General features: G+C 40.0%; 3 protein-coding genes across 4 annotated transcripts; 2 read left to right on the forward strand and 1 right to left on the reverse strand.

Moving 5' to 3' along the window:
• Window positions 1-59,196: 59,196 nt before the first annotated feature.
• Window positions 59,197-82,729, forward strand: LOC104580769 (heat shock factor protein 2-like). Its single transcript, XM_088521986.1, has 11 exons — window positions 59,197-59,295; window positions 59,409-59,517; window positions 65,023-65,150; window positions 65,783-65,907; window positions 69,188-69,263; window positions 70,916-70,965; window positions 71,651-71,720; window positions 73,281-73,408; window positions 79,835-79,904; window positions 81,049-81,124; window positions 82,393-82,729. Exons 1-11 carry the CDS (start codon window positions 59,197-59,199, stop codon window positions 82,629-82,631), a joined length of 1,170 nt encoding a protein of 389 aa, XP_088378112.1. The 3' UTR covers window positions 82,632-82,729.
• A 1,545-nt stretch (window positions 82,730-84,274) lies between these two features.
• On the forward strand, window positions 84,275-99,024 carry HSF2 (heat shock transcription factor 2). 2 transcript variants are annotated; one of them, XM_088521975.1, is made up of 13 exons: window positions 84,275-84,424; window positions 87,396-87,504; window positions 87,752-87,879; window positions 88,759-88,883; window positions 91,283-91,358; window positions 92,497-92,558; window positions 92,669-92,753; window positions 93,397-93,566; window positions 94,847-95,116; window positions 95,723-95,828; window positions 96,988-97,041; window positions 97,659-97,743; window positions 98,079-99,024. In XM_088521975.1, the coding sequence occupies exons 1-13, from the start codon at window positions 84,296-84,298 to the stop codon at window positions 98,366-98,368; spliced, it is 1,689 nt and encodes a 562-aa protein (XP_088378101.1). In that variant the 5' UTR covers window positions 84,275-84,295; the 3' UTR covers window positions 98,369-99,024. The 2 variants fall into 2 exon arrangements, with proteins under 2 accessions (XP_088378101.1, XP_088378102.1); XM_088521976.1 differs by lacking the exon at window positions 96,988-97,041.
• A 2,880-nt stretch (window positions 99,025-101,904) lies between these two features.
• Window positions 101,905-116,266, reverse strand: SERINC1 (serine incorporator 1). The gene is made up of 10 exons (XM_088521977.1): window positions 116,127-116,266; window positions 110,608-110,769; window positions 109,595-109,788; window positions 106,480-106,559; window positions 106,155-106,292; window positions 105,137-105,306; window positions 104,942-105,032; window positions 103,716-103,857; window positions 103,364-103,594; window positions 101,905-102,146 (listed from the first exon to the last, which is right to left on the reverse strand). The coding sequence occupies exons 1-10, from the start codon at window positions 116,163-116,165 to the stop codon at window positions 102,008-102,010; spliced, it is 1,386 nt and encodes a 461-aa protein (XP_088378103.1). The 5' UTR covers window positions 116,166-116,266; the 3' UTR covers window positions 101,905-102,007.
• Between the last annotated feature and the right edge of the window lie 5,630 nt (window positions 116,267-121,896).

Raw genomic sequence — 121,896 nt, forward strand, 5'->3', positions numbered from 1 at the left:
GGGCTGCCAAGCTCCAAATACGTTAGAGAAGCCAGCGCTGCACAACGCTAGGGAAGGAGACAGAACGTAAACCCATCGTGCAGCTGCTGCTACCCACAAGATGCTTTGTCCTTGATGCTCCCTTGATGCGCATCCCTGCCAGCCACCTCACTACCCTCCAGAGCTGGGTTAACAGCCGTGTGTCCACCCAAGTGAGCACCAGCCCCCAAAATCTCTGGTTGCTCAGCCATTCCTGCCTGGGCCTGATTCACAGATAAATGAAGTGAATGGAAAGACTTTTATTAATTTTGGTGGCTAACAGACCTATCTGCAATAGAATAATTTGATACCATAGGCTGAAACTTACAAACCTTCATCCTACTTATTACTTTCTATCTTGCAGCAATAATGTTTTCCACCGTGAGCTCCTCAGGACACAGTCTGTACATTCCTCCCTGTCCGGCTACCACTGAGCTCACTGTCAGTATTTAGCACATGATACATTGTTTTAAAGCACTTAGAAGTGATCATTGGGAGAATAATTTCTAAGAATAGGCATACTTAGACAAATAGTTTTCTCTTCAGTGACAGAAAAATTGCTTGTTTAATCTGTCAGCACTCAGCATCTTGGTCACAGTTTTTAAAAAAGGCAAAGAATAATAGCAATTTTCAAGTTCTGTTTTCATCTGAGCATTATCTGAAAGGTAAAAAAGCATTAGACAAATTCCAGTTTGGCTGGAAATGCGTCACCTTCATAGAGAAGAGGAATTAGTGGGTAGTGCCTTGATGAGAACTATGCCTCAGCCCTTCCCACCGACCTCCTGTTTTAGGGAGACACAGGTTTCCCTGCCTGCTCATCTGCCCTTTTCCCTGTTCCTTTCCGGCAGCGATTGAGCCAGCTGAAAGGCCCACTCACAATTGTCAACAAGTTAATGAGCATCTTGTGGCTCAGAGAAGGCAGCACAGCCTCGGATGCACACAGACACCCAGCCCTGAGCTCTGTAAGCCGGGGCTCAGGCAGTTGTACGCAGCAATTTGTTCAGCTGTTTTTGTGCAAGTGAGATGTCTCCCAAACTACCAGTCCTTCTGCTCCCTGCAGCTCTCCAGCTGACCTTCTTTGCTAATCTTTTGCCCGAGGTTATTGTTTCAAGCTCTGGAATGAACGGCGGGATGGTCAGACGCTGTTTCTTCATTACTTTGTGTTTTCTTTGTACTTTGAGCACTGCACGAAACGCAGGAGGGACCTGCTGCGTTCCCATGCTTTGTGTCCCCCGGTACTTTTCTTTGCCCTCTGTCTCAACGAAATCTCTTGTTGTGCAGAAGGAGGAGCCAAAGGAAAACAACTAGAATGTTTTCAGAACATTAAATGAACTATTTTTCTTTTTTTTTTCCCCTCTTGCTCAAACCAGAGTTACAAACATATCTGGGCAAAGGGTACTTTTCTGGCCAAGGACACTGCCATGCAGACATACCTGTCTTAGTATTGTCTGAAATTTAGTTCAGTTTCAGAAATAATATAGCCGCATAAGGGTGATGCTTGTAGCCCAGCTCAGGACTTTCAGTGTTACTCATTGTCTCACTGCTGCTGAGGTGACAGTAGTCCTGACTTTATCAAGGCTGAATGTTTCAATTTTCTCCTCCTGTCACTTGCCTGAGACTTTCCTGAGTGAAACAGCAACTCACTGTCTTGTCAATCTCACTTCTTAGCCTCAGATATTTCCCATTTATCCATGGAATACAAATGTCTCAGAAAACTCAGATGGCCACTGGATTTGGTTCTCCACTGCCCCTTGGATCACCTTCTTCATTAGAGTATAGAGCCAATTTCCAGAACTCAGCGTATGCAGATTCCTGCTATGTCCCATCCATCTCTTCGTTTCTCTGTAATTCTCCTGCCTGGCAACCTGGCAGTGGGTTTAAATTTTCAGTCAGTTGACCACCAGTAGACAGCTGGTGATAGGCCATGTGTCTGTGTTGCCATTTGGAAATTTAAAAATGTGAGGCAGAGAACAGATAATAATTTCACGGATTTTATTTTATGTTTTATTATTTTGACTTTTTTTCCAGGGTTAGGTGTTTTATTCACACTTAATTGTAAATAAGGCCATGAAATCATGTCCCATTTTCAGTGTCTGTCATGTAAAACATAACATATCTTGGAAAAATTTTGCAATACGTACAATCTATATTAATGTATTCTAGAAAGAATACCTTTGAGTAATGAAACAAAATAGTTTAGGGCTACTATATACACTTTTTTTTTCAGCAAAAACAAAACAAACTCACAAAGCTATGCACACTTGTTCCAAAAGAACATTTTTTCTGTATGTTAATATGAGCTTTTTGCTCAACCTTGCCCATATTTTCAGCATATATGACAAGGCTTAGCAGCTTTCTCAATGTCATTGTCCATTGAAGTCAGCAGAAAATATTTCTGGACCTTTTTAGATATTTCTTTCCCTGAATGAGGACTGACCTTCTAGAGAGCAGCTCTGCAGAGAAAGACCTGGGTGTCATGGTGGATGATAAGTTGACCATGAGGCAGCAGTGTGCCCTCGTGGCCAAGAAGGCCAATGGGATCCTCGGGTGCACTAAGAGCATCTCCAGCAGGTCGAGGGAGGGGATCCTGCCCCTCTACTCAGCCCTGGTGAGGCCACATCTGAAGTATTGTGTCCAGTCCTGGGCTCCACAGTACAAGAGGGATGTGGAGCTGCTGGCGAGAGTCCAGCGCAGGGCTACAAGGATGATCAGGGGCCTGGAACATCTGCCCTACGAGGAGAGGCTGAGGGAGCTGGGCCTGTTCAGCCTGGAGAAGAGAAGGCTGAGAGGGGACCTGATCAGTGTCTATAAGTACCTGAAGGGAGGGAGTGCAGAGGATGGTGCTGGTCTCTTTTCAGTGGTGGCCACCGACAGAACTAGAGGTAATGGCCACAAACTGAAACACCAAAAGTTCCACAGGAACTTAAGGAAAAATTTTTTAACAGTGAGGGTGACAGAGCCCTGGAACAGGCTGCCCAGAGAGGTTGTGGAGTCTCCTTCTCTGGAGATCTTCCAAACCCGCTTGGACGCAGTCCTGTGCCACGTGCTCTAGGTGACCCTGCGTGTGCAGGGGGTTTGGACTAGATGATCTCTAGAGGTCCCTTCCAACCTTAAGCATTCTATGATTCTATGATTCTATGATATTTCTTTTCTAAATGTATTTTTCTCCAATATCTTTCCAATTACTAGATGTGCCTTTAATCATTTCTCACTTGCCAATACAGGATGGAAATATATTGTCCCAGCCGTCTGTGCTCGTAGCTTTAATGTTTTGCCTGTTGGATTTCATTTGAGTGGTAGCTATGGCACTTCACTTGGCTGCACTTCCTCTGAGGCTAAATAGGACTTTGTAATCAGGTCGGCACAGACACAATCTAGACTTGCCCTTAGTTTCACTGACCTTCTATGAAATGGTCAATGGATTTGCACCTACAAAACTTATTCAGCTTCAGATGAAATTTGAAATTACATGCTGCCAGAAGAATAATATTCTTCATAAACTTATATTGTAGCTGGATAACTTTTTTTTCTTGACAAATTCTGACTTTGCTGAGAGTTAATTATCAAATTCACAGTACTCCCTCTCACAGTTCAAAAACAGAAAAAGCATCTTAGTATCTTGACCCGTTCTTTCCCCATCACGCCTATGGATCAGCCAATATAAGCTTTAATTTTTCATGTACCATATTACCTACAAATTTCATGATACGGGAGTTTGGTACTCCAGATCTTTCTGTAATACAATTTCTCCATCATCTTCAAAATGCAGAAACATCCAGGTATGAGAAGTAAATACTATCAGAAGTAAACAATCTTTTGACCATGTACATCTTGCTTATGAGCAAGTTTAACTGTCTATCAAGTCATCTTAAAAGTTCTCCAGAGTTTCAGCTGTGTTTTGTTTTATTCTGGGGAGGGAGGCTGCTGGTTTTCAACAAGTCAGTGTATTGCTGCTATGTTTATAAAGCAAACCTCAAAAATGTAACCTACCGTCTGCCTGAATTTACAGAGAACTTGAAACAACAAGTCAAAGGGTAAAAGGTTTTTATTTGTTTCTACCTATATGAACTCTGCTGCCAGTGAGAACACTTTAAATGTCAACAGTTCTACTGTTCATCAAGAAACACAAGAATAGTTCATACAGAAAGAGCTATTTAGTAGGTTTGAATGACTAGTCCTTTTAGTAGATCTTCGATCATGCATTAATTAACAATTGCCAAGTCGAGCTGCTAAAGTGATATAACCAATATTTTCTCTGAACAGTTGAAGACTAAAGACACTTGGCTAGCAAGTTCTGCCTTTTCCCCTAATCTTTCCCCACTCATATATATATATATATATTTGAGTATCCAGAAATGAGCACAAGTTTGTACTTTGTATTTAGTTTTCTCATTATGCCTGTAAAGAAAGACTTGACATTTCTCTGCAATTGGAGAAGAGTTTATTTTATTTGATGAAAGACTGCCAATAGGGATTTCTATATAAATGGTTTTCCCATGGTATTTTTCACCACTACATTTTATATGGGGTTGATTAAGGTCACTGAAGTTTTATTGGCAAATTTTGCATATGCAGTCTTGACAAAATAAGTGCCTGTAAAAACTTTTAAGCTACCTACATTATTGAAACTTAAGCAAAAATTGCTACTTGCTGAGAAATTTTTAAAACTTCTGAAATCAGTACAGTTCAGCCGCATTTAGTATATGATTCAACTACAGACACTTTACTTTCTAGTTCTCTTGCTACAGACATAGCTTGTGATCACTTGAGCATATAAGCAAGAAATGGGAACATCCATGAGTACATACTTAATAGTGACAATTCTACCAAAACACAAGGAACCTGTATGGTAATGCTAACAGTGATGGGAGAAGACCTTTCCAAGCCAAAGAGCCATTAAATAGCTCAGGAAAAACGGAGCATTGCACCTCCAGAAGGTGCCAAGAAAGTAATGCATCCATGTGGAAAGCAAATCCCATAGGTTAATTAAACCTATACAAAACTGCAGAAGCTTTGTGCCAGCAAGAGCTTTAGAAGAAGGAATATGATTGTCGTTTAGTTCTGATCAGTCATATGTGGAATATATAAAAATGAAGTTAATATGGGTGTGAAGCTTGGCCAGTCCAATTCACCATCCCATGCAAAAAAAAAAGAGAGCTAAATAGGTGCCCCATCAACAAAAAAAAGAAACATTCCTCCCAGCAGGAACAGAGCAGCTTTTGATGGTTGCTGCTCATTTGTTGTGCCCAGTTATGGGTAAATATGATACCCCACAGACTGTTTTTCTGGAAAAAGGTGGGAAGTCTGGCAAACATTTTAAATATATTGTTATTAAAGTTAACTTTGCAGATCTGTTTTTTTTTTTTAATGCCAGTGGCTGCACGCCAGATTAATGATTACTGTAAATGTATCAGTTAAATAGTCCAGTGACAGGCCCATATGTTCTCTATAAAGAAACTAGTAAAGCTTACCCTGAGCAAAACCAGAATGATTGACTCAAAATTTCAGGAGCCCAGAATGAGAGCCTTAAAATACACTTTCAGTAGACTGCCTAGTACCTGCTAGAATTCCTCTCTCCCCTGTACCACATAGGTCCTGTAAATCTACATAACATCTGTCCCCAGATGCAAAAGCACATATTCACCTCTGTAGACCTGATGGCAATAACCTCAGCTGCTGCAGGGTCCCTCCAAGGGAGACATGCCCTGGAGCTGTGTCCTTTCCCATGTGATGGCACTGTGCAGGAGGAATGTAACTCTCCTAACAATGTCCTGAGCATGCAAAGCTTCTGTCAGTCAGACCTCTCTCTGCACTCATCTCATTCAGTAAAAAAGCAGGTTCTCATGGTAAGCACCTCAGACTCACCCAGACTGTCTGTGTCCTAACTCCCATTGTTTTACCTTAAACAGAAACTAGAGACTCCACAAAGATGCCTTTGCTATACATCCTGAGTCAATTTTAAGTTCAGTCTTTGAAGTAGAATGGGAGATAACATTACCTGAAAATATTTTGGTATGGGTATCAGAGTTAATTAGTTTCCCTCATATCATCATCTTCAAGAGCTTCAATATGTTATTAATTTTCAGCCACAAAGCGTGGCCTTTTAAAGCCATCAGCTGATGAAAGAGCTTGTGCGTGCTGCTTTTGTTCAAAGGCAGGCCTGGCTTTCACATGCTTGAGGCCTTTTGTAATACAGCATGTATTTTCCTGACTTTCTCACTCTGCTTTTTAAATTACAGTGATCACTTTAAGGTAAATATCTTCTTTATGCTGTGAAAGCTGATGATCTGTATTTTATTTTAGCATAGACATGGAAGAATAATACAGAATGATTCCATATATTCTTTAACATTACTGTACACATGGAGTTTAAACCAAAGAAGATGCAATAGCAGTCAAACCATTATAAGACACAGATTTTTGACAAATTCATCTCAAGGGGATGACTACCCTGGGGTATGTTTGCAGAAACATTTAGGTTTGATGCTGACCACTCATCTTCAAAAGGTCAGAGCCACCAAAGATATCCTTCTCAGCATATATCTTAACCTGAAGCTTGCCAGCTATCCAGAGGGTATTTGTATTGGCTTGGGAAGCTCTTTCATGAATCAGTCTTCTCCATTTTTTTTCTAGATGGGAAGCAGTAAACATAGAGTGCAGAAGGAGCATAAGCCAGGAGGAGGTCACTGTGGGATTGTTATTAGTGGACCACCTCTGCTCAAAGACTGCAGTGCAAGGGTACACTCTGTGCTGGGCTGGAAGGGGTGAACCAACGGTGGGCTAGATGACCTTAATATTGATCTTGGTTGCTGCTGAGTGTCTTCCATCCACTGGGAGCCAAAAGAAGCAATAGAACAGTTCGCTCATCAAAATAAGTGAAGCACTATTTAAGATCCTGAGTGTTCCTGTCTGGTATAAAAACACAGGAGATGCTCTTCTGTGTCAGGGCAGGACCTGCTGATAAAGTGTCCTGAATAAGCACAGGGCAGGTAGGAAAAATTCCCTGCAGACCTCTAGCTGGTTTCAATTAAACTTTTTAGAATCATTCTGGACTCATGCTAAGTTCGCTAAAGTAACCAAATCTGAAGTGTTACAGTGGTTCACTTTGTTAATAAAATATAGTAGGGGCTACAAAGCAGTTTACTACTAGTGACCCAAAATCTAAATAGACAAATAAGCAATTTGTCCCTAGGTACCATTTTACCATGAGCAAAATAAGGCTTTTAAAACATACATATTATTTAAAAGGATACACACTTGACTTCTGCGCTTTGTTGACGTATCTTCAAATGTCATGAATTCCAGGGCTGTGAAATTAACAGTTGCTGCAACTATAGACTTGTGGCTTGGCTTGTTAAGATTTTGTGGAACTGCAAAGTTTTTCCAGCATTGTCTGTCTTTGTGTTTGTTGATTATGGTTTCCTTTGAGGTACCTCCACATTTTTATGCCCATTCCTTTAGTGTCTGGTCTTTCTTTCCATGTATTTATTTAGCTGTGGTCTCTCACATTTCTCCTTATTCCGAAAATTTACTTTTCACTCCTACTGAGAAGTATTTCTATATGGTTTAAAGAAAGTTCAGTTGGTGTTTAGGCCTCAGGATGTAGAGATTGTTGAGTTCTCCTTTATGCTTTCTGAATTTTAGCAAAGACCATTCCTCTGCTTCTGATGTTCTTTGAAAAAGAGCAACAAAGAGCTGAGTTATTCTGTTCCATGTTTGCTTTTTAAATTATGCATTTTTTTTGAGTAACTCTACAGGAGTCTACAAAAGATGGTCCCTGCCTCAAAGAGTATATGAGTACTCCTGTCAGAATTGTGACAAGGTATATTACACCAGTATATCAAACATGTATACCAGTAGCAGAGAAGCTGCAAGACGACAGCATCATGAAAATAGATTTAAAGGCAGGGGACGAAAACATGACTCCATTAAAATTATCTCATCACAGGCTTCAATGAAACCATCAGTTCCCTTTTAAGGAGAACAACACCAGTAATGTGATGTGGTCATAAGGAATGCTAACATGGTCCTAAAATTATTCTAAACATACTTTTAGATAAGATATAAGGTTATTGTATGTAGCAGTAACAAGGCTTTATCTGAAGTACCGAGTACAGTTCAGTTTACAAGAGAAAAACTAAATAATCTTGGCTTATTTAGGTGAGCTGAACAAAAGCTGAGAGGGAATACATCTGCTGTCTAAAATTTACCATATAAAGACAGACATAAAAGAGAGAATAGTTATTCAGCCTAAGGACAATGATGGATTATGAAGAAATCTGTAGAAGATGAACAAGAAAAAATGGACTGGAAATCAGAAGAGATTTTCTAGCCAGCAGAGCTGGGAGATTCTGCAGCCATGTTTGTAAGGTTAAAAAGTCACTGCTTTTGGAAGGAAACTAGACAAGTTTAGAAGGGGCATTGTACAACTTGCTACTGCAACGGCAGAAGTAAGTGCAGCCATAATCTAAACATGAAAGTGTGGTGGGAAGGGGATGTCTTCCAAAAATCTTTTGTTTGCAGATATGAAAATTTTGCAAATTCAATGAATAAGAAAAAATCTAGTTCCATGTTGTGTTTTATGCAGACATCTTCCAATGCTTAAAGAACAGCAAGAGAAAGCACAAAGGTATTCAAGGAAAAATTACACTAGCAACCAAAGAATAATATCCATGATTTCTAAGTGGAAGAGGCCACAAACAGCCATTTTTTTTTCATAATGCAGGAGTCAACCCTATGATCTAGTGGATAACAAGTCTACTCAGTACACCATGGAAACTATTCTGTGTTTGGAAGACTTAGCATCTTCTGAATAAATTATTTCTGTGTTTCACAATTCAATCCTGTCCTGCTGGCTCAAAAGGCAATGTTTTCACCAATGTCAGCAGAACAGGAACCGAACAAGTTTTTAAATTAAGTATATACCTAATGAATCAAATGTTTTATCATCAACATTGATGATTTTCAGTCAAATGCAATGTTCACTCAAAAAGCATTTTTTTTCCTGTGTTAAACTGCCTGCCTCTAAACTACAAACTTACACAAAAAGCTTTGGAGTTTCACTTTTAATCTTCCAGCTTCTCACAAGGACCAAAATTTTGAATTCTATTTTTTGCTCATCCTATCTTTTTGTTTTTGTCAGTTTGGGGATAAATGACCTTCAGGATTACTCATCAGAAGAAAAAAAAGTCCTTTGAGGCCCCTACCTATCCTCTATTCTCCCTTATTAGGGGGGAAAACTATTTTATGCAAACTGAGTGCATTAGAACTCTACATAACAACATACTATTTTCCTTACCTCAATTTTTGTACAAATGGAATTTTACTGTTGTCATTCTTGAAATTCTAGCAATTTCCTGGTTGCTGTGGGACCCAAAAATCTCCTATTATAACATTAATAACATCAAAGCAAAAGCATCCTTTAAAAAAAAAAGCCTCAGGCTTGGTTGAAACAAAGTCTGGGCTACACTGGCTTGATATACAGTCTGTTTTACAGACTTTTAAACTCTATGTTGCTACCCCAGTCTACATGGGGGACAAAGCCCCCTTCTCCTAACATAATATTTGGGAAATCTTAGGGATTTTACTGTTTGCTTGTTTGTTGGGGTGTTCTGTTTTGTTTGTTTGTTTGTTTGTTTCAAGAGTCTATCAAGCTGAAAATATTCATAATATTTTTCAGGCTTTTTAAGTTCTCAAAAATGTTTTGTTCAAGACAACCAAATACACCTAATTTTCTTCTGTTCCTTTGGAAATGCTTAGTGTGAACAGCAGTATCACAAAGGGAACCCTCTCTCAGTCCCAGGGTCTTAAACATGAATTATGCCAAGGAAGAGCATACCAATTACTAGTGAATGGCAACAGTAGACAGTTAATGGTGGCTATACAAATGTTGGAGCTAATTGCTAAACCATTCCTAATTAATTCAATTATTGCTAGCTGGAGTACAGCATGCTGCTAATGAGGAAATTTCACAGCTAGATGAAGGCCAGAACTCTGCAAAATCCTGGTACAGTAGAGGTTCCTTGGAGCTTAGAAGCTTTTTGGTGAGAACTTAGTTTCAGGCCCTTCATGGTGAGAAATGAAGGATCTCTCACCTGGAGATCAGAACCCAGCAGTAACAGCTTTAGCAGGAGCAGAATAGCTGGTGCCGGGGGGCAGTAGCTGTACTGCTCTGGAATGCTTTCCCTTTCCACCCCAGGAGAAAAGGACCTTCCCAGAATTGTGCAGGGAGAACTGAGGAAGAATGTCCTGGAATCACAGAAGAGTTTCTCTGGCTTGCTTGCTTCAAACCAGATAGAAGTTCTAACAGGAGCCACGTTGTTTCATACAAGCCCAGAATTTCAGTAATAACTTCTACTCATGTAATGATTAGTAAGGTTAAAATAAGCACCCTGAAGGCAGAATGTTCTTTTTGAAAAATAGTAAACCATCTCCAAACAATATCTGTAAAATCCTGAAGGCTGCAAGTAGGAGAGCTCTATATACTCCCTCAACAGAAAAAAGTGATTTTGTTCACACGACAAAGGTAATTTATAATAAGAGCCAAGGGGGAACAAATATCTGAAAGCCATAGGAAATATGTTTTAAAGCCTATTAATCATCTAAGTTGTTTCTAAACGTTTTTGAAAAGGTAGAGCAGTGTTCTTTAAACCAGTACTTTAAGCAGTTTCCCACTTTTTATGGATTCACAGTATTTTTTTTCTGGAACAATCTGTATTTCACACTTGGGAATTTTACAAGACTCAGCATTTCTGACATGAATGGACAGAATTTTGTCATTTTTAAACAGGGGAAACATACAAATTCATCTTGGCTCATTATGTTATTACCTTGGCTTTCTAAACTACAGATTTAAGATACTACAACTAGAAACTCTTATAAGGCAAGACTTTCCCAGGCATGGAAATCATAGCATGATTGGTAAGACACGCAACTTAGGAAAACTGTTTACATAAATAATTATCCCACTGGGATGGCCCAGCTGGGACAGCAAGATTTGTTCCACTTTCTTCTTTTAGCACCTCTACCCTTCTTCCATCCCAAGGGAGGGAGATTGTCCACACATTTCTTCTTATGGGCTTGATGGAATACTGGTGTCCCTCCTACTGCAGAATCCTGTCTTAATAGTAGATGGCTGTCCAAACAGTATTACCTCAGAAATAAGTTGTAGCCTAAGAATTCAGGCTTGTAATTCTCCAGCTTTCTCAGGCCTTTCTTCAGCCTTCTTGTTTTACACTTCACCGCTTCCGTCTTCCCATTTCCAGGGTTTTGGAGCCTTCAGATCCCAAGATTTTCACACATTAAGACTCTTTCCTGTTGTCTCTTTGCAGCTGTTCCCACTTTAATTTTATACAGCATTTCTCAGTCATATGCTCCATCTGTATATTACAACACCCATTCAAAATTAGCTTCAGTAGCATTATATCCCCCATAAAAAGCAAGAAAACAGACAGAAGTATGGGTTACAAGCCCAGAAAACATCATTATATCACCCGCATAACCCATACCTTACTAGTCTTGCTCAGTAACTCATGAAATTACCCACTAATGAGTAGTTAAGCAAGAGTGTAACTTCTAGGAGGTTTGTGGCTGCCTTCACAACAGCAACTTCCCTCTCCCACAGAGACTTTCATTCAAATCAGTGCTAAGCCACAACTGGTCCATATCAAGTGTGTAGAGACACATTGCTCCCATAAAGAAGAGAGCATCAGAATATTTTTTTTAACAAGTACAATAGCGAAACTGCATTTCAAACAGAGGGGAAAAAAAGACCACACACTCTTCTCTAACAATTCTACTGTTACCACTTTGATTTCAGTTAGACTCACCTCCTGATTTATTCTGAGAAGAGAATTTGTTCTGATAATGAATGAAAGTATCTAAAAGCACACTAGGATTCTTGAGGCTGCAAGACATTTCTACAAAGATAATACATACTAACGAGACAAGCTACTTGAGTACATCCCAATCATGAACAGACTAACTCAGATGCAAAGCAAACAAATTCTGTGAACTATTTAGTAAATCACTGGAAGTTAAAAAAACTACCTTTTTCTCATCTAAACATAGTATAGAGTGGCATTTTTTCAGTCATAGGCAGATTACCTTCTGAATCTGTCAAAAATAAAAATAACTGTTTTCCAGGAAGGTGGTCATTCTGACTGACATTCATTTCATCTGAATAAGCCACCCTGTTCTGAAACCTTTTTTTTCTCCAGCATGACAAAGAATTCAGTTCTAGGTTGATAAGATTCTATTCTTGAGAGCATATTCCTGAATAATCTGCCTGTGCCACAGGTTACATAGCTCACAAGTGCTATGAGCAGTGCTCTGTAGTGAGCAATGTTAGATGCAGCATTGGAAATGGCCTTTGGAATCGCTAGTTTCCAGAAAGCAGTTTACAAGTTACTCTCCCTAATGGAGGAGTTCATAGCATTAAAAGTTGGGTTCCTGACTGTATGCTTGGAATTTAAAATACTTTAAAACAATAATTGTTTTAAATGACCACAAGGTTATGGGGCAAATAGAATATTATTACTGATTAGAACAAAATACATGAAAACTCTGTGACCACCATAATTTGTGACTGCAGCATGTAAACTCTTGTGTCTTCATTCAGTTGATATATTGTCATAACCCAATAACATGACTAAAAGAAAATTATAAAAGTAATTATTTATAAAGTATGTACATCATCCTACTATACTCAATACTTCAGAAACAATATGCTCAGAAACAACAATAAAGGTGCATGCATAAGTACATCTTTAAAAAATTAAGCAAGCAAAAATAAAGGTTAGAAATCCTCCCCACCACTAAGGAGCTTGGCATTGAAGAACTACAGGATTGTTTTCCACCCTCTGTATGAAAGAATGGAATTCATGTTGAAGCAAAAAAGATGCAAAATGATTGTAACAGCTTTACTAAAATCCCAGATATAAGTGGGGGAAACAAGTTGCGGAAGGAAGGAAGGAAGGGAGGGAGGGAGGGGAGGAAAACACTGTTAAGAAAAGATGAGAGGAAAGCTTGGTAGTACACATGAAAAGATACACATACACATGTTTTGCGTTGTAGCAAAATGGTGGAATTACAGTTTCGTTCCTTGAAATTGTCTGATTAAAATTGTTTGACTGTTGCTACTCCTTATATACACTACAGTATCTGGTAATAGGAGGTTATTTTACTGACTAAGCACATGAGAAATCCGCATTCAAATACACCTAATCTGTGAGATTAAAAAAAAAAAAAAAAACAGTAAGAAGAAAGACACGAAAGTAAAGATCAAAAGCAGAGTAGAGAACGAGTTTCTCTATATCAAGCTCAGTTTAGCCCAGAAAAACTCACTGCAGGAACTTTGCTTCTCTGTTTCCTGCAAGCCTTGCATAGGAGCAATTAGTTTAAGGCATGTGACTCTGTATAGTACAATTCAAATAGTACAAAATATTAAAGCTGAGAGCCAGCTTGCCATTCTGAAGACATATGCCAAAACCTCATGGACAGTGTGCTGATATTTTTCCTTGTCTGAGGAGAATGTGAGCTGCAAAAATTATATTCACATATTGCATTTTTATTAAACTAGGTTTACGAAACCACAGAGAATAGGAGTAGTAACAAGGAGTGCACCTTCAGTAATAAACCAGGCCCTTTCAGGGTACCAGGTTAATATAAGAGACAAATTGAAAATCAAATAGCATTCATTCTAATTCAGGCAAGGGTAATGTAGGACCATGCTGTTCCAAAAGAAAATTAGAAATCTCCCAAGTAGAGAAATAGTCTTCAAAACCCATGTCATGCATTTTTAGGACATCTGGAGATTCTTTGTTCTTTGCAATTCCCACTCCTCCCCTAAAGATCATTATTAAAATGTCTAATAAAAGCTGCTGGCAAATCCTAAGTATTTCATAAGAGATTGTGCTATCTTATATGATAATATCTTGTTCAGGGTGTGAGGTGACAAAAAACAATATGTGGATGACATTCAAATCAGGGAAGTTATTATAAAGCAGAAGAAAAGGAGGAAAAATACTTTCTTTGCTCAGTTTCAGTACAAGTTCACATAGTCTAAAGGAAATGGCAAAAGTCTTCCCCTGCTGAACAAAGCACAAAAAGATATACTAGTAGGAAAGAACAATCATGAACCGAGGGGAAGATAAACAGATGCTCAAGGGAAAAAGAATGTCCAGACTCTGAATTCTGTAATTCCTATGCCAACTCCCAAAATATGAGTGTTGTCTTAGGGAAAAGAAAAAAAAAAAAGAAAAAAATAAAAGCTGCCAATCACATTTTCAGATTTGGTAAGTTTTTTTATATAGCCCATATGCTTCAGATCTTAGGTTTCACTCATGCTCCTTTAAATCACTTCAACCCCAGCATGACTCTGTTGAAATCAGCAGGTTTACACCATAAGCGAGTGGAGAACTAGGCTCACTACTGTGATCGCTGTTTGCTAGACCAACGGAAAAGCAACTATGTTTGAGCTTCACATGAGTGCTTATATTCACTACATGGACTAAACTAATACAAAAGAGCTCAAGCAATGCCTGTGTTTGGAGGATATCAAGTAAGCCGAATATCTGCTTTCCCAATCTGGAACATTACTGAACTAACAAGATGAATGGTCTTGACATCATTACTCTCAGAAGACACTTCTAATCCCACAGATGTGATTAGCAAATTAATAGAATGGGAAGCCAGAAAGAACCATGGGGTCATCTGGTCTGCCTCTTCACATACCATGGGCCAGCAAATTTCATCTGGTCTTTGAGCCCAGTATCTTGTACATTTGATTCAAGTACTCCATGTGTTTTTGTTAAAGCATATTTTCCCAAATGACAACCAGACCTGAAGATTTTGAAAGAAATTGAAAGAAATTCACTGTTTCCCCAGTGATTAACTTCATGTTAAAAAAAAAAAAAAAAAAGAGGAGGAGGAAGAAAAGAGGTTTTCCAGGAATATCAGTGCTGTGCAAAGATAAAAGTGGAAATTTTGTTAAATCAAATATGACTGTTGTATCTGCCATTAATTCAAGACAGTAACATCTAGAAAACCTAATAAATTATTTATACTCTTGGTGAGCAACACTTTTTTAGATGTGAGGTTCAAGGTGCCTTCTCCAGAACACACTAGGAGCCTTGCAAGTACTGCAACTGCAGAAACCAAGAGACCAATGCAATCTCTGAAGAAACATATTGCTTCCAGGCTAAGTAATTCTCTGCAGCTGCTTGGGCTTCATGACACCAACTTGTAACTTGCAGTTCCCAGAATTAAGTAGTTTGCCACAGCTGCTAACAGCCCTTTGCAGGAATAGCCAGGGCTTAAAGAGAATTAAATCTGCAGAACAACCAGTCCAGGATTCTTCCTCAGCGTTAGGATCCTTGTGTAGAAGACTTATCGCTACAGTGCTTGACTCATTTGTTCTTAAAAAACAGCATTCATGGTGCTACTAAGCCCTCTGCTCCTCCCTGTGCATCTATAGGCGCCAAGTTGTTCCCAGTACACAACAATGATTGATTTTTTGGGCTCTTTATTTCTTCCAGGCTCTCTGCCTCCACACAATAGAAAATGCAGCTAGAGACAGGAAGATTACTTAATACCCATGCTTTCCCAGTGCCGTCCAGGTCATCTGAAGGGGTTTCCTCTACCCTGCCGCCCCCCTCCTTCAGAACACAGACTGTAAAAAGTGTCTATCTTTTTGATGTAACTGTGTTCAGCTAAATTCAGACATAGAAAAAAAAATTGCTAACAAACAATGCGTGATAGAAAGATAACAGACTGGCAGCCTTTCCACTCGATGGGACGGCTCCCTGTTACTAGGTAAGTACAGGTGGGTCTCTCTTCTCTACCTTGCATTTAATTACTATTCGCTGTGAAGCTTGAATATCCTCTGCAGTAACCCAAACCTCATTGGAAATTCTATTTCTACAAGCAGACCCCAAGGACTCATGGCTATGGGAGAGGTGACAAGTGACTTAAGGAGATTTGTACCACTAAACTGCTTTAGCAAGTCTCACTTCATGTGTTCTACCCATACAATTCTTTTACTGATCTTTTAAATCGTTTGTGTCTATATAAAAGCTAGGATAATGTTTCATTAAAGCAAAAGTTCTGAAAAAGATCCTAAGTAGCCAACTTTGCAGCATTTTGCAAGGGCTGCTGTACTATATTATTCTAAAGATCAAAAAAATAAATTCAGACTAAAATTTTCTGTATTTACCTGTGCATTAAATAAGGCATTCTGGGAAAGTCTAGAAAAATTGCTGCAAAAAGACAGCTCATTCTGCATTTGTATTTTGCAAATCATTGAGGTGCCTGTGCATACACTCACTTCCATTGCCTCTAGCAGCGCGGCATGAGCGGACACGCATCTCCTACAGCGTCAGGCTTATGAGCTGTGAGAAACCCTGCATGTGTGGTCATAGCTATCTTCTGAGAGACAGCGGGGAGGCAGCAGTGACTGCCAATATAGGACCCAGGCATTATCTTTGACAAGTTTGGGAGCAAAGAAGGACTTTTTTTCCTACCTTTTTCCTGCTCATCAGCCATGGAAATGGCTGTAGCTGGAGAGGTGATGATGTGTCTCCTGGCTAATCTTTTGTGAATAGACAGTTATGAAGGAACTAATGAAATGTTCTTATTTCTTTCAGGGGGGAAAAAAATGATAAAAATCAAAACTTGTATGATATCAAGGGTCATTTGATACTCTTGAAAGCTGAGGCTAACCTTTGGGGTGTAGTGACTGCCTCACGTGCTTGGTGGAATCTACCTCTCTCATTATGCTACCCTACACCTCAGTTTACTTTTAATTTTCTTTTCTCTCATTCTTTTCTTCTTTTTATAGAGATCTGGAAAAACAAAGTGGAAATTGTTAACAAAAAAAAATAATAACAATTATGGAGTAAGTCCTCATCACCTAAATTTTGGTGACTCACTGTCCTGTCTTCGGACAGGACCTTGGCTTATGAGTTTGAAAGGCTACATAATTATTTTATTTCTCATGACTTCCTGAAAGCAAGTGACATTTAAGCACTTTCCTAAAACTTGTGGGTGAGTTTTATTTGTTAATATCCATTTGCATAAATTATATAATATATATATGTATATGAGATGAAGAAAAACAGACATATTTTACTAAAGTTCCTAGACAAAACCACTCTAGTATGCAATATAGTCTGAAGAATGCTTTTATTTTTGTCCCATGATTAATAGTAGATTAGTGATTAATCTAATTCAGAGTAAAACCAATATTCCTTAGCTTGCAAAACACTCAGAAGGTTTGGTAGATTTTCATTTAATGAAAATGGAAAAATATAAAGAGAAAACATGAAGAGCATCTGATAAAAAGAGAGGCCTGGGGTCATTCTCATTGGCATGGACAGCAAAGGCCTTCATGTTGAGCATTAGAAAAATAAGGGATAGCAGAAAGAAAAACAGATACTTAAGCATTAACTACCTTTAAAAATCAGGTACTTGAACTCTGAATAGATTATTCTGCCTAGACTTTTTAGATTTATAAATTCAACGTTGATTAAGATCAACATTATACGTAGGTTGTCTAAGTTAAAATGGGCACAGACTGTAATCTTCAAAACGAAACAAATTTGTAGAAGGCTGCTAGCCAGGGAAATGCGTTTGCAGTGGTTTCTGTGATATAGGTTACATTTTATACCAAAGATTAGAAATAAACTACAGACAGACCCTCCGTTCATGACGTGTGCAGTATCAGTTCACAGCAGGAACTAAAGAGGAAAATCTTAGAGTCAGAGTTCATGATGAGCTCTAAGAATCCTTCCAGGTGTTTTCATGGAAATTGATACAATAGAGCATAGAGATGAAAGAGCAAATATAAACCATTTTAAATCATAGCTTGAGGTTTTAAAGCTAAACTCAGCAGGTACTAGAAGACCCAGCATGGATTTCAAAGCAAATATACATTTAGAGAAAGTGATTTTTCATTAGAGTCATGTTTTACACTTCATGCATTTTTTTGTTTTGCTTTTTTTTCTCTCCAGGTTCACTCCTCCTACACTAATGCAATCATTTCTTCCATAACTTCTTAAAAAAGAAGTCTCATAAAGAGAGCAAAAATAATTTCAGTTTGCGTTTGTGACCTCCTCATTTATTGTTTCCTGGTTCTGTGCAGAATTCAGGCATAATTCAATTTAAGAGAACTAGACATGCCAACATGCTATGTAAGACTCTCTATTTGAAAAAGTAATGGTGATATAATGGAAGCAATGCAAAATTTCATGACGTGTGCTGTGAAAAAAGAGCGTGGAGAGAAGTCTTATGTACACTTAGAATCTGCTATAAATTTCTAAAGCAAATAATGTTTGGAAAGCTCCAGCACTCTGATGTTATGACTACAATAGTTCTGTGATATTCTGATAGCCATATATGTAAAATATAGTACAATATAATATAATAAAATATAATAATCAGTCTGGATTTACTGGAGAAAATAATTATCTAATCTTTAACCAATGTGTTACTCCTTAATATCAGAAAAAAAAAGCAAGGGGAACCCAGTAGTAGCTTGCACCATTTCTCACTCTTTTAGACATATAATCAGGTTTATATATGCAAAACTCTCAAAAAATACAATATGTACTTTATTTACATGATTGGATAAATAACTATTACATTTGTGGGCATAAACTCTTTCTTGTGCAGACAAGGATTTTATAGACAAATATCTGGAAAAAATGTGAATATTGTTCAGACTGACTTTAGATAGCACTTCATTGATACTTTTGGATAACCCACTCCAACACTTTTGTTCCAAGATGCTTGATGATTTTCACATGGACAGAAAATATCTGTAGATAATTATTATTTTTATTTCACTGAAGAGACATACAGACTCTAACGTGCTTTACAAATAAACATATAAACCTTTTTTGTCCTTTTCAAGTATTAGCAGTTCACTGCACTGCTCTTGCTTTTTCTGTTATCAATAAAATGGAACAAGAAACAGGCATTTTACCTGAATAGTTCACCACAATCTAGTCCTTTGTTCAGTCAGCAAAAAAAAAAATCGCTTTACAACAGTTCCTTGGAATTTATAGATTTTTCCATTCACATGTAAACCTTTTAAGAGCTTAAAAAAAAACTTTAAATAATTAGTAACTGAATGCCTAAGAGAAAAACTTCTTTGAAAACACACTAAGGACAGAAACTATGATTTTATCATACTTTCCACTAGGTTTCTGCTACCTTAGATGCCAGAACTGCAGCCACACGAACAGCAATATCTGGAAACATCAGTTTTGCAACCAGGAATATAGAGGATTCTTTCCAGTTCCACTTTTATATGTGCTAAACACTGATAAGGAGAATTCACAAGCAGGACTCAGAAATAATTTTTTTATTCTACAGTTGCCATCTTGTATTTCAAATAATTGCAAAGCTCTACTATGCACGAAAGATACATTGGATATATGTGAAGAAATATACAGAAAGGAATTGAGAATTGATTGCCCTTAGATGGATGCTAATTATGGTGTGGTGTGGTAAGCTACAGCACTGCCAGCTGTTAGCAAACTCATCTGTCTTCCCTGTAGGTTCCATATAGAACTGATATGAGTATTACGGTTTGAAATTAGACTGCATGCTTTACTTTTAAGAGTAATAGAGCTTGCGGCATATTAGGCAATGGGGAGTAAGACAGCTATTGAGGAGGAAGGAAAAGTGAAGGGGAAAATTAAGACTCAGGAAAAAAGCAAGAAATCGAAAACAAATATATAAGCATGAAGTAGGGGTTTACCATTACTATTACTGCAAACTACAATGGTTCACATTTTTCAAAGCCTTTTGACCAAAGATTCTGCAGTGTTTAACAGCCTTTCAGGAATTAATGAAGGTGAAAGGCAAGGCCACTGGAAGAAAAATTGAGTTGTACAGCCGTTATGGGATTTATCGGAGGCCAGGCACACGTGGAAATAAAAGCATGAGGTTTCCATCCCAGCATCCCCATCTCACCGCTAACTCCATATAAAAGTTCTGCTGCTTCTCATGGGCATTCTGACAGAAGCTGAGGGATTTCATAGAGCAATGCAATACATCCTGCTAAGTTTCTTTAAAATATATTTGCCTGCCCCACCATTTTCTTTTAGGAAGAAAGATTGAATGAAATCCTTGCTTCAAAGTCATCTGGACAGTCTACGAATCATTTCTCCATGTTATTGGTCTGAATAAGCAAAGCACAATCTCCCAAAATTAGAGGCATCCAAAAACCCTTTGCTCCCCCTGAGAAATTACCTCCAATATATATTTAAACTTATGTACAGATGTAGATGAATACAGATCACTTTTTAATTTCAACATTAGTTAAATTACCTTTGTCTGCATTAAGCATGTCTCACTGGCTGCTCTCCCAGTAATGATCTTTATTGGCATGACCTGAATTTAAAAAAAAAAAAAAAAAAGAACGCATTTAAGTCTTGCAGACTGCGGCTCCTGGGGATGCCATGTAACATGAGCAGTGCTGCAGCCATGTTCAGCTTGACAAACAAGGTTTGTCTAGAGGTAGTGCTGAGCAATCCAACCGCATTAGCCATTTCTGCTGACTCCTGCTGCCTGCAAGTCCTGAACCACAGAGCTACCCCATGAGTCTTTTGGTGAGCAAGAGAAGATACATTCACATACTGAGAACAGCAGCTTGCTGTAGCCAGCAGGAAGACAGTCAGTGGCAAGGGTCAGGGCTAAAAACCTCAAAATGCACCACAGATCTTGAAGGTTCACAGAATCATCAGAACTTTTTCATGATTAAGTGAGCCAGATCACTCCCCTAATTGCATGTGGTTTTTCTGTCATCGTTTTCACTTGTGCCATGATTACGTTGTCCAAAACGCTCCATTTGAAAAGCTAACCCCTTTATTAGGGGCAAAGGCTGCTCCACACACATTGTAATAGAAGATGGAAGAAACGGAATCGATTTTCAGATTTTAAATGGAGTCTAAATGGCCTTCCCACCTCAAACTGTTCAAGCTGCAAGCACAAGGGATCATCATTTGCTCTTGGTATGCTACCAGGGTAATCCCCAGAAGCTTTTTGCAGAAGTGTTTTGAAGACCTATATAGCATTTACTGGCATGGAACTGAATTCAAAAAAAAAAAAGGTTAATAGTCTTGGAGACTACTACATGGTGGTTAAAAACCAACTGCCTGCTGGGTCTCCACTGGAAGATGTGCTGCAGGCATGGTAAGAGATAATATTGGCTGTAATTTGCACGCTCAGCCAGGGCTCTGGCCCAGTATTATTTTATGTGTGCTTCTACAGCAATAAACTGTCAAATTGCAGTGAGAGACTTAGTGGCATGTGTATCAGGTGTAGCACAAGCAGTCTTGCATTCAGCCGCGGGTAATGCGTGTCAGTAGAGTACATATTCGCAGCCCAGTGTGGCTTATTGCTATTTAAATAGGTCTCATATGTGTAGTTATAATGCTTAACTGCCTTCATAAAGTGTTTGGAGATCTGTAGCAGGAAAGGCTGTGAGCCTTCAGGGCTGCTCTGCACCAACAAGAAGCCCTTTGCATGGTCACTGTGATTGCAGGGGCCACGGTCATCGACCCAAGCCATCACTGTAACTTCCACACACTTCTCATAAAATGTTATTTTTATTGTTAGCTTCACCTGGGTATCTGGGTATTCTGTTACTAAAAGGTGTGGGGATGGCTTAGCCACTGCCCCAGAATTTTAGAATAAGCAGTTAATGCTTTAAATTATGCTTCAGAAATCAGCAATGAATAATCAGCCAAATTCTGATCTCACTGATAATCCAAGTAATTCCAGTGAAGTAATGAGCTTACACTTGTCCCAACAAATGAGCTCAGCACGAGGCCCATTTGACAGAGCAAATTCCCAGCCAGTGTATTGTCATAACCGTAATTTCCAGTATGAATATGATCTGGCTGTATCTTTTGTCAGACTCTAGTTTGTTGACAATTCTTCATCACCCAAAAAACTTAGATGAACAAGTCAAAATATTGATCCCTCATACTCATCTTTGCTGTTTTGCAGGATGCAAACTTTATTTACAGTAATGAGTGTAAATCATGACATCTTTGGTGATGTCATGGAGAGCAGCACATGCCGTGTGCCACGTACTCTTAGCCCAGCAAAGAAGAGCCTCTCATAAACACCTATCTTTACCTTGTCCATTCTCTCAGTTGGATTTTCAAATAGTAACGACGGATCTTCACACACTCAGGATTATTTACTGTGGTTTTTCATCCCTGCAAACTTACAGACAAGGTGTTCTGCTTCAGAAAAAATATTTATTTTGGTTACTTGGATCACTGCCTGGGCAGGAAACAACGAAACAGATGTCAGGGCGCTGCATGAGTAATAGACTAATTTTGAAGAGTGATCTGAGCGGCTAAGAAGATGACACTTGAGAGGTCAAAGACACCAAACATTTTCCACTTTCCTCCCCTCTGATCTCAGAGCTGAGCGTGATTCAGCCCTGTGGCCCTGGCGTGGTCAGTGCACTTATTGTTCAGATCTATTCAGCAGTTGTGAAGCTCTTCAGCAGTGCCATTCCAGAGGAAAAAAAAAAAGTAAAAAAAAAGAAAAGATCAAAGGAGCAGGGACAGCTAGAGAAACTGTTTCTTACTTGTTTTGTTATTACAGACACAGATTTACTAGAGCGTCTAAGAAGCTATGAGCTATGCAGCGTGTCCCCACCAGCGCAGCGCAGTCCCCTTCACTTGCGCAGCTGTGCAGGCCTCCTCTGCCTCCCGTTTGGAGAGGAGCTGCCAGCAGGGCTCTCCTAGCGCAGAACGGATGTTGAATCATTATTTAGATTGCAGTGATAATGACAGGCCTCCCTGGTCAAGATCAGCAACCTTTCCCCCTCATCCCACCCTATCCGTGCTGGCCACACGACAGAGAGACATTTCCTGTCCAGAAAGTCCACAGCCTCCAGGACAGAAAAAAGCGTAGGTGGGAGAAAACGTTGTCCTCTCTCCTCCAGCACTGGGGAAGTGGGACATGGGGACCTGGAGGAAGCGGCTTGAGGGCGCAAGGGGAAGTGAAGATCAGTGGGGAAGTCTCAGCCCTGAGGCACCTTCACCACAACACCATCAACCCTTCGAATAAAAGTCAGTAAAATAGGTGACTCTTTACCCAGGTGGAATGGGCCTAGGTAATGAGACTTTCCAGGTTAATCTTGTTTTTCTGATGTCCACAATTTGCACGTGGAGCTTCGGCAGGAAGGAACAGAGGTGCCTCCACTGTGTGGTAACAGGGGCACTTGCAGGATCCCCCACTCAAAGAGGGTACAGAGCAGCAGATAGTGGACCCCAAACCTATGGCAAATAAGTATGTCCCTGTGCATGGCTGTAGTAGGAGGCATCTCATAAAAGTGTACCCGGGATAAATGGTAGCTGTATTCAGGGGATCTGTATAACAGCATTACTGCAGGATTAAAATACAAAGAACAAAGCATTTACTGACCCTTCTTCCATTACCTGGATGTTGCAAGTTATCTATAGAGTAATTAGTAAACTTTCTGGGGAGGTTATATCTCACACTGAAAGCTGTTTGCACCAAAAACCAAGCACAGAATATGTCTTTATTTGCTTCGCTAAAAGTGCGTCCAATGTAGTCAGCCTAGACAACACCAGGATTAATATGACACAGCCAAGCAAGACGGAAACTTTCTATCGAAGTAAATTGCTGCCACCTATGGAAAAAACAGAGAATTAGCAGAATACCCGTAGTGATAAAAAACACCATGAAAACTGGAAATCAGAGAGGAGAAACAAAAACCAACAACAACAACAAAAAGGTCTCAGTGCTGTGTCAATAATACTTAATTGAAAATCTCTTCCAATAAAACATTTATATTTGAGTTGCAAGGAATATTTGAGAATAAATAATCACTATGCTTACCTCAGAAGTAAATAGCTATTAGTTTTCACTATTCCTTAAAATGCTTTATTTCTCTGAAAAGCTTATAAAATGCTTTTGCATAAGTACGTGTAGATTCTGAATATTGGTATGCAACATTGAGAAATCTTTCTCTGGATGTGAAAAACAGCAGAAATGAGACAGAAAATTGTAAGTAGCTAGAATTCGGTTCTGATCAGGTTTTGGCTAATACATGGAGGTTGGCAAAGTCAGTATGGATTTCTTAATACCTGTAATTTTTGCAAGCAAGACCAAGAAGAAAAATGTAAAATAATTTTCCCTCAAATAAATCATGGGAAAAAGAGCTTTTTTTTTTTTTTTTCCTTCTCTTCAGTCTCACCTCAGAGAAACTCCCTGGATTCCTCTAGCATTTGCGCAGATCATAGGGACCTGGCAGAAACTCAGAACTATCCATGAGAAAGCTTTTAACCTCAACTCTGAGATTAGAGCTCCCTTCTCTGCCAACTTCTTGGCAATGAGACTCCAGTGGAGCCAGGATCTCAGTATCTCACCAACCAAAACCTGCTTATAGAGACGTGTGTAAAATCAGCTTCTGCAAAGGGGAGGAAGCATGCAGCAAACTTAACAAAGCCTGAGAGAATATTCATTTTGTAAGGCATTTGCACAGAGCAGGGATGTGCCTGCACACACTTCATATGATCACCCAGAGAACCCCAACCTCTTTTTCAGGACAGTAGAGGGACAGCCATATCACAGGCACGGACGATACCCTGCAGAACAGAATATAAAAATAATCCTACGGCAAGGAAAACGTTGTTTTGGTTGTGTAGATTGACAGAGCCCAGTTGATCACTGCAAGGTGGTCAAGGACTCGGAGTCCACAAGATGGTACTCACAGCACTGTCCGAAAAGGACCTGCCACCTAAATTCCATGCACTGCTTCCCACCAGGCTGCAGGGCACAGTGCTTCCCTATAAGATCAGAGCGTGTGGTCCTGTGGCTGCAGCAGAGAGAGCAATCGATGCCTTCCACACAAACTTAGTCAAGCTTCAATACTGCAGTTCTTAGTGCAAATGAGGAGTATGTCTGCAGCTTCACTTGCAGGGCTTTGCAAGAAACTCTTTAGCTGGACTTAAATGCTTCTATAAAATACAGTATTTCTTGTTGGCAGAATTTTTTTAATGATGACTTTAACTCGTTCTCAGACTTCATGTTGAAAAAAAAAAACTTAGCATAGCAAAGATCAGGCTACATGAAAGTCTGCACCAGTCTTTTTATGTGCAGGAACACATCAAAGGGCTTCAAGGGGTTTAATAATGGAACTATGACAGCCTGATGAATAAACTGAATTTGAGTGGACAGATGCACAGGACTTAGAGCTTAATCTAGCAGTCTGCTACTTGCTGAAAGGAGCCAATATTAAAGTAATTAAGTATTTAAAACAATTACTATTTATTCTTCAAAGAGTCATATTCCAGTGAAGTAACCCATTTTAAATTATTTCTGGTAATTGCATCGCATCCTCAAATTATATGTCTGCATACTCTTTGAACTAGGCTTTCCAAAAATATAGATTGTATTTTTGCTTAAAGACTACCCCCCATTTTGAATACTTCCCCTCTAGTTTGTCATTTTCTGCAAGTGTAATACAGGGTTTTAAGCTTGAGTAAATACCACTAATTTTAGTTTCTGTATCTAGGACAGAAGTCATTTTAATAAAGAACAATTGTAAATGTCCAGATTGTTAATTACTTTTGATATTCTGGAAAATGCTGTATAAATATCAGGCCATTCTATAAAAAATGTGACAGTTTACCAACACATAATTGCATATAGCAAAATGACAGAACGCAAACTTAGGCCGATCATTGTTTTGCTTCCAATGACATAAAATAGCTTTCCATTTGGTACATCTACAAGCAAACTAAGCATTAAAGGGGATAGATTACCACTGATAAAACCAAGAGAGGAGAACTTTTGGCTTTTTTAACAGCTAGCAAAAAAAAAGCCTTTCTCTTACAACTTACTTCAACAAAATTTTGACTTATGACAATTCTTGGAGCGTCTACCACTTCTGCTGAGACATCATCGCTCCGTTCTTACAGAGCAAAACCAGAAAAGCACGCTCTGCCACCTCTAACACTTCTACTCTCCAGCTGAGACAGTGGTGTAAATTTTACTTCTAAGTCTAATTACCACAGGTAATGATCAGCTTGTGAGGTGACTTCCAGAACTACACTTAAGATCGTGTCTTGCTCCTACATACATACAGAGGCTAACTTTAAGCTAGCTAGCTGTTAAATTGCTAGGAGTGTAACTGCAACAAAATAGGCTCTGAGAAAACCTCCCTCCGTGGAACTGGGTCAATTTGGGCAGCTGATGTGAGCTGAGGCCCAACTGGCCGGCTACACCGCCAGCCATACCCACCATTAGCTGGTCAGCAGACACCTAAGAGGAGCCTACAGGAGCTGCAGTCCCCCTAGGAGTTTCATACCTGCAGCGAATGCAGTGGTAGCTCTAAATTAAATGGGTTGGCTTGCTACAGACGTGATGCCATTCTTCCCAGTCTCAAATTCACCAGGGCAATTTATTCCATCCAGAGAGTAATTGTTCTCCCTTTCCATGCCTTATTACATTTCCAATCCCTTGAGTCTGTAGCTAAGGCCAGATTCATCTCGCCTAGGTAAGTGCTAACTAAGCTAGTGTCTGTTCTAGCTATATCTATTTCCATATCAAAAGAAAAAGACGAGCATCTCCAAAGAGTGAATGTCCCATCCACCCTAGGTCTTAGTGGAGTGTGAACTGTTTAGTCAAGTGTACCTTTCTACACAGAAAGGCTTTGGAGCAAAATTAAAGAACTTTTTTATTATTATCACCATTGCTTTCTAAAGCAGGGGCAGCATTCTCCTGTCTACAAAGAGAGCAGTTGCTTAGACTGGTTCTCTGAAGCTGAATTCAATTGCCTAAACATTGGCATTGACTGAGATCTGAACCATCACACAGTGTCTAAAATATTATATGGCATTGACAGATATGATGGAGAATGTGTAAGAAGACTGCACCCACCAGCAGCTACACCACGTACCCTAAAACATCACAAGTGATACAGATACCCAAGGTTAGCCAACTGAATTAGGACTCTAGTGTTTAGGCACCTAGAGTTAGTTATGACTGGTCCTTATTTTCTAAGGACATATCTTCATTATTTAAAAAGTGGGTCTTTTTTGCTGTTGTTGTTTTGTTTTCTGGGTAGCTAAAGCATGGGAACTCTCCTACAGTAAAATCACAGCAAGAAATGGGCACTATGTGTCATGGTCCTTTTGGTAACACTAGAGTCACATTTTCATTTTTTGTTCTGTTATAACCTCTGCTCAGATAACATGCTTTATTTGCCTTGAATATAAAAAAAAAAAGAAAAAAAAAAGAAAAAAGAAAAGAAAAAAAGAAAAAAAAAGCTCTCAATATTTACTGGATGTCTTAACAGCTATTTGCATGTTAGTTCTTTGTCTGTTGCAGAATTTAATTAATATGGGCATAAAGCATAAATATCTCAAGGCTTGATTCTTCTAAAAACTCCTCTTTAGGAGCTGTTTAGGAGCTCCTCTTTACTAGCCCTTATTAGAAGTAATTTCCTTCAGTAATTTCCTAGTTGAAAATACTTCGAGATCGCCCAATCTCTGACGTTCCTTAAAATTTCTATGTAAATGCCCTGGGTACCATCTCAATTTATTTATTTAAGTAAATGAAGTGTAAGTAGCTCATTACTATATACCACAGCACTATCAGACATGTAATTCACAAAATCTTTTTCCATGAGTAAGGCCATGACATATACTATTTTTTCTGTTTAGTCTTCTACTGCAATTCACTCATCCTCTTGAAATCATTTAGAAATATCTCATGGTGCCTGTGTGCTGGGTAGCTCTTTAGTATGGCTGGTGAAGCTGTTTCCTTTTCTTGGTCACGCAGCTTCATTTTTTTTTCTCAGAAAATCTGGCTTCCATGTTCCTGGTCTTCCCTGGGTCAGGAAGTTTGGTCTGAGCAATTTCTGTTGGCTCCCTCAGCCATGTCCAGTGCAGGCAGCAATTGGGAATCCCTAGTCTGGGATTCAGGGAAATCACCAAAACCTGAAAGTCCTTGTGACCTGGTCCAGCTTCAGGTTTCCAATGATTTCCATTGATTGCACTGACAAATGACTCTTCCTGAGGTCACATTTGATCCTAGACTATCATTACCTCTCCTGCCACTTGAGTACTTCGGGCAGGCCGGCTCTTGTCTCTTTTAAGTCTTTACATTTCAAATTCCTTCCTTTCAACAGCTATATGACCTGATCTCCTCTGCACTGCTTATAATTCCTTTTCCTTCTGCCTTCTGGAAGAGGATACAAGAAAGAAAAAGCTTCTCTCTTGCTCTTTCAGCAGCGCTGGTTTATATTAGCAACATATTCTCTGCTAGTCAGCCAGCATCCTTTAAAAAAAAAAAAAAAGCCTAAAATCACCAAATCGCTTTCATTCTTTCATTTTGTAATAAGAAAGAGTGTTGTGCGGAGCTATCCTGCTGCATGGAAACAGTGTCAAGGGTTTCACTGGTGGTGGGCACTGCCAAACCCGGCTCTCCCTGTCCCCAGGTCTCCCACCATCCTCAGCACTAGCCACATCCTGGCCCAGCTCAAAGGCAGCAGTCGCTGCTCCACCATGCCGCTGCAATGCCGGCTCCAGTGCTACCCCTGGAGGTAAATATACAGAGACACTTAAAACTAGCAGCCCTTGGAAATATGTCTAGGATGTCAGGAGCCAGAAGTTACATCCGCATCTCTGTGTCTAATGACTCTATGGCACTGTGTCTTCATTTGAAATGCCTTCCTTTATTTCATGAATCTATCTAGTTATCTTCTGACTCCACTTATACTTTCGGCCTCCACAATATTCTGAGTTCCAAGATGCAACTCTGCATTGCAAGAAATAATTTTTTGTCTGCCTTTAAACTTCTGCCTAGTAGCTGTTGCCCTCAGAGTTCACACGAAGGTAATTACTTGACAGAACAACTGGGAGCTTAGGGCTCCCAGGAATGAAAGCTGACTCTAGTTCCTCTCAGTTTGGTCTACATCCAGGAAAGACACCAGTCATGCTGCGTTTGAAACTCAGCAACTGATATAGATGCAATTTCAGAGAAATTCTGTTCTCTTTCAAGCAAAATCAAGAATAAAAATTGAATTTTCAGATGGAAACACCAATATTACAATATACTATCTTCTTAGCAAAGGAATGAGTTCAGTTATATTGCCCATAAAGGCAGATATTAATTAGGACTTGATATGCAAGAAATATGTCTTCCATCCTCAAAAGTTTATCACTCCAGTAACATCTTATATGGCATGCAAGTGGGAGAAATAAATAAGGGAAATGCTGTAAAATAATATCCGTGTAGAAGAGACATCTTGTCTAAATATATAAGCAGATGCAGACCAAAATAAATTCATAAATACAGCTTGTCTGCGAGCTTTTCAGTCAAAGTTATAAGGCTGGATGGCCTAAAAGGCTCTTCCTGAAAGTATTACTAAATATACCTATTCTCACTGGAAAAAAGGTGGCGGGATTCAAACCCGTATTGTCCCAAGCAATGAGCAGCATGCCCATCCAACAATTTCCAGAATGAAGCTGTGTTACATTAGCATTGCAATTTGAGAGCAGTTTCTTCCGTTGCACCTTTGGTCTTGGACACAAAAGGATTGTTTTTTTTTCCTTCTAAGAAAATGTGCAGTGGTTTAGTACTCTAAAGCACCTGCATATAATTGACTAATACCATTGTTTTCTCTGAGAGACATACTTAACAATGGTATTGAGCTTTTATTACCACTATTTCAGCCCTGTTATTTAGTTGTTGATTAAGCATCCCTTGGGCTCCTTACTGTAATTGTGTAGCAAGAAGAAATCTGTGTGAAAATCAGTAACATGTCAAGTGAGGCTAAAAGTAATTGCAGAGCATGCTGATGTCCTTTGCAAACAACCCAGAAATCTTCACTGAATTGTCATCAGAACCAAACACTCTGGCTTCTGCAAATTTCCCTGCTCTCGCTGCCCAAAGAAAAGCAAAGTCAAAAATGTAAACCCAAGTGCTGCAATTCAGCCTTGCTGCTCACAACTTGGGCAGGCTCAACACATAGCATGTGCGATGATGGTTCAGCCTCACTTATTTGATGTGTGAGGTGAGGTTCAGAGCAATCCATGTGCAGAATACTTTGGCTCAGAGGGCAGTAAGCAACGCAATTCATTTCGTGTCACCAGATCTGGAATATTTTAAAGAGAGCTGACGAAAGTTCTTGCTCTGTGAGACACAGAGCAAGATCTTCATATGCCTGAGAGCCGCAAGACATGTATCACATTCCTGCAGCATGGTAAGAAGGGGGCATTCCCAGTTCACAAATGGGACAGGATAATGGTTCCTCAGGGTGCCCTTCTAATCTGTGGGGAGGTTGAGAATAGCTTTACATCCTCAAAACACCCACATGTTTGTTGAATAGAATTCGATATCACATTTTTCCCCTTAGTAAAAACAGGAGTCCAGCCTAGGAAATACACCAGAAGTTTCTATGAAAGCTGCTGCATTTCATAAAGCACAAGTGAACCACTCCTACTTTAAAGCATGGAAAAGATTGCATTTTAGAATCAACTTTTCAGTGCTTAGGAAATTCATTGTAAAGTTTAATTGTAAAAAGCTTGAAAGACAGGTATTACTTTCTTTAAAAATAATTTTTAAAATCCCAATCTCCAATTGGGATTTTCATACTTGTATACATACAAGTATTTGTTTTGTATAATTCTTCTAGAAAAAAATATTTAATAGAACAATCCATTTAAAAAGCATGTGTTCTAATCACTTTATGGTTAATTTTAAGATGACACAATTTTCATGTCTTTGCATGAACAGACTTGTGAAACAAATGTGTTGTGATGGCTCTATAACTGTAAATAGTTTTATCAGTTGCATAAAGTGCCTTGAGAACTTGATGGAATTACCAAAAGGCAAGAGGTGCCTGTTGCCTATGTGATTTGATTTTGCCAAAATTTATGCCAGATGAATGAGAGAGATTTGCAAACAGGAACTTATTCTTCCTTTCCCTGTGTTTGCATGCACAGCAGCTGCATGCATCCAATTTGGCAGGCCAGCATCCCGGCAGGCCAGAGTTAGTTAACTTCTCCAAGTTCTTCAGCTAAAATTGAATCCCATTATCTAAAACTGCATGGCTTGGGAGGGGAGAGGTGGGAGAGGTTAATGAGGAAACTCTGGGAAACGGGACCTGGGATCCTGCTACTCATGGCTGGAGAACAAATGTTCCCTCAGGCAGTTGCCATCTCATGAGGCAACTCTCTGACATCTCAGCGTGCAGGCATAGCATGAACAAATTTGAACCTCTCAGTCCCTGATGCAGTTAGGGGTCCACGGACATCCCTCCAGCAGAGATCACTGCTCACGTGCCTCTGTCTGCAGCTGGCCTTGTCTCTTGCTCACATGGGAGCAGAGCAGGTAGCCACAGAGCTACTGCTACTGCTCACTAAACACCTAGATGTGTCCCTGGTGTTTTCCCTTAAAGAACAGACAGAGAGGATCAACCTACTCCTCCAGAATGGAAGTAACTATCTCGCTTTCTCAAGCTATTTAGAGGCAATTCAAGTATTTTGGCAACAGGCAAAATAACATGCAAGGTAAGTATACATACAACTTCCAAACTTAATTACACATCCCAGTCAGTGGAAAGAAGGAGAAATGTCTGTTACTGTTCACTGGGAGATCCTAATGGGTGAAAGCAGAGAAAATGGAACATACTCTGATGTTGCAAATACGACAGAGAGGGATGGAGCAGAAAAGGAAAGACTTCTCTGTTACAACCCAGGGATCTGGGAAGGAATCCAGAAAGATCTATGTAGGTATTGTATCTTAATATCTATGTCCAGAGATGCTACCAGAAAGAAAGAAAGAAAGAATCTGTCAACATTAATTATTCTCTCTAAAGCAGAGCCAGGTTTTGAAGAAAAAGTTCAAATGCACAGTATATTAATAGGAAAAAACATCCTCCATTCTACTTTCAGCTATAAAAGTAACTATAAAGTCACAAAATATGGACATAGGGTTTCCTAAGTTTTGTAAAAGAGACTGCAAACACAGTATAGTGCCAGTTATAATGACACGTTAGAAGTAAGGAATTATAGCACTCCTAGGAAAAACAAAACCAAATGAAAACATTGCCAGTCTCTCATAAGAAGTTATTAGAGCAAATAATTATGTGGAAATAAAAAAGAAAGAATTTTATAGATACTGCATCTGGGAGATATCTGGAAATAGATACTGTGGCATATACTGTGCCAAATATCCTGTGACACATGACATCTATTTACTGGCCACTGCCTTTTTTTGAGATCAAAGCAGCTTCAGAATAAGAGAGAACTAGACTCCAGATCATCATCTTCACGTGTGACATGTATTTATTTATTTATTTGGAAACATTTTCAGAACCACTCAGTCAGAGCATACTGTTCCATCGCAGCACAGACATTAGTAATGGTACATACTATGTCTGATATGGAAGAGGCATCTTCACTTAACTTCTTTATAGGAGAGAGAGAGAGAGCAAACTGGCTGCTTTGGTGATGTAGATCCTGGCAGAAGAAGGTGCACATGGCATGCTTAAGGGACACAGAGAAAGCGGGGGGAGGTGGACTCACTGTGATACTAACTTAAGTTAATGATATGGTAATTGGTATGAAATGCACAAGATATGCCTGAATGTCCTTGAATAAACTGCCAAATGTTTCAAGATTTCATTTTCTCTTTTGTCTGTAAAACTATTCAAAATGCCAAGACAGAATCTGTCCTACTTTTCTCTAGACCTCTGTTATGAAGTTCTTGGCAGTGGAAAGACAAAGAAGTTTTATGTACAGTAGCATATCCCAGTCTCCTACCAATATAAGCACTGACACAGCCACTATGAGCAGAGGTGATGTTGTAAATTTGAGTACTTTTTATGTGTATAATTACATGAAAAGTGACTAAAATAGTTCTGAAGTAAAATGTAGTCAGTTGTATTCATTCATATTCACAAGAATACTGAAACCGCAATTCCTAGGAGTTTTCCAAAGTCATAAACATGTTAGTTCAGAATGAGGATATTGTAACTGGGTTCTGCCACACACATAATGAAATGACCAAACTACAGAAATTTGCTAAGTAAAAAAATATATATATTAATTAGATTTCTTCACCACTATCCAGTTGTTCCATTAAACTTCTTAAAATGTATTTTGAACTGTATAACAAAAAATTTAGAAAACATCTTACATTCCTCCTGGCAGTTTTATTTCTGAGAATATATTACAACATAAGCTTTAACAAAAATACTAAATTACTCAAAGTAATTTCAGAGAGAAGAACGAATACCAATACTCTTGAGACCAGTGTTTATCTTTTCTCTATAGTCGGATACTAAGCACAAGTGAGCATATTAATTATGAGCTGATTTTATGCTGTTATCTCAGCTGAACAGATCAGAGTTCAGCCCATGAGCTCTCAAACCAAGTCGATACAGAGTTATTGAAAGCACACTCTATATCAATGACTTTGATCAACAATCCAAAAACTGAGTAATTAAGTCACTTAACTACATGAAGCTCCAGTCATAGAGAAATCTCATCATTGTGAGAGGCATCAGCAAGGAAACAGCTACGGATGATAACTCCAGATGCCTTTCAACACCTGGATCAAAATCCTCTACTCGGAGGTACTGCTTTCATTTAAATTTATCTGACATGCTCAGAAGTTGAGTTAAAAACATAGCAGTCAGAGTTAGACTCTTCTGTAGTGAACTGTTTTCTTCTCTGACATTTACAGGTCTTACTTTCTAAACAGATTCTCAGTTTTATTAATATTTATTACAACAAATGAATCAAATCATTGTCAAGATAACAGGCTTTTCTTTTACTTTTTATTGTGCTTTATTTGACTTACTCGTTTAATTGCTCTGTCTCAGCAAATGATCTTTTGATTTTGTTTCAGTCCAGCAGAATTAAACACGACCTACTCTGGTTTCTTTTATTTACACCAGCTTTAATCCTGTAGTTGATACACACTTTAAAAAGTAAACTAAGTTGGCCAGATGCCTTCTTTCAAACCTTTTTCGAGGGTACCACACATCAAAACTGTATAAATGTCACACAAATGTTCCTTGAAAACCTTAGCTCTGAATCTGTAACAATGCACAGCCATGGCTCCACTCCAGCAAATCTCCATCGTAGCCCAATCTGACAGGCATTTTCCAGATATATCCTCAGCTAGGATCTGTAGTTGAACAAGTGGGAAAGAATAGAAATTATCCTAGAAGATTAATGATCTATATCACCACTATCCCAGCTTCAGTCACCCTAAACGGAAACACATGAACAAAATCAATGTATTATGTTGGCCCAGTTGCCAGATATGCTTTCTATAAACTTCAGAAGAACATCATTAAGCTAAATTGGGCCTCTAAGCACCACCCTGAAAATCAGCTATAGAAAATGCCAGAAACTTCTCAGAAATGCCCCTTAAAATTCACAAATTCCTTCACAATATCTGTTCCCACAAAGCGTATTTGATATTTTTTGCTTGAACAAAGAATCATTGCAAAAGTCTCTCTTCTAGTAACACTGCACCCACCATTGTTTCTGAGGGATGAGGAATCACGCTTCATTACTGCATAAGCTCTCCTCACAGAGAAGTTATAGATGTGCAATACTGGATCTCTGGAGCATCTCTGGGTAGCCCATTAGCATCTTCTCAGATGTCCACATTGACTTCAACCTCTGAGATCTAGGATGTCTAGTAAGCGCAGTCTGGACTGGTAAATATATGATGTAGGGTAACTAGAGTTGTCCTTTATATTAGAGAGAGGCAACTATTTAATTCTTCACACTCTCGGCACTTTATCTCCCTTTATTTAGGAGAGATTTCTATCCCACCTGACATTTAATCTCCTTCCTCTTCCAGAAAGGGAGTCCAGCAGAAAGGATTCAACCAGTGTTGCCCACATCCTTGCTCTATCCAGAGCACATGTCATCCTCCAAGTGTATAGGAAGCTTTATTGTTCTGCTTAGCATGTACTGCCTTCAAAAACAGTAATGGTGATGTAGTAAAAATGCTACTGTGATGTGTAGGTGTTCAAACGCAGCTCTTAAATAAAAGTGAGAATATTGAACTGCTGGTATGAAATACCAGGAAATCCCAAAGCATATTTAAGCAACCGAAGATTTTTTTTTCTTCTTCTTCACATCAAAGATCTCACTCCAATGAAAGCTCTTGACATATGAGAGAAAAAGAAAACCTAATTAAATTGGATGGGAAGTCAGGGCAATAGGTGGCCTAATTATTCCCAATTAACCCTGCCCAGGAACTCACATGCAAGGTGAGTATGCACAAACAAATCAGTTTTGTGGAGAGGTTCTTCTGCTTAAGACAGAAGCAAATAACACAAGGTGAGCAGAAGGTATTCTCATTCTGCTATGAACAGAAAATACTCCAGATTTACTACTTCCTGTGGCTCAGCTTTACTGTTAACTTAAGTGGTGAAATTAAACTTTCTTCCAAAGCTGGGTCGTTCTTAGGTCTCTCCCAGTAAGGCTTCCCCTGTTGCTGTGCTTGGTCACTCTCTTTGTCTTGGAGGCCTGTTTGTGTAATTGGAGTTGCAACAGTCTGATTTCAGTCAGACAGTCAAAATTATAGGGCTGTTATACCAGAGCATTTTGGGCGACTATCAGTTTATCAGGTGCTAATGTTGTTTTAGATAAACAAAAGAGCAAAGCCTTTTAAATAAAGTTCCTAAGAAGATCCTCCAGTCAAGACAAACAAAACTAGCATGGCCAGTCAGCCTTGTAGCAAGTCACCTCCTGACCTGCCTCCTTTTCACATCTTATTGAAAATGCACTTGCTTACACAAGGGAGAAAAAGCAGAATGAGGTGATGCTCAACATTGCTTAGTCAAAGTTGCTTTTCTGATCAGAAAATGAACATTACTACCAAGTAAAGATCATGATGCCACAGAATAAAATTCACCTAAATGTAGATTGACCTCCTGCCTTACATAGTTCCACAATATAAAATTATAAATTACCCTAAACTCCAGTAAGAACTAGCAAAGTAAAAAATGGCTGATTTTCCTAATCCCCTTGCTTCCCAAGGTAAACTGGGTCCCTCATTGTTGGCATAGAAGAGACATTGATACACCCTGTATTTTAGAGTAAAACATTTTTGTGGTATATTTGACTTGTGGCATGTAAAAAAAAAAAAAAAAACTTATGTGACTTGAATCTGCATGCAGACTAATATATGAAAGTAAACTGCTGTGTACACACATTACGTTATCTTAGTTTTATGTGCATGAGACTAAGCAAGTTTGAATTAAGGACATTTCAGTAGAGAATTCTATCCCATAATTGCTATCACTATGTCTACCTCACAAGTACTCAGCTAGAAACTACAACTACAGTTAGGAAGAGAAACGGAGGAGTCATTTCTGAAAAGCAGATTTCCAACCATCAAGCAGACTAGGAATGTTTCTAGAACATTTACTTACTTCCAGTTCCACACAACTGTTCACAATATCAATATGGTAGGCAGACCACTTAAAGGAAAACTGCATTTAGTCATTGCCTTGTCAGATTTAAATTTCAAGCAAATATTTTCATCCCTCTGCTGTGGCTGACGTAAAGATTAAGCATTTCCAGTAATGGTAACTTTTAATATGCGGAAGAGTGAATTGGCTTTTACGCAATTCAGAGTTGCATGCAGATTTTATGAACTAAACGAGGAATTTCACGTATTGTTTTCAGGCTTAGCTGCTCAGTACGTCAAATCATTCTCTCAACCCCAGTGATCTCAGGTCGTCGCCTGCCGAGCTTTTCCTAGAATATGTTCCGAACATAGTTGTGGGAGACACATTGCTGGAGAGGAACTGTGCCAGTAAACTTTTTCACCCTCAGTTATTATCTGGAATGAAGGAGGGGGGGACTAGTGATCTAATGGCTTCACAGAGACCTCTTGCTCCTATTCTATTTTAAAATAAAATTACAGTAGTCTGACACACAAACCAAAACCCCACAACATTTTACAGTAGTAACTACAGTGCTTTTTGTTACCATTACTGTTAGGTTTTGCCATCACTGTAGTGATTTTTAATAAAAGCAATATCCTAGGAGATAGACTCCAATTACTTGCAATGGCTCTGGTTTGTCTTTCTCTAGGGAATTGTGGGTTGCCTTGAAGGAAAGGAAGGAAGCTATTTGACCAATAAGCTATAAAAGGTGCTAGCAGAAAAGTAATTTAGTAAAAAGACTTTAAAAAAATCCTACCAACATTATCTGTTCTGAAGCTTAAGGAAAAGACACAGATATATGTGGCTATTTTCTTGATTGTAGAAACTGTGTAGTGCAGTTTTATGAATATTTAATTTTTTAAGATCCTTTTTTATTCCTTATAAACCTTTTTTTATCCCACCATTTGCAAATTCTTCCAAATTTGCGAGTGTTTATGAGACTGCTACCTCCAAACTGCATTTTTCAAGTGAAATTGTAACTAGAGAAATCAAATATAGTCTCGAACATCCAAATGAAACAACTAATGAATTAGTGAAAGAATTAATAAACTCAAACTTGCAACAGAAATATTTACTTTTTCTATCCAATATGAAATTTCTGCCCCAAAATTCATATAAGTTAAGGCTAGAAATGACTAGAAACGACTGGATTTATTCCTATAACAATGTGAGCATTGCTTTTATATAGGAAGCATTACATTGGTAAGGAAACATTCCCAGGTGTCTTAGATGTAGACCAAGAAGGTTCTTTATTTTAGACTTCCTAGGAGATACTAACGAGGAATTGTGAGTTATTTGAGGGGGAGAATGAGGATATGTGGCTGCTGGTAAACTTTTACATTCAACAAAAGACATAGGTGAAGTAACACCTTGTGGCACAATTGAAAGCCTTTACTGCTTTTTTAAGCAATACTTGCTTGATTAATTCAAATGTAAATTCTTCATTTCCAATTAAGATGATAATACCTCGCAGAAAACTTTGACTAGCACAATCAAAAGAATGCATGCAGATACTCTGAGTAAGACTCCTAAGCCTGAAAAAAAAGGTGATGGAGATGGAGATACGATAAGCAGTTGCATCATCCAGTATTAAATTAAATCACCTCTGGCTCAGGAGATCTCTGGACTGGAGATCACTAGAAAGGGGGAAAGAGGAATAATATCACTGTATATTTAATTTATCTTCCATAGGCAATGGCTACAGCCGTTGTCAAAGAGCAGATTCCATAACAGTCAGGTCCTTAGTCTGACTAGGCAAAATTCCTTTTGTGGCATCTTAGGCTATATAAATAAGGAAGATTCATTTATACATTACTGTATTATCATATATTTCCCAACTCTGTATATATAAAATATCTAAATACATTTTTGCAAAAGTGACAGCCACAATTAATTTTTATTTTTGTGGTTCCAGGTATCCCTTAGCAGCAATTGATAATGAAAAACTTCTGTTTTAGGAAAACTATATCAATCTATTGGATTGAGGATGCTAAGTTCATCTGTACTGTGCCACTGAGACTCGCTTTACAGAGACTCCTGGGCTAGCAGAAAATGCAATTTTAAAAATGTTTTCTGACAGTTTATTTTTGTGAAATGCCCTAGATTAAAAGAAAAGAAAAGCAACAGACCACAAATGAAAACTGAAAAGAAAGCAGCCAGAATTCCAGCACGCAGCTCTGTAATCAGACCCATATGTGCCTTTAGCAGGGTTGGGACCTTTCTATTCCCTACAGACATGACATCTGTCACTAACCAGTTCTTTGAAGAGCAATTTGGAGTATCCTTACAGCTGCTGGTTCAGTTTGCACAGCTTTCCTATCCCTGTCTCCTGATCCCGGGAGTTTCAGCCTCTCCATCTCTTGGCTGTCAAGCTCGGTCAGCGTGCTCCGTATATGTGCCTTTTCTGTATCCCACTCTCTACTTCGCTAAATGTCTTCTGGTTCATACCTCATCTTACAGCCTTAAAACTTCCCCTTACAGATATCACACCCACCCTCAGGGTCCCACATCACCCACAAAAATCTTCCTCACCTCCTATCCTACCATTTCTCCTCTGTCTCCTAGTCACTATTCTAGCCAGTTTTGCTCTTGTCATTTATCAGGCTTTTATTTATTACTATCAGTTTTCTCTCTTCCTTCTCTCTTCCCTACACAAGGTTTATTTTCCTTTTTGCATTTAAATCAGGTAATGTCCTTCTGCAGGTTCCCTCAGTGGGTCTGTGTAGACACAGTTTCCCTCCCTGTGCTTATATGAACCAGAAGGAAGAATGGAAGAATGCTTTTTTTTGCTTTCTTTTTTACCTCAAGCAAACTTCTGTTTAATGAGTACATACTTATCCAATATAATTAAGAACATCAGTATGCAGCAGTTTAATACCCTTCCAGTGAAACTCTGGGCAGAGTAGAGCTTTTTGTTCCTTTTGTTGCTGTTTTGTGGTCTCAGACTGTCTTGGCGCTTGTTTTGCAGGTGGCATCGGCCATATGTCTTCTTGAGCCACTGCTCAAGAGTTTTGTGGTTTTGTGCCTTCTGCCTTTGTATGGTTCCTTCAAGTTCTCCTCCTGGCTGGTAGCAACCAAGGTGTTGGCAATGGATTTTCAGACCACATGTCCCTTGGAGAACTTGCAATTGTTTTCCCCCATAACCTTTGCCACACAGATGTGAGACCTTCTGGTCATCCATTTCCATCAGTATCTCCTCTTCCTCCTTCCCTTGCAGGTCACAGGCCTTGGTCTTTGCAGTGGTGGTGGCAGCAGCAAGGTCCATGCACAGGGGACAAAACCCAGGAGAGAACAAGACCTGTTTCAAATCTGGGTTCACCCTCTTGAGCCCAGCCTGCTGGTGTGTGCATTCTGCTCAGCAACACAACAGAGAACAAGACACTGTATGTTTGGTCAAAGACCTCACAAGTTTAGAGACTTTAGAGCACTGCATATCTGAACAGAAGGTAAGCAAAAACCTTTGATTTCTTTAAATGCATTTTTCCTAGTGAGATTCTCAATAGAGGCAAAAATATTTTAGTGAGATTTTCTACACATGCAAGCACATAATCAGCCTGCCACTGACATCTCGTCTAATAAAATTTCCCAGGTAGCAGAGTTTTATCTGATGGGCAGTTAATCACTCTAGCAGCTGCATTTGTAGCTGCCAAATAACATTTTTGCTTAACTTTTTCAAAAGTTGTGCAATCCATCACAAACAACACAAAATTATACTGAAATAGTCTGGTGGACTACTGGCACTCCTGTGTGCCCCATTAAGATATTGAGAAACCATTGGCATAATCAAGGATAAAGTGGAGCTTCATATGCTGGCAAAGAGAAAGGTTTCCTGCATTGTCCTGCAGGTAGTACATGTGCATAGTTACATTTAATATTTGTAGATGTCCATATTTTCTCCTGCAGTTGCACACCCAAAAGAGACTTCGCTTCCCTGCTTCTTCTGGCCAGGAAAGGGACGAGGGAGACCAAGAGGATGAAGCAGTGACCTGCAAGCAGGTCAGGATGGGGAGATGCATGTTATCCCTTTCTTCTTCTGGGGAGCTTCCCAGAGGAAATGATGCTCCGTGACTCCAGAATGGACTTTTCAGCTGAAAGAGTCTCCCAATTTGGCTCTACTGTGAGGACTGACACATATCACAGACTGCCAAAACTCCCTCAGAGGGCTTGCTCTCCATCAGGGAGACATTTTACTGTCCAAACATTTTGAAATACAAGTTTTTTTGCAGCAGGATGAAGTGGGGGAGGCAGGGAGGTAATGTTTAATGAATTTTCCTAGTGACCAAATTTGCAGTCCTAATCTATTTTACCATGGTTTTAATCCAACGAAAACTAGAGCAGGTATTAATCTTTACAATATCTTATGGTTTGCATTTGCTAAAGGTCATGCTAAATCAATTCACTGCAAGAGGATATATCGTCACAGATATTTCACAATAACTTGGAGGATTTTTTTCTTCCTCTTTGTTTTTGTTATTGCAGGTTTTACAAAAATATGAAACTATTAAGAAGAATTTATTAATAGCAGCCAGGACATTCTGTACACTTGCTCCTTAATCTTTTTCCTGTAAAGCTTGTTCGGTAATTGATACCAATTATTTTCCTAATACCAACTACAATTCTGTATGTATTGTGTAAGAAATGTAGTCTGCAAGAGAAAAATAATGCAATATTTGATAAATTCTAAGATCTTCTGTATTATCAATGTAGATTTATGTTCTTGGCTTGGTAAGGAAGTTGAAAACACTGCAAGAAAATAAAGCTCTATCCAAAGAACAAACTGATACCTAATAAAACAGAGCAAGCAAAATGTATTTATTGAAACAGTCCCCGAACACTGAATTGTCATTTCCGGTCTAGAACTATGGTGTTCCAGAGTAGTATGTACATAAAGAAAGGCAATAATACAAGAATACTCAGACTGCACTCAGATTCAATCTCCCATCACCTTTGGCAAAAGACCCACCAAAATTGCTTTCACAACATTTGATGGGGATAATAATTTGCCTAAACAAATTACATTAAAATGCTTAAGAAGTTCCTGTAGATAGAGAATGTTAAGAAGACACAACAAAGAACAAAAAAGATATAAAATCAAAGTTAAGGTTGCTTACACATCTTAAATCTTTTTTACTTGTGTTTTGCATTACTATCTTTAATTGAAAGAACACAGTGATATATCTGAGTGCACTTGCTTGCAATTAGCCACACATGGATAATCTATTTTAGTATACATATTGCTTTGTATATGCCATGCTAGACCACAAAAGCTATTTATATGAAATGTAAGTATAAATTATATTTATACAATATGCTACAAATTAAGAATAACAATGAGAAAAGTAGTAAATATCTGCTAGCATATTAGGCCAACAGAATACTCAGCCAAGTGTTGCCTAGATGAAAAGTTATATGCTTTTGTTTAAGGATTGTATTTAATTTAGTTAAATTGATACAAAAGGCTATGTGAAAGCTTATTTCAATTTACACAAGGCTTATCTCCATTCGGCTTATATCATTTAGAAATGAGTTTAAATCTAAAGAGAATTTGAGCTTAATCTAAAGCAAGTTTAGCTCTTATCCTGCTTACTCCTTTGTTCTAGAAATTAAGCTCTATGCAACGAGCCAACCTCCTTTCTCCACAAAAAAACTTACAACTTACAAAAAAACTTGCTATTTACAGTTGGCACACGAATAATGATGGGTGAAAAAAGCATGTATTTTATAAATACTGCCCAACAAATACAGAGAGAGGAATGCAAAAAGTATACAGCAAGCACGGATTCTAAATAATTAATCTGATTTTAAAATAGCAGCACAGTTTACAATCCAAAATAGTTTTTATAACATAGGTAAAAGTTAAAAAGAACTTCTCTGATTTTCTCTTCTAAAACATGTATATGTCTAAGAGCATGAGATGATATAATGTCCTACATACTCTGTAATAATCTGTCCAAAAAAAAATTCCAAGCTAAGTATATTGGAACAGCACATTTTGAAATAAAACTTTTAAAAACATAGGAGAAAATAAGTGAAACAGTTTAAACAGATATAAAATATGAGCACCTCATGGCAATTGCCTATATTCATAGCCATTTACTTTTTAAAATTAATCAATAAGCACATATATCATATATACATATAGCATGATAGAACATTTTGAAAAGATGCCGTACAACCATGTCAACATGCAAAATGGAAGATAAATTTTGTGTACAGCTAGAATCTTCCTTAACCAGCTACCAGATGACAGGTAACTGGTTTAATCTTAAACTGAGAGTTAAGTTCAGTTAATTCTCAACTTTTTTTAAAAAAATTTGCCTTTTACCAAAACATTGGCATCCGACCATTTTATTTGTTATTCTTTTGCCTACAGGTGTGAAGAGATTTCCAGAATGAAAGTAGAAAAATATGTTAATAGGATGAGGCTGATTTAGAAACTCTTTCAAATAATCTGATTTATTCCTCTGTGAGGCATGCAAATACATTGCCTAAAGTAGCCGCTTCCAGGCTCCTCTCCTCTCCTAAGGATCATACTTGTCTGCTAAGTACTGTGAAGCATTTTCTGGAAACTTCTCTGGAGCAAATAAAAGCAAAAAAATAGTCCCTCTATTCCCATGGCAAAGATACTTGCCTATTAACACTCCCTATGCTCAAGGTATTTCTATCACATATTAGTGTTGCAAGCTTTCTGCACTTGCTCTCTTGTCAGAGCTTTGTAATTGTGGGTTTGTGGCATCTGTCTCGATAAGAGCTGAAATTAATTCCATGTCACACAGTCAAAAAACAGAACTTTACTTGAGGTCTTTCTATTGTAATAGAAAGCCCACTGCTAAGGAGGCTTAGATCTAACCTTAACTCATAAAGAATAATCCTGTGCTAACCCTGGGAATAGTTTGATATTTGACAGGCCTTTTCCAGCCTCAGATCTGTTATGTGAGAGATGGACCATGGTCTCTGAGGTCTTGCTCAGATTCAGCTCCGAATCCAGAAATTCCACAAGCTCGTCATTAATAGTACTGAACATTCAAGTTTTCCCACTGCATATTTTTGAGATACGAAGTGGATATCTAAATAAAGATCTAGATGCAAACCTCTGGCTGTACCTACAAAACTCCTGAATATTGTTTCGCAATTGTAATGCAGATGTAATGAGCTCCATTTTGAAACATGAGAAAATCATATGCAAAAGAAGCTATAAAGTGCTGCGGATGGATTAGCTCAGATTTCTTTCCTGCCAGATCTCAAACCTGCAATGGGATCATCACAGGAAATATTGGTGAAATCATCAGTAATGCTCTTCTCTGACATGCTACGTGGAGAAGCTTCTCCAAAGACGCACTTTTCAAGCATACGCCCACTGCTGTGTAGAGGATGAGGCACAGAACTAAATCCGTTCTTGTTAGTGGTGATTAAAAATTCCACTGCAAAGATGTCAACTCTAGAGTCCTGGCAAAATTCAAGCTTGGATAATTATGGTAATCTATATTCCTAAAACTTGGATTCCTTTGCAACAGTTTCCCTTCCTTAAGCTGCTGTGCTGTGTTGATCTGTGTCCTGAAACATTTCTGTGGTGTTGCCTGCACTTCGATGATGCACTGACTACTGCCAAGGACTACTGCTTATAGACCTGATATCATACAAACATGTTTACCTCCTTCTCTCAAGCTCTAGGAAATCTACTCATGAAAATCTAACACAAGGACAGCACTGGCATTTTCCAAGTATTCCGGAATTCTTCCATATCGTAAGTGCTAGATACAGCCTCACGTGCACAGTGGTGCTTGGGTTCAGAGTAGACCAGAAATTTTAGGGTCTATTTTATTTAGTTTTCACTTGAGAGCAATGTCAGTAGCGCAGACATTTTCTGTTACAGCATCAAGTAACTTTTCTCAGTACTAGTTTAGAGGAGAGTCATAAAAATAGTAGTCAGCTTGTCAGCCTGGGCTGCTGCTATCAGAGCTGACGCCACCCACAGAGATGCTCGGGCAGCAGCATTAGTAAGAGATCAGGAATAACCTTTAGAAGGTTGCACAGGCAAAGTTCTCCTGCCCGATCCAAAACCAGTCCCAGGCTTTGTTAAGCAATCTGTCTGTATTCAGAGTTTGTGATGCATTTTCCTTCTTGCTGCTTTGTTTGTCCCAGTTTTTCCTTCTTGCTGTGTTTGTCCCAGCGCAGTGATGTGCACTGCTGTTTGCCCTTTTCATGGGATGGAAAAGGAGCTAATAGCATCCCCTCATGATAAAACAAAGTGGTAAGCAAACCTCAAAGCACAGTAGCCTCTTCTCTGGAAATAAATAGATCTAAAACAGAGGGGTAGAGAAAAGCAAAATCAGCCAGACTGGTCAGGCATCTGGTCTCCACTAGTGGAAGTAACTGAATTTTATGCATGTACCTGCTGGTTAGGGGGTCTTTTGAGGATGGAGGCATTCTGTTTTTCTATACATATTTTGAAAGAATATATACATATATTTTCATAATAAAATACTAATGTTTTGAAACAGTGAAAAAAATGCAAATTTCAAAAAATAAAACCACACTACATGATTTTACTAGCTACGTTTGCAAATTTCAAGAGTTTATTAGGGCTTTGCACCTGAGAAAATCCCAATTAAAAATCAATAGTAATCCCTTAGTTTGGGGGTCCTAAAATCAAGTCTAGAGCTGCACAAATCTGACTAAATAATATTGACTTGATTCTCCTTTTTTACCTCCCATACTGAGTGAACTGGACTCTATACTTTTATAATAAAGAATAACAGGAATGCCTATTAAAAGGATTTTCACTGCCTTGCCTTCACATCAAGGCAGTACAGCATAACTGAACAGCTTCACAACTGCAGGTTGAGGCTTTTTTAAAATTAATGGCTATTCTATTTTTTTATTTTTTCAAGTGAACGGAAATTGACCTTCATTGTCTCTTTAGTCAATCCAGCTCAGAATCAAAGAGCAAGTTAATTATTACCATTTAAAACTTAACAGTTGAAGCCCTTTGATGTAATATCACATTCATTTCTAATTAACTGTACATATGTCTTGCTGAGTTATCCAGTAACTCTTGATATCTGTCAGCATAAAACTTTAATAAAAGCACGAACACTTCGGGAAGAAAATTAGACAACTCTTATATAGAAGGAACAGAAGGTGACAAGGAACTATACTGGAGTATAGGAAAAAAAAACTCTTTCTGTCTGCTTTCCCATCTTCAAAACACAGCTCCTCTGCATAGTGGCTCAGTGTCCTGAAAGCCTGACTGTCATTTTAAGATCCATCAGCAAAACTGAAATAGCAGGACCTTTGTATGTCTGTCTTTCTGACGACTCACTGCATAAGGGTTTAATTTAGTCTAGTCTTTCTGCGGCCATTTACTATTCTCTGTCCTGGGACTTGGTCATCCAGTGTTTCACTGCGCTCAGTGGAAGCCAAGGAGCCTCTGCCTCTCCGTGGAGCGGCTGCTCAATCCACTGCCCTTCCAAGGAGCTCATTCTCTCCAGCAGCCAGATCACTGAGCTTGGAGTTTGAGTTGGGTTGTTGGTTTTGCAATAAGGAATCAGAAAGAAAATTTTAGGATCTTAATTTTGTGTCTCTGAAAATGGAAGCTCAACTGCTTCTTATTTCATCATGTCATTTTCCTTAACACATTTACTCCTGAGAATGACTCTTATTGAAGAAAGACTTCACAACTTGATCCTAAATATGATTTTCATTCCAGATGACTCTTGAAATGGCACTGATCTTCTAAATCATAGGGCTCAGAAAAAGAATCAAAGTCATGGTGAGACTTTCTTTTAACTGTTTTCCTAACCTCAGAGGTTATTAAGTTTTTTTTTTTTTCTATTTGGTATGAGGATAGAAGGACATTGATTATCCACTCTGCTACTTCAGCTTTGAATCTGGTAATCCGCAATGTGTTAGGAAGTCCAAACCAAATCAGAGCACTGTCCTCAAGGCTCTGCTAACACCACCTGGCACATGTGGTCAAGGCTGAAGAATACAAGAGGAATGCAATCTCTGTATTGCACCAGTGAAACTTGGAGCTTAAATGTCTTCCTCAACAGAGGTCACTGTAAATCAGGATAAGAATGACCTGGGTGTGGAGAGATATAGAAACCAGACCCAAATGGCTGAAAACCACTGCTGAATAGTTTCTTCATTTCTGAGGAAAAGCAGAGGGAGGATGCTGAAAAGATCAAAATATCAAAACCAGAGGGGAAGAAACTGTGTTTAGGGCTTTTAAAAAATATTATTTAGATGTTATTTGGAAGATACCATGGGAGAAAAGTTTACAGCACATACCTCTGAAGAAGGTCCAGAACAACTGGAAAAGAGCAAGAGAAAGAGAAAGAGAAAAAGGAAAATGAAAAGAAGCCACACAGAACTTACTATTTTTTTTTTACATTGGGAAGGATGAAAATGATTATGTACTGAGTAATTAGGGGAGCTAGTTAAAGAAGCAAGGCCACAGTGACAGTAGGAACTGTTGGAGGAAATCAGCATATTATAACATTTTAACACTGTAAAGAACTTCTAGAGAGGGTCCAGCGCAGAGCAACGAAGATGATTAAGGGACTTGAACATCTATCGTATGAGAAAAGGCTAAGTGAGCTGGGCCTGTTCAGCATGGAGAAGAGAAGACTGAGATCTGATCAATATGTATAAATACCTGAGGGGAGAATGTAGGGAGGATGGGGCCAAACTCTTCTCTGTGGTGGCCAGTGACAGGACAAGGGGTAATAGGCACAAGTTGAAACACAGGAACTTCCCTCTCTGTGTGAGGAGGAACTTATTTTCTGTGAGGGTGACAGAGCCCTGGAACAGGCTGCCCAAAGAGGTTGTGGAGTCTCCTTTGGAGACCTTCCAAACCCGCCTGGATGCCACCCTGTGCCCCGCACTCTGGGTGTCCCTGCTGGAGCAGGGAGGTTGGACTAGATGATCTCTAGAGGTCCCTTCCAATCTCAACCATTCTGTGATTCTGTGATTCTGTGAGCATACAAAAGTGTGACAGATCACGGGCCACACTATCACATATTCTACTCTGTTGAGCTCTGTTGAAATCTGTGAAGAGACAGAAGCAAAGAAATGTGAAATACATTCAAAGTGTTTCCATCTTCTTTTTCCCCTGAAAGAGAGGCATTCTTTACTTTAGTTATTTTAAATCTATTGTACTAAGTAGATAGGTACAACATTTTGTTTTTACTTAACTGATTTTTTCCCCACTGAAAAACTGTAACCAGCAAATCTATGCTTGCCAAGGTCTGGGAAGAATCAGACAGAAGGACTTCTGTTGCATAATTCTGTATCCAGTTAGACTTAAAATAAAAGTATATAATTAACCACAAAAAAATAGTTTTGTCCTTATAAAATCCTTCAAAAATACTGAAAGGAAATTATGTCACTGAGAATATTTTGTATTCAAATGTTTTTGTTTAGTTTCTCATCACAGCCAGCTAGCTGTCATGAAAAGGTTTTTGTACTTACAATGTGTTCTCAGCTTGAATGATCCCCATTTTTTTTTCTTTCAAATTGGAAAATACTTACGACTGAAGTGCAGACCCTATGCCTTGGAAGAAAGCAGGGTGCTAAACAAATAGGATAGGCAAATGTAAATGAGGTGGAGGAAATTATGGCCAGAGCTTGTAAACAAGCTACACACTACGAAAGAGTGACCGGAACAACCTCAATCTCTATACACTGTTCCTATTTTGAGGCTCTCTGAATGATATCTGTATCCTGATCTACACCTTAATGTAGGTCCACCTGAGAAATTTGAAGCTATTGCTCTAGGGCTCTGGGATATATGAAATCTTATTTTTCAGCCTTTAAGCTTTCACTGTTCTTCACTTAACCAGATGCAGGTTGAATTTGGGATGAATTAGAATCTTATTCTCCAACTTGTACTACTTGTAGTGCAGAAAATAATTATAATTCAGCAACATATTGGTCGTTTCCTCAATGTATACTAGATATCCACAGTATACTAGTACTAGACATCTGATAGTACACTAGATAGCTGGCAAATGGATGGTATAATCTAGCTTTCATGGATCCAAGAGAGCTCACTAATGGCAGAATCAGCAGGACTTTTAGGTTCTTTCCACTCTTTCAACTCTGACAACAGAAGCCAAAATACTAACTTTTCATATGTGACCTATAGCCCTTTATAGACATATCTGGTTTCATTTTCTTCTTGCTTTTAATAGATTTAAATCTTCACTAGTCCACTCAATATGAGCAGAAAAGCAGACCCTAATACTTACAGCGTCCGTGTTTAGTGCAGTCCACCTTAAAGGACAGACACACCAATCGCTTGGGAAATGCAATCGTCAGTTTACTGAACAACTAAAAGCTGCATCCAGCAAGCGCTACACAAAATGCCATTCAGAGATTCTGAAACGAAGCAGCATCAGGAACTTTCTGCACAGAAACAAGCTCTACACAACAACCCAGCAATTGCTTGTTACGAAAATCAGAACAAACATGATGACAGAAATGAAAATCCAAAACACAAAGAAAATTGTTTTGCAAAGGAGATATCTAGATAGTCATCATATTCGATATGAAAACTCCATCCTGTAGAAAAAGAGCTGTGGGATGTTCAATCCTTCAACTCCTAGTCTTTTTATGGCAATAAAGTCCAAGCTGGTAAAGGAAGCCTGGAATCCAAACATCTGCTACGACACCCTGCCACATTATTCTTTTCAGAAACTCAATTTTTAAAAATAATGTGGTTTTTGGTCTCTGTTTTTGTACTAGCAGGTTATTTCAGAGCATCTTGGCTCTTCTGGCTTGAAGTCTCCTTCTGAATTCCCAGCTGAATGTATCTGTGGCTTGTGAAAACTGCTTGTTCCTCTGCTCTTTAGCATTTATCTCACACAGTTCCTTCCTCTTCTCAGCATTTACTGTCCCGTGTCTTTTTAGGCAACATACATATCCCCTCTTGGCCTTTCTTTTCCTGAGCAAAGCAAGCCTAACTCTTTTTGTCTCCTGAGGTGCTTCTCCTCCCAGTTACAATAACACAGGTCACAAATGCCTTCCCTAAAGGCAAGGAAACTACAGCACTTCAAAACTGACAGGAGAACCATGTTTCCTGTCTTTCAAAAACTCCATATATATATATATGGAGTATATATATATGTATACATATATATATGTATTTTTTTTCAGAACAATGTATGATGAAAAACCATATATGGGTGAGTTCAGCCCAAGTAGGTACGAATTGGCCTGAAATGGATACTTGTGATTTCCAAGGAATCTGTTAATCTGTTAACAGTTTCTGTGACAGGACACTGCCCATTTGGGATAGCATTTGTCTCACGGAGTTGTGTACAATTACACAACACAATTAGCTCAAATGGGCCCATCAGGATCTAATAAAATCAAGATCTGCTTCTGAGGCAAAAACTAATTTCCCCAGTTCTTTAGGAGACCTCAGTTGAAGATCTAAACATTTGATCTTTAGCTTTTTATTTGCATCTGTCTGCCAAGAGCCTGGAAGAGTTTCTGTTTTCTGCAAAAGGAAATGGACCAAGATTCATTAAAGTTTTGGGTACCGAACATTATACCTGCTTACCCCCAAACTTATAAACAAAGCAACAAAAATGACAGATAACAGAGGAACTTAAAGGTAATAGTGTATTACCTTTAATAGTTACCTTTAATTACCTTTAATAGTGTATTATTATGGTAGTGTATCCCAAATGAGAGTTGTCCTCATCTGCCTCTCCAGGATAGCATTCCGCAGGACTTGTTCCATGCCTGTCAAGTCTCCAGAGATGTCTGTAGGTACCTGAAACATCACTAGAATCTATATACCCTGTATGAAAGGAAGACAACTGATACATTAGATTATGCTATGGCCAAGAAAACTCAAGGTTTACTACTGGGCAGAGTGCCTTCTCCCTAAGCTCCAGTTGCATTTGGGCATTTCATCCTAAAGTTTACATCTAAAAAACTACTTGCGCTATAGAAGTATTTGTCTGCATTCTCTACAGCAGGAGAGTGACTAGGTCAGATCTAGATATTTATGTTGTAAATATCTAAAGTAATATGAGATTAAATTTCCACACATTGTACAAAAACGAACACCGTGATCATCCAGTATTTTCACTCAGACATAAACAATGGTCTTGATGCAGGAAGTACAGACTGAAGTTCTGTGACCTGTGCTAAAAAAGATGACCAGATCATAAAGCCCCTCCTTATTCTTATAAGCAATTCTGTATGAGCAACCACTGTTCTTCTGGACACTGTTCCACTAAATTTCCTTAACTCTGACAAAAAAAAAAAAAAAAAAAAAAAAAAACATTATACACTACAAAGGTTACAATTCATGAAAATAGCATGCCTGCTCTGAAGGCATGATCTCTCAAAACAAAAGAAAGGGAAATTTTAACTGGTTATTCATTCAACAAAGTCAGCAATTGCACTGTAATATGTTTATACTTGGTATTTTATCTCTATATTGTGTTTGTAATCCTCACTGTGAAATGCATTAAAGAAGATCAAATGAAGATCATATTTCAGCCTCAGTGAAAGGCAAAATGTTTCCTGTCTCTAAAAATGGACAAATTCATCCTCAGTAATTGTCTGTCCACCTAGCTAGAAGCAATCCAAAGTATACCCAACTGGCATTTTTCAGTTTCACCTCTACTCTGAAGGAGGGAGAAGAATATAGAAGAGAAAAACATCAGTTGCTTCTCGGCAGAAACCTGCTTTCGACCTTCTCTCTCTTTATTCAGACAGTGAAGGAGTAAAGGAATGGGGAGATCACAGCCACCATTTTTTTCTTGTCTTCTGCAATTAAATCAACATCTGGCAAACCCAAATTGCTACAGGCAACAACTTCTTCAAAGAAACTCTCCAAATAGTGTATTGTAAAAATGTAATTATCTGCAACCCTGATTTGCTTTAGTAGGACTTTGGCAATAAAACGCCAAAGCCTTTATCTTCATGAAACTTCTGCTCTCCTTAGGCAACATAAACCAAAGCAACTCTAGAACAGACAGTGCTAGAGACTTCAAGATCTTCTAGATCTTCGGAACCTAAATTATAATTTGTACTTCCACCTAATGCACAAGGTTCTTCAGCAACTGGCTATATGTAATGTGATATTCAAAATAACTTGTGTTTGACATGAAAAAAGCACAAAAGTTCAGATTCATATTTACCATGCTCATTTTGTATGTTGTAAAAATCACGCACAAATAATTGTGAATGCTACTTTGTGTTCTTTCTTTATGTTACAAGGCTATATATTTTGCCAAGCACAGCCACAGCATAAGCACTTCTTTTTGCAATATGCTGGATGCACAAAACTCAGTGTGAAACTGTATAGGAGATTAGGGTAATTTAAATGAAACAGATTTCACTCACACACATTCTCTCATGCCAACACACTCATAGTCACATGAAGACATGTGTGTCCAGGCTGTCTGGACAGGGTTACTTCAGTGGACAAGGTGGACGAGTGACACTGATTATTTCATCACATCACCTAAGCTCTTAAATTGGCAACCATGAGCTGTTTTTTGATGTGCCTATTGTACCCTACAGGACTTGACAGTAATAATTTGTCTCTTCATCCTGTCTCACCCCAGTAAGTCATTTGGCAACATTGCTGATTTCCTCATTGTTCTTTTGACTCCTTCTCTTTGTGTAATGTGACCTTTATCTTAGTCTGCCCTTTGTTTTCCTGATACCGGATGTCTTGATAAGATGCAAGTAAATGTGCTGTGATCTTGATAAGCTGCTGTGTGGGTGCCATCAACACATGCCATTCTTTTATTTATTTATTTATTTATTCTTTATATATATACATTTATACATATATTTTCCCTGATACTTTCACATCTAGACATTCTCAATCATACTAACATATGATATATAATATATATATGATATATATGCTGCAACATAATATTTCTGTTAAAAATATCTACACTCTTAATGCTAATGCTTAATGTTTAAAGTTAAGTAAGAGCATAATTCTGTCTTGTCTCTGACATTATTCAACAATACCATTAATATTTTGACTGATGAAGAATATGCTTACTATGTTTGCTGACAATTTGGAAAAAAAAAATGTCTCTCTCCTGAGCAGCAGATCTGAAAGATGTAACAGATCACAGCCTGTACATGAGTCAAAGCTGTCATGCTACTGACTGGATACATAGACAAGAATATAAAGTAGCAGGATTCATATAGCTCTTCAGTTACATTCAGTACTAGTAGCAAATGGGATACCGTGTCCAAATGTATCTGATATACGGAAGAATATTCATAAACTGATGACAGGCTAGGGGAGAGCCCTGCGAATAGGTGGAAATCTATAAAATACATCTTATGATTGAAAACTGGAGGAATTACAGGGAGAGGAGAGGAAAGGAGAGGACCAGTACTTAACTACAGAAAATGACTACAAATAGGATGTCCATGGAGAAAACAACCACGACCTCATTATTGGAGAAGTTTTAAGTGGTATTGTGCATCATTTTTCTTCCACTCGTGTATCAAGAATGAACTGATGGAAGAGATACAGGTTACTCTTTCTAGAACATTTTAAGCAAAATATGAAATCAGGCAACTTGAAAAAGACCCAGGAATTAAGAAACTTCCTTATTTATGGAGGGAAAAAAAAAAAAAAAAGGAAGAAGGCGTAAAACTGTAAATTGTCAGATCTTTCATAAAGTTTTAGATTTCACCTAAAATTTGCCACAGTACTAAAACTTGAATCTCAAATATTTGAAGGTATATGGTCTTCGAAAGCACACACTTTGTACTCCTTACCCCTCATACGGATAGGTATCTCTGCTTACTTGAAGTGACAGCTGGCATTCACGTGGAAGGAAGGAGTTCCTTTTTTCACTATTACCTCATTGTATATACAAAAATGTTGCTCTGAGATAAGATGTGATCTGACATAAAGTGAGGCAACAGTAAAAAGAATTGTTAGAGGTTTCTTTCAGCTTGGGTGATTCCTGTCATATTACGAAACCACCACAGAGCAAAATGTTTTGTGAATAATTAGCAGGTTAATTACCCATAAGCAGTGAGTAATTTGTATTACCTATGTGGTTAGATCACCACACAAAGACCCATGCTGATTGCACATGTCTGTGTTGCCTTGCAATTAAAGGATCAATCCTACAGGGCACTGTTTGTCTTCAAGACCTATTGTCATTCCAAGAGTGCACAACACCTACACCAGGGGAGATTCCTAACGTATGACAAATATTTTACAGATTTCAGATTGGATGCCCTAGGATAATGTACTTCAGGAACCCTGGGAAATAAATCAGTCAAGAAAGGCAAAGAAAGAGGGAAGTGTAAATAATTGACACACCTCCCTTCCCCCCCCCCCCCCCCCACAACCCAAGAGAAATGAAATATTTATTAGTTAGAACTTCCCTTAATTGTCTGCTCAGTATTCAGGAAATTACAAGAATTATCTGCTGTTGGAGGCAGACTGCAGCACTGGCCAATGCTGATGACCCTAGGACCCACCTGCATGCCTAGTCTGGACCCATCCCACAGTGGGGCTCTTGGAGAAATTTCTCATCTCCTTCAAGAGGAATATTCCCAGAGCTGCCATCAGCTCTCCTTGGCCATATCTGTCAATGTAAAGGCTTCAACATACAACCTGTAGCTCAGGAAAGCTGGCTACTGCCACCTCTCCAATTAAACAGACCTCTCCAATTCAACTTAAATTTGTGGAGTTTTACCACTGAGCACAGTAAAACCAAGATTCTCCCTGTGCCCCATGCCTTCAGGTTCCAGGAGAGCCTGTGAGGGACAGTTCTGTGCAAAGGGGAAGCTCCCTTGGTGCTCACCTTGGCCCAGTTCCAATGTAGCCCAGCACCACACGCGCGGGCGGGGGGACACATTCATAACCTGTCCTTGCTGCCCACACCGCGCGGGTGCCGGGGACAGGAGCAGGGCTCTCCATGCAGCACCTCACCCACCCGCCAGCCGGCCCCAGCGTGACCGACCACCGACCAGGCAGAGTGCAGAGGACAAACTGTTTCCTGGGGTGTCAAACGCGGCAAGCTTAAGACCCATCGTCACCATCCTGCTGCCTCTTCTCTCCCAAGGCTATGTGGCCTACCTATTATCTCCCAAATATGCCGCTGCTTTGTATAGATTTCCTTTAAATTTAATTAACATATCAGGTGAGCTGTAGGCAAACTTACTTCTGGACCACGCTTCAACTGGACGTTACAATGCTAAAAAGAAAATTATCAGTCAGCAACAATGACGTAGAAGTGATTTTCAACTTTTCTGGATGTAAAGTTTGTAGGCACCAGAATGCCAAGCAGCCAAGGCCGTCAAACTAAATATGTATGAATGAGGCAGGAGGAAGAACACACAGTCTAGATTATGTCAAAATCTTGCACTGCAGTCCAAAAATCTACATGCAGTACATGGCTGGGTGACTAATCATGTTTTATTTAATATCAAAGAACAGATACCATTTTACAGTGAGTATAAAATAATGGCAGTTCCTTGCATTTTCTGCAAATTATAGAAAAAAAAATCTCTTTTAGTCAAATGTTTTAGGTTGTTGTCTTACCACAATACTCAGCTAAAGGCCTACACTTCCTTTCATATAAAGAATTATTGGTAAACAGAAACATGACTCTAGTGTTAGAGATCCTACAATATGAGAATTACAATATGTTACATATAGGTAAAACAAAAATTACAAGCTGTAACATTATAAACTCAGTCATTAGAGTAGTGATGTGTATGATGATGCTCCAAGTAGGGAGCAAACTAACATGCAAAATACTGCAATTCTTTAATTCAATATTTGCTTAAAGATGGTTTTTCAAAGCCATTTTTGAAATGATTACCTTCTGTGGGTTTGAGCAAGACCTTTAAATGCTATTTGAACATAGATTTATGGGTGATTCATCTAGCAGAAATTAAGTGTGTAAATTCTTCTCATTTGCAGATCATCAACATGGGGTCTGTTGAATAAATGCGACTTACAGGACTCAAAAGCTGCGCACAAAATGCTTTCACTCCTATTTGAAATATTTCTTAAAAAGGTGATTTTGAACACTGAAATTACATTAGCACCACCTAGAGGCATACACTAAAATCATGCTTACATTTTACTGAGAAAAATTTAACATGAAAATGTCTGTATGTCATATCTTTTTAGTCCAAGGAGCTAGGAGCTTTCCCTTAGTCTGTGGTTTGGAGGAGATATTTCTGACATAAGGTTACACTCCAATGTCTTCATCCAACACAAGATCTTTAATTTCCAAAGGCCTGCAGAGAAAGAAATGGGGGGAAAAAAAAAAAGGTTTTATTTCTCACATTACTGAAAGGACAAAATCTCCTTAGCAATGAAAAAATGAAAGAGCAGAATGGAAAATAATAATAATAATAAAGTACATATTGTAAGTTTTAAGCAAACTAGTTTTAAGCAAATTAATAAATTCCTATTAAAACTGCAATCCGATTTTGAAGACAGCTCAACAGATCTGGCTACAAAATGAGCTTATCCCCTTAAGAATATGCCCTCTATGATCAGCATCAAGATCTCTTGATGCCTCAGAAATACCTTGTCTGATTGCACCTGACTTCTTCTTGGTTCATATCATTCAGTGACTCACAGTCACACTGTGCTTGTTTAGGATATCTATCTACTTCACTTCTTACAGATGGTCTCAGATGTTACAGAAGGGTTTTGTAGCTGATCCCTCAACACATGACCTTGCATTTTGTGTTATTACCTTTTCCTCATTTTTATATTCTCATTTTTAAGGCTAATTTTCCTTGTGCACAATTTCGATTCTACATTATCTTGAAAAAAGACTTCCAAACTTATATCATGGGAACGTCATTAGCAGATGATTAACATGTTGACATCTGGAGTTTTCTACATTTCTCAAAATCTACCCTTTTCAAGAGAAAACCCTAAATACTTGTCTATTTCCTTTTTATATTTTATTTAAACTGAATAAATTCACAGTGACTGTATTCAGCTCTACTATAGTGTCCTAACTGCTTATCAAAATCTAGTTTAATAAAATATACTATCTTTGTTGGATTAGAAACTCTTCAGTGAAAAACTCTCTTAACTTTCACATCTAAGAGTAATTGTGTCCCACTGTTTTTAATAAATAATTTGCTCTTCAACCTGTGCCTGGAAAATGAAATTCATACCTTGTGAGGCAGGTCCTGAATTAATCTCTCTAATAATAATAATAGCTACTCAAGACACCCCCAATAAAATTAGAGTCAAGTTAGACTGATTGTTCTGTGAGCAATATTCCCTTTTATTTTTTTCTACAAAATGAATTTGAGCCAAATCTATTGTTTTGCCTCTTCAAGTCCCTCATCTACTCAGTATTCAGTAGTATCTCAGCATCATGCAGAATCTTGTTTTTCCTGACGTCCTTGAACAGCAAATTATTTTCTGTCAGGGTTTTGTGATCCAATGTTTTATTATCGATATTCCACCATTTTATTTTCAGAAGATCCAGTTTCCCAACCTACAACAATTATTCCTAGTCCTTTGCTTAGTGTGAACATCTGTCTTTTTTTTTCTCTCATGCAATATTCCAACATTAATTAGGTACAAACTCTGTCATTAAATGTATCATCTGGCTGCTACCAGTGTCATTTTCTTTTTCCTTGCTATCTTACTCTTTCTAGTAAGTATTTATACATGGCTTGAGTCTACTGTGTATTCTTTCTGACACACAAATGCTTCCTTGCACAGCCACATGAGATGATGGGTATTGCTCATCCTGAGCCTGTCTCTGCCATCTTGTGCTGGTGTCTATCTGAACTGACTGAAGCGAGAAACTATACATTACGTAGTTAAGCATTTCCTCTGGGTTTCAAGTTGGATTGTTACTCCTAATTGAAGAATTTGCTTTAGAAGTTGTCCCTTTGTGCAAAAATATATGGTTTGGAGGTGGAGGAAGAAGAGGCATGATTCTGTATATGAAAATTAAGCCATAAAGTCTAGCTATATGGAGAACATAAATTATTTCACCAAAGGTGGGAATATGAAAAAAAGATTCCTGATTCTGAAAAAAAATAATTAATAGGATGATGGAGGTCATCCAGTCCAACCTGTTGCTCAAGGTAGGGCCAGCTTCAAAGTCGGAGCAGATTACTCAGGGTTGTGTCCAGCTCTGAACATTTCACAGTGCTTCCTGGCAACCTGTCCCAATGTTTCACCACATTCATTGTGATTTTTTTTCCATATGTACAATTAAAATTCTTAATATATATACATTGTTCATAAGACTAAGACTGCAACCCAAGTCTCCCTGCCTCCCTCCATTAGAGTCATCCTCTGGTTTTCTCAATATTTACTAGTATTGAGCTAGTCCATGCAAAGTGAAGAATTTTTGCAGAAGGGGAATTTCCCTCCCCACAGTCCTACAGTGTGGTAGTCTCTTCCTTTGTGAAATGGAATTTTACAAGGTGATATTTTAGGTAAAAGAGGCCACTCTGTATGTGATGGACGCATGTGATGATGCTGGGAGAAGACAAAGACAGAAAAGACCCTTCTCCTTCTCCTTCACCATCATCACCACCAACTCTACCAGGATCTGGGAAGACAGAACAGTGTTCCACAGCTATTTCCAAAAACAAAACAAAAAACTTAAGGACTGCAAGTCCTGCACCTCACTATACTGAAGTGGCTTGATCTGCCATGCAAGTGTCTCAAATCATGAAAACATTGGCATTTAACATACTACAGACCTCCTACTAATCCTGCCAGTTCCTACTAATACCCAACTAGCTAGACCATGCAGCTCTTTACTTAGCACGGTGGCCTTTATAGCATCATTCACAAGTGTAACTCTTGTAATTCTGAATACAAGCTTGACAAATAATTTTAACTCTTCGTATTTCCCCTTTGCAGCATGCTGGAAGGTGACATGACCAACCCTTGGTTAAACAGCCCAAGTAATGGACACAATCCATTATCTGGGGCAACAGAGGGTGAGAAATGACTCCCCCCCCCCCCCCCCTTTTACTGTTTTACGGCAATCTGGGACATCCTAACAACTTTAGAGCAGCAAAAACAGCACTGCAACAACAGAACAACAGCAACAAGAAAAAAAAAAAAAAAAAAAGAGTGATGTTATCGAAGACTCTCTGTGGGATTTTCCTTTTACTCTGTTTTATCATGAAGCGATGACACGCATCCTTATGGCCACTCGCACACTGAGGATGCAGGAGCCACACAAGACCTACGTGTGGGTAGACTGAAGAGGGCAGTAAGAGATAAACAGAGAACAATACTCTAAGCAATCAGAGGTTATTAGTTATTACTTCATATTTTAATAATAGCAGTATTTAATTATTAAAGCAGAGAGCACACAGGAATAAAGAGAGATGAAAATACCGGTTAAAATAAATGCCTGGGGAGGGGGATAACACTAAAGACTTCTTTAAAGAAGGCAATAGGCAACCAAGGAAACCGCAGCAGTTGCCCGCACTTGGGAGCTCGCAGGGACTGCGGGATTCGCCCGCAGGCGAGCACAGAAATGACGACCGCGCCGCCATCTTGGCTAAGGGCAAGGGCCGCGCCTCCCTCGGGGATGGAAGCAGCGGCGGCGGCGGTTCCGCCCGCGCCTGACATGTCTGACTTGCGCGCGCTGACTTCCCCCCGGCACCCATGGCGCGGGCGGCCGCGGGCGCTCCCGTGCGGCGTAATGAGGCCGGGCGGCGGGGCGGTCGTGCCCCAGTTCCTCAGCAAGGTCTGGGCGCTCGTGGAGGATCCGCAGACCGACGAGCTCATCTGCTGGAGCGCAGTGAGTGCGCGGCTCGGGGGAGCGGCGCGGGCCGGTGCCCCGCGCGCCGCGGCCGTTGGCGGCCCCGCGCTGCTGCTCCGTGAGGTGACGAGGCCGTTTTGTCCCCCCACTAGGATGGGCAGAGTTTCAACGTGCTAGATGAGGAGAGCTTCGCCAAGAGGATCCTCCCGAAGCACTTCAAGCACAACAATATGGCGAGCTTCGTGAGGCAGCTCAACTCCTGTAAGTGCCTCTCGCCCCGCGGGGCATCCCAACCCCTCGGGAATGGCAGCAGCGAGAGAAGTCCTAGTTCATTCACTAATTCGTAGCTGAATTAGTTTAGCCAGTTGGGCTTTAAATTTGAGCGTCGGTGTAGGAGTTGAAGCTCCTTGGAGTTGAAACTTTGCGTAGTCTACTCTGAAGATTGTCAGTGTTTTAACACTAGAGAGCATCAGTGTAGGTCAAGAAAGAGCCACTTCCGAAGGTCTGCCGGTAGGGAGGCCGTAACAGGCAATTACAGTACCCAATCATGTCTGTCTTTAGGCTGTGAAGCCTATATTTTCTTATGTCTCAATAAATGCTTGAAAAAATTACAAGGAGCTTTTAAGCGTCTCATTGAGCATCACGAGGGTTTATTGCAAGAGACGCTCTTTTAAGTGTCTCTTGCAATTACCTGGTGTCCATTTTGGGACGTGGAAAAGAATGGCTCTGGGAAGGGTGTATTTCAGTTTTTATTGATTAATTTCCTGTGGTCTTGGAAGAGCATAAAGCGCTCTAAAGAATTACTTTTTTTTTTTTTTTTTTTTTTTAATGGAATGTTATCTAATGTGGCAATAGGAGTCTTCTGAGGCTATCAGTTTACAAAGAAGTCTATACCTACTGCTCTCTCTATATATGTATGTATAATATATAATGGATATTATGGCCTAATACCATAAAGGGCTGTATGTATTCTTGAGTGACTTCTTTAGGTGAAAAGATGTGGCTTGACAAGTAAACTATAATCCAGATGTCCAGATTTAAGTGTGAGGTACATTATCTCTTTGGTGCATTATCTCATTTGCATTAAAACACTGTGTTTTTTTCTCCAATAATGTTGATTTTAAGGTTTCTATAATTGACCAGTTCTGTTGGCAGACCTAGGCAACAGTTGACCTGGAATAGTCCTGTGCCTTTATGAAGTTTACATAGTTACGCTATCTGTGTGTTTCTCTGTTTTCCCAATAACTTCCTCCTGGCTGGCCAGATCCAGTGAAATCTAAAAAGGAATGGAAGCCTCCAAAGTCCTTCAAGTGTCATGATATCTAGTGCCCTGGTGGAAGAATAAGATGCAAGTTGATGGTAGGACACAAGGAAAGAACTCTGTTTCTTAACTTTCAAGGGGGCAGTAAGTCAGTCATCACTGTGAGCAAACTGGTCAGTCCTTCTGCATCTGAGTATAAAGCCAGCTGCAGCACATCTTTCCCCTAAATGAGATGAATAAATAAGGGAAAGAATGAGGTTTGGGGGAGGAATTCTGGCAAAGTAGAGGGGAGAAAGAAAAAAAAACAAGAATTTGCAAAGGATTTTCTAGTAAAATGTCTCATCAAAGGAAGTGCGAATTCTGTTTGCATGTTTGTATTTTAAATGCATCTTGAGAAATGATGAGGAGATGTGAGGCACATTGGTTGGTTTGTATGTTTATGTCCAGCCCAAACAGCTTGGTCACTGCAGTATAATGGATAATCTCAGCTTGAGGATCCACATGAGAAAGATGGTAACCTTGGTGACAGGTTATGGGAGTTATTGAAAGCTTCTTGTAAAGCCCATGACGTTCAGGTTTATGTATATTCAGGCTGTTGAGTATTAATGGGCAGTTTTGGCTGAGAGCAACTTTTAATTACATGTCTTGCAGATACATGGCAAGAGGATCAGTATATGAATCTCACTGTGGTTTATCACTGCTCAGTAACTTGTATACGTTGTTGGTTTCATGCAAACTCAAGCTCATTCTCACTAAGCAAGACTGCAAATCGGGAACCTGTTGCTTATGCTCAATGTAATGTGCTGTCTGCTCCTAAGATTATGAGCTTTAAAAATTTTAGGTATTTTGAATGTCAGGATTTGACACTTTTGATTACCCTCTTTTTATAAAAATAACTCAATCTCCGTGTAAGAGTTTCCTATGTGGGTATACTTGAGGCAGTGAGTGAGGGTAGTGACTTGCATATATTGTTATGGAGTGTGTGTGTTTGTTTTGTTGTTACCTTTTGATCACTTTCAGGAATGTCACTTACCTCAGTCTAGCTGATTATTTCAGTCTTGTGTATGTTTTTGGCTGCTTTCGGCTGCTTTCCTGTCACTTTTGTCTTTACAGCTCTCTGTGTATTCGGGATGGGAGAAGTCAAAAGTATTAGGGTATTGTAAAAGTATATAGGCTTTTTGGTTGGTTGATTTGGTGATAGTGTTGTTTTGCTCTGTTTTTTCTGCTGATGAAGGCTTCTCTGACCAGTGTTTTTTTTCTCATAGAACATTGCCATTGAGTTATTCTGCTTCCAGAAACCACACCACATGATGACAGATGTATTGTGCAGATTTGAATCATATTAAGTGTTCCATTAAATCAAGTGATATTAGGAAATTCAATTCCAAAATATTTCTGAAGAATAATTCATGGTATTAATCACTGAAATGCCAGATTCATTAAGTCTTAAATCATTAAAAGCTTCTAATATATTAAGTTTGTGGCTTATTCTGTAGCTGAAATGTATTTGCCTCCCCTTATGTTTTATTATTATTATTTATAAGATGTCTGCTACAAGTTAGTGGTGTTTACAAGCTCTTGTCTGATGCGGTGCTCTGGTATTTTTAGTGAACATATATTTATATGGCAAATAGGACAAGTTTAGAACATCATTATCTATAGCAGGTCCACAGGGTAAATATGAATCCTGTTTAAAAAGGACATGGCGAAGTTGCCCAGAACATCCTTCTCATATTAACATCTCTTCTAATGTTTGATCCTTATCTTTCATGCCTTCTCTCTTGCTCCATTCTTCTTCCAGTGCTGTTTGCAGTGGAGGAACTTCAGGCACCAGACTTGACTTCCCTGTTGCTTCTCTCTTGATGATGATGGGGTCTGTTAAGGCTTAGTCCCTTAACCGGCTTAGCTCCCCTTGGTGACAGACCCAGCCCTGAGGCTCTTGCTCGCCTGTAGGCAGTTACTGCTGATGAACTGAGAAATGTGAGAGCAAACAAATGGACTTGCTGCACTTTTCCCTGCCCCTGTGCTGCCTGCCAGGAGTGCCAGCACAGCTCCTGGTAGAGCTCTTGGTAGGGCTGTGCAAGGAACTGAGCTGGGGGATTGCTAGAGAGTAGTAATTGCTCTATAGCTGGATTATCTCCACTGAGTGGAATAATGCATTATAAGAATACACTCAAAAAGATAACACAAAATGAAGCTATTGTGGTATGAAGGCTAGAAATACTAAAACAGAACCAAGGTATTTCCAGTGAAATTCCTACAAAAGTATTAACTGATATGCTTACTGGCCTGGACAGTACTTAACACTGTTGGTAACACAACAATATTTTAAAAAGCAGATCTTCAGTTTGGTATTCTGACTCCCCTTTTGGTGTATGGTAGCTCCTCGAACAATGCAAGACTGACAGGATGTCCTAGTATTGACTGCCTTCCCTGCATAGGAAGAAATGTAGCTAAAGTGCCCTGTGGCTTGCTTCTATACCATAATTCTTGCTTGGAGTGGTAAATCATACCAAAAGTAATTATCTAGAATTGGAATATAATGTCAGGAGCATTGAATGCATAGCCTAGTAATTTAGCCTCTGTATTGGAAAGGGAAGAATCCATGTCTCCTTTTAAGAAACAATAGCCAGTCCCAAGAGAAATTTCCTGCACAGAACGTGTCTGTAGTCTCTAAGTAACTCTAAACCGAGGGGTAGGAATGAAAAACTAAACATAATGGCATTTCAAGCCTCTTGGATTGAGTGAACATCTTTTAAAGCAACTAAAATGCACGAGCCCGAAACTGCTCTTATGACTCAAAAGGCTGAAAACTGAGTGTGTTCGTTAAAACGAATGTCAGATAAAGGCCCAAGATACTGCGTTAGCACTATGCCCTTCTGGGTATTTGTGATAATTTGCTGATATGTAGAGCAGCAGGGTGTTCAGAAAGCTGTCTAAACTTAGTAGTGGGTATAAAACATGAATGAAAATACAAAATTTACTCAATTTTGTAAATGGCTAAGGCTAAGTCTTAATGCTTAATACTTTGCTTTTCAAACAATTTCTTAAAGTTTATTTTTTTTTGCCACATCTTCCATACTTGTTAGCCTTAAGGCAGCCATTTAATCAACTTTTTTTTTTTTTGAGTTGTGTTTTCTTTTTCTATTTAAGCTCATGCCTGCTGAGATCTGGGATTTTGGAATTTGTAAGAGTTTATCCCCACAAACCTAAAAATACATTTGATCTTCTAAGTTGTTGCTGTCAGATCTGCTGTAGGTTAATCATAATCGGCCTGATTCTGTTTTCCAGTAGAGTATCTTACAGCATAGCAACAGTAGATGATTAGAAGAAAATGCTGGATTAACCTTTCCAGCTTCAGCACAAACCCAACAATATTAGTTTGATATATTCAAAAGTTAATTCTTAAGAACAAAACATTTCTATAGTTAGATAACTGCTTATCTTTTTTTTTTTCTTTTTTTTTTCCTAGAAAAAAATCCTAATTTAGAGTATGACATACCTACTGTCTATTTGATCAATGCACTGTAGGGCACTTTACATCTTTTGAAGTTTAGCTTATGAATTCTCTGACTTTCTAAATCTTTTTTGTTGCTTTTATTCTTGTATTTCTTTTCCCTTTCTGAAGATGGTAACTTTGATCACTCACCAGAGTTTCCTTCTACTTCAGCTCTTCTGCCTAGTTTCTCTGCTGGTTAGAGTGAAATTGAGAAGCATCACTATGAATGTGTAAGTTATTAATCAGCCCAGCAAAGTTTTTGATAAATTTATTCCAAGAACTTGCTGAATATTCTTCATTGTTATGCTTTTAAAGTTTTCATAAACACAATTCCATATTATTTTTGTTACTTAAGCTCTTCCAGTTTTGACAGAGTACTATAGTCATGCATTCCTCTTTCACACAACTTCTTTTCCAGTTACAGCTTTCTGTGACCAAATTTATCACTCTGTAACTTGTTGCTCTGCTACCTTGAGCTGCTGTGCTCTTTGGTTGCCTCAGAATCTGTTCTGACTTTACAGTTTATTTTCCCTTTGCTTGTAGGTTTTGGTTTTTGAGATTTTTGGAATTTGATTTGTTTCTGGTTTTGGTAAGAAAATTATTTTGTAAGTATTGAATTGCTTATTTAAAATAACTTTACGTAATAGATTACATTTATAGTAGTTTTGCAACGGTATTAAGGTATATAGTGCAATTTGCTCCATCTGGGAAATCCGTGCTGAAGCAAGCTGAGAATATTGCCTGACATTTGGATGGCTTATTGTTTGTTTGGTTTGGCTTTTTATGGACTTTAGTTTAAAGGACTTGTCCCCTTTCGGGCAAAAAGTTCATTGTTTATTTTCTCCCTAACAGCTGTGATTGTCTGTGTCCACGTCTGAATTTTTGGATGAGCATTCTGTTGTTCTTGGTTTTGCAACTCTTAATGTTTTGTTTATCATTTTTTGGACACAAGGAGATGTTGTGTAATTAAAACTTTGCTGTTTTGTGTGTGTGTTTTTCCTTCTAGATGGCTTTCATAAAGTTATGCAATATGATTCAGGCTCAGCTAAGCAAGAGCGACATGGTTCTGGCAAATATCAGCATCCCTTTTTCAGAAAAGGCCAAGAAGAGTTGCTGACAAAGATAAAAAGGAAAGTAAGTAACTTTAATATCTACCAGTAGTATCCTGAGTTTACTCATTAATTTTGATTTTTTTCTTCCATACTGTCTTAGGAAAACACACATACAGTTCACAGATATAGGTAGGTTCTAGTCTTGGGCTCTTGGTTAGTAATATTCATCTTGTAAAGTTATGGGAAGCCCTTACAAAGTGTTGCTGAAAAAACACTCTTTAGTGCTGGTACTATGAAGGTATTCTGATTGCCATATAAATATGCTGTATAATCCAGCTTCTGTGTTTGCATTGCGATACAAGAAAACTTTTCATGGCAAACAGCCTAATAGAGTCTCTTCAGTTAAAAATGTCCTAATACTGAAAAGGTACAAGTGATTCTGAAATGCTGGCGATTTGTGCAAAATCTAATGTGTGTCTTAAGAGCTATATGAAAAGTGCTTTTGTTTTAGAATTTAAACCTGATATCCTAGTTAGCCTGAATGTTATGCTTGTCGTGCTCCTTAAAACATATAGGAAAAATAGAGGTTCCTTTCCTAGGTATGAACCTTCTGATAACCTGAGAAGAAAGCTAGATTAAATTGAGTTTTATTAATTCTTTTTTTCTTCTCTTTGACATGGCTTTTGTTCAGTGCCCTTATCTTGGTTGTTACAGGTGCCTTTACCCCGTATAGAAAATGGTAAGATTGATCCAGAGGAGATCCACAAGATGTTAGCAATTATCCATCATGTGCAAGGAAAACAGCATGTCATGGATTCCGTGCTTGAATCACTAAAAAGGTATGTTGAATCTTTCTTATAGAATAAGAAAGATTCTAGATAGAATATATAATATAAAATATATAATTATATAATTATATAATATTATAGATTATAATATATAATAATACATATTATATAATTACTGTAATACATAATACATATACTATATACAATACTATACATATACAATACTATAATACATATTATATAATTAATATAGAATATCTGCCAGGATTCTGAGCTTTTTTTTTTTTTTTTTTTTTTTGCCACACCATCATCCTCAGTAGGAAAAGTCTTGTTTGGGTTCTGCTAGGAAATAGTCATCCCAATGTTTCTTTGGATTGTGGAAAACATTAGGAGACTTTACCTCTCAGTTGCTTTAGATAACTGAATTAAGCTGACCACTGAATGGGGTCGGCAGCCTGCTACGTGCTGCACTCCCTGTGTTCTGCCATTGCATCTGTTGTGTGGAGCAGTACTGCTTTTTTAATAATGTGGAACCACATTTCTGAACAATGTAGGATCCCATCAGGCAATAATTAGATTTCATGTTATTTCTATGCTATTTTAAATAATATATCTGGTATGTTAGCATTCAGCTGAGAGCTCCTGCAGGTCCTTTTCTTTCTGTAAAGAGAAGCTAGGCAATTTTCTGTTTAAGAATTAAAGTAAGATTTCGGTCAAATTGGGGGACACTAGTCTGAAAATTAGATATTTTAAATCTAGTTGCCTCCTCCTAGAACGAGGTAAGTCTCCCTCTGAGCATGCATGGCTTGCTGACTGTATACAGAATGTAGAGTACAGTATAGAGAACTTAGAATTGTACGTTGAGTTTTTAGATGCCTATAGCTGGCTGGAATATATTCTGCCTGGAGTGGCTTGTGCTTTTTGGAGAGTTACTCAATTATACCTGGTTGTCACGGAGTGGTGGTGGGGGGTGAGTGACACAATGCACTTCACTCGTGGGAAAGAAATAGGAATAGGTTTTATTGGTAATGACAATGGTTTCACGAGATTCTATGGCAAGATCACTTATTAGTTACTGCATGGAGGTTCAAGATACACACAGAATTATCAAGGACACCCTCCCGTTGGGTCACGAGGTTCAGACTGGACCCCCTTGCTTTCCAAACTCCTTCTGAGAGGAGTCTGGGTGCGGCTGGATCCAGTCCTAGTCCCAGACCTGGTCAACGGTTTATGTCTAAGGGATTTGTGCACAGTTACAAAGTAAGGTTTACAAACTCAGAAGGAGAAAGGCGCGCTATAGGCACTTACCACGAATCTGTAGTGGGAAGGATCTCTTAACCTCGAGGAGTATCCTTGAGAGGCGTCCCTGCTCAAGGGGAGATCCCAGCGTGCAGCCCGCTGCCATGCAAGGAGAGCTCAATGGGCTCTTGGGCTGTCTCACTATTTGTGGGATAAGATGATTGACTGATAGTCATTCTTTCAATTCAGAAATGACTGTTGACTGATGTACTCACAGTTAGCCTTATCTCTCCATCAGGATAGAACCATCAGGACTGTTATTGATGGTTGATGTCTGGGTGGGGGAAGAAATCAGGGAGGCAACTACCAGGATCAGATAATGTGGTAGTTAACACCTGAACAGGGCTACATGTGAGAAGTCAGGATGAGCTGGGGAAGGAGCATATCTGTCACACTGGTGTACAACTGAATCATGTGAACGTGTTTCTTGAGCCAAGATTTAACTCTTGGGTTGTAAAAGAAAGCAGGAAAACTTAAAAAGGCTGATATGTTCTTGTGCAATTGGAGGCTTCTCCGAGCCTTTTTTCTGAGACAACTCTTAAAAGTTGAAAATACGGGAGGCAGCTGAAGGCTGATACCTCACTGCCTTTTAAGGACTTTTGAATACTTTTCTGAAGGACCTTTAGAGCTAATTTAGAAATGATTAGCTTGGACTTTGGGAAACTTTCTCTTCAGATAGAGTAACCTCTCTTTCCATCTGTTCAAAATGAATCGTTGATTTCATTCCCGCATAAGGGAACACAGCTCCTGTAACAGAGGAATTCCTTTTAAGAAGTACTACTGTCATAATCTTAAGTTCTTCCTTTCCTGTTCCCTACTTTGAATTTCCTCTTGCTACCTTTTCCTTAGTGTTGCATTGCAAACTTTAATTGTGTAAATAGGATGGGATGTTTCTTGTTGTTTTGGCATAGCTTTCTCTGTCCCTCATCACATTTTGATGATGTAACAGTCTTGAAAAACTATATGCCACCATGAAGATTGTTCACGGTATACAGCTTAATATCCTCATATCCTCATCTTGTCAGCCCTTTCCAAACATGAGACAGTGCTTGTGGGGAGAGGTAATATCTTTTATTAGACTGACTTAAAATAATGGGAGAAGGTGTTGAACAAGCTTTCAGGCACCCAGTGACCTCAGATGACTTATGGTGTGCAGGCGTGCATCAGTTCTTTTTTCCAGCTATATTAGGTAGCCTAATATAAGGTATTACCTCCCCTTACAAACACGGCCTGACTTTGAGTGTTGTGATCCGAGGCTTTTACCAAAGCTGACAGATGCACTACCCAGTCTGCAGTTTCCATTTCCACCAGTCTCGTTCCTCACACGCGCTTCCTCTTGTCAGGTTCAAGGACCTGTCATCAAGGTGTGATGAAATTGTCCTTTTCTTAAACTGGACTCAGTTCATTGTCTAATTAATCTGAGTTGAATGGAAATTTTCACTTGAATTTTGCTGGCACTTTTTCATCTTTCTACATTACTTTAGCACATTAATAAATGAGATCTAGGATAGTTATTCTGGGAACCTAAAGGCCATCCAAGCTTTGCAAATAAGTAGTACATGCCTATCAGTGGTGAATGCTTCAGACATATTTGTTTCTTTACTTTGAAATAACTTTGTCTTCACAAGCAACAGAAAAGCTCAGTGGGGTGAACTTCATTCTTGCCTTTCTGTTACCTAGATACTGGCAGCCTGTTTCTGATGCTTGCTTTGTATGGGATTTGTGTCCCACTTAAGATAAATAGCTAGACTGGAGAGCAGATTAACTGGTAAGGTGTTAGGGTGAGTCAGAAATGGTGCTTTAGCTTGTCATCTTTTATCCCAAAGCTCTCCATTTTCATGAAAGTAGTTTTAATTAATTGTGAAAGAAATTTTAAATTACTATCTCGATGAGTTTGTAATTAACAAAACCCCAGTTTCTCCCCACCCTTTTCCTGTTAGTGTTGTTTTTTTTTTTTTTTTTTTTTTCTTTCTTTAGAAAAGAATGTTAAACTTCTTTAAGAGCTACTGAAATATTCCCCTTGAATTTTCAGGGAAAATGAAGCCCTTTGGAAGGAAGTTCTTGATCTTAAACAGAAGCAAATCCAGCATCAACAGCTCTGTGAGGCAGTGAGTAGCCACAGCTGCTGAGTGACTTTAAAACATAAGCCTTTAGGTAGTTGAAAATTGTGTGATTATGTCCACTTTGCTTAATACGTTTGACAATGAGAAGAGTACTGGTGCTACCCTGTAATTGCCAGCTTTATGGACATATAGAAAGTATTCTGATTTAAATAAATGAGAACATCAAGCAGTATTTAAATTACTACTCTGCAGAATATCTTGCTTATAACTGGTTACTGTGAGGAATTTCAGGTGAAATACTTACCTTTTTCTTTCCCATAGAAGAAGATATCTGTAGGAATATGACACATCTATCTAGACAGCTACAACGATGGCAGATTGAGCTAGCTGCCATATAAAGGGAGACTGAAAAGTCCTTGCATTTCCTTTGGCTGGGGAGGAAAAGGCTGAGGGAGAGAATACAATTGATGCTTGTAGAAGCACAGTGGCCATCACCAGACTCAACTAAAACTTTTTTTTTTTTTTTTTTTTTCTCTTCACTGAGTTCTGGCATATAAGCTGGCACTCAGTCCTTTTATCCCTGATTTAATTTAAAATGGATAAAAAGCAGTTCTTCGCAGGAAATAGAGAATTTTTGGAATTTGCTACCACAGGAGGCTGCAGAGGCAGAGTGTCAGCAGGTCCAGAGATGGATGAAACAAACTCCTTCATACCTGGTCCATGAAGGAACACTAAAATGAGCTGCCATGTGCACACTCATATCCCTGCAATGAATCTGAGGTAGATTGAATTGAGCCAAGTGGCAGCCTCGCGTGCTCTCCATAAATAGGCATCTGTTACAGCTGCTGTTGCACAGGCCATCAGCCTGAGCGGTTGTATCATTTCTTATGTACTTGCCAAGTGCTTTCGCTTGGATCACCAGGATGGGTCAGTCAGAATCAAAATTATTCCATCGTGGAGCATCCTGCAGTAGTTAAGCAGGGATGTTTGAACATTAACCAGCCCTGCAGTACAGCTGCTTTGCTAACAATACAATGATTTGTGCTGCTAAGGTGATGGCTTTTTGATATGTAACTTAATTTCTGGCAGTGGTTGGTGACTGAACAGGTTGCTTATAACTATAAGAGCAGAAAACATAGTTATAGTGCCCTGACGTGTTTAAAATTTCAGAAATTGTATTCATATAATTTTCCTGTGTGGAAATACTGCAAACTGTTCTCACGATTATCTGTAAGAGGAAGCCAGATTTCAGTATGCCTGTTGAAATTACTATTCTTATGCAAGTAATTAAGAAAGGGAAAGTACTTGACATCTCCTCTAGCTGCAGAGGAGCTGTTTCTCCAAACACTGCAGGCTTTGTTTCACCTCCAAGAGCCGTAACAGAAGTGTGTTTTGGTTGGTTACCAGTAGTTTATCCTAAGCTTTATTGAATATCAGTAGCTTAGTAACATCTTGAAGGGGGGAGTTGGTTTTTTGTTGTTGTTTGTTTGTTTTATTTGGAAGCTATAATTAATGCCACATAGGGGTCTGAGGTTTGTTTTATGTTTGCTGACAATAACTGAGCTATTACTGGTCTTCATTATGGACAGAAATCTAGCCTGTGGGAAGGATCATTATTTTTTGTTAATTATTGACTGCAAATGGTCTGTTCTCCAGTTCATACCTGCATTTTTTTTTCCCCTTCCTCTCTCCCCTAGAATATTACACTGCAAGGTTATAACCAAAGTATGGGCCTGCTACAAAAACAGTAAGTGAAACAAACTATAAAACTAGCTCTGTTCAGCGTTATAGCTTTGTTTTTTCGCTGATAAAAATACATGCCTCAGTAGCTTCCAGGGAACGACTGACCTGTGCATGGTAGGTTTTTTTGGTTGGTTGGTTTGTTTTTCTTTCACATTAATATGCATTATTAATGCTATTCATTTTAGTTGGGCCAGTCCCAAACTAACCATTTGCGTTTGGGAATGGGGTGAAATAGATATCATAAGGAGCCTGTAAACTCACTATCCTGCCAATACAGGCTAAATAATACTATCCTATCTAATGAAGTTTAGGATTTATTTATGCTCACCAGCAAAACTAGTTCTGCAGTGAAAATGCTCATCCTGTAAAGACTGGAAATCAAAACAAGGCCACTTTATCCTGATTCTAACACAGAATTTTGTGAAGCCAATCTCTTCTTGTATACATGCATTGTAGTTCAAAGATCTTATACCATCACAAGATAAAGACAGACTTTTAGAAAGCTGAAGTTTCAGTTTATCAGGAGAAAACCTAAGTTATTATAAGTATATTAAGTAGCTGTGCTTCTTCTGAAGCTGCTGCTACCTTGTATTTTTCTGTATTAAGAGTTATGTGATTCCTTGTGATTCTTTGATACCTGCCTTGTGAGCAAAGTTAGCATTGCAAACACTTTAAATGATTTATTCTAGGCCCCTTATGATAGATAGCACAGGAAACTACAATCAACAGTCTGATCAAGAACTAGTTGACCAGGGCCAGGTAAACCCATATCTTTAACTCTTCTTTCTTCTCTGAACTCTTCTTTCTTCTCTGCAATAACAACTCCTGTTCAGCACAGGTATTTGCTGTGTCATGGCTGGAGCTATGCTTATCTTTGTTTGAATTTATAGGGTATGTATAGGTGCTATGTGGCATACTAATAAGTACAGTAGGATAACTGCTATGGAGCCAGTACTACACAGTGCTTCCTTAAGGAATTCTTTCTCTACACCCTTACAAACTTTTCTTTTTCCCTTGAGCTCTATTTCTTTTAGTTAAATGTTTGAGCTTGGTAGTCATCATTGCATTGCCAAGTCTTTAAGTAATTTCACTGATGCAAGTGATGTAGCTCTTGCAGTATGTACTTCTCTTATGTTGATAATAAGAAAATCATTCCATATGTGTACTTAGTATGCCTAAGGAATACATGAGGCTGGAAAATATAGAGTAATTTCTGGGATCTCATCCTAAGAGGCACTGAATGCTCTGGCCCTGTCCTGCAGAGTATCAGTGTATCTGTTTGTGTAGTCTTGTGCTTAAAAAAAATGTGTTTGGCTGGATCTATTTAAATGTATTTTACAGGGTCAAAGAATTAATTAGAAAAAAAGGCATATTTACTAAGTCATTTGTCACATATTCTTAGAAGCAGTTTATGGTCAGTCTGAATAGGTGTTTGTGGGAAATCTGTTTATTTTTAAGCATTCAAATTAGAATCATGCAATATCAGCATGATACTTGTTTAGTGTTGAGTACAGAGAACTCGGAAAAGTACTAGAAAAATATTTTGGAAATGACACTAAACTGTTACCATACTAATATCACAGTATGAAATTTGAGGAGTTAACATCTTTTATTAGATTCATGTGGAAAATACTAGTTTTCTGAAAGAAGTGTTGGATTAAATGTTGCTATACTGCTTAAATTTTTACCTAAACCATTAAGGAAGAATGCTGTATATTTTAAGTTTAATCTTTTCTGTAGCAGTTATATGGGGCAATCATTCAGCAAGCAGAGAATGTACCAAAAGAAAATTTGCCTTAAATATTTTGGGGATTATTAATTGGGGTTGTTTATTTCTCTAGTGAATTTTAAAGTGTCTGATCTTGTTTTTTTCATTAGTTTGAAAAGCTTTATTGATAATTGGCACAGTTAAAACTTATAGATTGAAAAGAAACTTGGGAAACTTCTGGGATGAGAGGGCTTTGAGGGGCTATAGGAAAAAAAAATGTGCCAAAGGCAAGGCAGTGGTAAAAGGGGGGGGAGGGGGCGGAGAGGGTCGAAGAATTGTGCCACTGTAGAATCAATCTTGTGTGTAACTGATATTAGACTATTGTCTTCTGCACAAACTGTTTGATTTAGGAGGCTTTTATAAATTTGTTGAATAAGCTGAACTTACTACTTTGTGTGATAAATAAAACCAAAGAGTTTTGTGAATTTGATTTTACATCAAATGAAGACTCCATTATTGTAAATAAAATGGAAGCTTGAAACAGGACAAGGTTTCCCCTTAAGCTCTGAGCAGTTAACAAGGCATTTGTTGTGTTCTGTTGTTTTTTCCAGACCGCAGAAAATCAGTGCAGTAGGACAGGAAGCAGAAGCAAGTGTGAAGCTGCCATCAGTAGCCTTGGAGGAGATCAACGAAGAGTTCAAGCAGACACATCTCGGATGTGTACAAGAGTGGCTGAAAGGTAAGAGCAACGCTTTTTGGTTAAGATGACAACAGCACTGGAACCAACACCTGCCGAAGTGAGGAAAAAGTTCTTCTTGGGAGCTGAGCACTGTTCCCCTTTAGATGGAAGGGAGGGCTTCCCTTTCTACCCCTTCTGCCCCCTTTCACTGCACTTCATTCATCTCCTGCTTGAATTCAGCTCTGACTGAAGTTGTTCGGATTTCATGGTGGTTGGCTCAACATGTTCTAGCTCGTGGTTGTAATCCCGTTAAAAATGGGTGAAGAAGTAGGAGAAAGGAAGAGGGGATGAAGGGCAGGCTCTGGTTAGGAAGGATTATATGTTTTAATGTGGGGAAAAAGAAGATGGGATGGCTGGGGAAGTGGTGCCGTGGGGTCTACTCATGGATTTTGTGAAGGAAAATAGAGGTTCTAGAGAACACACACATGAGGGGCAGGTCATGGTTTTGAAGGGTATGGGCGGGAAGGATGAGAAAATAGGTCCCCTTCCCTTCTGTTTAGAGACTCTTCTGCCTTGCAGACTTTGCACTTTGCCAGCTATCCCTATCCATTTAACAGTGTATGAGTTCAGAAGTGAGTCTTGATTTGTTTTTGTTGGAAGTGGTGCTAAAGCAGAAGCAGAGTGGTGAGGGAAGGGTGTTCCCTGAAGGTAAGTCGCTGTGGTGCCACGGTTACTCTGAAGGAGGAGCAGAGACTTTGTTTTTCAGTTGTTGCTGTTGAATGTGAATGAAGCTCTGCCAAGTAGAAAAACAAAGGCTTCAAAGCACCAGCCTGGGTTCAGTTCTAGTTTGAGGGGGATGTTCTTTTGTTTCAGCTCCTTTTCTAGTTAGAATGCAAATGCAAATTCTTAGTACAACTTCTCTGTTGCATTAAGAACAAATGTTTCATGGCCAATTATGTTGCTAAAATAATTTAATTAGTATTCAACAGTTGTTTATAGTAGAATGAACATAAACATTGTGGACTCTGCAACTTCTCTGAAATACTCATGAAATTTATCTTCTGGAACAAAGACAGACTTTCAGAGTTTCTGTTTGCTGCCTTGAATCAATTGCAGTTCTAGTTCAATAGTACAAGTAAAGTCTAACTCAAACCACTTGTATCTTAAATATGCCTTTCTGTAATGTGGCTAAAGGTTTTTGTGTTTTCATCCTTGATGTAACTTCATATGTTTTATTTAATGCCTGGTCAGCTCACAAGATAAACTGCAGAATGATAATTTACTCATGCTTTTTAGGGTGGATTAAATCTACTGCATTTTCCTCTTTGCTTTCTGGTGGGCTGGGTTAAAAAGCTGTTTATAAAGCATGGAATCAAAGCAGGATACTTGTAACTATTTTACTACAAAAGGCAAAGGACCAGGTTAGATAATAGGAAGACATATGCTGTATTTTTAAACAAGAAAAAACTGTTGCATTGTTACATAAGAACAGAAAGAAACTTAGGAAAATGTAGTGCTTGCCTTCATGTGTGTACTCCTGCAATTGGAGGTGGTTACCTTAACAATAAGAATGAGGATTTCTGTGAAGCTGAGATTGAGAAATTTGCTGTCTACCCTGAAGGACTTTTACCTATCTGCTGCAGAATATGTGAAGCTATCACCGTTTTGTAGACTGGGAGTGAAAATTAAAGGTTCAAATTTGCCCAAGGATGGTGATATCATTAAATTTTAGTTGGTCTTCACCCAGAGCTGTGCTACCATCAGTAGAACAAAACTGCATGGCAATTTGAAGGCTTTCTATTGGTTGAAATACTTAGCTCACGACTGGGAAGACAGTTAACATGGCTCAGAAGATCATTAAACATTTTGAGAAATAATCCAGTAGTAGTTGCTATTTGCAGTTTGGAGGTGTGGAAAGAATTGCTCATTCATTGAGTGTTCACTGTGCATGCTCACAAATGCTACTTTCTTGCACGTACCTTGCATATAAGGAATAAAAGGCTGAAATTAGAATCTTACTTCCAAGAAAATACTTGGCTTGAGTAAATAGCATCCCTCTCTTACTGCTTTTCTCATACATCATCTCTCAAGCTGTATCTGCATGGTATTATTAGTACAGAGGTTAAAACAGAACTTACTGCATGGAAAAATAGTACAACTGAGGTCAGCCCAGGGAAAATAACTTGTACTATGCACAAATCAAAATGTGTTTCACCAGTTATATTTCAACCTCTGTATTGTATGGTTAATAATTTGTTACAAGGAAAAAATATTTAATCGGATATATGCTATCCTGGGATTTATGTAAAGTGAATGAAACTAAATTGTTTGATAAAATTCATATATCTATATATGTGGTGAAGCACATGATGGTCAGAAGTAGCTGACTTAAGTGACCCCTTTTTTCTCCCCATGCCCCAGCACGTGTGAGCCTTTACCAGGGAGCTTTGTTTGATTGGAACGCTTCCAAACACCACTGCTTGCTGTTGCACAGCATATGGCGTGTTAATGCTTGCTTTTTATTTTTAGCATGCCAGGGCTATGTGCTCCTCCCTCCAGCACGAGCTAGCCTTCCTGGTCTGCATTCCTTGCAGTCCGTCTGCCTCCAAATGTTTTTAGAGTACACAGAATCAGTGATGCTAAGATACGGGTATGCTCAGTCATTAACAATAAAAATGAAAAGTAATTTTTGTGCTGTATTTGGCCAGAACACTTCTTGATTTCTTTGCCCTGCTTCACTGCCGTGTTTTGTTGCTCTTATCTTGGTGGTTACTGATACAAAAATACTTATAAATTTACAGTTGTCTGTAGTTTTGAGCAGTGAACCTCTTCAGGATTATCAGTCATACTTGAAAAGTTATGCTTGCTCCAGTAGAACCCTGAATTGAAACTTCTGTTAAGTAACGGAGCCCCAGAGCCTGTCATCCAATAATGAAAAAAGGGGAGAAGGCAGGTGATGGGAAGAACTGGTATCTGTAGCTCCATTTTGTATCACTCCTCTGACATCCTGGCTTGGGAAGCAATCTCTTTTTTAGAGAAAGTTGCAAATAGAATTGGCCAAATGTGCCCAGTGTCTGTCAGCCTGTGACTCTTGCCATCTGTGGTATACATTGCTCTACCTAAAAGATAGGCCTTCATTCTTTTATATAGCCACAAACACGTTTTTTTTGTGAAATAAAAAATTATTTTGCTATCTTTATAAGGTGTGCTTGATTTAACTAAGCAGCTGTAGTTATATGGACATTTGTCAACATTTGTGTCTAATACAGTGTAGAAATGGATTTGAGGTTAGAATTCTGTGTTGAAATCAACATAGACTTAAACTGATAAATGGACATACTGTTCTTGTCAGCAGCTGCTCAAAAAACTTCCGTATGACTGGCCCAAGCCTAGACTCCCTCAAGAAAGAGGTGGGCAGAACTGATGTTGCTTCTGACTTCGCCTGGACCAGCCAAGCAGCTATCATGTCGGATCCCTCTGACACCTCCGTGAGCCTTGTATCCAGGCTTGGATCTTCTTTCTCACAGTGCGCAGGAAAGTAAGTCTTAAAAGTGGTTTGCTTGCTTAGTGTTTGGTGGGCTACCTGGGCATAATGTTCTGCTTCTGACATTCCACTGTTCAAAATTTGATGCAAAAGCATGACCACAGACCTTGATTTGAGTAAGTTCCAACAGTGTCCAACTTAACTTGAATGTTTAAAAGGTTGAGTTGTAATGAAAAGCACGCTCGTTCTATGCTTTAAGTACTAGTGTTGCTCAAAATAACCTTTGTCGGTTGTCTGTAACCTCTACAGCTGTCTTGTCGGTGAATGTGACTCAGAAGCTGAGAGCTCCTGCCACTGACATCCGCTAAATCTGGAGGGCTCAACTGCCAGGCCAGCTGCCTCGGTGGCCTGCAGGCAGGCTGGGGGCTGATGTGCTGCTGTGGTGACTGCAGCCTTTCAGGGAGACTGCTTCATCTTTCAGGGAAATTAAGCTTTGGGGCCTTTGTTTTCTTATACATTGGCATTAAAAACACAGCTTTTTCACAGATAACTAAGCTTACTGTGTGTTTCTAAGAAAATCAGTTTTTAGGGGTACCTCTCAGGGCCATTGTGTGCATATGAAAGCTTTGGCCACTTAGGCAGAAACAGTAAATCTGGTATCTGAGGGGGAGGTGACTTGTAGCATTTGCATGATACAAGAGGTTAGCTGTGTGCAGTCCCCTGAGTCTGAAAGAAGGTGGGTGGCAGCCAGTCAGATCAGTTGAGTAATGAACAAGGTTGAAATTATTGTTCCCCTCAGCAGAGCGGTCTATCAGATCACAGCAAATCTCTTGCAAAACCTCAAGAACTTTTTTCCTTTAAAAAGCTAATGAGACAGAACTCCTTGAATCTGTTTTATTTCTGAGACTGACCCCCTGAGGGATGGCAGACACTTAAGGTGCTCGCTCTCCCTCTGTGGTTGAGGGCTACTCCGTAAAGTGTTCTGCTGAAGTATGTTGTGTGGGGGGAGGTTTGTTCTTTGTTTTGTTTGTGAGTGAACTTGGGAACATCATGTTAGTCAGTTTCACCCTTTGTATACATTTTCATAATAAAGCTGGGTTGTATTTTGACTTTATTCCTTAAGAGTAAAGTTGGTTTCCACTGGAACTGATCTAGCTATCTCTAGGCATCTGTCGCAGTGAAATGGGTCTTTCCTATATATAGAAAATATCCTTTGATTTAGATCAAAGAAGTCTCCCTGTTCTCTTATGGCTTACACAAAAGGTTTAGAGTGATGCGTAGCTCTACCTACAGATTGTCAGAATGGGTCTCAGGCTGTCAGGAGTCCTGCCTGGGGAGCAGGGGGAGAATCTTGCGGGTTGTGCTCCACACTGCTCCTTTGAGGCTCACCTGGCCTCACTTACATGTGTGTGTGCATCTCCACTATACACACACACACACCCCCCTGTATATGTACATATATATATATATACACACATATATACATATAGGTATGTATGCAGACTGTTCAGGTGTTCAATGTTAATGCTTGTGGGCAAGATACTGGTTTGTGCCATCCAGCAGTGCTGTCCTGCAGAAGTCAAACACCTTGTCACAGTCAGGAGACAAAAGACTTTACAGTAAACAGCTACATGGCCATCCTGGGCAAAAGCTGGTTAAAGTCTGTTTGTCTGATCTGTAGCACTCCCTGCCTTTGGATCTTTGAAAAGAGAATTTTGCAGTGGTCACCTAGAAACTCTGTACACAAGAGATTGGTTTCCTTCCCCCTCTGCTTGTCCAGGTTGCAATATCTTGATTTACCCTGGCTTATATATTGCTGTTGAGCGCCAAGTTGTAGATAAAGTTTTCCAGAGAAAGTCCACAGATCTAACAGCAAGTTACTGTAAATTTAAAATGAAAAAAAGACTTTTATTTTAGATCTGTAGACAGAAGAACATCGCTTGCTTGTGTTTCATTGCCGTTACCATGGCTATATCTGAGTCCGTTTGTCTTTCTCTCTCTTTCTTTTTTTTTTTTTTTTCAGGAGTTGTGTAGAATTAAAACAATTGCACAAACTGTGCTTTTTTTTTTGGCAAAAAGGAAGAGGAAGACCAGTTTTGTTTTTGCGTCTTTTTTTTTTTTTTTTTTTCTTTTGGTCTTCTGCAATATTCTTAGAGCCTTAAACAGAATTACTTAGATGCATGAAAGTAGTAGTTTAGGACTAAACCCTACCTGTGTAATTGTCCTCTTAAAGATATAGCTTATTTTACAGCAGAAACGGGAAGAAAGTTCAACTGCTTTTGAAGATTTTGATGCCAGCAGAATTAGCGTGTTGGGCTAAATCGCGTGAAAAGAAACTAATCTGCACAATGAAGATATTAAACCTGAGGTCACTTTAAGTTAGGATGAGAACAATCTAAACTGTATAAATGTAAAGTGTTTACATGTTTGCTAAACATATTTAAAAAAAAAGTTTAAAATCGCTAACAAGTTAAAGAATATCTTGTCAAAGGTAATTTTAGAAAAGGCAGAGAAACTGGCAAACCAAAAGGTCAGAAAATCTTGAATTGTCAATAGTCTTTAAATAAAGAGACAACTTATGGTTTGGGGTGGATCTGTTAAAAGGTAATTTTTTTCTGACCTTGAAACATGTAATTTCCCTGGAAATGATAGTGGGAGAAGCATGCAAGAAAGCTAGAGCAAGGCTGCTGGGGGGGGGAAAAAAAAAAGCAATGGCCAGTGCATTTCTTCACACCCCTTTGGGTGGACCTCACACACATGGCTGAAGGCATTTTAAGATGAGGCAAGGATGTGCTCTAAAGTAAGTATCTCAGTTTTCCACAACACATAAGATGTTTTATAACACCAGTAGAAGAGTTGCTCTGTATTTGAGTTTAATTTCTATATTTGTCTTTAATATTGGGGGGAGCAGAAATCTGGACAAAACTGTTCTAAACTTCTTTATGATGGAAATTATGCAACATAAGTATCGCTTATGTTCAAGTTCATATTTTTTTTTCCAGAATACATTCATCAGAGACAGACTGGATACTCGAACATCGGAATAGAAGTTACGAAAATCAAGAACATCTAGTAAGAAAAACAATACTGTTTCTGCTACATTCCGTTTGTTTATAAAAAGGGATTTATTATAACCTAAGCCTATATTGCTTCTAATACTTTATTTCTTTTTGCTTACATTAATTTTGTTTTAGTAGTTGTCTGTGCTGATTGGGAAAAATACCAGACATTTAGAAAATTGTTTATCCCCTGCTTTGTCCTATGATTTTACAGTAGCAAGACCAAGAAATGTCTGTTGTCTTGTTGCACCCTGGATCTGCTCACAAAGCTATCACAGGGAGGAGAGGATCAGAGCAGTTTGCCTGACTCTCTTGTTCTGCTCGAGCTATTGTGCTTCCTATCTGTTCACTTCCTCTCCTAGACCATTCTCTGAGTTGGCGTTTGCATTCGAATGGTGAACTGAATTATAGAACTGAACTATGTTACACCTGAGCTAATTTCTTACCTGCTGAAGATAATGATGTACCACAGTTACTGTAACGCTCTGGAAGAGGGAGCTCAGTAGGGAAGGAGTAGAGGGGATTGGATAAGGTAGTAATGGTTTTCATAGCCTTTATCACTAAGGCTTATTTCTCACCCTGAGTGGAGGACCTTCATGGTCGCTGCAGAAACAAAAGAAACCATAATCTCATATTTGTCATGTCCCTCATGATGGTAACTCTAGGATCTGATTTCAGTTCTTGCCTAGAGGATAGGAGAGGAAGAAGTGATACATTGCCACAACTGTGGAGTCCAAATGCTTTGTCTTTATTTGATACCTATGTCTGCAAAATGTAGTAAACTACTAGATGCTGGGTTTTGTCTTGTTTTTCTAACATATACTTGGAGCATAATGGCCAGTATGAGTGTGGGTGTTGTTGTGTTTTTTTTTTTTTTTTTTTTTTTTTGCTAAACAAAGGTGACGACGGCTGCAGTGGCAGTTGCAGCATAGATAGTGTTTCAGTCTCCACCTGCGCATTGAATTGTGGTGTGTGGTTGCTATGGCAGCACTTTTAATCAAACTGGGAAGGAGAAGAGAGGAAAAAATAAAAAAGAACTGTGAGAACCCCAGCAATTCGTGACTTTCTGTAGTATATCTTATAATTACATGTGTGCATGTATTTGGCTCACATTTTTAGATGTCAAACCTTTTTCCCTCATTAATGAAAACATACAGGAATCTGAACAAGCAACAGACCGGAATGGATTAGACACAGAATTAGAAGATTGCAGCTCTGCCTGTTCAGATTCAGGTAAAAGTCTTAGGCTGAGATTAACCAGTCTCAGTTGGCCTATTTTCAGTTGTGGGTTTTCTTGTTGTCTTTTCCTGTACAAAAAGATGTAAAAGAATTGTTAAATAACTATTAGCATGCAGGAAAAAAACATGCCATGAAAGTTTCCTTAAACACAGAGGTCACATTTCCCCAGTCCTGGAAATCATATCTTTGAATTAGTGTTCTGAAGAGATGGAAAATGTAACATAGTGTAGCTTATTTTTGAGAATATATTTATTATTGTTAATTTTGCCTGTTTAAATATATGATTAAAACTGCTTTTTGCTACTTTTTAGAGATAAAAGTAAATCAATGCCAGGGCTATTTTTCTATGGAAAAAAAGCTTACCCATGTTCAGGGGTTTGAGAACTCTTTTGTAGTTGGCAAAACAGTTACTTTGTGGAAGTCCTAAAGTTTGGAGCTTGACATAACATTAAATTCAGGCCTTTGAATAACTTAATCGTTGATGTAGCGTGTGTTTGCTAAGCTAGCTTCAGGTTAGATAAAAGCTGCTCTTTGTGCTTCGAGAGCCCTTTGTTGCCATAATGATTATAAATGCTGATCATAATGTTATAAGTACTTATGGATCTTACTTACCGGGAAAAAAAACTTGAAAAACAGTTTCCATTAACAGAACTTAACCATGTTGAGTTAATCTTTCTTTTTGGAATAAAACAGTGTTTGGATGGCCAAATGAGCATATATACTTTTTTTTTTTTTTTTTTAAATAGTAAGAACTTTTTTTTCAGTAAATGCTCTAAAACTTTTTCCTTTTTTAATGGCTTTGAACTTTTAAAACTATATTTTTTTAAGAAACTTTGACTGGTCTTTTAGTTTGTTGAAAACATGCCTTTTTGAAATATATTTTTTTCCTTGTAGTAAAAGCAAAATAGACTTTTGAGGCTATACAGAAAATTTCAATGGAGTGTAAAATGTTTCTGTTATTTTTCTAATCGAGAAATGTCTAAAACAAGTCTTTCTCACACCGAAGCAAATGAGAAGTTATTATTGATTCTGTGTCAGTTCTATGTATGTGTATCATGAAGGATTTGAAATAAATATGAAGGAATGTAGGTCAAATAGAACTTTTTATAGTTATAGCTTAATTTTATATAGTTATAGTTTATATATAGTTATAGTTTAATTTTAAAACTTACTGTGCAGTCTTTATTTCATCACTATCAGGTATCTTGACTGCTGACAGTGACCTCTTTTTTTTTTTTTTTTTTTTTAACTCCCTTTAAAAGGGCATGTTGAGAAGAGAAGAAAAGTGAATCACTCTGGAATCCAGAAAACTGAGCAGTGCTTCAATCAGATACATGACGACAGCATGAAACTAACTAAAAGAATATTGGCTTTGGAAGAAAATTCTCTTCGGAAGCTCTCTGAAATTTCATCCACCTTGTCTGCTCTAGCCAGTTACATCATGAACACAGAGAAATCTCAAAGGCTGCCCCAAGCTCAAGGAGAGTCAACTGACAGCTAAGCCTCTTAGGGACAAATTAAGGTGATCCTAATATGTGCACAGTTTGGACTCCTAGAAAGGATCAGTCTTTTAGATATTTTAACTCTAAATACTCTTTTTTTCTTTTTTTCTTTTTTTGTTAGCAGATATTCTTCAAACTTTACTGAAGTGCTGTGTACAGTGTTTGTTACCATAATCATTCCAGGGTGCTTCACCTGTGGTCTTCTGTGCTTGTTCAGAGGCAATATACATGTGAGCTCAGTGACTGATTTGTCTTTTGCCTGCATAGTGATTGATCTAGACAAATCAATAAAGACAGCTGGATTTGAAATGCAAATTAAAATGCTTGAGACTTTCTATGTCTCTTTACTGACTTTATTATTGTGAGAACCTCTGCCATGTCCTTTAGTCAGGGCACATAGTAGTCGCTGACTACCTTGGGTCACTTCTGGTTCCTTGCTTTGTATAACATTGTTTCATTAAGGAAAATCTGCAGACTAGTGTCACTTGGACTTTGAGTGTCATTATCAATACCACTGTCATCTGATGTGAAACTTATGGAATGCTTGTGAAGCTGTCAACATACTAGTTTATTTCCATAAAATAGCTTCTTAAAGCACAAATTAATTGAAGATGCTTTTGAAGTTGCTCAGGATGCTTGGTAGAGTACAGAAGGAGGTTAGTTTTACTATATTTTCAGAACTTATTAGGCTAGCAGTTTTCCTTGGCATCTCCTTTCTTTTGGAATCAATTTCTCCTAAGTCATTGTACAGCTAATGGGTATGAAGTTTAAAGACTATTTCTTTTGGAAAGAGGTCTCCTTAGGGACTGCCTGACTGATCCTTGAGGATTAGTCTGAATGTTTTTGTTGTACATATGCTTACGTTCTTTTTCTTAGATCGTATGCGTAACAAATTAAATGACAAAACAGGAACAACTCAGATGCTGAAGTGTCAGTTGGAGGTGGATGCTCGCTTCATTATGAGCATTAGCAGTGGTTAACGTGGCAGAGGAGGCAGGTGTTTCTTGCTGTGTCTGGTGCACCTCGATTACCAAGTAGTTTGCTGAAGTGGAATGCCAGATCAGAGGAGACAGTGTTGAGGCTTCTTCACATCTGCTTTCTGTAGGGGTGCTGGTGTTTCAGCTACACTATGGGGCTAATATGTCTACGTGCTATTGGCAGCAAGGAATCCATCTCTTGCTTCAAAGGGAGGTCCCCTAAGGAGGCACTCTCCTTAATCTGTTCTGTGCAGCCCCTGGCACAGGTGCCTAGGCCAGCATGCCCATGACTATATTTAAAAAAGGGCTTTGCCCCCCCAGGACCTCCTGGCGCAGAGGCCGGGGCCTCTGGAGAGCAGGGGAGGCCGCGGCTGCGCCGGGGCCTCGCTGCGTGCCCCGCTTGGCCCCGCCCCGCGCAGTGAGGTGCGCCCGGATTGGCCGCCCCGCGCGGCTCGTTTGCATGTCCCCGCCCTGTTGTGCCACGTGAGCGCCGCGCACGTGGGACGCTTATGTAAAGGCGAGCGCGGAGCGGGCACGCGCGCGCGCACGTGCGGCGGCGCCGTGCGCCTGCGGCCTGCCCCCCTCCCCGCGCATGCGCGAGCAGGGCCGGGGGGCCGGCCGCGCCGCGTCTCCTCCCTCTCGCCCTGCCCGGCCCCCGCCCAGACCGCGGAGGCTCCGGGGCGACAATGAAGCAGCAGCCGCAGCAGCAGCCGCCGCCGCCGCCCGCTGCGGGCGCGGGGGTCCCCGCCTTCCTCAGCAAGCTCTGGGCGCTCGTGGGCGAGGCGCCCAGCAACCAGCTCATCACCTGGAGCCAGGTGCCGCGGGGCCCGCGCGGGAGGGCAGGGCGGCCTGGGGCCTGCGGGGCTCGGCCTGGCTCTCCCCAACCGCCATTGGGGGGGGGGGCTGAAGAGGGGGAGCTCCCCGTGCCCCTACATCCCCCTATCTCGTTATTATACAAAATACCGCATGGTGTACGGGCAGCCGGGGCCGCGGCGGCCGCGGCTCTTCCCCTTCCTCCCCTCGCCGTTAAAAACGGCGGGGACCTCCCGGCGCCCCCACACGCTGCTCTGCTGCAGCCCCCCGGCCCAGGCGCCTCCGAGCTGCGGAGCGGAGCGCGGGGCCCGCCCGGCCGCCTTGCTTGGCGGCCCGCTGCGAGGCGTTTATATGCACGCATATATCTATATATATATTTGTTAATCTGTAGCGGCGGTAACGCAGAAGGCGGGCGGGCTGTGTCCTTAATTTGCCGCTGCCCAGTCCGTGCGCAGGCCTCGCTGCCCGCGCTCTGCGCGCCCCCCCCCAACCCCGTGCACAAACGCGGCCTGGAGGGCGCGCGAATGAAGGCGCCATGCGGCGGGGAGGCCGCGGGCGGCCCGGCCCGGCCCGGCCCGGCCCGGCGGAGGCCGCGGGGGCGCCGGGCCCGGGGGGCTCGGGCAGCCCCCGCGCTGCCCCGGCGGCGCGCGGCATGGCGGGGCGGGGCGGGGCGCCGCGCACGCTCATTGGCCGGCCGCGCAGCACGTGGCGCGGCGGCCGTTGCCGGTGCCCGGGCGCGGCGCGCGGCTGTCGCGGTGCGTTGGGGTCACAGATTCGTTACAAAAGCAGGGAAATCCCCCCCGCTCGTGACCGCCGCGGGCGTCCCCAGGGGTCGCTGCGGCGGCCGCCCCCGCCGGGGAGTGTTTTAGGTGCTCAAGCAACGAGAAAAATATCTAAAATGTCTTCCTAACCCCTTTACTGGTGTAAAGCTATCAGTAGTTTCAGCTGTAACTTCTCAGAGAATAAACAGACTGCCCCTGTATTTCAGCGGCTTTGCTCTTAGTGCCTTTTTATTTTCTTTTCCTCTAGAAGAGATGCTAAGGGTATTTGTAAAGGTACGCATGCAATGCTTGCTTAAGCATTAATGCAAATGTAAAGCTCTTTTTGACACCCAAGATATTTGGGGGATGCTTCGTTTTGGACACTCTTGGATTCACTGCATATATTTATCTCAGGCAAACAAGCCAGGACTGCTGTTAGGTGTGTCCATTTTATTAATAAATGCAAAGACTGTGGCATTGCTGGAGATTTTTTAAGGCAGTTTGCAGAAGCGAGAGCTGCTAATCACAGCTGATGTTATCAGGGTTCGACTGTTCCCATATGGGGGAGATGGTATTGAGATAACTTGGTATCCAAGTGATTGCATCTTTTAAAATAATAAATCAGAATTGTGGTTTACAGAAAATACAGGTTTTGACTGCAAGTGTAACAATAAGGGAGCAGTACAGTCACAGAACTGCTAACTTCAGTTTCAGCATTTATCCCTACAGCATAAAGATAAGGATTTGGTTAGACCCAAACAGACAAATCCGGTTTCCTCCCCTACCTTGCGGGGCAGCAGGTGTGTGCTGTCCATGCAAACATGTTTGTGAGCATGAAATTAAGCAGTTGAAGGATTGATATATGCTGCAGTTAGTAATGTGAGGCTTGAAAACTGCACTAGCTGTGTAGTTAAGGGTTCAGTGAATCAAAGTCAGGTCTTAAGTCTGTTCACAGCACTGCTGTAAATGGTGGTCAGGGCAGCAAAAACCAGCAGAAACATTTGCTGATTCTCAGCATTAGCAGAACCCCAGTTTTTTCAGGGATAGGCCTCGGCAACCATTTCAAAATGACTGTGAAGTTAGATGCCCCGTTAAAACTGTCTGCTGCCATTGCAGGTTACTCTAGTGCTGTTTGTGTGATGAGCGCTTGCTCCTCCTCCTGCCAAGCATCGGTCCGTGCATGGGAAGGGGGCAGCAGGAGATGGTTACAGGTTAATTAGGGAGTGTTTGTTACACTGACCTCTCTGTCTTGAGTTCCTAACTTATTGGATGTATAAGCCTTGTTCTGCTGATCCTTGCTGGTCTGTGAGAATCAAGGTGTCAAGGAACGATTTTCACGTGGCCTCGGTTCTTCCTTTTAAGTTTCAAGGGACCGTGGAGCTGCTGGCACTTGCGAGGTTAAGCACAGGGGATTCCTTGATCTGGAGGCTGCTCGCCAGCCTGAGCAGCAGCGCTGACACGAGCCAAAGCCACCAGGCTTCGTGCTAACAGCGGGACGAGAGTGCGGTGGGTGCACAGACACCTGCACCCGTGTATGTGGCTAGTTGGGAGCCTGTCAGTTACTTGTCCTGCGGTCATTGAGGAGCAAACTGTTGAGGCTTCTATTTTAGTCAGAGCCTGTGGCAGAAACGGCAGGATCAACTCAGTAATGGAAAGATGGTCCTCACCCACAGTTGACATCTCCATAGGAGGCGATATTGCCTGGAGTGTTTTTTTTCGGGCTCCATCCAAATCCTAGTTGACATCTTGTGCTCTCTGTGACAGTTATATCAAGCTGCTCAAGTTTTCATACTAGAAAGGAAAAAAGAGCTTCCAATTACTTCAACTACTATTTTTTTCCCTTGTGCAGTCTCTTTGGTTTAATTCCTTTGAAGAAGCAACACATAAAACTGATGCAATTATTTGGCAGTAAAACTGTGGTAATTGTTAGTTAACTAGTTGCATTAACTTACTGCTTTAAGCTAAGAGAAACAATAGGAGCCTTTCTAATAGGAGCATAAGGTGTAGGGATAGCAATGTAAATTGGAGATATTTAGTTGCTTTGCAACTGCAGGTTTGTACACTTTTTGTTGTGGAAAGTTGTCTGTAGGCAGGAAGATCAGTTGCATTCTGCACTCACAAAGGCAACATTCCTCCCCGGTGATTAATTCTAAAAGCCCAGAGTGTTTCTACAATAGTTTTTAAGTAGCTCAATGTGTCTCTTTCGTTTTAGAATGGCCAGAGTTTCTTGGTGTTGGATGAACAAAGATTTGCAAAGGAGATTCTTCCCAAGTACTTCAAGCACAACAACATGGCAAGCTTTGTCAGGCAGTTGAACATGTGTAAGTTCTTGGGGCTTTTTTGTTTCCTTGCTTTCTAGCAGAGTTCTAGATCTGTAGATACTTAGTTCTAGATAACATCTTTAAGAAGTGACTCTCTTTTTTGCTGTACTGTCTGAGTATGGCAAAGAATGGGGTAGGATACTGTCTGAGACTCAGAACTGATAGAATGGTAGTTGGGACAGTGTAACTTCAGTTTCTTACTGTGGGTTTTGAGAGCTGTTTTTTTTTTTTTTTTCCTTCCTTTAAGATGGCTTCCGGAAAGTTGTCCATGTTGATTCTGGGATTGTTAAGCAGGAGCGCGATGGTCCCGTGGAGTTTCAGCACCCCTATTTTATGCAGGGCCGGGAGGACTTGCTGGAACACATTAAAAGGAAGGTTAGTGAAAATTCAATGCATAGCAAACCTGTACTAATAAGTATTGGGACATTTGTGTCTGATTGAATTATTGCAGAATTATGGGTTCAAATAAGCTTGGAGTTTTGGGAAGTAAATAAATTGTGTTGCTGCAGAAATATATCTTTACTTGTTAAATGTATTTTGAGGGATTTGACTAGGCTCCTTTATGTAAAGTCTTTGTAAAGTCATAGTTGCTTTTAAGTATGGCAGGTAGCAAAAATGAGTTATGCTAACATGACTGTTTTGCAAATGCTTGTTAGTGAAAGTACAGAGCATGCTTTGACTTCATGATGGCTAATGTAACAAAATCTACCTGTTTATGTAGCTTGATTCAGAGTAAAGATACTGTAAGCCTTAAATTTCCAACTAGGGAGAAGAGAGGGCGACCATATATATAACTTGTGTTTGTCACGCTGCTAAATACGTTTCTGAAAAATACCCTGCTGTCATCATGAATCAGCACTGTATAAGAACATGCATGAAACAGAAATAAAGCAAGTTAAACTGGTGGGAAAAAGTGTCCTTGTTAATACTGGTTAATTTATAAGCAGTTATGATTAATGGAACACTTAAAATGCTCGAAGAATCTGAATGTACAAAATTGTTTAACAATTCAAGCTACTTTGGTGACAGTGTTAGAAGAAAGATTTCTGTGTATTTCTGCATTTTGTGTTTGATGCATAATTGATTATAAACTTAAGACCATATGGATTGCCAGCGCTAGAAGGAAATATACTTGATCACCAAATTTTATTTTTTATATGTGTATATGTATACACGCGTGTGTGTGTATGTATATGTATATATATTTAAAATAAGTAAAGCAAAGTGGTGTTTCTGGGCTTTCATCCTTTAAAGGTTTCTTCTTCGAGACCTGAGGAGAACAAGATTCGTCAGGAAGATCTCTCCAAAATCATAAGCAGTGCTCAGAAAGTTCAAATTAAACAAGAGTCCATTGAGTCTCGATTGTCTGCTTTAAAGAGGTAGGTTGCTCCATCGGGAACTGATTGCCTTATCACTAAAACTGAGCAAATCTGATAATATAGGGCAAAAAAAAAAGAAACATTAGGCTTCTCTATTTATATCCTTTTTTATTAAAAAAAAATCTTTTTGTAAAAATTTTCTCTCAAATGTAACCCTTTCAGTTTCTAAATACCTAACTTTGTTACTTTGGGAAAATAATCTTTAGATCTTTAATGAAAGAATCACATTTTTTAAAAAGTATGTTCTTACAACAAATTTAGTGTTTGAAGAATTGGCTAGTGATATGCAATTATACAACACCTTCCATACTAATTCCATTTGGCTGCTCAGGTTGAATATTCAACTCCACTCTTCACATAAGAGCGCAGTATTTTATGTCTTCAAGTTTCATTTGAGGCAGAGCTTAGTTTGTGAAAATTATTTTTAATACTTTCTTACTATAGCTAATATTTTTGTTTTTGCTAATTTATGTTTTTCTGTTGTTGTCATCCCAATTCCCTTACTTCTGAAAACTGTAAAGCAATTATGTTTATTAAAACCTCTTTAGAAATGTAATTTAGGAATTACCTACAATTACAGGGAATTACCTGTGCTGCAGACAGGTATTTATACACAGGCTCTAGAATCTGTGTATAAATAGAGTATTTTTAGAATAGCAGTATTACCTGTTTAGTATTTTTTGTCTCAACATGAGGGGTGTCACAAATGACTTAATCCTACAGAGTAGGAAGGTAACAGTTTGCATACATAAACTTTTGCTCTGTAAGTCACAGCACTTTTAACTCTGTTCCAAGACTCCAGTTTGAGTACTTAAGTAATGTCATGTTTCTGTGGCAGAGGTAACTATAGGGGTAAGTTTTAAGAAGTAGATGCTTGTTAAAGTCTTTGATTATAATTAGTTGACTGAATGTAATATTCAAAGGTAAACTTAGCTCAACTAGGAGCAGTCTTTATTAAGCACTGACCAGTCGATATGAGGCATCATGCTCATTTTCACCTCTTAGAATCATAGATTAATTTGGGTTGGAAGGAATCTCTAGAGCCATGTGGTCCAAACAGCTGCTCAGAGCAGGGTTGACTTTGGCTGAAATTCCATCCGGTTGCTAACAGCCTGACAGCTTGGGAAAGATCAGAAGAGTGATCAGTCTTTGACGGGCATATTGTTGTTCCAAATGGCCAAAGTGGAAATTGGAACTAAATCAAAAGATTTAGCTAAGGCTCTAAAAAAACGCGTTCAGAAAGCTGGTGGGAAAACACAAAAGTTCATAATCTCTGGCCTTACTTTGAATCTGTGATGGAACCATCCCTTAAATTGCACGTTGGATGCAGCAGCAGCTTGAGGAGTGAGTAATAAGCTTAAGCATAATACCCTGCTTAAGTGTCTATGGAAAATATATCAGGAGCTGTTTCTGAAAACTTGGCTAAAGGCTCCCCCCAAAAAAAAAAAAACCTGAACGGTAGTGGAGAGCTGCTATTCCTTTTTTTAGTGCCCTTCTGTGTCGAGAATCAGGCTACAAAAGAAAAGAAGGGGGAGTGCTGTCTTTCTGCGAATCTGCCTGTATTTATTATCTACCCCTTAACATGCTCTATGCTGCTGGAAACAAGGTTCACGGAAAATATAGCAAAGCTCCTTTCAACAGCAGTGTTTTAAAGCTGTCTCATTCTGGGCTTTAGAGAGTAGTGGTAAACTTGAAGTATGTAAAGCAATGTTTTTACCTGAAAACTTTGATATGCTGTGATCTGCTGGGATCCTCTTTTTTCCAGCACTCAGTGTGCCCCTGCTTGGGACTACCAGAGGTGACTTTTAGGATAACCCCCAGCTGTAGTAATGCTTGTTTTGTAAAGATGTTATCAACGTGCTTTCTGATAGCTGGCTTGTACATAGCAAGATTTGTGTCAGGGAGGACAAACAGGCTCAGTATGGATGAAGACCTTTTTATTTTTTAACTAGTGAGAGGAAAGCATATTTTTAGGTTGCTTGGTGCCTTTCTGCTGCAAGAAACCACTGTATATTCATTTTATTTCTTCATTTTATTTCTTAAGATTTAGTTTCTGAAAAAGGACGAGATGGGAGACTTCCATATGTGAAAGGAAGACACTTAGTTTTGGAATGCTCCAAAACTCTATATCAGTGTGTGATATAGAAATATTGCTAAAATATTTTTTTGAGAAAAACAGTTCTCTGATGCAGGCTGCTATGTTCTGCTTGGTTCTCTGATTTGTATTTCTTTGCCAAGACTGCTACTTCTGTAATGGTGTGGGTCTTCTTTCCTCCATCCCCTTGATCTTAAAAACATATTTCAAAGAGTTTAATGAAACTAACTAATATTTAACAAATTATTAATGTAAATATTTTAAAATTGGGTTTGGTTTGACTTAAAACATCCGTTTTAAACAGGGAGAATGAATCTCTTTGGAGGGAAGTGGCAGAGCTGAGAGCAAAACACTTGCAACAGCAGCAAGTTATCCGGAAGGTAACACTCTACCATTATCAGTATGTGATGCCTTCCTAGCCAGGGATGTCTGTGACAGGTTCTCTTGTGTGTAGACTTGCTCTTTAGTGTGTGTGTGTGTGTGTGTGTGTGTGTGAAATGGCGTTTTAGTAGAAAAAACACAGTAGCTGGTATATGATGAACAAATATATTGGTAAGACAAAGGTTCAGCATATCCCACTGCATAAGCAGAAGATAATGCCAGTACTCCCTCCAAGCATCTAAGAATATTGTACCTCGTTCATTAGAATAAAATGATCCATCTTTTTTTTGTTATTTTAGGAGATAGATGACTATTATTTGAGCTGACAAATCTTAGGAAACATGTATCTCACTGAAAAAAAATACCAAATTTTATATTGGTCATTCATTACCATCCCACTTAACTTTAGAAATACAAGGTTAGTGTTATCAGAAGAATATTGAATAGAACCCACAGATAATACGCTAGCTTAGTGTAAGCTAGACTTACGACCTATCAAAACTGGGGTAAATGCCAAGAGCTTACGCATTTTTTTTTGTTTGCATATCACAAAACAGCGAAACTTCAGGCAGCCTTGTAGCAGATCCTCGTATGGATTTTTGGGTTGAGTTTCAAGCTAGTTCTATACAGTGAAAGCCTATTCCCCATTTCAATGGGGGAGGCCAGCTAATGCATGAAGTCATCTGTGCGTGTCTTGCATTTTCCCCCCGTTTACCCCTGAATGTGCCAAGATTCCTGCATTGCACCAGGACAGGTTTTGACTCTATATGTAACCTGAATCTCTGAACCTCCTTAGTGTGTCTTCTGTCCTTTGCTTAGTAGGATTCTTTTAATCATTGAAGTTATTGGATTTTATTTCTGTGTATTTAATGATTTAGTGTAAAAATCTATTATGCGCTATATGAAAAAGCGTTTCCCAGGGAACTGATTAGCCACATTCTTTATAGCTATTGCCTGGCAGCGTTTTCTGATCAAATTTGATTTTAGCCTGATCTGTATGATATTCAGCATACAAAACAAGAGTTTTGCTGATAATGAGTAGAGTTTATTGTTGAGGTTTTACACTATAAGGTATCTTGATACCAAACAAAAAAATGCGTATAACAGCTATTAACAGTAGTATTCTTTTCCTCATAGATTGTGCAATTTATTGTTACCTTGGTGCAGAATAACCAACTAGTGAGCCTAAAGCGTAAGAGGTAAACATTCTCTTGAAAACTTACTCTCTGATCAATATGCTGAGGGGGTTTGTAGGCTAAAAAACAAAGACACAGTTCTGAGATTACTTTCGTTTTCTTTCCTGATTCAGGCCCCTTCTTCTGAACACTAACGGGCCTACAAAGTCAAATGTATTTCAACAAATTGTCAAAGAAACAGCTGACAGTAACCATCATGTAAGTTTTCTCTTATGTATACCTTGTGTTGCAACAAAGGTAAGGAGTTAAGGGGGTAGACAGATGAAATAGCCTGAATGAACTCGCAGTCCCTGCCTCAGCCAGGGACAAGAACGGTTTGCTGCTCTGCAAGGCAGCATCCAATCCAGTAAAGTCATGACGGGTTCCTTTGGCATTGAAATGAGTTACAGCACTGAAAGTTACTCTCTGGTACCCAAATAATTTGGGGATTGTGGAGGGGAGGGGGACATAAGAGTGAGTGGTGTAACACAGGAATACTGCCTCCTAGAAGCAGTAACCTTTCAACAAGGTGCTACTTCAGTGGCAGATCAGGGTCACTTTTTTGTGTTTTTGATTTGTATGTAGTACCATAGTTATAGCTTTATTATTCATTTGCTGTTTGACAATACAGGTGTATTTCTGTGCCTGTATAGTATGCTAGGCATTTTTTTTTCTGTAGTTGCTATTCTGTAACTTGTTCATTTACTGGTGTTTTTCTGTTAAACATGAATGTGCACAACCATCTTGTGATATTTGGGAACACACTCTCACATCTTTAAGGCATCTTACATGCAATGATAATTGTCAGAATATTGAAGCTAATATGACTATTCCCTTAATCTTCTTAAAAAACAATCCTCAGGTACCTATCAACAGACCTGAGAGCTTAAAACAAAGGGAGCAGATATCAGATGATATCATTATTTATGATGTCACCGAGGACATGGGTGACGAAGAAAATCCTATGGTTGATGAAGAAAATCCTCCTGTTACGCCAGAAACCAATGAAGATACCACTTCAGATTCTTCCAAGTAAGAAATGTGTAGAAGGCTGTGTAGAAGGCTGGCTTTCCCTGTTGCACAGTAGGCAGCAATTCAGCTGTCTTGCATGCAAGTGCTGCTCAGTACTCCTGCATGTAAGCAGCTTCGCTGTAGGTGCTGATTTACTGACCTGTGGATCTCTTCCAAAGAGTTAAATTGGCTACTGAAATTTCAATATGGTGAAGTTAGCAACTGGTGAAAAGCAATCTGTGTTATTGCATTCTTGCTGGGGACACTGCTTGTCCAAAGGTGGAAGGATTGGTGTCCTCTTATTTTTAAAAGGCTGCGAACACAGGCAAGAAGGAGCAGCCCCTTGCCCTAAGCTAAACTAAACTAAGCTAAGCTAACTAACTAAAGTAGCTACCCCAGCTTGCTTTTCATGTAAAATGAAATAAAAACTCTTCTGTTTGTGTGGCTTGGAGTGTTTCATGACTATGTTTCTTCTTTCTCTCGATGTGCTTTGCATTGTAGAAGCTCATCTCCTAGTTATGAGCACCTGAAATTTGATCCAGAGATTGAGATGCGGGTCTATTCCCAAGTTGCATTGAGTTGCTAGGGCCTGTATGCTGCTGTAGGGAATACAACCTAGTTATGTCCTCGTTGCTACTTGAACTAGTGCTATGATTTCTGTCAAACTCATGTCTAGGGATACATTCTGTGACAGAAGTGTAATAAGGATAAGGCTGTGGTAGAGAGGCAGTGCAGTTATTTAAGAACTAAGAAAATCATAAGAATATAGATGGAAAGAAATATTTTAGACTTTCCGAGAAAAAAATATTTGAGACTTAGACTAAAAAACCCACTGAGTTTTTAAATTGCCTTCTTGTGTATACATAAGAAGCTTAATTAACTAAGATCCTTTATGGTTCCTCTGGATTATGATTTTGTTTTAGGGGAAAGATACAAAATAGACTGGTCTAGCTACATGGCCTCCTGTTTTGACCCACTTCACATGTATTTTGATTAGATGCAAGCTTAGAAATTTTCTAATGCAAAAAAGTCAAAATGTTCCTATACGTTTATAGTCGGACACAGTTCTCATTATGGCCTTGCTCTGTTAGCCGAGTTGTGTTAACAATGTTGAGTGTCCTGCACCATTTCAATGGAAAATACATAAGCTTAGGAACGCCTTGCTTTATTTCCTATTAAAATGGAGAAGGAAAGCTCATTTTCTTGGCTGAAATGGGACATGACCGAACCCAGGAAGCAGAACCAGTTTATATGAGTGTACGAAAGGCTGTGTCGATAAATCCCTTTGTCTCCTCTTACAGCTGCAGCCATTCTCCCGATATTGTGATCGTGGAAGATGATACCGAGGAGGAATATGCCCCAGTGATTCAGGGGGACAAAGGCACAGAACCAGTCGCTCTCCCAGCTAATGATCCCCTCAGCCCCGTGGGGGACAGTACAAGTCCTCTCATGTCAAGTGCTGTGCAGCTGAATAACCCATCGGCTTTGACTGCTGAAGATCCCGTCTCCATGATGGATTCCATCCTCAACGAGAATGGCGTCATTTCACAGAACATAAATCTCCTTGGGAAGTAAGTAGCCTCTTTGAAGTGGCAGAACTGATTGTTTGACTAAGGTCAAGAGAATTATTAGCAGCTTCTGCTCAGGACTTAGGGTTTACAGGTCACCTTTACTCCAGTCATGTTATGATTGATCTTATTTTAGGTGCTTGTGTAGAAATATCAGGAGACTTGGTTTTGTCAGGCTTGTTACCACTTTAAAAGTACGGATGCACTGAATTTCTAGCAGGCTTTCATTGTTGCAAATATTACTGCTTTTGGTATCTCCATGTACGAACTCGTACCTCCTTTTCTCTTGCCTGGGGTCACTTCTCAGTGTCTTCTGATGGTCCTTCCGAGTGACCATCGCGTGGCTGCTGCGGGTGGGTGCGGCTTGGCGAGCGCCGGCTGCCGCCGCCCGCGCTGCTGCCGCATCCACCCAGCAGGCGGGTTTGTGCCGGGGGCTTCCTGCCTGCTGCGCCAGGGCGCTGCTCCGAAGAGCCGGGCAGGAAGGTCTCAGGCTTTTCTGAAAGTGTTTTCAATGAGAGGTGATTATTGCAGTATTCATGAAGATTTTAGGCGCACACAGTACATCTCTACAAGACTTCATTGTGAATTTTTCTTCTTTTTGTTTTCCAGAGTTGAACTCCTGGATTATCTTGACAGCATTGACTGCAGTTTAGAGGACTTCCAAGCCATGTTATCAGGACGGCAGTTCAGCATAGATCCAGATCTTCTGGTGGATGTAACTTTCTCACTTTATTTTAATATCTTTCTTGTGTTGTGGTAATAAATAGTCTAGGAAAAAAAAAAAGCATTTGTTTGGGGCCTATTACTGTCTAAAATGTATTTTAAACACACAGACATTCTTCTTTTGCATTTACTTTATTTCAAAAAGAAGTTACAAGTATGTGGTAATCTCCATTCCTGTGGTGCTGCACACTGTTCAAGGCCCTCCTGTGGCAATTACACTGATTTCAAAGCCAGTCTTCAGTCAAAAGTTCCTTAATGGGACACGCTTATACTTGTGGCTACAGGAGCTTGGACAGCAATGAGACTGATATTCTTTCTTTGGAATAAGTCCGTTACTGAGAAGACCCTAGTCTCAGTGAGCTGGGGCAGAAGAGGCCCTTGATATAGTTGTTTTAGATGATTGGCACTTGACATTATTTTTGAGGAGTATGTGTATGTTCCCATTTTTTTTTCCAGATTTGTGTAGAGTAGAATAAACTCTGTTGAAAGGGGCCTGTGCAGGTCACCAGTTTCAAGTCCCGACTCGAAGCAGGGCCAACAACACGATGTAACTTTGGAGCTCGGGAGCGTGTCAAGCTCCCCAGCCCCATGTGTGCCCTGTGCTCCAGCCCTTTGCCCATCTGTGGCCCTCTGGACTCTCTACAGTTTGAGAGATGTCCCTAAACTGGGTGCTCTTCCAGAAGTGGCCTCAGGTGTGGAGGGAAGTAACTGTTCCACTCACCTGGAGGCCACGTGCTCACGGCAGCAAATGTATAATTCACAGTTATTTAATTATTGCAGCCTCCTCCCTGCAGCACGGCCGTGCGGCCCCCCCTGCTTGGATGTCGTCCAGCCCTGAGAGACCCGCCCCCCCCCCCAGTCTCTGTGCATTAAAACAGGAATGAATCACTACTCTGGAGACTAGAGCAGTAGCAGGCTGTTGCTCCAAGTCAGCTGTGATGCGGTGGTTTTGTTACAGAGGTTATGCAGTTCCAAACCAGCTCCTCTCCAAGGCTGGGTTTTCTTGGCAACGGAGGTGGTTAATTGTAAATAAACTCTAATCCTGTTTGAGGGTGAAAATATAGGACACACATAGGCAGATAGAACTTGTTTGTATTCTTAATACAAGACCACTGAGATACCTAAAACTTGGTATGTTTTGTCTTACTCAGCTTTTTACAAGCTCCGTGCAGATGAATCCCACCGATCATATCGCTAATCCTAAAGTAAGTCTTTAATCCATTTTTCAGTTTCCATAGCAGTGAGAGAAGCAAAGGGATTTTTTTGTCCTTCACCTATTTTCTTTACTGCTATTCTAGTCCATGAGAATAAGGCGGCTGTGGTTGTGTTTGTCCTATTAGTCTTAAACAGAAAGGGGAAGAAGCATACTGGTTGGTGACAAATAATATCATTTAAAGCATGTTAAATTACCTTGAGGACAAAATGCCATGTGCACAGTACTGTTCTCCTGACTTAGGCATCTGCTAAGATTGTACTACTTGCAAACAGGGTATATACAGAGCGTTTTCAGCTGTATTGTCTGGTGGGAAAGAAACCTGAGAACTAACTCTTGGAGTTTGCCCTTGTCTGTTATGAGCGTTAGCCTTTTTTTTTTTTTTTCTTCAAAAAACTTTGTTTCCATTTTGCATTTTCTTAACCAGAATCGAATAGTATGGATAACTGATGCCAGTGCATCCCTTAATAAAAAGAAACAAACAATTTGTGGTGGTTATTGCTGTTATTTTTAATAGTTGGTTAGCTAAGGTCTGTTGGCATTGTATTCGCAAACTATTGAAATAAATAAAGTTTTAAGAGTGTATTTAGATATTGCTTTCTTTTCCAGATGGAGCCAAAGGGAATTGAAACTGCTAAGAATAATGCTGGGCCAGCTGCTTCACAAGAATCACAGGTTTCTAAGCCCAAATCAGGTTAGTTGTAATAAAATGCTTTGGTGAGCAGTTGAACAAACACTGTCTAAACCATTCTGTCTATATCTCAGTTATTTGCTCCTCATCAGTTTTTGTTTGATGAGTAAATGACCAAAGCAACATACTTAGTATTAGGTTTGCTTTAAGGAGTCTTGGTACTGCACCAGATGCAGAGAAAAATGGTAATTTTGCAAAAGAGTCTGAACATTTTTTATGTATTAATGCAACATTTCTTCTTAAATGTTTTTTTTTTTACATTTAAATTGCATGTCAACTGAGTGAACGTACGGTGTTTTGGGAAGACTTTTTTTTTTTTTTTCTCTGTTTCCTTGAAGATAAACAGCTCATCCAGTACACAGCATTCCCACTCCTCGCATTCCTCGATGGGAACCCAGGCTCCACCGCCGAGAGCAGCAGCTCCACGGCAGAAACTGCTCCCTGCGTGGACAAAGCCCTGGAGGTGGATGAGCTCCTGGAGAGCAGCCTGGACCCGGAGCCGACGCAGAGCAAACTGGTGCGGCTGGAGCCGCTCACGGAGGCGGAGGCCAGCGAAGCCACCCTCTTCTATCTATGTGAACTGGCCCCGGCCCCCATGGACACAGACATGCCCTTCTTGGATAACTAGTGTGGGGGGGGCTCTGTATATAGTCACCGAGATGAACTATTTATTTAGAATATTGTTTGGTATATGAGGTTTTTTGTAAATCACTCTGTTTTATGTAACCAGATGATGTGGAATCTAAAATACCTTTCCTATCTTCCTTCCTATAAGCAGTTGTTTAACGGTATAGTTAGACAAGCTCTTAGACATGGTTGGCAATACCAAGTCAGACTGTTACCAGACATAGCTGCTCTCACGTTCTTGGAGTTACATACAGCTCTCAATAGCCCAGCTAACTGACCACTTGTTTTGTTAAGAGTAAGCTTTGATTTCTGCCGCCTTCTACTTCTGGTCTTATGTATGATGAAGTAAAGTAGTAGTGTATGGTTAGGGAGCACCGACTTCCTGTATTTTTTTTCTATTTTTTACAACCTTTTGTTTAATAAACAGGAGGCTTTAGGGGGGTGGGAGGGGACCAGGACCTAAAGGAGGCTTTTTTCTTCCCTGCTTGAGCTGGGAACAAAGTGCCTGTACTGTTGCTGAACCTGGGTTCTGCCTTACACACAGCACAAGCCGGGGAGCAGCGCTCCTCACGCACCAGGCCCCTCGCCTGCATGAGGACTTGGAACTTGGACCATCTACTCATAAAATAAATGTTACTTAAGTGTGATACTCGCAAAGGATTGTCTGTTGTTTTGTGCCTGGACTAGATACAAAACTGAAGGCCTGTGTTTTTCTAGCCTCAATGGTAGAGGGATATTTTACTCTGTAAAAAACAAAGTCTGGCGGTGCTGGAACAACTTTTCAGAAAGTAAGCAGAGTAGGTGAAGAGTATCTAGCCTGCTACCATTACCAAAACCAAACCACCCTCTTCATAAAATAAAGCCTACAACACTAGAGAAAGGGCTAGGGGAAAACGCAGAAAACCTGTATATACAAACACTTTTAGCAGAGTTTTATTTCATGTTTTCATACTTACTAGTGCCTTGATTTCATTGCAAGTTTTAACCTACTCAGGTTATTGAGCATGGAATTTCCTTCCCTGCCTTATTCAGTCTTGATTGTTAATAGTGAAGTGACCAGTTTGTAGAGTATTGAAGTAGCCACTTCAGGATGCAACTAGGCAAACCTGCCCTTACAACCAATCATTTCCCCACACTTTCTGATCGACTACTATGAGAATAAGGCAGCAACAGTCTAACTGGAGAGGGAAATTCTGGTTCCTCTCTGCCCTCAACCTTGCAGATGTGGTTGCAGCAGAAGCTCCAGGCTGGGAAAGGTCCGAGTGAAAGTTATTTCTCCCTTAACTCCTCCAAAATCACAGAATCATAGAATGCTTAAGGTTGGAAGGGACCTCTAGAGGTCATCTAGTCCACGCAGGGTCACCTAGAGCACGTGGCACAGGGCTGCATCCAAGCGGGTTTTGAAGATCTCCAGAGAAGGAGACTCCACAACCTCTCTGGGCAGCCTGTTCCAGTGCTCTGTCACCCTCACTGTTGAGAAATTTTTCCTTAAGTTCCTGTGGAACTTTTGGTGCTTCAGTTTGTGGCCATTTCCTCTAGTTCTGTTGGTGGCCACCACTGAAAAGAGGCCAGCACCATCCTCCTCACTGCCTCCCTTGAGGTACTTATAGACACTGATCAGATCCCCTCTCAGCCTTCTCTTCTCCAGGCTGAACAGGCCCAGCTCTCTCTCCTCCTATGGAACATCTGCCCTACATTCCACACCTCAACCTTGCCTTTTTTAAGGAATGATTTAGGTATAGAGTTAGCTACAGTTGTTGTGCCTTCCTTTTTCTAATTCAGTGAAAGAGCAGTTATTACAGAACTGCTGTATTAGCACTGCTATTCAGGTGCATTAGCTGAACTTGCAGAATTCTCATCTGCAATCTACACAGGAACAGGGAGGAGTTGCCTCAAACCTTTCTATAGGTAAAGCCATGATTTCTACCAGGAATAAGCAGGCTTTTTTTGTTTTTGGTTTTTTGTTTGTTTGTTTTGTTTTTTAAAAAACAAAGATACTTAAGTGTTGTCAGCTGTTTTTCTCAGCTGAAAACTGCTCTAAGATGCCCCAGGCAAGTAACATTAGAATACAATAGAAAAACAGATATGATCCTTCATTTGGCAACAGTATCAGAGATAAAGAGCATCAGAGACATCTTCATCCAAATTTATTTATTATTAATAGGTAATAACATGTTCAAAATTACTAAACATCTTTACTACTCATTACCATTTTGAGTCTGGCTGACCTGTCAAACTTCTTCAGTAAATGTTTAGGAGCATATTTAAAATAAAAGCTTACAGAAGCAGTAATATGGAGTAAGAGCATAACCACCACAGTAACAGACGATGACAACAACTGCTAAAGGCTCTAGGGGTCGCTCCCAATCAGACGGCTAAAGTCTCAAGATATAACAGGTAACAGAAATATATAAATAACAGAGCTTACATACTTCAATTACAAAGCAGCAAGCACAAAAGCATTTAAGATTTTATAACCGCACAAAACTATACATTTTTTTTTGTCTGTTTAAAAAAAAAGAAAAAGAAAAAAAAGAGATCTAGTGTATTTCATGCCTAGAATTAGACTTTCTAGGCCCAAGTCCATCTGTGGCAATGAACTTGCCAGGGACAGTGGGCAAAATATCTAATACATGAAAACCTCCCAAATTTTAGAGCCCCCGAACACAGTAAGAAACACTTTTGTCGACGTCTTAGATAATGCAAGCCTCCTTTACTTACCGCAATCTCAGTGCTCCTTTTCCTCTGCTTTTTTTTTTTTAAACATAATACCCTAAAAGTTCCCTCTGAAGGGCCTGCAGTTTTCACCACTTGCTTCCTCCCAACCTTTATGATTTTAAGTTAGCCAAGAAAAAAAAAATGGCACACCAAGCAGCAATAAATTACAGCAGAGTTATCCTACCTAAGTTACTAAGAAAAAAAAGGGCATAGATTCGTATTGTAAACAGGTGCCTTAAAAACATGCGTCTGACCACGATAGCAGAACTGCTGCTTTTCCAGGGTGTCCTTGTGTCTGCACTGGGGCACATCCGACCCGACGGCACCATGAGGGACACTGGCTTCTGTGCAACTTTGGGTGCAACCTTCTGCATTCAGCGTTTGTGCCACGAGTATTATTGCCCGCAATACAGAAAAGCAGTCAGGCTTTTAAGTGCCAAAATAATGCAGAGTGTCCAGTAAAGCTCTGCAACACCTGACCACTGCTGATCCCAGACTTGGAAATCAAGGCCACAGGGATTATTAAAGGCAGCCCCTCCTTTGCTGGCAACGCCTGCCCTAACGCTGTTTTGTTACATTACCTAATTAACCCCCACAGTAAGTGGGGTTTCCTCATTTTAGTGTTTAACACAATTGGGAGTGGGGGATCCCAAAGTCCTGATCTTGTATCTAATGCTCCTGCCACACAGGATCTTGGAGTAATTCTATGAAAACCATCAGCACAGCAACTGTCACCGAGCTCAGCTAGAGGTCATTCAGTGAAATGGCAGACACACATGATTCGAGATAACCATGCAGAATAATGTGGGGAGTACTACATGAATAGCACGCGCACACACACGTATTTACAGCTACACGATAGTCTGAACACTGTTCATTTCAGAAAGGTGAGCGCAGCACGAGCCCCGGCGAGCAGCGCGGCCTAGTCAAAGTCGCGGTTCGTGAGAACCAGCGGGGCCACCAGAGTCCACACGTAGAGCACGATGCCGAGCCAGCTGGAGGAGATCTTCACCCACACGGACGGCCACTTGCTCGTCATGGTCTCATAAGAAGAATCAGGGCTGCAGGAGGAGGAAAAGCAAAGAGATCGCTTGGGATTTTTGCTTTGACAGGACAGGCTAGCGCAGGAAGTCCCTCTTGCGCACTCCCTTTTCACAGTATATTCATTTCCACTTTGGCTGGATGCCTCCGAGAGCACCTTCCCTACCCTCCGCCGGCCTGACGGCTTCAAGCCGAGCGGTATGGAAGCTCCCTGCCAGCAACTGCCCTTTCACTGCACACCTTCCCGCTTAGCAAAACCAGCCATGCCCACTGTGCTCCCAGGGCAGCAGCAGAGAACAAGCTCAAAACCAGGAGACACACACACAGGTCTGGACTACAGAGGTGGGAAATCACTTCAACAGCTTTTGCTTGGACAAAAAAGACGACACGAAAGCGAACAGTTTTGTGCTCCTCCTCCCCACAAATGTGGGCTAGGTTTTTTTAATCCAACCACCTGGAGTTGTAAAGTTGTTATACATGTAATTACATCAGACAAAGCCATCTGGGCTAAGGGGGAACCTCTCCTTTATACATTTAAGTAACTGCAATTCCCCTGTCAGAAGATCCTCCTAGAAGGATCAACAAACTTGATGTCATATTGACCCTAAACAAGGCCTCAAAACAACTCCATGGCAGGACTCTGTTACATTACTTTTTAAGTTTTTTTCTAGTTTTGCTATTTCGACACTGTATTTATTATACTAGAGACTTTCAACCTTTCTAATCCTGGAGAATCTCAGTTCAAGCTGCTAACAGAGCAGGTTAATAGAAGACTGAACCACCAGCTCACAATGAGGTGTCTGCAGAAACACACCCCCAGAAGGCCATTTTACCCTGAGGATGTTTTGGGGAGCAGCTTCCTGACCACTAGCAACCACACACAGCAAGTGTCTGTTTTCTACTCTCCCCTTTCCTGTTCTCTGCACCAGACAGACTTAGCGTTTACCTACGTTGAGTAAGTTTTTGTTAAGAAGTTATTCTACCCTGCTCATCTCAACAGAAAGCACTTCAGCAGGCCAGCGAACCGCGACAGTTGTCCAAGAGAGCACGCAGGAGGCTTGCCAACGAGGCGGGCTGATTTTCCACCACGACTCACTCAACACCGAGCAGGCAGCACATGCTCTTCCTTTGGAAAGCCCCGCTCTAGACCCACATCCCCTTTCAGTCACGCCGTGCCCCCTCCTGCCGCAGGCTGCACCAAGGTGGGCACTCGGCCCTGGCACAGGGCGCAGCTCACCTGTACCAGTTGGTGAGCGTCATCATGATATAGAGCGACGCCAGGAAGAGCATGAAGTGGAAGAACGAGTAACTGTAGGTCACGCCGTCCCTCTCGTTGTCGACGGCTCGGTGCACGTCGTCGTCGCCGTCCAGGGAGCCGTCGCTCCGGGGGACGCCGTCCTCGATGAGGGTGGACTCGTCGCTCGTCAGCATCAGCTTGTTCACCTGGCTGTTGTTGGATGTCCGGATGCTGCGGTCGGCAGGAAGGGACACAGCACGATTCACCAAACAGAAGTCGTATCCAAAAACCGATAATCAAAAGGTAACGCAAGTTAAGAGGATTTTTAAAATGACAAAAGAAAAACACTGACCTCGAATAGAGAACACACAACAGGAACAGAATCAGTCCTACGATTCCTTGGGCATCCCACCACTGAACCACCTGGCCCGGGGCTGGCGTCGTGGTGGTGTTATAGCCAATGATGCGCAGCAGGCTGGGGTTGCAGCGCCGATCTGTCACGGAAAGAACAGCAGAGGTTACACAGAGCAAGAGCAGAACAAGGATTTTAAAGCATGGCACCACACCGAGTGCAACCTGGAGGTTTTGATGACTTTAAGGCATAAAAAGGCTCTAAAAACTCTAGTTTTGGTCCATATAGTGTAGTGTCATTTTTCTGCTTCAGTTATGTCAACATCTGCCTCTCTGAACAGACAAAAGAAGAGTATTTTTAAAATCTGTAGTAAGTTATGCATCAAACACTATACTCTTCCACCTCAAAATCAGATGCCACAAAAGCATCCTCCATACTAAATTTTTTAAAGTTAGAAATTTCACAACACCTCAAGTGCTAGAAATTGTCAGCTACTTAGCTACTAAGTCAGTTAACACTCCCCACTCCACAGCATCCACTGATAACAGAGATGAAACAGGTGAAAGTCATATAATATTATTTCCCTCATAATTACTGCAGTATGTAAATACAACTCACACCTGTGCTGTTAAACAGAAACATAAAAGATGGTTCGTAATTAAGCCAAAAAGGGCCATTTCCATTCCAGAGATCCGTTAAAAATGGTGAGGTTAATATCTGACAATTTATTTTTTTAATCACTGGAATTTCACAATACTTGTTCTAAAGAGTTCAGTTGTTTTCAGACACAAGAATCATTAAAGCTTTTATTATCGCATTTTTAGAAAAATCATTAATTAGGGAAAATATAATCAGTTGTATCTCAGCCAGCAGGGTAAGAAGACTGGTAGGGAGATGACTCTCCCAGACATCCTGGGAGAGTTCCAGTGATCCATAAACTGAAAGTTTTAGAATAATACAACTCTACCAGTGATTTGTAAAAAACTTCCATATGTTACACATGAGAAGAGTAGAAAAAAACAAGTTCTCTGAAAGAACTCTATCCTCTTCAGTGTTGTAAACTAAGAGGTTTTGGTGGGGCTGGAGGGTAGATTCCCCAAGACTCCCACATGTAACAATATCACAGTACTTCATTCTAATACTGCCTTGCGTAAAGGTAGAAGTAAGATTTACTACTTTTAAAATTTATTTTTAAACAAAAAAGCATGTACTGTTGCTGCACTTACCTGGTTCATTGGTCATTGCTGACCAGGTCAAATACATTGTATAAATTGTGATCACAGAAGATTGCAGCAAACCAGATCTTGGCTGCGATTCCTTTAAAAAGGCAGTCAAAAAAACAAATTGAGCCATTAATAAGAATTTTCATTTTTGTTTGAAATTAAAAAGAAAAAAAAAAGGAGAAAGAATTAAAAGGACACCTGAATCTTTGGCAGAATGGACATCACAGAGGCACCAATACACAGCAGCATATTGACACTGATGAACGCCTTGTTTTCGGAGCAGCCGTCTGGGTGAGTGTAATAAACATAAAACAGCACTATAGCCACAAGAGACAGCAGGTAATTGGCAGCTGTAGCAGACAGCAGAGCTGTGAAGAGAAGTAGAAAGCAGCTATGAGCACTGACATGTAAAGAAAAATGCATATAATATAATATGTATGTATTTTTTACTCCACATTTGAAAGCTCCTAGCAGAAAGGGGTCCTACTCTTATTTGAGGTGTTACAAAGACAACACAACAAATGGGAAGCTTAAAGCCATGTTTGATTCTTCAATGCTTGGAGACAAAATACGAAGGAACATATTAACAATATCTTGAAGCAAAATTAAAAAAAAAAAAAAAACTTGCCTAAGAGGGGTAAAACAATCTAGCTTCCAAATTCCTTCCTATTTTAAACTGAAGTGGTCATTACAAGAAGTTAGGCTGTGCTGTTTTTTTGAGGTGGCTTAGGGTAATTTCAAATATGATAATTTAAATTAACATATTATTTCTCTGGTGAGGTGATTTGCACTCTTTCTCACTGTCTTGGCCTTTCAGTCACTGTATATCTTAGAGAAATGACCAACAGGCAGAGAGAAAGAAATATCAATTACTTGTGCTGGTTAAAAATAAACCTAACTTCATGTTGAGTGGAAATATCACTACATAACAAAGTCTGCAGCCATTAAAAAAAAAAGTCACAATTACTATTTTTCTGCTATCATAAATTGATGCCCTATTCCTCAGGATCGGACTCTACTATTTGCACGCTGTCCCACCTGCCACTTGGCACCCAAAGGGCAACAAGATAATGCAGCTGAACGGCACCATCTTAGAAAAAGCAGCTTTTGCAGAAAACTCCTCTTTTGCAACCCGGTAAAACGCATCGCTCAGAAATCTATGTCCTCAGGGTACAATGAGCCACACAACTCTTAGCTGTAACACAGTTTCCTTTACCTGCATACCAGCACCTTGAGTTTCCTTCCTCCATTTTTTCGACCCAAGATTCATTCCAGGAGTGAGCAAAGTCAATAAGCAAGACCAGCTGAATAAGAATAAAGCAGAAGGCTCCAGCCATGCCTACGTAAAACCACACTATAAAAGAGAAGATAAAGCAAAACCAGTTCAGCACCATAGGTATCTTACCCTCTCTCTTAATGTCTCTCTTTAAACATCGTCAAAAGCTGCATTTATGCAGCTGCATTAAAAAATATATATATATTCGCATGCACTTAATTATTATGATTGTGCTATGACACAACAGGAGGCAAAATCCTCTTACCAGTAGTAAAAGGTCCCTCCGGGATGAAGAAGGCTCCAACACTAATTGCTAGGGCTGTGGCAAATTTAAAGAACCAGAATCTAAGGAAACAAAGTTGAGCAATCATTAAAGTCTGATGTACTTCACAAAATGTCAATAGTGCACAAAATGCAAAGCAGTGAACATTAAAACCTTGCCACTCACAACTTTATTGCTAAAACCATTTTTTATCTTTCTTACTTAGACAAAGATCTTGGCTGCTTTATTATTTTGCTAGAAAACAATGCTTAAACTGTAGTAGACTACCACAGAGAACAGCACTTACCCTTCATAACTATCCCACTGACATATTGCACACGAAACTAGGGTGGAGTCTCATTGTCCGATTTTTTTTTTTTTTTTTTTTTTTTCAAATTGCACTTTCAGGGAAAGAAGTCTTTATGAAGCCAGTATTTATAGAACAAGCTATATATTTTTAAAATAAACATTGCAGCACCACCACCTGAACTTCATCACTTAAGTGACAAAACTATTTAAATTGGGTATTTTTTGTTTTCTTTTTGTTTTTTCTTTCAAGTCTTCACATTGTTGATCTCTACTTAAAGGCTGCACATTGGTAACACTTTAAAACTGTCGCCATGCTCCTATTTTACAAAGATTCTGTCAAGGCCTTGACATTGCAGTAACAAAAACAAGCAGGCCTGCGATATTCACACTACGATGCAGGACATTTGGGAGAAAAAAATATCATTACACACAAATATATCTGACAAAGCATCCTACATAAGAAGCAAGGAAGATCATTAAAAAAAAAAAAAAAAAAAAAAATCACAGAATGGTTGAGGCTGGAAGGGACCTCTAGAGCTCATCTAGCCCTGCTCAAACAAGGACACCTAGAGCACGTGGCACAGGGCCACATCCTCTTTACATTCTCCCCTCAGGTATTTGTACATGTTGCCACATGTAAAAATAGCTGCCCAAAGAGCAAAAAGAAGCCCAGACAAGACATGAGCAAACTTGGAAGAAAGTCTTCCTAGATAGATGACAAGGATAGATTTTTAAAGACCCTTCCCACCCCAAGTACAGACAGTATTCGAATAGGTTACAAAGGGAACTTCTAATTGAAAAGTTTTACCCAACAAAACTTGAAGGTGGAAGGCAGAATTTTTGTGACCAGAGTGACTGGCAGCTCCAGATAAAGGCCCTGTGGCAACTACACAGACTTCCCGAGCCAAACACAGCACAGAGACTCATGGCACAAGCCAGGCAATAACTAGTCATGTCCAACAGCTGCCTGGCTCTCAGTTTTTCTACCCTCTCCCATCTTTTCACATAGTTTGGCCTGATTGCCAGAAGAGGAGATCACATTTTTTTTTAGAGGAATAAGCTTCAACTGTGCAGAGAGGAACTACGTGAAATGAAGTGGAGAATATAGGACGAAAGGATTACAGCAGGACACAACAAAGTGACCAAAACCAGCCGCAAAGCTGAACAGTCATTCTATAATACATACCCTTCTAGAACTAGTTTTTGAATCCACATATTGGAATTTTTATATCAATAACCTCTGTTACGTGAGGTTCCAAGTTGTTCATATTTTATCTCTAATTCCAGGCCTTTTCAAAGGATCTTAATGCTCTATCTATAGAGCTTACATGACAGCTGAGAAGCATACTTAAACCAGTACTCACCATTGCTGTGCACTCAGTGCAAGCCAGCACCAAGCTTCTGAACACGCTATAATTGAGTTCTATCCTAACGCAAGAAACGATTCTACTTGCTGTTACAAAGGCAAGGAAAGCACACACTGGCAACAGGTGCAGAAAAGTTCATAGGAATCCCTGGACAAATTCAAAATTCTTCAAATCATTCACAGAAAGATTACATTGCAAAATATTACTGAGGGTTCAAATTCCCAACCTAAAAGCTATGGCTTCTACAGATGTTACATGAGATACGGCTCAACTTAAAGTGTTAGAATCCCCTTGTAGGCCAATCAGTCACGTGTTTCAGTAGTTTCTTTTTTTAAAAAAAAAAATAAATAAAAAATAAATAAGGCAGCTGAACTGAGCTATTGCTGCTAATGCATCACTCCCAAACCTATGTTACCATTACTATATCCAGCATCCCTTTCTTTAGATCTAAACCCTAAATAAAGAATATATGTACCTAAGCAATATTCTGCTCGGTCCTGGTTATTTTCTCTTTGTCTACAGAAATCATTTTGAAATTATTTCTCGTTTTATGTTAAGAGATTAGTATTTTTGTAATACTGAATACAAAATAAAGTGACCTCTCTATCTTTATGGCTCAGCTAACCATAGCTCCCCATTAAGCTTAATCAGCTTGAAAACAGCACTAGACTGAGCAATCTGTGCTCACTAAGACTAAGCATCACAAATGGTTTTAGGCATCGTCTGGCAGCCCCTATTACAACAATTTGCATTTCTCTGGTTTAAGAAATTACACGGCTCATAAGTTCAGCCCGGAAGAAAACTATCACTTGAGACAACTCGCAAGCTGAAATTCCACTATAATGGTAAGACTTAAAATCTTAGCTACAGCAAACCAGAAAAGGAGAAACTGCAGAGCTCAAACTTAACGCGAACATCTTTTCTTTATGTAAAGGAGGAAAGCAAGGAGAAGACAGCAGAGGGCAAAGAGACAGGTAAAACTAAATAATAATCTTATCTCTTTGCTCATTTTCAAATCAGAACTGCTCAACTAAGAGCAAGTCCTTGCAAACATGAAAGTTGAGAGAAACAGAATTCCTAGTGGACAGATGAGGCTTTTAGAAGCAGAAAGATCACCGTGAAATGAAACATAATACCATTATGCACCTTTGAATTTTATCATCTTTGGAAAAAAGCAGAATCTCTAATCTTGAGAAGCCTCCAGATTTACCCATTGTTATAGCCAAGACTTCGAAAACTGACAGCTCTGCACATTGTTTCCTCTTTATAACAATCTGGCATGTTTTTAAGAACTCAAATAACTGAGTGCCCTCTACTGCAACAAGACTTCTAGCTACTAAGAAATTGTTTGTTGTTGAGCAGCAAAGCTGCTTAGGCACACACTTTATATGCACAATAGCTGTATCACACACACCATCTCAGTCCTCATTTTTGTATCTTACCCATTGTGCACGGCTGCTCGTGGGTCGTTGCTGCTCTTCACTTTGATCATCAGTAAGGAGAAGAGAAGAAAGAACATGGCCATACCGAAGCACACACGGTACACTGCCTTGTAACCGACCAACACATCGCAATTCACATGGCCATGCACGCCGGGAATACTGGTGCCCATCCCTCCATCACAAAATCCAGGAATCTGCCATTGACACAAGGCATTGCAGTGATCCATAACAGGTCTTAAGTCAGCAAAAACATTAGCAGTTTATTACTAGATTCGTTTCCTAACATCATGCAACCACTATGCCCTGCTGCAAAACATCATACTGAGCAGCTGTACAGTCACAAGCACAAACTCAAAACATTGAACTCGCTCAAAAACAAACAAACTCCCCCGACACACACACACACACACACAAGGAAACCCATTAGGGTTCTCGGCAAACACTCCTGCTAAGATTTATTCTTAATTATTTTCATAACTCTTCAAAGAAATGCAGTTTCCACTTTTTTATCTGAATCGGGAAATAATGAATAAAATAGGTACATCTGGCTTCACACTACTATCAAGTTCCTGATTTAAGAAAAGGCAGCCTGCTTAGACCTCTTTAAGAGGGAAATAAGAAGTAACATTATACAGGTCACTAGTATGTCTCTCATTCAATCTTTAATGTGGTTACTATAACACAGTGAAAAAACATCTGCCTCTCTAAAAATGATAAACCTGTAAACCAAAAGCATGCTTATCTGCTAAAGAAAATCCAAGACAAAACAAAATAAGTCTAACAGTACCACAGAATATGCAACTGAAGTTCATTGAAACCTGCAAGCTCTCCTGTAACTAATATATTACCATTCCACAAGTTCATGCACAGACATATAGCTGATATACCAAATTAAATGGTGATTCTAAAGCACAGGTGGCAACACAGCTTAAATTCATGTATACAAGCTATCATTTAGAACAGATCTGAGACATTTGTTTTTAAAAAGCATGTTAGAACAGACAAAACCTAACCTTCTTCAGCTGCTCTTCCATTCCTGGTATTAACATCACGCAGGCAACGCTCACACCAAGGAGTAAAAAGAAGGCATAAATCAGCCTGGTTATGGTGGAGTTGTTTCCACTGGGGCAGCATCGGCAGAGCAGGCACGGGGCACTTCCACACAGACATGGTACCTGACAGAGAAACAAAACAAAATTCTTTAGCATTCCATATTACCAAATTTCAGTCATTATTTCTGTTGTGTAGATTATCAGAAGTCATTACGGAAAACACCTTATCCCACACGTCTCATCATTAGGAAAGGACAGGCACTTATGACATGACACAGACCCTCCTATCAACCATGGTGGTTCTTCCTAATAAACTCTGTGCAGCAAAGATTATTTTTCTGTCTCAAAAGTAATCCTTGACCAATTCAGGGAAAATAAGGATTGGATTTGGATTGTTCACTTGAATTTTATATTAGCTAAATAAGAATCAAGAGTTGGTTTTTTTTTTTTTTTTTTTTTTTTTGTTAACTACTACATAATGCGAAGAGCATGCCACAGTTATGAAGATTAAATGAAAATGCTGCAGAAAAATCTCAGAAGCAACTGCTGCTCAGATACCTCTTCAGCATCTGGCAGGGCTGGGCTGTAATCCTTTCTGGGGAACTACATGGTAAAATTAACTTACACAGTGTAAAATAGTTATAAATTGCAAGAATAAAACAAAAAGACAGTACATGTATTATCATTTCCACAAAATATCAACAGGTGGACAGGAATGTTGTACCACCAAATACACTGAGGGGAAAAAAATGCATATATAGCTGAACAAACAAACAAAAAACTTCCATTCAACATGGTTTGCCCCTAAAAAGAAAATTAAAGGAATAAAAGAGAGCAGATAGTGCTATTTCACTGGAGAGAAAAAAAAAAAGTTTTTCTGCCACCCAATGAGTGGCAGGGAGCGAAAGGATTGCATTTATCAAGCAAGCATAAGCAAAGCGGAAAACAAAAAGAGAATGATTAGCTCAAAATTTCCTTTTTCAAATGTGCTTTATTTCTGTATAGAGAAAAATTATTTTGTCTAAAAAATTGTGAGAAATCTCAATGAGCAGTTAAGTTTTTGAGGCCACATATTTCAGAGTTTAAGCACAATCTAGCAATGCAAGGACAAGGTAGAGCACAGCTGTTTTCCTTGGCACAGTCACCACCTCTTTCACTAAGCCAGTGCTGTTCTATTTCAACTACAACAAAACCTTCGAACCCTTAGAGATGCTGGGTAAAACCCAGCTTCTATCCATCCTACCACATACTCAAGTACATCTCTGTCAGCGGATAAAAACAGAGCTGTGAATTACTACGCAAAAGATACCCAGTCACATTTGGAAAAAAAAAAAAAAAAGTGTGGTCACATTGCCAGAGGACAATTCATCAATTCATGTCAGCTGGGCAATGGAGTGCCAGAGACAAGAAGTTTTGTCATTTGACAAAGCAAATTCCAGAGGGTGGCGGCTGCTGCTGGGAAGGCCTCAGGGCCTGAGGAGGAGAGTGGACAGACTGTGGGGATGCCCTTGGAGAAGCCCTCAGGAAAAGAAGCAGATTATCTGTTCAAACAGGTTCAACAAGACTCACATCCTAGAAATTAGGTCTTTCACATTAAGTATTTCCCACCCCCCTTTTTCAAGGATGAGAAAGCTAAACATTTTCACTATGCTACAAAATCATTTTTAACTGAGCAAACTTCAGAATTAAAAGCCATGTTCCTAAAAGTGAGCCTATCTAGATTATGAAAAATCTATTGAATATGAGTTGCTATAACTATTATAAATATCTGTAACTATTTCAGTATGCAGAAGACAGTATTTCATGCATTTTTGTCTTTTTTCACCTCCACTCAGCATTACTGCAGCACAAAGTGCATGACAGTGTTGATAGCAAGCAACTATATTAAGGGCATCTACACTTAGTAAGCAGGAAACATATGACAAATACTGGATTAATTTTTGCCTGCACTCAAAACTTACATGAGCTTACTGTCAGCAGTAGCTACTGTCAGCAGTAGCACTTTTGAAGACACCATTGAATGAAAAGCTGAATTGGGCAGGACCTCAGCCTGTCTTTATGGGCTGCAGAAAACTCAGTGCAAGGACGGCCTAGTGCAAGAGTCGATTCCCTAAAGAATCCCCATGTCAAACTGCTTATTAAATGCTCTTAACTGGGGCAACTTCCAATTGCATCAAAGAACAGGCAGGAAACTGACGCTGGATATCCTGGGTGCTCCCAGGCACGTGGGAGGCTGCAGCGCCTGCAAGGTGACCATCTCCTCCCCAAACACAGCCAGAGGGGAGCAGTGCATTCCATTTACCCTTGTATGGGGAGCCTGAGCTCACGTGTGAGCTTGTATAACAATCTGTCCCAAAACAGCTCATCACAATGTTCTTACCAGCTGTAGTCAGGTATAGCCCTGAACAAGGAAACTGGTTCATACAAGTTGGCTACTTCAGCAAGGAATCATGTCACAGCCTTTGAGTCCCTCTTTCTTTCAACAAAATAGAATATATGTTATTATACTATTAGTGCAAAAATTTTTAATTAATAAGAGATTTCAAGAAGAACAGAGTAAAGGATAATCTAATATTCATCTAATCACAAAATGAAGTAAGAGCACAGTTTATGTCAATTTCTTTAAAGAGAACTTCTACAAAGCAAAAGAGAATTTTTTTTCCCCAGAACAACAGCTACTGTACAAGCAGTTAAGATATTACTACCCGGACCAACACTTAAAGTGAATCCTTCTGGTCAATAGTCACAGATGTGGGCAGAGACCTACTCCTTGCCTAGCTTTTAGTCTGCGTTCTTAAGGAAACTAGAATAAGAATTAATCATGACTGCAAAAATCTTTTGCTATCCAATAGTTTTTGAACCCACTGACCAATTTACATTCCAGGAAGCTTTTAAGAAAAATCAGCAGCTCAGAGTTTACTGAGGAAAATGACAAAAAGATGACCCACACGCTTATTTTGGCAGTAGCGGCTGGAGAGATGAGTTAATTCATGCTTGCTAGAGTAGTCACTATTCTGTAAGCCAGTGGGATTGCAGGAAGAACACACAGTAAGATCAATAATGCAAAACACAGATGGAAAGGGGGAGGAAAAAAAAAAAAAAAAAAAAAAAAACACAAGTGCACTGAAAGTACTATTGCTTCACTCCCGATAAAATTTTAATATGAAATGTAATCTTCTTACTAAGGCAAAGACTATATTATGTACGAAATTAACTGCATGCCTCTCACTAGCCCTAGTAAGGCTTCAGCCACATCATCCTACTTAAGATGCTTGGAGGATCCAATTCAATCACAATTCTTGCCTAGTTAAAAATATTACGGTGAGGGAAGCAGCAGTTGAGCTGCTTCAGCCCAACACAGGCAAGGCCCAGCAGAGAGAAGAGGGCAGGACAGAACAGTGGAGAGTGCATTTTTAGCTGAGATGACAGTCCTGCTGAGGTCCTTCTCCCCAGCCCCTCCCCGGCTCATCCTTGCCCTTAACATGAAAGCAAAACCCCACACGGCCAGCGCGCAGTTCAGCGTAGGACAGAGCTACGCGCAGCAATCGCGGCATACACAGCTGTATCCAGAAGAAACAAAGGGCCGAGGCCTGATCCCGCGACAGCTCCCACGGCACAGCACGGGGTCCTGCAGAGAAACTGCCCAGCGCAAGCGAGCGGCGCTGCCGGTGTCTGCAGCTTTCCTAGCAGGGACACCCTCCTGCTCCAACAAAAGCTCCACTGCTTATGGTTTTCCTGCCACAGCCCTTCCAGCCTGTTTCCTGCCCAAAGTCAGGAACTGTGTTTATACGGACATGTCCCTACAGAGCAGAAATGCAGGCGGATTCCTACTATGAGAACTGTCATAGACGTCAAAGCGTTTGTTAGCTGCAAATTTAATCAAGGAAAGTAAGATCGACACTTCAAAGCCATCAGGGAAAACAAGACAAGACAAACAACAACAAAAAGAAAAGACTGATTTGTTTAGGCCCTCTCAGCGAAAGGAAGCAAATCCCATTTAATTGGGATCACACATTTCTGTGAACTAATTTATTCAGAAGACTGTTACCTGAATCGGAAAGTACTTCTCTGCACAAAAATGAACATTCAAGAGCAGGTATACACCACAAGTCCCAGTCACTTCCTAAAAAGCTTGTTTATGCACTTGAATGTTTAATCTATATTAAGATGAGCATTTTAATTAACCCATGTAGTTACACTGCCACTTAGTATTTAACAATAATTTAAAAATTTAAAGTTAACTGCATTCTGCTACTAATTTAAAACCTATGTGCCTAACTCATTAAGTGGTGTTTGAAATGTTAATTAAAGAGAGGTAAACACAGACAGTGTTTCCTTAGGTTATCAACATTTTAGTAGCTTATTTACAGGCTTATCAACTTGAAAGCTCATCTTTTACCCAATACACAATTTACAAATTCTGCGATCACTCTGTAGAATTTAGAGAAGCAATAGGAAAAATAATAGCATCCCTCTAGTTAAACATCCTCTACCAAGAGATCCAAAGCTCACGTTTTGTTCCATTATGGCCCAAAAAAATAGGAGTATAAAACAATGATAGATTTTATGATAGCACTAAGTTTGCTGTATGAGTTCCTGGTTACACATATATAAATAATTAATTACAGCCAAGAACAAAGCCATGATTTTGATATAGAAAGCTTTAGGTTTTTAAACCCTACTGACATTTTCATCTCAAACACCTGAGTCATAACCCACACAACTGCATCTATTTGCATAACAAGGAGATCTGCAGAGACACCTGATAACTTAAGGATGATAAGATAACGATGCTTCAGTGGGGAATATCCTCTGTGCACCATCCCTAAAGACTTATTTTTATTTATTTATTTTTTCTCCTCTCTACACAGTATTAACAGTTATAAGAGCCATTTGGAACTATCATCTCTGAGGGTTCAGAAACCCGAGGGCGCTCACGGAGAGTGGGTGACATCACTGCAGAGCAAAAGGCAGGAGCCGTCTCGACAAGACAAAGATGCTACAAAGGGTGGAGCCGCTCGGAGACACGCGAGGACAGGAATTCGATACTGCGACTGACGCAGGGGGAAAAAGACCGCTGGTGATTTTTTTCCCCCCGAAACAAGCGTCAAACTCTCTATGTAGACGTTCCGTAATGGTTTTCATCCTCTTTACATATTTGCCAAACTATAACTAAATAAATAAGAAAACAGTGGGCTCGGTAACGCCCCTCCCCCCACCCAAGCAACGGCCAAGGAAGGGCCGCCCCGCGCATCCCGGCGCGGGAAGGAATCGGAGGGGAGAGGAAATTGCGCGGGGGGCGCATCCCGGTTCCCCCTAGCCGGTGTGGGGGGCAGGCAAGGGCCTTCCCCGAGGAGCGGGGGAGGCCGCGACGCGGGCCCCGCCGAGGACAAAGGCGCGGGGGCGCCGCCGCAGGGCCCGGCTCGGCGCCAGGGGAGGACACGAGAAGGAAGGGAACCGCCGCCGCCCGCGCTACGCACCCAGCTCGCCACGGAGCAGAGGCCCAGGACGCCGCCCATGGCGCGGACGTGACGAGCTGCGGTTCCTCCAAGATGGACGCGCCTCGGCCGCCCGCCTCCACGGCCTTGTTTACGCCCTGCCGGCGCTTCCGGACGGCTGCGCCGCGCGTCACTTCCGGGGGCGGGGCGGGGCGGCCGTTGGCGGCGGCTCCGAGGCGGTTACGGGGCGGTTGGGGGGCTGCCGTTCCCCTCGCGGACGTTTTGGAGAGCTGGTTCAGCAGGAGGGCAGAGCGGGGAACTGCCGGGTGCTGCCCGTGAGCCTTGCGGGCCGGCCTCGGGCCCCGCCGCCCTGCTGGAGAGCTGTGTGAGGGCTGCTTCCACGATGGCTCGCTGATCTGGGTGGTCATCGTGGTCATCGTGAACCGCCAGTGGCTTTGTTGGCCCCATCGCCCCAGGCCAACCTTTTTGGTTCCCTTCAAAAACAAAAGCAGTTAGCTGTGGTTACCTGCATCTCTGTCACCTTGTGGTTTACCTCCCCTGGAAGACACAAGCATGTAAAATGTCTGGGAGTGCGGCTATTCTCCTTTATTCTTTCTCACGCATACTTTAACAGAGGTGTGGGTGAAAAGAGGGACGATGTTGCCCAGACCTTTGGGTCAGCCTGTCCTGTAGCAGTTATCTGTGCTTGGTTTGTTTTCCCAGCGTTTACCAGAACCATGTAATCATTTGGAGCTGAGTGGGTGTGGCCAAGGTCTCACTTATCTGTGCGGTGCTTCTGCATGGCCTTCAGTGTGTAGCAATACTGTATCAACTTGTCAGCACGTCAGATTCTCCCAGTGACCCTGGGGCGACCAAGGAGCTGAGAAAATGTACATCTTAATAGTGCAAGAAATACTAAGAACAAGTGATACTAAAAAAAATACAGCTATTTCATTTGTCAAATGTGTTTGGAAGAAAAGCAGATATTTAATGAATAAGGAGAATAAATAAGCTTTTTTTAAAAAAAAGTAACATGAGGCACTACATTTCATATGGAGTAAAAAAATAGGTGGCTTCATTTTACAAATTAAGGAAAAGGTTACGGGGGAATATTCCCATGTCTCTCACAAGTACAGGCTTCTGATAATGTAGGAAATTACAGCAGCTCGGATTGGATTTTCACCCAGCCAAGCTTTCAGACTCTAAATTGCTAATTGTCAATATTGCTAAATGTATCACAATTGATTTTATATGTAATAATATTTTCAAAATAAATTGCTAAAAAGGCTGAGAAGTTTTTACAATTTGAAGATATAATGCTGGTTGTTGCTCAATAATAAGAAAGGAAATGGGAATAATTAGTGAAGTAGTCATAGCTAATTGTTCCAAAAGTAAGTAGACAGAATTCCTGGCGTTGATTGAATGATGAACTGCACTAAAACACATTGTCTTTTCAAAGTGATAAGATGAGTTTTTAAAGCTCTCAAAAGTAAGAATGTTGCTAAACGGAGGTGTTTGAGGCTGTAGTAGAATCAACTGCTAGCTGAGATACGTCTTGTCCTCCTTGAGCTTTCCTTGCCGGTGGCCACCAGGTCTTTGGGTCTGAAGTACATGTGTTTTCACCCTGGCAAATGAAGAGCAGGTGGATGGGGAAGAAAATTTAAAGTCCCTCCACTTTTGCCAGCAAATCTGAATGTTTGTGCATTAATTAGAGCCAGGGAAGTGCGCACTCTTTGTTTTCTAAGCAGAACCACCAGGACACCCCGCGAGCCTCGTGCAGAAGCAGGCACTGTGGCTGCCTTTGAACAGTGAACTGGTTGCCTCTCTAATGTCTCAAAACAGAATACCCTTCCCTCTCCCCTGGGAAACATTTCCAAGCCTCCCCCCAAGTTTCCATACTGCTTTATTTTGCTTCAATATACTGTGATCTTCCTAGTTCACTTTTTTTTTTTGTTTTTGTTTTTTTCCAAAAAGCCCTGATAGCCAAGGCAAACTGTATTTTTTTTTCCACCTGACCTGTGTTCTTCCAAAAATTAGATCGTGTCAATGTTCTCTGTTTCTGTTGCCATTCCTGCTCTGTTATTTTTAATATCAACTGTGAAAAGACACTGAAGTGTACACTATGTACACTTTACTGAAGCAAGTTGTTCAGCACACATCCTTTCTAAGAAATGGTAGGAAAGAAGATCTGCCACAGAAAATTCTGTTCAGGGCTTCAAATTCTTTTACAAGTCATAAAACTGGACTGACACCTTTAAATAATCATGTAAAATCTTGCTTGGGTAGAAACTAGCAGTTTCTTGAAAATATTCTTTAGGAGCTTGGAATTTCTTTTAGCTGTTCCTATGCAGCTATGGAAATAGTTAGGACACTGTTTACCTTCAACCCTGATGGCAAAGACTTTTCTTTGTACTGTGGTTTCTTTTAACTAGTGCCCATAGGTCCAACTACCACTGGAAAACCAGTGCTCATTCGGCACTTGTTGGATTGAGTTATTTCTGTGTTTTCTTTGCAGTGCTTAAATTTTATTCAGTTTGAGGGGGAAGGAATCCACCCTACTTAGAGATCTGTTTCAGATTGCTCTCCCAGTGTGATCTTCAGTTTTCACCCTGAACCTCTTGGATCATCATCCATTGTTTGGGTAGCTCTCAATTTTGGAGAGAGAAATAACAGGACCCAAGTAGTTTAAATCACTTTTGGGATTTTTCTTATCTTGTGTTAGTGAGCTCCTTATTAGGAAGCTGTTCTCTCTGCAAAATGAGGGCTTTCCCATGCTGGAGACTACCTAGTTATTCCATGCCCTGCACAGCTACTTTCCATCAGCTCGGATCCTCTTGCAGTCCAAGGGTGCCCTGTGCACGGCCAGACACTTTCCTTACCTTCTGCAGAAAAGCCCATTACCATTTTCTCTTCTGACTTCATGTCTTCTGGCTAGTGAGAGGAAGAGAGAGCTATACAGAGCTAGCTGCAAACTAAGCAGGCTTATTTTTCAGGCAAGGCTTTTCAAATCCATACTTTTCTGTTAATGCTTCAACAAACTGATAAGCAGAGTGAGAACCCTGAAAAATCCCTGCACGGGAGGTCTGCCTACTTCAGGTGCAGGGAGTTTATGCTTCTTGGCATGAATTCTGCCCACCGCAACGGAGTTGCTGCTCATTGCATTTGTTGTTTGAAGGAGCAAGCAAGTAGGAGGCTGCAAACACAGTGCACATATGTCTGGTGCTCTATGGCTGGTGTGTGTAGATTAAATGTTATGTTTCCAGTAGACATCAGTTGAGCCCATGAGCCCAACACAGATCCAGGACGTTAAGCAATATAAACATACGGACCATGAATATGTGCTGTGTGAGCAGGAGGTTAACATTTTGTCAAAAAAAATCTGTTGAACCTGGTGGATTTTGTGGCCACTTCAGTGGGCATGAGCTGCATGCATCTGGTGCTCCTGGAGCTAGGGCTTCGTGCGTCTCCAACACAGCACTGCACAGCAGCGTCCTGCCTCTCACCACCAGCAGGCTTAAATCTCTAAAAAAATATAGAAATACCTCCAGGACTCCCCAGGCAAGGATCGCAAGGGGAAAAAAATGCCTAGGAGAAAAAGTAACAAAACAAAACAAACAAAAACGAGGAACGTAGATCTAAGGAGGTCTCTAGCATCTTCCTACTAAGCATCAGCATAAAATACTGAGGAGAAAAAGTCCTCGAAGCAGAAATGCAAGGGAGGTTTTTACTCTGTGGGCATGGGCGCTGACGCACGTGTGAGGATGCTCCGAGCCCTAGAGGGCAGTGCAGCCTAAAGAATAGAAAACCAAACACCCAAAAACTTGGGCAGCAGCCCCGAGGTGGGAATCAGCGATTTGAAGATGAGCTTTTTCCGCTCAACAGTGTTATTAGAAAAACAGGCTACAAGGACGTATTTCCTAGAGTAAATGTGTGTATACAGTAGAACTATGGATTTCACTCATTTTAAGCCATATTTAAATGAAATTTTCTCCCCTCTGAAAAAATCTACCTACCCCCCGCTTTATCCTTTAATGAGTTAACCCGGAACAGGTAATGTGATAATTTCTCTGCTAACAGATTATGATAGCCAAGGTTATGGCTCTGTTTTCAAAGAGGAATGGAGTACAAAAGAATAAAATTCCCGTTTCTGATGGACTGTACAAAGACTCAGAACAGAGATACCTAAAGTCAGAGGATATTTTTGTTTGGTTGGCTTTTTGCTTTTTTAAGGATTGGCGTAGGTGTTAAACTGATTCAAAGAAATAGATAGGATTACAGAATGAATATTTTTCTTGATCCTTCTCTTACACACTTTTTGCTGTAGCAATACCCATAGAAGTCAAATGATGCAGTAGGTTTAAGTGGTGAGGCATTGTTATATACTTTATAACATTACGTTTTGTCTTCTCCAAAAAATAAATCCTTTAATAAAAAATTATGAATGCAGTATACATTTTTTTCTGTAAATATGTTTGAATTCAAAACGTATATAGAAAAAATAATCTGAAATAGTTTTACAAAACTACTACCGTGAAACGGAAGAAAAAAATCTTCAGATTGTGCAAAACTCCATCTACAGCAATTGAAGATTAAATGAAGATTTAGTGAAGATTGGTATCAAAGTTCCTATTAGGCCTCGTCACAGTCATTTTGATGGGGAGGGACAACTGTTTTCCACCCCGTTACTGTTACTGTTTGCTTGGAAAGCTACTCTGCAGGCATAAGTTACAACACAGTTCCACATCGCTGCATAATGCTGCCTCCTCTTAACATTTGTAATACAATAAAATGCCTTCGGTTTGAATGGCACAGCATGGCTCAGTGATTTTAAACATGTGGCATTTTTCAGACTGCTCCCAGCATTGTACCTCATAACATCCATTGTGACGGACGCCTTTGGAACCCAGTGCTGACAACCTTCCATCTCTTCCCATCTTGCTTTCCTAGTGGTCTGATGAGGCAAACCTTGGTGTTTGTATCATTCATCTAAAGGATAAATCTAAAGAAACTCATGGATTTCATCAAGGAACGAATTCTCATACACACACCCTTTCTTTTTTTGTCAGCTGGGGGACTCTAACAGACACAGTTTCCATTTGTCTTCTCAAAACCCATCCTACCTCACCTTACCAGGGAGCTGGCACGTACATCAGAGAGGACCTGAGAGGCCAAGAAGGACACGTGGTCGGCACTACATTAGTTGTCCCCTACTCTCAAACCTCTGGCAGGGAACTTGGTCGCACTGGATTCAATGAAAGCATCTTTCAACACGCATTTGGAGGGGACCACGGCTCAGGATCCATACTGACAGACTGGAATTTCTCTTGTATTCTGTTCCCTTGCATGTAAAAAAATACTAATCAATATTACAACAACAGCAGAGAGAGAAAATGCTTTAAAAGCTGCCATATACAGCTTTCATATATCACAAGAGATGCTGCTTTAGGCAAATAGACCTTGTCAGCAGAATGCTTTATTTGAAATACACCTCACGCTTTAGCAGTAAGATGAACTGCTTCTGCCTTGGTGACATGTCAGGCTGCTCTGCCCTGTGCCGTCCTCGTGCAGCTGTTTCGTAACACCGGAGCGCTTCTAGCTGCCACCGTCCTGCTGGGAGGCCTGCAGCTGGGGAGGGAGAGCTCCCCCGGCCTTGTTCCTACACCCGGCCTCATAAACAAAACAGGGCTGCTCACGCCGAGGCCAAAATAACCTCTCACTTCTCATACACGTGTAGCTCTGAAAGCCCGAAAGCACGTGATTCATTGGTGAGGGTGAGCAACTGCAAACTGGTCTGAGTGGGCCGAAGAGCAGG

Source organism: Tinamus guttatus, unplaced genomic scaffold (genome assembly GCF_059628265.1).
Source record: "Tinamus guttatus ecotype Peru unplaced genomic scaffold, ASM5962826v1 Tinamus_guttatus_pri_ptg000141l, whole genome shotgun sequence".
NCBI lineage: Eukaryota > Metazoa > Chordata > Aves > Tinamiformes > Tinamidae > Tinamus > Tinamus guttatus.

Excerpts from the sequence above, each read along its gene's own strand:
- LOC104580769 (XM_088521986.1), top strand. The coding sequence starts at position 59,197 with ATGAGGCCGGGCGGCGGGGCGGTCGTGCCCCAGTTCCTCAGCAAGGTC. Across the intron at positions 59,296-59,408 it reads AGCTCATCTGCTGGAGCGCA|GATGGGCAGAGTTTCAACGT; the intron begins GTGAGTGCGCGG and ends TCCCCCCACTAG. Across the intron at positions 65,151-65,782 it reads TGACAAAGATAAAAAGGAAA|GTGCCTTTACCCCGTATAGA; the intron begins GTAAGTAACTTT and ends TGGTTGTTACAG.
- HSF2 (XM_088521975.1), top strand. The coding sequence starts at position 84,296 with ATGAAGCAGCAGCCGCAGCAGCAGCCGCCGCCGCCGCCCGCTGCGGGC. Across the intron at positions 84,425-87,395 it reads AGCTCATCACCTGGAGCCAG|AATGGCCAGAGTTTCTTGGT; the intron begins GTGCCGCGGGGC and ends CTTTCGTTTTAG. Across the intron at positions 87,505-87,751 it reads TGTCAGGCAGTTGAACATGT|ATGGCTTCCGGAAAGTTGTC; the intron begins GTAAGTTCTTGG and ends CCTTCCTTTAAG.
- SERINC1 (XM_088521977.1), bottom strand. The coding sequence starts at position 116,165 with ATGGGCGGCGTCCTGGGCCTCTGCTCCGTGGCGAGCTGG. Across the intron at positions 109,789-110,607 it reads TGGAAGAGCAGCTGAAGAAG|ATTCCTGGATTTTGTGATGG; the intron begins GTTAGGTTTTGT and ends TGTCAATGGCAG. Across the intron at positions 103,858-104,941 it reads AGCAATGACCAATGAACCAG|ATCGGCGCTGCAACCCCAGC; the intron begins GTAAGTGCAGCA and ends TTTCCGTGACAG.